The 144,179-nt window shown below is 34.2% G+C and overlaps 2 protein-coding genes across 6 annotated transcripts; both read left to right on the top strand.

The window, feature by feature from the left end:
• The first annotated feature begins 10,434 nt into the window (after nucleotides 1-10,434).
• Nucleotides 10,435-13,218, top strand: LOC138314520 (sodium-dependent glucose transporter 1B-like). Its single transcript, XM_069254896.1, has 2 exons — nucleotides 10,435-10,890; nucleotides 11,366-13,218. Exons 1-2 carry the CDS (start codon nucleotides 10,689-10,691, stop codon nucleotides 12,844-12,846), a joined length of 1,683 nt encoding a protein of 560 aa, XP_069110997.1. The 5' UTR covers nucleotides 10,435-10,688; the 3' UTR covers nucleotides 12,847-13,218.
• Nucleotides 13,219-54,468: 41,250 nt separating this feature from the next.
• Nucleotides 54,469-139,287, top strand: LOC138314519 (parathyroid hormone/parathyroid hormone-related peptide receptor-like). 5 transcript variants are annotated; one of them, XM_069254894.1, is made up of 15 exons: nucleotides 54,469-54,637; nucleotides 68,421-69,258; nucleotides 71,103-72,045; nucleotides 102,159-102,261; nucleotides 102,883-102,993; nucleotides 105,630-105,769; nucleotides 107,529-107,623; nucleotides 108,104-108,257; nucleotides 109,957-110,113; nucleotides 111,310-111,370; nucleotides 111,857-111,923; nucleotides 114,130-114,215; nucleotides 115,131-115,269; nucleotides 116,344-116,385; nucleotides 118,461-122,355. In XM_069254894.1, exons 3-15 carry the CDS (start codon nucleotides 71,944-71,946, stop codon nucleotides 118,800-118,802), a joined length of 1,599 nt encoding a protein of 532 aa, XP_069110995.1. In that variant the 5' UTR covers nucleotides 54,469-54,637; nucleotides 68,421-69,258; nucleotides 71,103-71,943; the 3' UTR covers nucleotides 118,803-122,355. The 5 variants fall into 5 exon arrangements, with proteins under 5 accessions (XP_069110995.1, XP_069110992.1, XP_069110996.1 ...); XM_069254891.1 differs by lacking the exon at nucleotides 54,469-54,637 and adding an exon at nucleotides 57,860-58,107; XM_069254895.1 differs by lacking the exons at nucleotides 54,469-54,637; nucleotides 118,461-122,355 and adding exons at nucleotides 57,864-58,107; nucleotides 117,880-118,005.
• The last annotated feature ends 4,892 nt before the right edge of the window (nucleotides 139,288-144,179 follow it).

Below are 144,179 nucleotides of genomic sequence, written 5' to 3'. Positions count from 1 at the left end.
GAAAATGCTAATCATTTCTTTTTTGAATGTCAAAATTATATATGCTGCTGCCCGTAGATTAGATTAGATTTAACATATTTTATTGCAAATATATACAAAAGGATTGGGTACAAGTTTTATGCAACTTATATTGCCACCCTTTCCAAAATACAGAACGAATTCGAATACAAACATGATATGCAAAGTAATGAAATATGTAAATATGATTTAATAGTAAAAAAGAACACTTTGGAGACGGAGAAAATACATTGTCCTAAAATTGTAACACTAAATCGACTTAATAAATAATAATTTGTGGCAACAGTTGGACTAATTATCTCGTTCTTTGCCTTCCCTCTAAAAGAATGTCCATCACACTCCTAAAATCTTTCTCCTAGCTGTTCAGGTCTTCCATCAAATCCATAAGCAATCGTCGAATGCTGCCCGTACAGATATGCTCCAAGTTTTAAATGATCTAAATACATGTATACAAATAAATTTAAATTTAAAAGAATGCACTGAAACCAATTTTTATCTTTCATGTCGGCAAGCTCGAGAAATAAAAAAAAACTTTGGTGCTGGCTTTTAATTCATTTTATTATCCCCCGCCCAACACAAATGGGTTCCGTCCGTCCGTCCGTCCGTACGAATGGTTTCCGGAGCATAACTCTAAAACCAGTAGAAATATTTCCATGAAACTTCATAGATACATTGGTCTTATGGTCTAGTAGTGCCTTTTGCTATTTTTAGGTTTTCATTTTTTGCATTTTTTCCGTAACCATGGAAACATTGCTGAAAATATCATGGTAAATGGTAAATGTTACTTTGCAAAACTCCATCCATCTTTGTGTATATAGGCGAATATGAATGTCAAGGCTGTATACCTGATTCAACAATTGCAGCCCCGCTCTACTTGAATTATACACCATCTTTCTTTAGCTCAACTTCCTTTTTCCTGTTTTTTTTTCATACACATAAGTCTCCACAATCAAACTTACTTCAGCTTTGATATCTCCATTGGCGGGGGATCTGAATGACTATGTCCTTGTTCTATCATAGTTGTTCTGACGGAATGAAATTAAGGGAAGTAACTCCGATATATGTAGATCAGAAGGGTTTTATTGTTGTTTCTTTTTTATTTATATGCAAAAACTAGAAGTTAGTTGTGGCAATACACATGGATATATCAATTTGGGGGAAATGATATAATAAATACGGTTTTGTATATGTTTTAGAAGATGAAGAATCTAAAATCAAATTCGTTTTCGAAATTTCTGCTGTAAAGATCAACGAAACCACGATAGGCATAGAACACTGATATGATTCAACTATGGTGGCTGATTACGGCCATCTCGTGTTGTTGTGTTGTCGCCTTGTCGTGTTGTCGCCTTGTCGAGTTGTCGCGGTCTCAAACTGCGACAACCCGAGATTTAACAGTTAAAATGTCGACTTGTCGCGTTTTCGAACCGCGACAAGTCGACAACACGACAAGACGACAAGTCGACAACACGACAAGTCGACATTTCAAACACGCTAATTAGCGCGTACAGAATATCGTGTTGTCGCGGTAAAATGTCGACTTGTCGTGTTGTCTAGTTGTCGTGTTGTCGACTTGTCGTGTTGTCGAGTGTCGACTTGTCGCCTTCCTGTTACTCATGCGCAAATCATTTGAAATAGCCACTATCTTTGAATATAGAAAACTGAAGTCAGTGCTTGTACCATAGACCATATTGGTGGCATATTTCTGCCATCGAGTTACCGACTTACGACTTAATGATGTCGACATAATTAAGGCATTAAGTCGACATCATATCGGAAGATGTCGACATAAACAGAAGAATATGTCGACTTACCACATGAACCTGCCCACATAATGATTCCAAGATAATTATGTAGAAAGTCGGTAACTCGGCGATTAATCGTGTTTATGCTCGGGTGTGACACCGACTTGTCAGTTATTGATGTCGACATCTAAACTAAAAGATGTCGACATCTGGTCATGAAAGTGGAATTCAAAGGCCATCCTTTCATAGGGCACTGTGTATATGAAGCAAGGCGCCATACAGCAGAGTTCGACGTTGATTTTGTTAATTCAGAAAAGTTTTTATATATTTGATTACAAAATTAAAAATTGTGATCCTGCATATCCCGGCCATGCAGCTGTAGCCTGCGTGTACGCACACATTGTAGCTGTTAGTCCGAGCTGAGGAAGTTAGAGTGCAAAAGGACTCTGCTTTGTACAACGAATTTCCATCCTCTTGGCCATAATCATTTATCAATATATGTAACCGTGGGTTGAAAATTCGTTTAAAAGCTGTGTGTGTGCTTTGTGGATTAGCATTCGTACTAAGTCCATGTGGTACATACCGTACTATACTATATTACAATTATTTTTTTCAAGATTTCATTTTTTGAATCACGAAAAATACCAGTTACGTAATTTAAAAGCCAAAAAGGTCACAGTACAGATACGCAATACCCATTTGGAAACCAGCTTTACTTGTTAGCTTGCCCTGTCCATATATATAAATTAATATTTACATCCCTAGCTCGATACACTTATATAAAGGCACAACGAATTTTTGTTACGGTCTTAATGGCCAGATTCAACCTTTGGGCTAAAAATTCTCCCGCGGGACGCGGTTTTAGCTCCAAACTCGGGATATATCTGCATCTATTTTTTGTAGTAAAAACGTAGTAAAAAATGTCACGTGCTTATACTTCATTCATGCCATTGGCCGGAATATACAATTGTATTATGGGTAACTAGTGATCACGTGATTGTGTGTTTACTTCCAAATATGGTGATAGTTTGCTTGCCATTTCTTCGGAGAAATTGATTTATTTGAAAATATTTAGACTCCAAAATGTTATTAATATTGCATGCATATCATTTTGACTTGCACATATGTATTATTTTACTATAAATAATGATCTGAAATGAGTTATAAAACTGTCATTTTCACGTTTTGTAAATAAATGATATACATGTAATGCGAATTGACCAATTCAATAGGTCTAACCGTCTAATCTAGGATCAGCGAAGATCGGCTACTCCCGGCTAAATTCGTAGAATTCTAAATTTATATTTATATATATTATTACCTGCTTTAGGTTTCAGAACATAAACATGTACATATAAAACAGAGAAAATAAGATCTTCTTCAAAAGGCCTAATTATGTATAAATACCAGGTCAGAGAAATCACTCTATTTGGAAGTAAACACACACTCATGTGATCACTAGTTACCCACTAATACAATTCCATATTTATTTCGGCCAATGGCATGAATGAGGTATAATCACGTGACTTCTTTTACTACGTTTGACTACAAAGAACGCGTGTTTTGTGCTGTTGTGCCATTATTGGGAAAATCCCCCGCGGATCGTGGTTTCATTTCCACCATTTGAAACAGAAGGCTTAGAGTAGACTTTGATTGTGAAACATTGATAAATTGAAGATTACATGTTGTGCCATGGCAGATGTCAAAGTTCATGTATATATACTCGACAATTACTTGAAACATCATATAATAAATTTGTTTTGAAATTATAATTGATGTTGACCAGGAAATGTACCAGTCTAAATTTTGGTTGAATAATGCATGGAAAGTGAATTATTCAAACACTCTGGATATCGAATTTTTAATCATTAATTTCTTTTGAACTCGGGACTTTTTGGGTGTGTACATGTAATTAGGGGAAAGTTGATAACTTTTTATAATATATGTACCCTAATTTTCTTTTGTTGATTTACGGACCCTGAAAGATACGGATTATGCGGCTTTAACTTTCCACTTTGTGGAAAATCCTTCAAATCGGATTTATCTCCCTTGATTAAAATGACAAACCATGTACCTATGCTATGTTATAAAGGTTTTTTTTATTTTTTTTTTTTAAATTCAATAATGAATGCAGATCAAATATATTAATCAAATATGTGTATTAATTTAATTTGAAACATGTTTGTTTTGCTGAAAATTTGCAAAAAAAAAAAAAAAAAAAAAAAATATCAATACAAAATATTCATGATTGTAATTTGTTGTTGTTTTTGTACTTGCTGTAAAATGTACGGTGGCTATTTTTTTATTTCATGTCCGCTCCCAGCCACCGTAAAAATGAGAAAAACCGTGTTGTGGAGAAAGAAGTTTGTTAAAATTTGAATTTTTTACAAATGGATGAGAGTTGAGAATTCTAACAGTCACAATTCCGGCACAGTTATGAATAATGTTTAGCTTTTAAAGAGACAATTCACTCAGGCTAAATATTTTACATAACCAGAAGCAAAATATAGCGTAAATATATTGCTCTACATTTCTTATGAAACATTAAAACAATGACCAATTCCACGTCATTGATTAATATCGCTGAAATATCAATCGTTGATATGCCTATACAGTGATAAAATGATTTTTAGGCAAGACAATTAATAAGTTAAACACATAGCTCAGAGCGATTGGGCAGTTTTAGACAAAAGTTACATTACTCTACGAGCAAAGGACAGGTTCGGCATACAAAGTTCGACACAGTGTCGGACAGCGAGCGAGTCATTTCACACACATATGTACACATTTAATGTTCTCTTAGACTGAATTGTCCCTTTAAACAAACAAATAAATATGTCTCCTATATAAACTACATTGTATGGTAAAGACCCTATCCCCTGGGGAAAATTCCGAGACCCCAGGGCCATGAAATTCACAATATTGGTAGAGGGCCTTGAGACCTGCCATGTAAGCACATAAGCCCGTGTTTCTTAGTATATGTGTACATATGTATTAGATTCCCAAAAAGCTAAGTGGGCTATGCGGAAGCTTATAACTATTTGTTTGGAAATAATATGGAAAATAAACTATGATATGATAGTATTGCTAACAATTTCAAATGGTGGAAATGAAACCACGATCCGCGGAGGATTTTCCCCATAATTGTACAAAACACGCGTTCTTTGTAGTAAAACGTAGTAAAACAAGTCACGTGATTATACCTCATTCATGCCATTGGCCGAAATAAATATGGAATTGTATTAGTGGGTAACTAGTGATCACATGAGTGTGTGTTTACTTCCAAATAGAGTGATTTCTCTGACCTGGTATTTATACATACTTTGGCCTTATTTTCTCTGTGTTATATGTATGTTCTGAGCCCTTAAGTAGGTAATAATATATATAAATATAAATTTAGAATTCTACGAATTTAGCCGGGAGTAGCCGATCTTCGCTGATTTTAGATTAGACGGTTAGACCTATTGAATTGGTCAATTCGTATTATATCATTTATTTACAAAACGTGAAAATGGCAGTTTTACAACTCATTTCAGTTCATTATTTATAGTAAAAAAACAGTGCATATGTGCAAGTCAAATGATAAGCATGCAATATTAATAATATTTTGGAGTCTAAATATTTTCAAATAAATCAATTTCTCCGAAGAAATGGCAAGCAAACTATCACCATATTTGGAAGTAAACACAAAATCACGTGATCACTAGTTACCCATAATACAATTGTATATTCCGGCCAATGGCATGAATGAGGTATAAGCACGTGACTTTTTTTTACTACGTTTGACTACAAAGAACGCATGTTTTTACTACGAAAAATAGATGCAGATGTATCGCCAGTTGGGAGTTTCAAACCGCGTCCCTGGAGGAATTTTAGCCCAAAGTTTGAATCTGACCATTAAGACCGTAACAAAAATTCGTTGTGCCTTTATATAAGTGTACAGAGATTTACATTTAAATCTGTAGGCCAAGCTAACAAGTAAAGCTGGTTTCCCAACGTGTATTGTGTACCTGTACTGTGACCTTTATGGCTTTTAAATTACGTAACTGGTTTTTTTCGGGATTCACAAGAAAATACAACATAAAAAAATCTTTTTTTTTTTTATTTTTTTTTTTAATTTTTATTTTCATTCATTCTTTTAATATAGTATAGTACGGTATGTACTACATGGACTTGGTACGAATGCCAATCAACAAAACACACACACAGCTTTGAAACGAATTTTCAACCCACGGTTATATATATTTATAATTCGTTGTACACTTCCTTAGCTCGGGCTAACAACTACGTACACGCAGGCTACAGTTTCATGGCCGGGATGTGCAGGATCACATTTTTTTTTTAAATCAAATGAATAAAAACTTGAATTAACAAAATCAACGTCGATCTCTGCTGTATGGCTTTTGCTGCATATACACAGTGCTCTATGAAAGGGTGGCCTTTGATTTCCACTTTCAAGACCAGATGTCGACATCTTTTAGTTTAGATGTCGACATCAATAACTGACAAGTCGGTGTCACACCCGAGCATAAACACATTAATCGCCGAGTTACCGACTGTCTACATAAATATCTTGGATTCATTATGTGGGCATGTACATGTGGTAAGTCGACATATTCTTCTGTTTACATGTATGTCGACATATTCCGATATGATTTCGACTTAATGCCTTAACGATGTCGACATTATTAAGTCGTAAGTCGGCAAATCGATAGCAGAAATATGCCACCATACAATCGCATATGTTAATATTTGATATTCGAATAAAATAACCGAAATCTTGCTGAATCACCGGGATCTCTAATATTATTTCCTTTTCACGTTTTAAATATACGAGGTAAAATAGTTCATAAATAGGTTTAAATAATATTATACATAACTTATATGTTTCATTTATAAGTTCTAGTTCCTGATATAGACACTCAAACTTTACTCGATATCCAATTTCGTTAAATAGCAACCCAATGTTATGTATTAGAAAAGCTTTGGGTAAAATAATATTCTATTTGTATAATATCTATTGTTAGTTCATCATAAATACCGTATATAGCACTGAAACCCATGTAAAGAATTTATATTGTACATGCTTGATAGAAATCTGTGTATTATCATGGTGACTAACATTAGCACTAATTTATAAACGTCATTTTTTTTTAACAATACCTATGTGATTAGGACCAATTTCTTTTATTTTTACGATGATTTTAATATGTAATATAAACAAACATACACAGATGTTTTACGTGGACGGGTGTACATTTATAATGAAATGCAGATTGGAAGTTGAGAAATTACATACCATGTTTGAATAAATCATATCCTTTTATGTCATTTTTTAAAATTCATTTCAAAATGCTTTGTAAGGACAATTAATTTAGAGCTTTATCTGACATGTCAATCACACACTTACGTCCAATAATGTCCTGTCATTGTCCCATTGTCATCAATCACTTGTTATCGATCTGCAGGTGAACGCATGTGATCGATAACCGGATATCGATCGCTACAGGTGAACAATTGAGGAAATGTCTGGCCACAGCAAGACGGGGTAAGATTTTGTCTTAGTTTCATTTTCATTTTGTTTTAACAAAACATATTTACCTAAATGATTTCTTAGAAGAAGATTGGGAAATTGACAGGTATTTTCAATTCTAGTTGAAAGAAAATGCAATTTGTACGTACGATATTCTATGGACTGGAGACTGATAAAGGAAACGGGGTAAGAAAACCGATTCACAAATTTTAATGTTTAGAATACAACTATTATCATTATTTGCTATATATTCGCTAGTAAGTGGAAATATTCATAGGGACATTAATGTATACATTTTATATATGTAACACGTGGATCATATCGATTCGACAGCTAACATTATCTACTGCAATATATTCAATATGTATGCGTATATTTATTCCTATTTTAATAAGATATTTCAGTCGATGCATATCATATTCACGTATAACGTTTACACGTTTGTATATCGTATAGGGGATCATACAAATTCAGTTTTATATTGTCAAATATAGACTTGGCATGCAGTTACATGTAGACGAATAAAAATGTACAATGTATTCTTTATACGTGTAACTTACATATTACTAAGTGTCATTTTCTTCGGCGACGACAGATAAGTAAGGCAAACGCCACAATATCATGGTATAAATATTCCACATTTTGTATATTTATTACGTATTGTATAACTTGCTTAACAGCTGTTTTGATATCATTTAATTTGAATAGCATCGTCACGATTTAATTTTCCATAAGGTATACATTATGCACATTGCTTGGAATTTCTGTTTTTATTACATTTAAAACATGCAAACTCTGAATTCAATTTGTTATATTTTTGAAATCAAAACATAACTCTATGAGTACAGTAAATACTATGATGTTTCAGCAAATGAAATGTCTGAATCAAATTTTACACGAAATATTGCCCTTCAATCTTTTAATTTCTTTCTATTTTAGGTTTCTATTGAATGGACATTGACAACAAATTTTGGAATTAATTCGAAATAGAGGAATGAATATGCATCTGTCCTACCCAAAAGGATAGCATTCACGCTTGTGCCATTTAGTGAATAGAAACGTCATGATCCATGGCAATGGAGACTATCGGATATCTTTAAAAATTCTTCAGACAAAAAAAAGTCTTTAAACTGATGAGACTTAATCAATGTGTTTGTTTTCGGAAATAATGAGCAATTGAAAACAAGATCACAATTGCTAGAACACAAAATGAGTACTAACGTTTCAAACGGTGACAAATTAAGTCCCGATTACAAGAAAAAGTCAAAGGGGCCATTAATTACTTCCTCCATTAAACCCTGTACGTATCAGGGGACAAAGGGCAGTGTGGAGGTCCTGGACATTAAGGTTCCTTTAAAGGAGACGGCCATACAAGTTGGGTCCAGTCCAAGATCTCTAGGGGCAATACCTAAACGGCGGTCAGTGTCTATTTCACTAGCACGAGACGATGACGTCACCGGAAGGCCCACGGGTGATGATAAAGGTTGTCGTCGGGAGATCACTTATATTGGACACGGCTCATTGGACGCGTCACGCAAGGTCAAAGATCAAGATGGCGGGTTCATTGGTCGATTGATTAATGATTTAACATACCGATCCAAGTTTTTACAGACTCTGTCTATATTCTGGGCTTTCGCTGTTTTGGTGAGTCATACCTCTATAATTACCTCATACACACTGTAGTATATCAATTACAAAAAATGTATACATTATAATAAAACATCATGTAACAATTTTCTTCGCGAGCGATGTACTTTCGCGAATTTCACGGTCCAACTAATTTGCGAAAGTTTATCGCAGCGGATTAATATCTCACATTATTTTTTTTTCGCGAATGTTAATCTTGACGACTTTGGTTTGAAATTGAAATGTATCGCGAAATATATAAGGCGCGATAAAGACATGGGTTACAGTGTATACGTATATGCTTAACTACGTATACATGGGTATATGCACTTCTGTATCGTCTGGCAAAGTTAGACTTCAAAGAATAAAAGAAATCATTTTACATTTGCATTATCCGATAATATCTGTCTAAAAAAGCAAATAGCCCGGTTGTACATGTATGTATATGTCATTCTTCTGGCAATGCTAAAAGTCAATGCTTTATCTACTGTAGAATACTGCCATTTATATGATAAAATCCTGATATTTATCTCAATGCATGTCGTAAGATTTAAGCTCGAATTCTGGCCATGCATGTCGTAAAGGTAGCAGACTAGAGAAGAACAGCCGGGGCGCATTATTTAGTGTGGGGAGCCCCTGCTTGAACAAGCCATAAAAAAAATAAAAATCGAATATATTCTGAAATTAGTACATCCAATATGGAGGGTTTGATTTAGGTTTCATTTTTTTTAATTGAAGATAACTAAAATGGGTTAGAGATTACAATTCTGAGCTCCCCGGAAGTGCGTCTTGACCGGAAATGCTAGCTTTACAGGAAGGAAAATCCATGGCGCAGGTTTAGGCAAAATTTGTGAAAAATTCCACACAATTGATCTATGAAATATTTTAGCTTATTGTGCCATTGTGATAGAAGTGCTCAATTTAAAGCAGGTCTTAAGAAAAAAATTATCACAAATTTCTGTAATTTTTTGGCTAAAAAATCATATGATATTTTGCATATTTCATGTATTTTTTGTTACCATGGCATTCACATCCATGAATACGCCTTATTTTAATAGATTGTCCAAATCTACTGTTTTCTGCTACCAAAGGTACATGTGAAGGATATGATAAAACATTCAGGAGAAGTTGTTATAATGCAAAGGTTGGCTGTTATTGCTGATTACACATTGCAAGCACGTACCTCAACATAATTACATTATATTTTATTTTCCTGACCCATCGCTTTTTCTGTGAAGCACAACATTAAACAAAGATATACAAAACAGGGGCCCTCTCACAATATATTGTGTTCTTAGTGCATGAAAATTTATCTTAACTTGCAAATACTATATACGCCATATTGGTTTTAATTGCATATAAATATTCAACTAATATAAGCATACACGTATACATAGCCAACTTGTATATTATTGATATAAATATATGATTATTCCCAGTGTTTTATCAATACCCCAAAACCCCCGAATCCAAAATGATGTATAGATCGCTGCTCATTGCCAGGTATACAGGTTATCAATGATACACGAAATTGTAGAAATATCTCTGGAGAACTGTTCAGAACAGAAATGCAGCTACGTTAAAAGGAACCAACAGTCTTTAAACATTTCCAGGAAAAAGATAGATTTTGTCAAAATAATATACACAAAATATATAAAAAAGTTTCTTCTTTTTCGTTTTAGGGATGGACTATTGGTCAGTTCGGACCTTCTTTCCTGGACTTACAGGTCATCACGGGGTCCAGTCTGAGAGAGGGTTCGGCCTTTATGACAGCCCACTCAGTAGGGTACCTGCTTGGCTCCTTGACCAGTGGCCTGGTGTTCGATAGTCTGGACAAGGTCCTATTGGTGTTCTATCCCGTTCTAGGGAACGCAGTGACCATCGCCATTATTCCGTGGTGTTCTCCGTACGGCCTCATGGTCTTCTCACATTGGGTGAAGGGCCTCTTCAGCGGGGGACTTGATGCAGGTACGTGTAATACAGATTGCCGAATAAGTCCACATTATATATCAGAATTACTACGAGCAAAACATATAAAACTGATATAAAAACTATTTTATATCCACAATTGATATCAAAGCACTAAATGTATTCACTAGACCAAAGAGAAGCTACATAAACAAAACTAACAAAATAATCTATAGGCATTTTTGTAGCTATGAAGTATTTAGTATTTGTTGTACATGCATAAACTATCGATTCTCTTTATTGTTAATTAAAAATATATTAAGTAAGGAATGATTGATAATTTTCGCTAAAATACACATCTCTTCATTCGAAGATATTAAAAGATGATAAAATGCGACCGAATGACCGTCATTCTCTGGCTTCTGATTTGTAAAAATCTAAATAATGTCTGATATCGAGTTGTCTTTTACATACACATTGATTTTTGGTTCGTTTACACCAAAGATTTGTACGTTATTGTAATTTTTTGTTTCAGTTTGTAATGCCGAGACTGTGTATATATGGGGAGACGAAGGCAGGTCATTTATGCAAGCTCTCCACTTCTCGTTCGCAATGGGAGGAATTCTGGCACCTATGGCAACGGCTCCATTTCTGGTCGATGATCCTGAAATACGAAACATCACGATGATGAAAAAGTTATTGAGGAAAACTCGTAGTTTGCTTGGGAATGATTCATTTTATTACTACGACACTTTTACTTCACCTTTAGGATTAACTACACAAAGTATAAACTCCACTCTAGATATCATAACATACAACGTCACTTCCTTTGTGAATACATCTGCACAAACTTCCGGTCTCTCAATGTTGGCGAACGAACAGCTCAATACAACGTTGACCCCGGTGCTGGAAACCATAGCAACGTCGGTAGTGAATATGGCGTCAGTAACAGCGCCCTCCATATTGAATTCTACACCAGCTATTTTGAACGCTACGTCATCCGTTTTCACGCTACCGTTCGAGTTGCCAGAGGAACCATCTCAACTGTGGAAGGCGTGTTCTATCACATCAGCCATGGGTCTTACTGCTTCCATACCCTTCTTTATCATGCGTCTGAAACGAACGAAACTGCATATGGCAGGTGGTCGCAAAGACGAAGAGAAACTACTTCGCATCTTGCCTCTTTCCACGAAAGCTTTAATTCTTTTTAACATGAGTTTATTGCTCGGAATGTACAGTGCTATAGAAGACACATTTGCAGGATTCCTGACAACGTTTTGCGTAAAACAGATGAAATGGACAAAAGCCATGGGGTCTTTTACAACATCGGTTTACTGGGCCTCTTTTGGGGGTGGTCGCTTCGTCGGAATCTTTCTGGTGAAAATGTGTGACCCGGTGCGTATTATAACTTTATACTCCACTTTACTTGTCCTGTCGTTTGTAGGTCTATACTGCACCTCCACGGGACAGTTTGACGGAGGAGTGTGGGTTTGTGCTTTCCTAGGCGGATTCGCTCTATCCGTGATATTCCCGACCATATTTACATGGACGGAAGCAGAACTTCTCCCCGTAACCGGAAAAATAGCCTCAATTTTCCTGATTGCTTCTTCTAGTGGTACGATGGTCAATCCCATTGTTCTCGGATACTTGATGGACTCGCTTACCCCAATGTGGTTCTGCTACCTCCTCCTCGGGGAGAGTATTGCCATGTATGTGTTATTTCTTTCCGCCTTAAACATAGCGCGGGTTGTCAGAAATAGGCAACGTCTGAGTGAGTTAGCGGCCGAGTGCGGCATCACAGAGGACGACGATGATGATGATGATTCGGACAACGACGATAACCCCGATGAAAAAGACGTTACTAAATCTGCAACAGAAGAGGAGAGGGAGAAATTGCTAGCGGATCAAAAAAGACAAGAATTCGAGGAAATGATGAGTTCGAGATCTATGTGTATAGATATGAATGAAATCGATTATACTGATAAACTTATTTTCATTGACAGTTTAAAGAAATGATATGGTGAACGATGTCTTAACTCATGTCAATACTGATTAGATTTGTACATGTAGCCACTATGACTTTCAATGTGAGAGGCTTGAAAACAATGGAACCTAATGAGATTAACTAATATTACATATCTGTTCGCCTTACTGTCGCAATTGCTGTTTCTCATGAAAAACTTTAACATTTGCTAAACACTGTGATTACGTGTAATATATAATTATGCGTGTAATGTTATTAAAACGGCAATATTAAAAAGTGGTTACATATGCAGAAATAGACCTAATGTTATTCTATACAATTCCATTTCATAAAATGTAGTTACCTGATGTTTGAATAATAAAGTATTGAGTTGCGCTTTTGTAGCATTACTGCGTTCACAGTTGTTTATATCTAACAAAAAGAGATTGTTTAACATTCAGAAATAGGTAATAGACTGAAGTCCGGTTATAAAACTTTCACAATAAAGTTAAATAATTCAACCATGTTTGTAATGGTTATGTTTGTCGGTTCTATAACTAGCAGGTACAGGGGAAAACAGGGACCTGGCACGTCGTATACATAAATTATTTCGTCTTTAAGTAACGTCGATTTTGATAGAACCCATTTATTAAAATAATATTTTAACGGTCCGTTTTTCGACCGCGAGTTCATGATTTCATCCAGTTTAAAAATCGTGCCACCCTGAGGGGAAAATGGCGTCGTCGTTTGTAACGTCGATTTTGATTGGCTGTAAAACGGGACATAAAAACTCGCCATGAGAATAAAATGTACAGTTTAACTCGCAAAGTTTTATATAATGTATTCGTCCTCATAGATTTACTTCGCAAAGCTAGCACTACACAGAGAATTGCAATTATGGCTTAATTATAAAGGTGATAAATACATGAAAATAATGAAAACTATCACAATGAACTGAATAGATGGTTCCTTTTCTGACTTACGGTTACAAGATGACAGGTACAATGTATGTACATGTATTAATCAATCTGTAATTTTTTGTCGATTTAAACATTCCTTTCTCATACATCCCCCGATAATGACAGAATCTCTTCACCAAAACAGGAATACATTTCAGTTTTCAAATTAAATTTAAAAAAAGTTGATTTTAACGATTTACTGTGCAAAACCAAGTGATATTGATTAACTGATATATTTATATCTTTCAAACGTGATACTCTAGAAACCAAACTGAAAAAACACCTAAAATTGAAAATTGATATAAAAGCAAAAATAAAAAGGCTTTAAAACATCGCCTTGATGGATGCTATCTTAGATCAGCTAAATGAAGTATTGAATTAAGAATGGTGTACAGTGTATTAGGCAGGGCGCTGTTTTACTCCCAGCTAATACAGTTTTGTTAAAAATTAAAATCAAATATTATACTTTGTTAGGTATTCAATTCTTTTCTCAAAATATTGGTTCGCTTTTCGATTTTTTTTAATAAAATGACTAAATCTACCGTTTGTCGATTATTTAAAAAAAATAGTTTAATTGAAAACACACTTTATATTCATTTGCTGTTCTTATCTGGTTTCAAAAATCAAACAAAAAGGCATCGGACCTCAGATCCGCATTCATTATTTATGACTTTCGGTATTTGCGATAGGCACATATAGGGGTTGCTTCCCTTGCTGCATGTTTCCATGCCTTTTACGTGGTTTTAATATGATATATACATGTACATACACTGCATTAATGAACGTAATCAGTATTTCCTATTGTAATAATGCTTTACTACGTAATGAATTGACGTATTCTACAACAGCTCATCATGCTTTTAACGATACAGCGCAAAAATTAATGGCAATACAATTAAATTTCTGTGTTCTGGTATAAGATATTATCTTAGAACGACATTACATATTTAACACTGCATACTATTTTCATTGAAAGAAGATTAAAAAGGAAGGAGGAATCAATGATGAAATGAGATTAAAGAAGAGAAACACATTCAGTAAATTCTTTGACCGTTTTAAGCCTTTCACGCGACTGGTGTTATTTTATCCTGAACCAGATTACAGGGATGTTAAGTACTTTAGTATAAATGACACACATAACAATTAATTCTGGTGGTTTTGAGCTGTAAATGGGTTAACATAAGTGAGAGAATTCTGCAGTAATGCAAGAAAATGTTCATTTAATCAAATCAAGTCTAATTCCATAATCGATACCATGATCCCAGAGACGAAATGCGTATTTGTGCAGTTTTGTGCTAATGAATGACGCTGCTAGTCAATGTTGAATACTGTCAGGTCACTAGCACTATTATCAAAGAGATTTGTCTGATATTGCATTCACGTCCTTTTAACAGCCTAGGCAGGTTAGGGACGACATTCACTGACGTGAATGCCATTCATGAAGTGACTGTTGCCCTATTTACAAAGGTACTGGGCAACTGGTGTGCCCGTTGTCAGTATAATGTAACCGTGTGGGCGCCAAAGACACCAAACAACACACCCGTCACATTGTATTGATAAATGGCAAACCAGTCGTCCCACTGCCTTTATGTTGAGTGCTAAGCAGAAGCGGAAACTACAGCTTTTATAGAGGCGGTGACAAGAGAGATGTTAGGAAGACAAGAAAAGATCACATCCCAAATTTAGTTGTCTTTATTTTTTATATGCAATGGAACAGCAGATACAATGCTACATGTAACACCTTACCTACAAGACAACATAAATGGAACGATTGGTTAGCTGATTAAGCTTAATGCCCAATGGTCATGTAAGGACAACCTGCCTTGAAAGCAAACTGCTGCGTGTGTGAATTCATGTTTTGGTAGGCTGCAGCTTACGTGTGTTCGTGTAGTGTCTGGCGCATATCGTCAAAGATACCAAACAACACACCACCCGGTAACATTAATTCTTATCCTTCGATTATTTTCCTATAGATAAGTTGATCAAAGGATTTCCAACAGTAGACAGTAAACACCATGCTGGGACAATGTTTTTTTTTCTGATTCCAGAGTAAAATGTTTATATATTACCTGCCGTCACCTTTAGAAATTGTCAATCAAGGTTATGCATGTGTCAAAGTTTGGTCACTCTGCATGCTATCTACAAATTATCATTATTTCTCCGGAAAGACAATTTGAAAACAAACGTAGGTCACTTATAAGCACTGAAGTGAAAGTCGTTTATTTTAGACGTGACGCACAATGAATCTATCTGATTCCATAATCGTATTTCCATTTAGTATCCACAGAATAGATACACATTAACTTGTCTCTGTTTAGACAACTAAACTGTGTTTTATTCCTAAAATGTTACATCCTTTCACTTCATCACTTCATTTGAGAATCCATAATTCCTCATTTTAAATACTAGGTTATGTCCTGGTAGACAGATAGAAATACATGCAATCCTTGCTCGACTTCTTAATTTCACTCCAAATTAAAGACTAAATTGTAAAGTTGTTGGTAACTGCAACGTTATACCAGAACAATGGTATTATACGTACCTATTTTTATGAAATTGATCAAAAGTCAGCCGAAATAACAAGCGGGTTGGTCCCAGAAGCTTGAATTAGTCTAACGTTACAAAAACATGTTGACGTTACATTAGTGTTGCTTATCGCGTGAGCGTCGTACATGTACATTTATTTCTACGTACGTGAACGTCTGTACTGATTATTAGAATGATACATTTTTATAAGGATGATTTCTTCCTAGAGACATGTGTCACTTAGTCGCCTACTGAGCTCAGTCATCTATGCCATATGAGGAGAGGTTTTCACGAACAACAATACAGACCTCTTCGGTGAGCCCAAGGCAAGGAGAAGACAGACATCTGGCTGGTAACAGTTTTTACATTGTTATAGGTGTCTGTATTTTGGAATTCCCGCTTTTACATAGGGATGTTTTATTTTGGTGACATTTGAAACATCACCTATTTTTTCAAGAGCATATAGCATGCTGATGCCGATAATTGTTGGGTATCTACATAGCCTGAATTTCTCACTAAGAAACCCATTTTTAAAACAGATGCCTCAAGTAGAATATTCATCCCTAGCTCAAAAATAAGTGTTCAATTTCTGTTATATAATAATCTGTTTGAAATAATCGTGATCATATATATAGACTTAATCTCTCCAGACCGGATACGATTCCGCGAGTCACGGGAAGCGTGCGTACACAAAAATAGTACCATACCCATGTCTAGTTATTCAATGTGAATTTAGCGTACAAGAAATTATGTCTAAAAAACCCCAATGAAGCAATGTTTTTACCTTAAAGATATTTTATATTCTGCCTTAAAGAGGGAACAGTGACACACGTGCTGACGGTATCGAGCACTAAAAATGCTAAAGTAGGTATTTGGGATCCTAAACAGTCTCCTTTAGCGCTATATCTATAGAAAAAAAACCTTTTTAACAAACTTTTAAAGGAAAGTGCATTAGCCATTCGTAAGGAGTATGTTGATGAAGTGAATTTTATAATAAGAGACATTTTTCTAATGATATCGTCTGCATGTCAAAGTTTGTTTCCACAATGTTGCTGTCTTGCTATACAAGGCATGCGCAAAGCTAACTTCACAACTATCTAAAATTGAAATGTCCACCAACACCGGGCGGTATTTAAATAGATTATTGATCATCCGCCATGTGGATTACAACATCAAATACAGTGCATCTATGCAGAATAGTTGCAACCATAATATAATAACATTAGTTTTGTTTGGTTTATTCGAGTACGGGTTCCTATGTGTGGGATGGTTTACTTCGTCTGACTGTATGTTTTGGGAGGCTGCGGTATATTGGTTCTGTAGCTCCTTGTAATAGTGGAACTCTTGTCATTTTTATAGTTCTATATCACTGAAGCATGCCGCCACCAGCACACAAGTACACCCCACTCGGTCACATTATACTGACAATGAGTAAACCAGTCCTCTCACTGCTTTTATACTTAGCGCTAAACTGGAACAGAAACAATTGCTTGCCAAAGTGGAGTTGACCCAAAATTCGACACAATGACCTACATTGTATACAACTATGGTCTTTCTCACAACAACTGGACATTTAATGGTGCCAGTTATCACATAAATGCTGGCAACAATAACACGTAAATGTTCATATAAGTTTTCTTTGAGATTTTATATTAGTGTTGCCTTTTATATAGTTCAAATGAGTATTTATCAAAATAGTAGTAAGACGTTTTTGATGTAAATATAGTTGACTCTATTTCATAATAATTCAATTTTGCTTCTAACGAGCATTTTAATTGGCTTAACAATTTTCTTTATCAGCCCATAAAGGTAAAACTGGCGTCGCCGTTTGTAATGTCTCGTCTGATCGGTTGAGGGGACGGCGTAATGATTTCATAGACAAAAGAGTCCAAAAATATATTTAGTATAATGAAGAGATTATCTTTAGTAATTGAATTATGAGAATTGATTTGATTAGATTTTTTATGTCATAGAGATATAACACTAAAACCTGAGTGTACTCTCATCATAAACAAGTACACTCAGATTTGTTTGCTATATCTTCATAACATAAAAAATCTATTCAAGTTAATCCTTAAATATATTTGTTAGATATTTTGCGTTCATGGATTTGTCTCCCTATATTCATGAAGTCGAAATCATGTAAGTTTAAGATACATACACCACAAGCTGTCATACAACGATGGGAAAGGTTGCGTCTTTGCATTTGTAACGGAACCCAGCTAAGTCTTCTCAAACCTGGTGCCTTATCGCTCGGCTATTCCATTCTTCTCCATTTTATCTGTAGATCTGCAATGAGCAGACGAGAAAGTGAGTGATCAGGTTAAATCGGTTTGGGTGTGTTTCTTGTCAGGTCTATTCAATCATGACAGGGAAGTTTAAAACTGAAAACAAATTATTTACACGCGCCAATTATCGGCCGCACGTGGGTGGAGGTTGTCGTAAAATATATTATTTATGCTATTCATACCAGTTTTTGTCAGCTCCTGTTCTTGTTAAAATTAGGTGCGATTTATTGGCATATGTATGTTTATTAACACTATAAAATGGTATAACTTCTGTTATCGCTAGAACCGTGATAGAAAATCCCTAAAACGATAATCTCATAGTAGATACACATTATAAGCAACAATTACCGTCTGACCGAGTTATGACGGTACCACATTGTGTAGAAACCTGTTTCCAAATAGCACGTACTTGTATTAGTATAGGGGTTTGAAGTACAACAGTTACCAGCACTTTTCGTAGGATTCTGTTAAAAGAAATGTGTAGGTTTTCAACACCGTTTAATCATGTCGGTCTAACTTCGCACCACCCTTTAACTTTTCGTTGTTTCTTCTTTGTTCAAAAGTACATTTACTATTTCAATGTCTCCCTGTCATCCTTTGACTATATAGGCAATAGTCGTTATCAGGAATGCGTTGTATACGCTGTTTTACACAGCACTATAAATATGTTCTCGTGGATCATACATTAACATTAAAGCAATGTGTGGAGGAGTAAAATGCCATTGGCTATCTGATACCGAGGCATATCAAAGTTTGTCTTTGTCTGATTTTAACTTCCGAAAAAGCTGGTCGCATTTGATTCTCAATATTACTGTCATTATATCCACCCCTGGAAAATGTCAGGAGAAAAAAACCCTTATCAATCACAGGCCTGCGTAGACGTACCTTACGAATTACCGAGATAGTGACGCCAAACTTTAAACCACAGAGTCAACGTCAGTTTACCGTTATTCAATTCTTTTGATTTACATTAACTGACGAAACTACCTGTTTCATCTGGTGTCGCCCACATAGCCTTCAGTTTTGCTATAACATATTCCAGTGGTGGATATTACGACAGCGCTAAATGAAGTTATCCCTGGACTTATGTTCGGCTCAAAGGAAAATCAATCACACTATTTAAATTAAGATAACGTTGCATTAAATTACTTTGTGATGCGATTTGCGTTTGAAATAGAAATCGTCTAAAAGTCGGTTAATGGTGCTTAATTATCAAAATGGACTGTCTAATCTATCGAAGCACATTTCAAATATTTTAAAAGACATGTTTTGTCAAATGTTTTGTTTGCAGCACTATTAAAAGGGATAATACAACATAGAGACACACGCGAGCATACCGCAGCATACCAAAACACACAGACACTCAAAACGTTGTATGCAAAGGAGGTATTCCATAAATGACATTAGCTGGTTATAGGAGGTTGAGCAAACTAAATTATTTTCCATAGACCACAGTGTTAATGTTTGTTAACGTTGTGTAATGGATTATCTAAACAGTTGAATATAAGTTAGCTATTGTGTTCTCAAACTCCAACCAGGGTGGCCATTTTTAAATAAGATGCATTTTGCACTAAAAATCCGGAAATTCTAATGTTTTTACCTATTCATTATCAAATTTTGAACCGAAATTTCAATCTGAATTACCAAATTCATATCATTGTTATATGGGATTAATTATCTTTCAGAAAACATTTGAAACTTAATCACTTTTGAAATTTATAATGAACAAGACAATCAGTGGCGGGATCAAAATTCTATCCTGGAGTCAACTTCTCTACAAAGGGGCCATTTCAAAGGTAAATTTTTCATTTGATTGGTTGTTCCCTTTAGAATCACCTACTCGAGTGATCATCTCTATGAGAATGGCTTTCAATGGTTCCCCTGACCGAGACACAGCATTCCAAACACCCATCATTCAGTGAGTTTAATGACTGGTTCGCCAGTTCTCAGTATGATGCGACTGGGTGTTAAATAACAGCGATGACGTCCTGTTTTGTGGAAACTTTCCATTATCTTGCAAGAATGGCAATTTGCGAAAGAATACGCCCTGTTACTTGCAAGGCAATAAGGAGCATAAAGGGTACAATAGCACTTTCAACAGCATCAATCAAGTATAGAACAGGAAAACTCGCCTTTTAATGATACACACTTTCGAAAAAGACATGAAACTGCATGATTAACCCAACACAGAGACATGGTTCTGTGATAACTAAACTCAAAGTATTGGACGTTTTTTTAGGTAAAGCGTTTCAAACCAAATTGTGAGATGGTCATGAAAAGAGTCTAAACATTTGAATTTGGTTGACTGTCAATAGAAAACGCATTTTATTGTCGATATACACACTATTTGGTGTTGGGTGTGCTTTTGAGTCACTGTAATTGCTTGTAAATAAAACACCTCTGAAATAGCCCTTGGTGCGGAGTTCAATGATATATTAACGATTTTGAGAGGTAACATAGCATGTGATATACTGAAGTAAACCATTTTATTTTCGTGTACACCATATTTTGTACCATCGTTATTTTCCACATATTCGGAAATACAAAAAATTGCGATCAAGTGCTTTTAAGAGTTATTATGCATTTATTACATAATGTCGATTTTACTTGCGAATTATTCGCAAAAACGTTTGAATTCACGTTTGAGATGTGTAAGATGTGTATCTCGCAAATATAAAGCGGTATAAATTTTTTTTAATTTTGTACGGCAATTTATATGTACAGAATACATGCGTATTCAAGGCATACATGTAAGTGAGTTATGTCATCAGGATCTTAAGTCTAGCCTCAGTCGATATATTTGTCTTGTACATCTACATATCCCCAGTATATATAGTAGGGTGTGGGTGTATCAGTGATAATACCTACCTTTTACTTAATGAGTCTATTCTTAGATACAGCTGTAAATTTGATAAGAAAGGTTAACCTAAATTTTACATTCCTCTTGTCTATCTGAACGACATAATTTGATTGATTACTTGGGCCGTAGTAATATCCTTCAGGCTGGCTTGGCACTGAGATCGCCCAGATCATCTCCAAAACAAAGTCATTATTAGGGTAACAGCTGTGTCTACTAGAAACCAACATTGTGCAAAAGATGTCAGTCTTCTTACGCCAAGAGCAAGCTTCCTTAAATGATATTGATATTATGACGTTTCTGTATAATATTGTATTTTGATTTCCTTCGCTCATATCAAGTATGTAGAGTGTGTTAAGAGTTATATTTATTAGACACAGATAAAGAATAATATATTTTTTAAACTTGAATTAGAAATACTCTTTCGGAATAATTTTGATTTCATATGCAAAACTGGCAAATTGTCTATGACTCCATTGTTTATATCGAAGTAGCTATTGAATTTTTAATATTGCAACCGTATACGCTATACGGACAACGGACAAAACAGACAACACACTTCCTAATTGATGAGCGCTAAAAAGGAACAGAAACTACTATATTGCAGACTATCTTGTGTCTCGGCCAGAGGAAAAACCCAGAACCGCCCTTACAGGGGCGAGCGCCCAAATCAAGGCCCGAAATGGGGCGGTGTAAAGGTAGACATTGGGAAGGGAAGAAAGTCCATTAGTAAGAAGAGAAAAGATAAAATTCCAAATTTATTTGACTTTTGCGATCATACTAATGCGCAGCAGGTCATTTCAAATGCCATACCTGTAGGTGTCTTCGGCAGTTTGTTTAAGCGAGATACATGAGACACAACATGTAACGTAATATACTAACAATATAATGAAACATCAAAACATTGACTTCTCACACAGACATTTTTAAATATTGAAGGTCTGTCTTATATTGCATTAACGTCAACTGTTTATATGACCCAATGTACTAACCTACCAAAGCTAACAAACATTTGAAATAATATTTGGAAAGAGTAGAAGGAAAACACACCCAGGTGATGCACAAGAGTAACCGATCACTTCTTCATAACCAACTGGATATATTTAGGTTAAGCCTATTCTTCAGTCAAACACGTATTCTGTATATTGCGACGAAGATGAATTATGATTTATTTCACCATTTTGATGTATTAATTGAGACATCATTTCTCGTGAAATTGGACATTTCTGTGTAAAATTAGGCTGACTAGATAGCACAGCGTAATCAAGTCAGCGTAATTGTTTCATCAACGAATAACAATTATACAGATTGCTTAATTCTGAAGCCCTAACCGTGAAAACTATATGTGGATGATGCATGCTAATTCATCAGGTAATAGGATAACTGGGATGTATTAATATTCGTTAGTTGTCCTATCATATATGTTCTATCCGCGACCCTGACAATCCTAAAGCCTTTACTAAACCAACAGCATACACGATAAGATGCTTTGGTGGAGGATACAAAGTCCAAGGAAATTGTGATTAATAAAAGCAAGGCATCACAATTGTTGACACATGAATCAATACAAATACTCTGATAGTCGTAATAAAAAAGTTTTCCAGCTTCCTCGGTAAATCGTGTAACACATTCAGAACACGGATTTTAGTCAATAAACCTGCTATACATAGCCCGGAGTCGAATAATAAGGATTCATTACGTTTATTTTGATTTTGGGAAGACCAAACTTCGAATGAGTTCTTTGATACCTTTTATTATTCCATTTATCTTAAGTCACAAGCGTTAGTGGTTCTACAGTATTTTGAAAGTGAAAGGAGTTTAATTCTATTCCCATACCATTATGTTCTAGTAAACATTGTTTTTTGGAAAAGATACATGTATATGGATAATATTTATATTCATATCCCCATTTATTATTCTTTGTTGAGATTCATTACTGATTTTAATGCGGCAGGGTGCAGTGCTTTGGTCATAAACTATCACAAACGACTGGTACATGATCTGAAATACCAGCTCTATTTATAGTAGTTAATATGTTCGTTAAGCTTTTGAGTATGAAGGTTGTGTGAAAACCAGTTTGCAAAAATCAGTATAATGTGACATAATTTGTAACATGCAGTGTGGCAGCACTATATAATTGTGAAGTGTTCATTTATTACAAAGATGCACAAGTTGTGGTTTCTCACCACTTAATCACTGCACACAATGTCGCATTCAGGGCAGGTTTCGATTGAGATTCCGACATCGCCTCAGGTTTTTAAAATGCAATTGTGGTAGCATCACTGACGAGATCATTATGAACAACCCTGTCGATGGATGCATTTGGATTCATATTATGCTCATTTTTATTGTCAGTATTGTGTGCTTCTTCAACATACATGCATCTATCCAGATTTTTTTTCATGTGGTACTGCAGGAGGGCATGACACATAGCTAGGAAGGGAATGACACTTATTCTAATGTTAGTGAGGAGATGTCATTTCTTTATCGAACTACATATTTCCAACAATTGCGCATTAAAAAAAAAGAAAATTCCACATCAGTGTATGCCTTGTTCCCAATTAACACATTTCCCTATTAAATGTCGTCTTTTTTAAATGGCCTATAAATATCAACGTCCTAATGAGTAGACTTCGTGTCACAGTTACGTAACACTTTCTAAAACTAGAACGTTGAGCTCTGTTTAACTCTGGTATCTATCTGATGGCGTTTTCCCTGTAACTGCTAAAGACACTTCACTGACGATTTACATCAGTTTAATATGTACAGCAAAAGGTTTATTTTCCTAATCAATAGCATTCTAACGAAACAGTCCGAATAGTATTGGAAAGTACGTGTCGATCGCTTCCCGTACCAATTAGTTTATGTTATATTCATCTTTTTGCGAAAGAACCATTTTGTATGACTAATGTTTTAAATGACAAAGGACGTCATGTGGAGATCAAGGTCAGACAAATTCCATTTTTATGAAATGTGATATTCCCAAAAAAACACAACATTATCGAAACTAAAAAGTGTAGGCTTTTGCGTTGCATACGTTAAAATTGTAGCCTATTTTCGACATTATGAAACCATATTGAGGGTCTGCAGATACAGATGTTTAAGCGTATCCGAATGAGATTTGTAGGCTTTTACCAACTACAATTTTGTTTAAGAGGGAAATGATTGCCGATATTGAATTATAAAATATTCTAAAAGTCGAGATAAGAATTGTGTCCTCTCTTCGAGAGATGCTTGCCTCGACTGTAATATCTACAAGATATACTTTGACAAATTGAAGTGGGGACAAAGTAATAATTTGATTTATTAATGTTCAGTTTCCATCTACCAACAAGGTGGCGCCCAGTTTATGGAACGGAATAATTTCCCAATTACATGTATAGTAATTCCTGGACCGCTGTGTTGTAGTGATTCAACTATGCTTGTAACAAACGACTTAACATTCGCTTGATTTATTAAGCTACAAGTATCATTTTATTACGACGTGCATAGTTCATCACCGTTAACGTTTTTAACGACACTACTGATAAAATATTAAGGGGAAGAAGAACAGTCCCCCTAGACAGCTGGAATTTCACGGTAAAAGAATGACTTATAATCGATCATTTGTGTAGATTTTGTTTAATAATTCCATAAAACGGCGTTGATTTTATATTATCAAATCTCCAGTAACGAACTCGCTGCTAACTCCATCCCTGTCATAACATACAAAATCTACAATGTAAGAATTTTTCATACAATGTCTTATTTCTTGGATATTGAAATTAATGGGAATTTTTATGATATGCCTGTATTATTCACATGTATTATTTATCAATAACTTATCAATATCTTGCATCTCGGATATGGATTTTTAAGATAAGTCATCATTATAAAATATCGTATGGATGGTTAGTTGTTTAACTCTTAAATGATCTATAGTCCGTTTCGGATTCATGATATTGTTAATCAAATATCTTAGTCTTTGTCAGTCAACAGTATGCTTTTATGTTGGTAAAAAGAAAATGAATTACACATAAGGGTTGTGTTTCGATGTCTAAGAGAGATGATATTTCAAAAAAGTCTACACATAGCTTGCGTAAAAACAAACACATTTGTCAATCGAAGAACTGTTCAGTTGTCGCGCTTTTTGCATGCTGTCATTTCTTCATGCAGAAGACAAGGGCATGGACATACCACGATTTCGTTATTGGCCACTAATCTGTTGCACATTGAATGCATACCAAATGTTTGAAGTGTACGGGAAAACGGTGAGCTGAGTGGTGTTTTTCGAAGAGTGTTTATGTTATACGTAAGAATACACAATTTATATTCTATTTTGTCATTTTGTCTGTAAATTGAGTTTTCTGAAAATATCTACATGTAATCCAGTTGAAGCTGTGAGATATTGTAAAAAAAAGGCTTTGCACATATCTAATTATTTTGACTTATGGTAATAGAACTAGACTTCACTTCTACAAAATGTCTGAAACAGCAGGATATGTAGACTGCTTTAAAGTACAGTGTAGTACTTTTAGATACATAAACCCACAGTTTCTATTATTGTGCACTATACAGCGATAGAACATCCATAAAAGCAGATACTAATATTGTTACTTCTCGGGAAATGAGATTTAAAGATATGCTGATTTAGTATGCAGGAGACCTCTTAAAACCAAAATGACTGAAATCTTTCAAAATTAGGCAGAACATATGGAAATCAGCCATAATGGGGAATGGGCGTTTATTTAAATGATTAAGGACGTAAAAGAACTCCCTGATAACATCCCCGTAAGGTATAATACTAATGCACAAAATCCGTCGTGCAAATGTGTTCTAATATTTTTTTGAACTCAATAATTCTGCTCTTCATTTAAAATGCAAATTTGGCAAATAAAAATTTCTGAATTGTATCCTACAGAATGAGAATCCAAGATGATTCAACTTCATCTCCCAGTTAATGCAGATTTACTGAATGAAATAATGGGGTATCTTGGAAACTCCACAACGAATAAATCAAAACAACAGCGTGTACTTTTACATATATTTTAAATGAATTAAAGAAAACGACATTCATAATCAACATATGCACGGATTCTTCTAAGAGGCGGAAAATTCAAGACGCATTGGCAACTTCTGCTACACTATCTTACAGTGTCATGTCCATATATATGTTAAGTGGTTGTTTCATGGCCCTTCACTTTAATGTTAAAAAAAATGTGATAAGTTCAATAAAAGCGACCACTGTTGTATAAAAATACCAACTTAAAACACATAATCTGGGTTCTAAATGACAAACTTAACACAATGTTACTTGACCATTTGACTATAAAAACCATTTTAGCTTTATGCTTTTTAAGGCCTTTATTGACACGGTCCTCAGCAGTAACAAACACAGGGCTCACACATGGAGAGAACATAGAACTAGTCAACACGGCTTACAAATTGTTTGTGTGTATCAATGAAATCCTAAAAGTGTAAGAGGGGAATCTTTGTGTAAAATCGTGACTAAAATGTTTATTTCATTGCTACCACGTCATGTTACGATCTTGTTTTTAAATGTTTTTCTTCAGAAAATGTTAAACAATATATACACATACATTTATCTTATTCATCTCGACTTTAAAAAGTATTTAATTACTTAGCCCAGATTTGTACTTCTATGAAATATCCTGACAATGCATAACACATTGTATGTAGCAGAAAAAGGAACTGTTTTAGATTACGCTACTAAAGTAGGTTGTAATTTATTTAGGGATATCTTTCTACGGCATTTATTGTACAGTTGCGGAGGAATTATTTATTCAACAATGCAAATTATGTTAGTCTTCACATTTATAACACCGAGAAACGATTATGAAATATATGCTAATTTCATTAGTTTTAGAATTGAAACCGAACAGCAGAAACGTGTGATTTCTTTTTCAAAATTAGAAATTTTTAGAATACATGGAAATTGGTCGCATGGAAATATCCATTTATTTGAATAATTGACAATAAGACTGATGCTCAATAAATCCGAGAAAGGTACAGCTTTAATGCGCCTAATATTTGTGCGCTAATGCTATTTAATTCGATTATTAGTTCCTCATTTGAAATATAATCTTTGAAGATTTTATCAAGGATATATATACTGATATAATGTTTTGACGTCACTATTTCAATGTTATTGAATACCAAATTGTTTACCATATCGAAAGAGTACATGAAAATACAATTTTCTCGTATTGAAATAACGATTCTTTGTATAATAATATACGGCAAAAAAGTTAGAAATTATATGGAATATTTTCCGCTCTTAAATGTGATCAATTCTAATAAACATACTTGATTAACCAACATTTTGTCAAGGATTTCTACAAAGGATATATTTTAGTGTGCTATTCTTTTTTAAAGCTTATTGCGCGTTGTAAACGGATATAACAATCTTGAAAATTTACTAGAATCATTGATCGATACAAAAGAGACAAGGCTATTAACGGTTGATATAATTTTATCATTATGAAAATAAGTACACATATTATGCTTTAACCCATATAAACCAGTGAAACAAGATCTGCCCTTGAGACATTTACTCGTCTCCATTGAAATCTAGACGACATATATAAGGATTCAACAGGACATAGCAGGACACGGTAGGATGATATAAACATAGCATACATTATATTTACCCTGTCATACCAGAGACAAACACAGTCTTTATCAAGAAACTATACTATATAGCAAGCAATTAATATATCCAAAATTGCGAAAGGTTTCAAAACATATTTCCCTTCATTTTTTTTTCGCTTTAAATATTATTATTTTCCAATCCTCCAAATTGATGTTTTTATGATTACCAATTTGTTGAGGATTATGTAATGATCCGTTCTATGATTTACAAGAACATCAATCATATATAGCTTTAACGCTGTATCTGCAGGTATGAACGACAACTGTACTAACCAGTCACGCTCCCCAATCAGATACATAGCAATAAGGTTATCTACTCAAACTTCCGATGTATCCAGGGACGTTTCCCAGAACAATATGTCGGAGATAAAATACCAGAAAACGTTGTATATAGTAACACAACATTAGGTGTTAGTTATACCTGGAATGTCTTTGACTATAGATAGGATGATGCCAAACCGTTATACCGTTATCTCAGAAGCTGCATTATAATTGCATGTCTCGCCGTGCCAAATACTACAAGTCTTTTTTTTACCGTCTTCCACCAATGTGAAAATGAAAGTTTTGATCAAATCAAAATACAACAGGCCCATTTGATTGACAGTGTTGATAAAGAACACACCTGAGAAATAGAATATTATCGCGAGGTAAGTAACATAGGTAACATTTCTGGATAACTGTATTTTCCTTGCCTGAAACCCTATATGTGAATGACATGCAGTTTAAGCACGTAGAAGTGTAATCTGTGATATTTTAAAATAACGTTTCTATCAAAATACAATGACCGCTGATTTAGAGTTAATACTTTAAGGATTGGCAGACTTTTGTCATTAGAATATGCTTCTACTATTTATGGAACACGTTTTAGATAAATATGACACGAGGATGAATTTTTATGGGTAGCCAGACAACATCATTTTAAGTTCTATTTATAAGTCTGAATGAGGTATAGCGTCATATGTGATCTGTGTTATTGTTGTCGTCATGTATGGGTTGGGGATTGTAATTTACAACATTCATGTTATAATGACGAAGGTTTCTATGACAATTACGTACATTTTGTCTCTCTATTGGGATATGAAACATGCAGTCCTGCATAAACTGAATTTGAAATATAAGTATAAAAAAACTATATAAGTATATCAGTTAGCCTTTTATTCTGAATTATATAACAGTATATAAATGTATGATATAATGTATTATACAATGTGTTAATTGTCAATTTTTACGTGGATCAATCTAAATGATTATTCAGTTGTGGTCACTTCCATAAGAGAAGCCATAAACATACATAGCTATGAGATATAAATCATACACATAAAAACATAAAAATAGAATCATGTGTTAAAGAACTGACAAGCAATCTCTAAAATGGTTAGCAAAACATTAAGAGATGATGATAAGATGATTATAAAGACTCTCTGGGGACCAACAAAATCACTTTATTGTAAGCATAGTTCGTTTTACACATATTACAGACATTATTCAAACTTTGTTGGTGAGTGAAAAATGAATGAATTTAATAGACATATCACTTGGACCAACTGGTAAATTCACCACACTTTGTTACCCCTATAATAACTGTCACGAGTGTCGCCTTTAGTGACCGAGTAGCTCAGATAATTATTATATATTGCTCCACAGCTGGTGGCTTGATCCTTAAATAGAACAATGACCATTGGTCTGCTCGTCGATGGATTGTTTTTTACTGGGTACTCTCATTCCCTCCCTTACCAAAAACTGCTACATACTCAATTCAGACTAGCCAATTAAATGACGCAGTTCAACTACATATGTGTCGTTACATCCGTTTTAATTGTTAAGAAGTTCCCAGTGTGTGCATAGAACGTAGTGACATCATTACTCTGCCATTTTAAGGCGCCCTTTTAACATTTCGTATTTTCATCTACATAAAGATCACTTGCTTTGGAACATACACAACACACATGGGTAATTCCTTTGTGTTGTTGTATTAGGTAATGATTGTGTTAGTCAACATTGATAACACCCCGACAAATTGTGACTTAGTGGGAAAACATTACCGGAACAAGAAATATTGCGTGTTTAGACATTGCTACTTATTAATTGATCAGGAAATCCGTATTCCATTTTCGCGATCCTTCATTACACCTGTCACTATAACGTAAAATACAGATATTGCCTTAATGGTGTTTCATCGTTTGTTTTATTACAAATTAATTCATTCTACAGTCATGGTGATCTCGTTAGAGGAAACTAGTCTCATTGATATCTATCTCTACTGAATGATATTTTCATATGCTAATTATTAAATCTGAAAATGTATAAACATTACAAACACTAAAACTACATTTGTCGATCGGGTCGATCGTCTGCGACAAGATAGTTCAATCCGTATTGCATTATTTTCCCTTGTGTTTGGAGAACGCTCGACCTGAGTCTGGGTTGTGGGTGAATCTTCGGTGTGAAGATCCGAACAGACATGTAACGGTTCTGCATCGGCTTGAATGCCGACATTCGGTAGAGCATCCGGCTAGTGATATGGAGCATTTGCTTTCGTTTTGGACTAAATTCTACATTGTCGGATTTTATATTGCTACGGTCATATTTACTGTCGCAAATTTTAATTATGTGCAGTAAAGGTTTGGTTATGTTTGATACGAGGGTTGATTGATTAGCTAACGTCCTATTAAAATTTTAGGACGTCCTCCAAAGTATGCAATAAGCAATATGTTGTTTGTGTGATGGTCTGTATGTTTTGGGCGGCTGTAATATAGTCGTATTGTGTCTTCCTATGATAGTTGTCCTTTTTTATAATATTGAAACACTGATACATGTCATATAATAATCGACATTTTGTTTACAATATGAAATTAGTATAGCATTAAAACAATATTTCATATTTTAAATGAAGATATTTGGACGAATTCTAGTTGAAAATCAAACCAACATTACTTTGAGTGATCAAATCAATTTCGTAGCTAATTGACAATTCCCGAGGGCGCGACTATCCAATTATATGGCATTCATTTGAGGTTAACTATAATTATTTTGATGAAAATTACTTAAACCCGTAAATGTGAATAATGACTTAATTGTTTTATATTGCATCCAGATACTACAGTACTTATTGTCACGAAAATGTCTCTTCTAATGCTAGACTATAAAAGGGCAAATGGCTACACTATTACAAATAGACACGAAAATGCTGCAAACCATGCCCCCCTTAGTATCCTTTTCCTAGCGTCTACTGTTCATACCAAAACGTCACAGTGATCAAAGAACAAATTTGCAATATATGAACACATAAAAGCGAGCAAACGTTAAAAACAAGATGATTATTTAGTAAATGTATAGACAAGTTTTTTTTCCCTCAATCTTTGAATCTTAATCGTTAAAATTAACAATTTTCTTGTAGATTGGAAAGAAAGCATTGCCCCTAAACGTACTGGTTAAATTTATCTGAGAAATAGTCACGTATATCTGGTGATGAATTGAATCTTTTGATTTCCTATGTTGCAGAAACGATATGGAAACAACAACTCTGTCTATCACCAGGGTAGCGAAAAGACAACTCGAACGCGTGACGTCATCAATACGCGCCGAGTAACCACAACACATATCAAAAACGTCATCGATCTTGACGCATAATTGACTGGTTTGTTATGGTGGAGAGGCGACAAATCTTCTAAACAACTGATATGATATTTTTTTCTTTGATGTAGGGTAGAAAAGTAATCAAACATTTGTCTGCAAAGCAGATAGGTAAACCCTGACTAGCATGAACGATTTCGGCGGCAGATCACTAGGGGAGAGTCATACATATCTATATGACAAACGCGTGTTACAGTAGTAATCTTTTAATGCATACTCAAAACGAAGCGGTATAATATCAAAACATAAAGAATGTTTTCATTAACCATTTCTTCCTACTCATCTTTTTCGTTGTCCTTCACATCTTTATTTCAAAAACAAAAACAAAAATGTGCTTAAACATAAAATATCTTAACTCCTACGAAAACAAAAATCATAAATGAGATGAATTATCAAAAGTTTATAATGAAATTCAAAGGACGTCACTTCTGAAACTTGGTCAATTTACTTATTGAAAATTAGATAAATTCTATTTGAAAACGATATAACTGACTAGGAGGTCTTTTAGTGTATTTAGCGTTATCTTAGCTGACAGACAATAGATAGCCGGTTTATAGTTCTTATATTAAACAACTGCTTATAAAATGATTGATGTTACTTTTTACATTTTCAGTTTAACTGTGGGGGGCCTTAGTGTATATACCGCAGTGCGACGGTTTTTATGAGTGTAAGCGGAAGCAATGTTCCATCTTATTGTGTTTGATTGACATCTTTTAAATTGGAGTTCGGTTAAGCTTTTTGACCTGCACGCTACAGGGTCATCTCATCGTTGATTCTCTAAATACATATGTGTTTTTAGATTCTACAGATATTGATGGCATTGTAAAAAGTAGATAAATGCGGAAATGAAAATTCTTAGGGGAGGCATTTCAGACAAGAAAGGCAAAGAATATTACTATTAGACTAGATGTAATCTCGCAAAAGGAGACGATGTTCATCGGAGATGGAATTTCATTTTTGGGAAACAAAGGTACCACGAGTGAGATTTAGGAATACAGCAGAAGAAGGGAATTTAATGCGAATATATCCCTAGTGCATATCAAACACAAGACAAATTTCAAAGTGAAAATTCGTGGTTAAAAGCATTTTATTTCAGCTTTTTTATTTTTTATTTTTTATTTTTTTCACACTAGCCCGGGACCTATGAAACCAGTTGCTAAGGAGACAGGTATTAAAAGTAACAACAGACAGCAGTGTTGAGATATAACACACGTAGGAAAGTCATAGAAAATCGAGTTAGGAATCTAGAGTCGAGTTCGGAATCTAGAAAATAGATCTCAAAATTTGTATATGCTTGTTAAAGGTAAGTTACAATTTTACAAAACTTATAAAATAATTTGCAAATGCCTCCTGTATATCGGCCATCGTTTCCGAGAAGGTTGTGGTAGCCATTTTCTTTGGAACACCTAGTTACCAGTGTTGGAATATATGGGTACAATAGGACCGGAAATTGATAATTTACACTTGTTCGGCTTTAAACGTACATTTGTTCAATTGTGGAGACTCAAACTGATTAAGAATAATTTACATTCCAGGTTCTCGCTTGTAATCACTGGTACATTCGTTGTCATTTAAAAGAAGCACGGGTCTGGATCTGCTGCTCGATACTTCTGACGATTTGCTTCAGTAAGAATGCACTATAGCGAATACTACTATCACAAGAGGACAATTAAAAAAACTTAAGAATACGCATAAAACAATATCTAAAGGACACGACGCATACAGTGAATATTAAGAAGAAAGAGGACCGAAGATGACCCGTAACTGGCCTTTAACATACAGACAGGGGGCAATACCCATGTACTATTCATATTCCACTAAATAGCAGACAATGAACACAAATAAACACACAAAACTGTGAAACAACCGATGTTACATATGTAGTTAACCAAGTGTTTACTGCCATAATGAGATATCCACGGGTCCAATACGTGTATAGTATTCTCTAACAATAGGATAGTGCTACAGACAATAGTCGTTAACCTAGTTGGTACGTATTATTTGTGCTAATATATTGTTAAGATAATAAACAAACACGTTGGAATGCTCACGAACGGTCCTTCTGCATTTAGGCCAATCAACGTTTTGAGTAGTACAGCAGATTTTATCAAAAACCCTATAACAGATTAAGAAACGCACTGAGTGTGGATTCAGAGAAAACCAATGTTGTATTCGAAATTGTCTTATTACATTTAAAACCATAAAACATTCACTTGATTTCTTTACAGGGTGTTGTCAATATCGAAAATGTAATGTACTAACACAACAAATGGATATCTTACTTCCCTGGTAGAATCCATCGTAAAAATGTACTCGTGAAAAGTAATACTAAAAGATTTTCTTTTTATCAAGCAAGTGCTTCTTTCATGTAAGTTTCATTTGAGAAAAATAAGATTGATCATTCGACTAGACAGCCACTTAAAATAATCTTTATACAATTATATTTACAACTTGAAATGCTTCTTAATTAATTATTCGTGTTTAGTAAGAGGTCTGAACGGTTCAATTAATATCACTTTATCTTCACATTTCCTTCATGAGTTTTTGATGGTTACTCAATTTTTGTATTTTGTCCATAAAAATTAAAGTTATTGTTTTTTATTGGCGATTTACGATGTTACAATTATAAACCGACTTACTTTTTATGTCTCCACTTAAGATATAGTTTAATGATATAGTATTGCTGATATCGCACATACTTTCCTGTACCGTCGAATCTCATCTTAATTTCATACGAGAGATGAAAGTATTTGAGTCATGCTTTTCTAATTTTAATTAAAGCCGTAGATTTAAACCTATTTATAAAAGAAAAATGAACGGATGAAAGGCGAAATATTATGGTCATTGGTAAGCTGCTACCTGCAAATATCATTATAAAGTTAAACACTTAAGGCAGATCAGCTATTACCCCCAGCTTCATACGAAACTAGGTGCAATCCTAAAATATGTAATAACGTAAGTCTAACAGCACTAGGCCATTATTGGTAGTCTTGTAAATTCCACATGCTGTCCCTTTAATTCATTGTAGGCTAGATTTGTAATAGCGGTATGATTCTAGACAACAGATCCCACAGCGAGCAGATCTGGAAACAGTGACATTATAATTGGATGTTATATTGGAGATAAAACAACATAGGCGACGTGTCTCCTCTATTATAACATCTAAAATTTACGGAATTATTGTCTAATAATACGCTGGGTATTCCTTTCCTTTCTGTCAATGTCTTCGCCTGAAGAACGACTTTTCTCGAGACGTTCTATTACTTGGAAACTCAGAGGGGAGTACTGCATTGAACAAATCCATTTAAATACGCATGGTTAGCTAATTCTCTGCATGATGGTATGTACCGGTAATTTCTTCATACAGTTGCTACTGTATCTGAACAAATAGAATAAAAAGGGTTCTTTAAAAATGTTTCACTCAAACTTTACTAATTTTAGGCGTGGTTGCGTAGAAAAAGATATATAAACCTGATACCAAAATCGATAGACACGTTTGAATCTATTAGACGGCTAATGTTTCGGGATTAATGCCATTTGACGTACAGTTACGACTGCTGGATTCTCAAGAGCAATTCAGCCAACTTCAATTACACCTAGATATAGATAGGAAACAGAAAGATATTTTAATACCTGTTACCATTTCCTGTTCCAGGAACAAATTGAGATTCCAAGTTATTACCAGCAGACAAAATGACACAGAGATACATTGACAAGTATTTCATATATAAAAAGTTGAATAAAAATATATTGAAGACATTGCCTCACTTTCGCTGTTTATATTTTGCCGAAATGCATTTTAGGGAAGACAACACATATTTTTAGTCACATTCTGTTCCAAAGCCAAAGTAGCTTTAAATAATTTCATCATATCTCTATGACCATATAAATAGATTAAACGAACGGAACACGGACATAGGAATATTGTAACAATAGCAACAACGATTAATACCCTTTAATGTAAACGAACTCTCCTAAAAATGCAATATGAAAGGAATATACAAAACACTTGAAAATGTTCAAAAACTAGGTCAAGAATACCTGGACAAGTCCCAAATCTAGGTCAGGAAACACAGACCAAGTCCCAAATCTATGTCAATGCTACCTGAACAAGTCTCAAATATAGACCAATAAACTTTAAACAAAATTAATCGTTATAGTAATAATGGTATTTTCTCGATGAAACGAAATAAAAGAAATATAGTATGGTAAATATTTTTTTTTCAAAACATGATAGTATGGTGTAATCAGGATATTTAATGTCAAATTATTTCTGTTAATAATTCCAAAATTAAACATTTAGCGAACGATATGATAAGCTAGATGATGCTGCACGTGTAGGGACGTACCGCTATCTGTCGGCCCACAGCTCAGCAGGTGTTAGAGAAGGGAGTAGGCTATTCTGAGGTGTCCAACATTGGTATACCCTTCACAAATAGCAGTACGCTACCGATTAGATTTCATCGTAGTATGTGGCCGTATAGTCTAATTACACTCATTTGCAGTTGTAAATTTTGGCATGGTATTTTATCTTGCCTAAAGTTTTGTTTTGATGTATGCAATACGTATGTTCGTCAGATATATTTGACAAGAAAATGTTTAAGTTATGCAATTAATTGATTAATTATACAGCTAAAAAAATAACTACAATTATATCGCCCAAGTTTCTGTTTCCCTAGATTTTGGCGATATATCGAGCTTGGCAGTATATCTGTTTGTCGTTGAAGCCTTAATTAGGCCTAAACCTAGTCATGCTGTGACCGATTAGTCTAAGAGTAGAATTTCTATTTTTGTGTTAGGCCAAAAATTTATGTCTGTTCAGGGTTACCCGACCGACTCTTATTTTTTACCCCGACCCTAATTTTTTTTCCACTTTTCTACGAAAAAAATTTAAAAGTCGGGATGTCGATCTTAGACTCCTGTTCTTGCCATTATTTTAGAGTGAAAGACACTACCGAACATATTTTTTGCCAATGTAACCCTAAATAGACATATCCATATTTAGCCTTATGGCTCCATTAAACATTCATTGAAATCATTTCTGATCATTTTGTCAAATCACGTAAAGTTTTAAATCGTAAGGGAATACCTTCTCTCACGGCATTGCATCGGTCCTTTTGACGCTATGGGATGTTTATATTGAATTTAGACTAATAAGAATTAAACAAATATAGCATATATGTAAATATCAAGAATTTAATCCATTGAAAGGGGACATATGTAATAACGATAAACACAGAGGAATAAGCAGACTTTTATTTCACATAATATACAAAGCCGATAAAACGCAGCTTTTTATACAAGTGAGTTACAACTGAAACACACAATCGCTTGGGAACGTCGGCTTTTAACCTTTCTGTCCTATTAACACAACCTAACCTGATATTAGATCACTAAAAGTAATATATATATATATTTGATCACGATGTCGATTGTAAAACGAAGTCACAAATGCTTTCCTATGCCTCAAATGCAGAGTATTTTATGTCATACAACAGCAAGGTAGAACCAGACTTGCGAGTTAAGGTCATGTTCCATAGTATTTATGTAACCCAGGTCAATACTAGCAGCGATCTTTAGCTCGATCGTTTGAGCATCAGACATTGAAATTGAAAAAAAGAACGTCAGGCATTGTAATTGAAACTGGAAATCAAGAATTCCCGATTTAGATCGCTTTCAGTGGCAGTGATTAAAAACATTTTTATTTATTTTTTGTAGTTACATTATATTCATTGTAAACCTTAATAACATAGTAAACAGTGGAATTGAGTTTACAACACCTGAGTCATGTAATTATTACGAAAAAGGTGTATCGGTTATGTTGCTTTGTGTACAAACATAAAAGAAGACAAGGGTGGAGTCTGAATAATGGCACCCGTCCAACACACACACTCCATGTTTTAACCTATAACCAAAACTATCGTTATCGGGAAACGCCTTCATTACAGAGATCCAATTTATGTATACATTGAAAACTTAAAAACATTATCTTGTCCATATAAAAATTGTGTTTTCATAAAAATGCATCTATTTTTGAACCCTAAACGTATGATTGTAACACTGATGTATCTAATTTTCACTCCTCATGGCCTTGGAATTGAATTTTTCTTCAAGATAAGAAAACTCGTTTATCTATATACTTCATGTAACCTTTACTTTTATAAATACTTTTAAGGCATGAATCATAAACAAGTGGATATGATTTACTATCACACTATATTGATGGTATGTCAAACCACATTATCATGTTTTCACACGATCGTGCAAGCCTCGGGTTTACAACATTTTGAGACCCTTGGGTAGAATATCCCTATCCTTCATTTCCACATAGTCTTATAATCTTTCATAACGCATTATGCAATATATTAAAACATGGTTTTCCTGCAGGAAAACTGGCTAGAATATGATGATAACCGAGGGCGTATTCTGAGGTTAACATTTTAAGTTCTACCTGATTGGTATAACACTATATTAACCGAATTAATAGTCTTTATGTAGTCTTTATGTTTAACAATATAGTTAATTTATATAAATACTTAATACAATATATTCTTCTTTTATTAGAAGAATAGTGAAGGTGTTAGGAGACCACCCTGTGAACTCGAAAATGTGACGCCATACTAGCAATATCAACTTGGAACTTCTAAAATGGAAATATCGAGTTGATAAGATCAACTTCCACGTGATAATGCATTAGATTAGTTAAGAAGATTACTGGAAAATCATAGCACTTCTTATATTTACTTATAAATGTACTAATTTTATGCATACATGTACAAATAATGTTATCAAAGATGTGTCTTATGATAGTTTTGACTTGTCTCATGTGACAACAATTCTTCATTTTAATTATGCTAAACAACATGTTTATATGACCGTTATACACAGCTTCCAACCGGAAAGTTTATAAAATACGATTTGGTGATAACAAATGTTATCTTCATCGTCGACAACATTTCCAAAATAAATATTTTCGAATCCATATCCTCTAAATGAGAACCGCGATAGTGAAATAATGACAATCACATATGATTAGCCTGATATTCTACAAGGACAGAATATGTTTCAGAATTGTATAAGGATACGAAATATGTTGGGGAAATAGATCATTAATGCAATGATGGACCGTACGACACATAGTGAGTTGAAGAACGTTAAAATGATAAATATTAAGCTAAAAATATTAATTTCTTGTAATTTGCACGGTAAGGGGGAAAAATATTGCACTCATTGAATGTTGTCATGTTATATAGTAATATACTGTAATACATTACAGTCAGTAGTGAATTGATAGTATAACCCCCGTTGATTTCAACCAAAGGCTACTCAACTTTATTTCTCGATAGATTGAGTATGTCACGCGCAATTTGGAGCCGTGCGGATGAATTTATGGTGGTCCAAATCAGAACCTTTTGGTGTTTTCAGTACCGAACGTAGGTTCGATGAACATGTACATGTATCAAAATAGGTTTTAACACATATACATGTACGTGTGTAAATACAAATGTAGAAAAGCTACATTGTTTATGTTACTACCGTACCTCTTTGAGCAATGCTTCCGTGCGTATGATAAATAAACACTGTTGTACAATGTACAGTTTTGCACATTCCGATGACGTCGCAATGTTTACATGTTGTGTGTCGGTGAGTCTGTGTTGTTCGCTACAACATGTAGATCTACATCCTATTTGTATTTTTAACATATTTGGTTGTACGCAAATGGATAAGATATGTTAGCACGATAATGCATTTTTGTTCGCCTCGGGGGACAGACAAGTCCTGTACGTTATCTACTTACACAATGTACGTTTGGGTGTTTCGAAATATGAATGAAATGGAATCCTACAATTGTAGCTTTACAATACTTGTAATAGATATCTCTAATATTTATTGAAGTGTTTGAAACACCAATATAAATATATGCTAATATTTTGAGAGCGGTAAACGTTTACAGTAGTGGGCCTACCTGTGTTTGTACATGTTCCTCGAAACGACGTCCGATGCATTTGAAAATCTCCAAAATCCGGAAATAATGACATTGAACTATGTAAACATCCGTGTATTCAAGTAATTTCAAACGTGAACTGATTAAGTAGAACTCAAGTGATCACAAAATTGAAAAAACTCTCTGTTTGTCACACCTCCTTGACACAGGCGGTTTGAATCGGACGCCGCGTCACAACTACGTTAAATATCCTGCCACGTTATGAATTATGTAAGCGTGTGTAATCATACGAAGTAAAAGATTAAATCCAAAGTGCTTTGCACCACGGTGTTTTTAACAACAGATAAAAATAAAACGATTTATAGTTTCATACCGGGAAAACCCCATATATATGCTTCATCAGACGGAACTCATTTTATTTGTATGTTCATTGATAAATTGGCGGGAATTTCCGCAACTTCGAGTGGCTGTTCCAAATGCCTGTCGGAACCAAACGATATAATTCAATTTTAGTCTTATAAATGCCATAAACACTAATAAGGGTAAATTTTGAGCTACGAAAATAATAGTTAAGACTGTAAATATAAGGATTAAAGTCTCTTTCTGGTGGTTCTATCGAAGGATAAAGTTGAGTAGGGTATCGATATTTGTTTCATGGACCGCTTCGCGGCCAATATCCAAATATCGATACCCTACTCAACTTTATCCTTCGATAGAACCACCAGAAAGAGACTTTAATCCTTAAATACATTCACTATCATTTAAATCTGATATATTTTCAATTTAGTTATTTTACCTGGATTTTGTTTCGTTTTGTTTATGTGAACCATAGAATGATCAACAGCAGTCAATGTTCACTCATACACACTTAGCGTGTCACCTGGAAAGGTTGTACGTGCGAATGTTACAGTAAGCCCCCACCTAACGAGACAATTGATCGTGAACACAACGGTAACAGCCAGCTGTTGTTTTTGAAGCTTATGATAGCAATAAGGTTTTATTTTGGCATGGCACGCGCATGGCGCAAGTCTAACTAAAGGCCGTAGCACTAGCTTCCGGTTATTGCACCACTAGAGCCTATCTGCAGTTCTATTTCTATACCAAACGTTTCAGGTCAATAAGTGTTAGGCAAATATTGACAAATGTCGGAATACTACCATAAAGAATTTTTGCACACTAAAAAACGCATATTTACTTGTTTTGCTACATATTTTATGACGTTATTTATTGATAATACGCAAAATATCGTCATATACAACTTTGTGTTAGGTCTTTAATATTGACAGTTTTGTTGTTTGGTCTATTGAATGCATGGGTCGTTGCCAAAGGATTTAGTCTTTGAAGCTATAATTTTCTTATCCTGAGTTTGGGTCACACTGAAAGAATGATTTGTCAGGCTCGTAACTGTGTTTACGAAAATGTGTATTGTCAGTGGTCTCAATATTAGTGGAACAGTTTATAGAATACCTATTTGCATTTTGTATAAAAAATTATCTTCAGCTGCTACTTCAAAGAATATCACAACCTGTTTTGGCGATAGGTATGTAGAACAGAATATGCCTCTGAATGTGACATTCATTCACACCGATGAAATTTGTCATTTGGATGTGAAGTAAAGCGTCCAGGCTCTAACATCATTTCCACAGACCGTTTCTTACAAAGGTAAGCGAAAATATTAATTTAGTTTTCGATAGTAACCAATGCAATATACGTCAAGAGTTGGTTTGAATACAAATGTAAAATCATAGGACTCGAACATTGTCTTACATCTTTCACATTTTGGTTATGATACCAATGCAATCTTGTAAATTTATTTCTTGTTTCAAAATATGAAATGATGTAAGAGAAAGACGGAGAACTTTTTGAGTTAGTTATATTGGTTGTGTCATTCAGTCGACCTTGAACAAGATATGTTGGTGATGATATAATCTTTGACACTAGATGGGATATCTATCACATGTCTGATGCCTAACGGAAAATGCAATGTGATGCAATTATTAATTTTGGATATTTTTTACTGTTTTCGATAAGATAACATACAGTCGGTTATTTCCGTGGGATGATATTTTCGCGATTTCGCGGGACATCGTCGTATGGTCGCGAACATATGATCTAAGGAATTGTTTAGAAAAAATGTTAAAAGTTATTTATACAAATATATACCATTGTAACCAATTCATATAAATTTCTTTGAAATTTGCTAGTATTCGCTTCAAGTCAAAAGCGTGAAAGTATGGACATGTTAAACTTATCAACTAAACTATATCATATCAGAAAAAGTAAAACAAACTGTACATGAAATTTTCAAATCTAAGGCTTTTTACAACACGTTGATGTTATGTTGATGAATTAAACCGATATATTCCTGATGCTTCAAATGTTATATTATCTTACATCATAGTTTACACACACAAATAAGTAACAATTTTCATACCTGCTAAGACTCAATAATTGCCCTTTCCAGGAAAGCTCTATTTTTTCCTTTTATTCATATATATATATTTGAAGAAATCAAGAAATATTTAGAGTTAGTGTTCCGTATGTGTATATGTATGTATCTAACGACCTTCCTGGTTATCAAAGTGTCCCCTGTTGTTTAGAATCAGTGGCAAAAGTGATAAGAAAACCAGCATAGATCAATTCGTTCCGTTTGATTCCTAGCTAACTAACTCTGAAAAACACATGACATGTGAAGTAATATGACCGACCCTAATCGATCAGGTCAGCCCTATCTATGACAAAAGTCAACACAATACCAATGCTGTGGTCATTGATACCGATACTCTACGTGTATTAATCTTATTGGTATTCATAAGAATTTGTGACATTGAATTTCATCACCATAATTACTTTGGTTATCCTGCCAATATACTCGACGATGTACTCTTTCGTGAGTGTAGTAAATATATTGAGGATATCGTATTTTATCACGAGCACATATATAAAATATTGTTTTCTTTTGTGTCATGTCCTTTTATAAAGTCATATCCGTTTCCATAGTGACGTAACCGAGCATAAAACATCCACCTACGGCCCGTTGATCAATCTTGTCCCGAGTGTGAGACACAGTGGTGAAGAGCTAGCGTATGATGTAGGGCCGGTGACGAAAAAACTAGTCATAATACATATATTGTCAATTACATATGATTGGGATTTCTTATTTATTTGGTATTGCCGCTATAATGTGAAAAAAGTGTTCCAATTTCTTAAGTCCATGCATTGTAAGAAATCCAGACATTCTTAATACATTGTATGTCCTAATTTCCTATTGTTATTACACAAAATGACTGTTCATGTTCTTAATTATGTGTTCTCTAAAACAACTGCTACAAAACAGACCGATCAATAAAATACGTCATTTCTATATTAAATGGTGGTATAGAGGTGATCTTTTAAATTATTTTCTAACAAGACATTTAGATCTAGCAATTCAAATGTTTTGCGTTAATTTCATTTACTTATTTTGTAGACAGTATTTATTAATATTTAATAAACAAGGACATATTCGGATAAGTGGCTGTTATAAGCTATTTCGTTCCTTTATCCTTTGATTATGTAGATAATGTGAACAATCAACAAACATTACGGCTTATTGTTGTTATGGAAACAGAGTGACAACTCTGGTTTTATTTCGCGTATAAGATTTTCAGTGCGATTAGTAAGTATTTAAGATTGAAATAGCTTTACTGTGGCTGCATTTATCTCCAACATCTCTGATTTTTAGGAATTCCAAATATCAAATAGTTTACTTCTTATATTTTCTCGGAAGTTTGCATAATAATAATTGGTGGTCTACTTCATCTACAGGTAAAATCGATGGAATTATTAGCAATTATAAATATAGTATTACATGTATACTAAAACAATGTATCATAATGCTGTATAAGATATGTTTTAAACTAAAAGTTGGCTATAATACGAAAGTCTCAGATCCATTGTTCTCGCTAAAACGAGAAAAATATCTCGTTTTAATGCGTTATTTATCTCGTTAAATTGCAATAGATAATCTCGTTTTACGCAATTGTCTCGTTTTAATGCTATAATTATCTCATTTTAATGCAATGATAATATTAATTTCATTTTAACAACCTAAGCTATCTTTATTTGTCGTTACGGCATAATGAAATAATACATTTTGGAAGGAATAATGTGTATGCTTTGTTTACAGTCGACATTCAGTCATTAGACCTCTGTATTCTGGTTTGACTTTTTCAAACTCATACCTGCGTATGAGCTATATGCATCAGGTCCTGAATAACAGGAAAGATGATCATGTGACACAAAATGATTCGTTTCATTGGGAAAATGGCGACAAATTCTGCCGTTTTGGAAAATACATGATATCCGAATCGGAACACAGTCGTTTATCGGTGACCAGGTAGCTCAGTCGGTAGAACTTCCGACCAGTGTTCGGAAGTCCTGGGATCAATCATCGGTGCTTGACGGAACTGAAACCTCTATATAAGTTATAAACATGAACAATACTGAGTCGTTCAGGGCTATAAAAGCATATGAGAAGCCATAGTGATATCGCACCATACAAATGCTGACACAAATAGTTTTTTTTAGCATAACCAAAGGCACAGGTAACATCTACCTGTAACAATCCCTCAATCAGGAAACAAAATCTGCAAGCCAATATAGATGGAGGAGAGGACGGGGTGCAGGAACAAAACTACCATGAAAATTAAATCTACAAAAACCTTTCGTTATTGTACCCAAGGGCTGAGGTGGCTGGGTTGTAAATCGTACATACAATATATGTAATCACTAGCTATCCACCCTTGAATTTCGAGTTCAAATCTAGCGTGAGGCAGTTAAACTACTGATATATTACTGTTATGACGTCTGTTTTTATGGCGGACTTCTTAAATCGCACGTCGTCCGTAGTCCGTCCGTTCCTTCTTCCCTCCGCACACAATTTCTATAACTGTTATTTATTACTTATAACTGTTATTTATAACTTATAACCGCTATTTAAAACTTATAACTGCTATTTATAACTTATTACTGCTATTTCACAATTTTTGTTTTTTTGACAGTACATGTATGTTATTGCTTTTCTCGAGAAGTATTGAACATGTCGCTCTCAAAATATACGGTACGTATTTGTTGCAATACCATTTCATGACATATCCAAAAAATGATAAGATCGACTTGCGGACAACCAGGAATCTGCCAATTGAAGTTTGTTTCCGCTAATTACTCAAAAGACTTCCAAGAGATTTTTTATCAAAATGTTTATCAAATGTTTCAAGGGAAGAGAGAACGAAGGGAAAAGCTAGGATCTCTATCGAGTGGTCTACCGATTGGTTTACTTTGTCTTTGGTGAACGACTTCATCCAATTCAGCAACAAATATCATCTCTGTTGTACCCCATTGGTTTCGAGAACAACAAATAAAATGCATACCTGAAACGTGTATGGAATGACATAAAATCCTGTAATGGATTATAACACAGTTTCTAATGTCCGTGAATTATATCCGTCCGTAATCTTGCTTATACATTGTATTTGTTTTATTTCCATTTTGACTATGAACAACGATTTTTTGTTATTGATGCAATCATTTCCGTAAGCCTTATATAATATAAATGTGGAGTAATGTTGTTAAGTGAACGCCTATCCGTGGGTAAATTCTACTTTGTCGGTGAAGCATGTGGTGCATGCACACCGGACGTCGCAGGTCGCGTCATTTGTCCTGCCATGACGTTACAATGACTTTAATTTCCTGTACCGTCAATGAAAATAAACCGCACCAGGTCAAATATTACTAGTGATAAAGCATAGGCGAAAGAGCTGACTAAAAGGCGGATTATTTAATCAATGGTATAAAGATGATCATTGTATAACACAAACAGTACATGTAGATCTAGTGTCTCCTCATAAACACCACATCTGTTAAGAACTACTTGTTTATTTGTGTATCTAAGTTCCCTAACATAAGATCCTGTTCGAAGTGTTCATTTACAACTTTCAATAAAAAAACACACTTCATGATACAGATAATTATAACGTGCCATCAGCCAATCAGGAGAAGCAGTGTTACACCATCAAGTTTCACCTTATCAGATGTTCATCGGAATATACAACCAATTAAAATAATTATCAAAAACATATTAATTGAAATATCAGAAAAAAACTGTAAATATGACAACACAAACAGCGACATGCAGCTGATACACAGATTTTGTCTCTTGGGATTATTCAGGTCTATAAATATAAGACACTTATCTCAAACACTTGATTCCAGTATGTCGGCGACATCCTGTTACACTCCCGTAGGCAGGGGCCTATCGATCGACAAAGTGGGCAAGAACCTCTTGACCGAAATAAACAGTGTGAGCTAAATGTGCCTCCCTCAAGGTATATTCACATACATGGAGGTTCCTCTATGAAAGGAGGCTGGAAAAAGGAGTTCGTTGTGTCTCCTGCCTACCTCGCCTCTTCCTTTCCGTCCCGTACCGTCGCATACCTTGTCGACCAATCATGCTTGAGGTAGTTAGCAATGCAGAATTTACCGCATGGTACAATCATAGCATAACAACACACCTTAGAATAACATTCCGTACTAAAATATTACCAAAAGGTTCATAAAATTGCAATTACATTATCTCCACGATCATATACAGACTTTCAAATAATTGTTTTACATGTATTGCATAACCCACACATTAAACATTAAAACTGATGCACACTGAAAACCGAATCAGCAGTCTCCGAAACAATCAGTTCTCTGTGAAATCATATGCTCAAAAGGGGATTTTCAGAAATCTATTTTTGGTTTGATTTTGTGGTACCGAAGGTTCATTTTCACATTGCAATACGCCAATAAGACGACAATGAAGCCATTTCAGATTGTTGAACGATTGGTTCATCTTTGAACTTATCTTTATCTGCCTTTCGATTTTTTTCATGAATACTGGTCTTTGTTGAAATTAGATATTTGCAATTAATTAAATTTCTCATCAATTTACGTACACTTTTGACACTTTAACTGATTTTGCATTTATCGCTTAAAACGAATTCATACTTACATGGTGATACTATTTTAAAACTTCTTATTCACCGCCAAAGTTCATGTAATATGTTTGTTATATATGTATTATGACTATACCAAAACAATTTCGATAGACCCCAGAAGTTAGTTATTTTTTATTTCAAAATATTTTTTTGGTAATACAATGAATAGAAACATAGTTATAATATAGATCATAAATATAATAAAGTACAATGTATTAACAATTGGATTAGATAATAGGTAAAGCTTATGCAAATCCTTTCCTTTGTTTTTGTTATAACAATCGTAATGTTTTACTGTGAAGTTTCAGTTTTAGTAACTTGACCTTTCGTCACTACTTTCGGTCGTTACCTGATGAATGACCCCCCCCCCCCCCCAAAAAAAAAAAAAAAAAAACACAACCGAAGCAGCTCATTTGGTGCCATGTACTGTTATAGGAGTGTATACAGCTATGGACTTGATATTAAAGACAAAAGGAGAACACTGCTGACAAGGAAAATTCTTCTTCAACAAACAAGACTCGCTTCTCTAATCAGTGAAGTGAATTATTCGATAAGATAGAATGGATTTTGACATGCTGCTTTGCAGTGAATATTGATTATAGACAAGACAAATAGTAATTTCGTATATGCACGACCGTAATAGAATTATACAGTTGGGTGGCGTCTCCAGTGATATTGCCAATACTACACCACACTTAAAAAAGACGACAGTTCTGATTCAATAATAACCAGACAAATGCGAAATAGCATTATGTTGCGAAAATATATAAATTAGATAAAATGCTGGTTTTCTTCAGCATTACAATAAGAGTCAAATCAAGATTAACAAATGACTATGTTGTGTTTTGTATGATAAGTTAATGTAAATTTAGTTATGCAACTATTATTTCGTCAAGTTCTGATTATCGTGAGAAGACCCGAATTCAAGAAAAATCAAATCAGATTTACGACTGATTCACGATAACTAAGCATTCCTGACACCGGATTCAAGGTAAAAAGCACGACTGGTTAGCCTCTGCATCCAAGAGATGGAAAATCGTGGTAGAACATCAGACAAATTAGCCATGGCAGTGAGCAAAATAGCAGAACTTAAGAAAATTAGCCATGACAGCCCAGAGTACGAAAAATCATGGTAGAACATTAGACACATCAGAGTTGTAAGGTTAGTCGTCAATGCTGGTGATATAACATACCAAACTGTTGTTATGTCATAGAGGCAGCAATCGCAGCCTCGAGTTGGAACTAGCTGAATATCATATACTTCAGTTAACCTTGTATAGTAGTGAACAGCATAAAAAGAGCATCGAACGCATTGGCTACTGTTCCTCTTACGAGAGTTGACATTCTAGGTACATGTAACTTAGAACATTTCACGTTTTTAGTTTGAGGCATGTTGTGTGCACCAAGTGCAATTTTAATGTGAATAGATGAGTTTTTGTATTATTTAGAAATTTAATATGCTAATGAGAAAAGATCTGAATACAGCGATAAATTAAAACTCGTTTAGGGAAATTTAGCTGCGTTATCGTATTTTATTAATGAAACATTCGTGTCATTACTTGCCACTTTAACGTGAAAATACATATTAATATCTATAAAAATGATAAGATAAATTCCGTATGTAAGATCATTGCACAGGTGTGATATGTTAAGTGCAAAAAGGATTGCTGTAACATTTTTACGTAAAGATAATTATGTGCACATGTAATGTTGACGAAACGAAAATACCAAATACAGGATGATATGCTAATAAGAAACTCATATTTCCAGTAAACCTATTTTCTTTTGAAAAAAATGGGATATTATATAAAATGTATTAGAAATATGATCATATCTTGCTTAAAGTTGATACACCACTGACTAATGGTCATTTTTTAAAATATTTTTTCTTTAGTTACAAAAGTTGCTTACGTTACACTTTAGGATTATGATTTTTGTTAAGTTTGATATTGTTATTTCGATTCAGAATAAAAGTATTTAAAATAATCCATTGCACCTCGAAAATATCCACGGCACAATGCCCTATATGTAATAAGGTACTGCTCGCGCAGACATCAAAAGCATAGGGAATTATTTAATATGTATTCTTGATTAGACACGTATACAAGATTTAACAGGGATTATTATTGTCCAAGTGATAAGGTCAATACTTTTATGCATCCTCCATCTTGTCACATAAACAACAAAAAAAGATTGGTGTGAAATGGCCACCGGATGGTGACATTCAATATCACACAAAAGATATAGACAAACAAATAAAATGTCATACTGACTACGGCATAATGTTATACATGTACATATAAAAAAGAGACACTTTGTAAAATAAAGAAAAACTCTGCCATAATGTTTTGTTGGTAGTAAAGTATCATTAATACCGATCTAGCCTATTAAAGGGCTGAGTTCACCACTAGCAAGAGTTTGAGTTCGAAACCCAAATGTCGCAAGCTCCTGATAATAGATCGGTGATTCTTCTCTGAGAAATTTGGGTGTCATTCACCTATGAAATTGACATGTCCGTCAATGCCTCTGCTCGTTTATCGACTCTCGAACAGAAAAAAACATAAGCCACACGACTAATTATTGCCATCAACATTGTTGAAATAAATTATCGGAAAATATATAATTTGATATTACAAACGATCATTGCCATTAAAGGAGATATATTACTTGGAATGTTTGACAATGATAGAGTTGCTCGCAGAATGAACTGCAGAGTTAAGAATATATTGGATTGTTCGTGAACGTGGTATGTAAGGTAATCACTCACATAACTAATGTGGTGAAAAATTATCTAAGTCTGCATGTTAAAGCATGCCTGTAGGAGAAATTTCTTCATGCTTCACTGACTTCATTGAAGCACGTATGTCATGGAGTACACTGCGGATATGTATCCAGTGTGACGTCATTATTGTATAGGCGCAATTCATGTCGTTTTTTCCGAATAACATGACGTTTCGGTCACACATGACGGCACAATATGCTAACGCAGAATATATGTAAGCATCATCCTTCTTTAACATTTATAACACCTCTATTATATTAAATCTATATTTGACTTATTAGTTCCTGCTGATTGTCAAAATAAAATTTACAAAAGTACCCAGTCAAACATAAAATTGGATATTGCCATTTGTTACAATTATCCAACAAAGAATTGAATGAAGAATCCATCAACCCATTGAAAGCTTCTTTACTGTATTACTGTATATTGTGAAACCTACCGAGGCTTTACTGTATATCGTTAATGTTTGCGATAGTTTATCTTGTCTATATCCATGGTATCACTGAATCTCGCGAAATCTAAACACCAACGAGATATAGCTTAGAACAATCGTATCCTAAAATTACACGAAATATAGCTTTGAACAATCGTATCCTAAATGTAAACCAAATTATAAGCGCTATACAGTATGTGACTATCATGAAAAAATAGTTAATGTTATCTGAATAATTGGTCTAATACCGCAGACATGTATACCACGAAGGATTTCGACTCCAAAGATTACTTTACTTCGTTGTTTATACTCATGTCTCCAGAGATCCTGTGAAATGATTTCTTTCATACTAGCATGGCGCAACAGAATGAATCAATTTCCACTACGCCGGTACGAAAGCATGATATCAAGCAGACACTGGAAGCAACTGAAGATACGTAATTAACGACACGATGTCCACGTACTTTGCCGATATATAAATCCAACATGTCACGCAAAAGTAACAGAATTAGACCTTCCATTTCAGATACCGGTTGTAACAATAATATTTAACAGTGGATATCAGACTGGAATTCTCGAACTAATACAGCAGCTAAAAGCTTTCATTTTATTTCTCGTTACGAAAGACGCTAATTTTGTGCAGTATGCGTAGTTGAGGAATAGCTTGACTGTTTCTTAAAAAACAGCGAAGTGGTTTATGGTAAAAGTGTTCAATAGTTTGTTTAAGCTCAAAACCATTTAAAAATGTGTCCATGTCAATCAACATTATTCAATCTAATCAAGTGCTTCTTTCATATATTATTCCTTGTTTTCTAATGATGCAAATGTTAAAAAAATGAAAAATATATATTCACAATTTTGTAAACAATGTCAAGCAAAAACTCACACGATTTCGATATAATATAATACAATACAAGAGAACCACTTAAACTTATTTTATAATTATTAATGTTACTTTCGTGTAAACGTGCCATGCTATAACACCAATAACTCTGGTCATTATGTGGCTACATGGTAATATCAAACTTAATCACTTTTAAAATATGACTTAATTAAGATTTAATCCTCTTACCATATAAGAAAAATCCATAGCATTAAAACTGGACTCGGTACATGTATATACCACACACCTCACAGCATCCAAAATTATTGAATCATTGATCAAATACATAATGGATATTTCTAGTGATTTTGATTTCAATTAGTATGCATCACTTGAAGCGATATGTTAGCTATATCTATACATATGTTGATGTATCATATATCAAATACATATGATCTCATACATTTGTGAACGAGACACTGTGGTGGCAATGAAATACAAGAGTAGTACTGTTATAAAGACAGCAGCTTGTCTTTTTGCACGGTTGCCTTTTCGCTACAGTCCTGTTACAGTCAGGGTTTCATTGATGTCATGATGAAGTCAAATGTTAATAGGGCGTCCGGCATACGCAGTGTAAAATTTAACACCAGGGTCGAGTTGTTCAAAAGGTGATTAGGCTAAGGACAATTATCAAATCAAGATAAAATAATTTCTGATGATTTTACAAAATTTTATATCATTTTTAAGAACATTCTTTCCCTGCTTGGTGATTGCGGTGAAGATGTAATCACAAATTTTGCAGCAAATGAGAAATCATCCTTTGAACAACTGATGAGCCCAGAAGGTATGGACTTCTCTGCGAGTAAAGATGTGTTCAATGTAACTCTAGACCGTCCTAGCAGGAAGATCGATGAGTGAAACTCCAAATAGAAATTAAGTAAATAGCATTATCTGAGAGTGAGCAATTTCTATAAAAAATACATCATTTTAAAAAGATATACGGTTTATAAAATAAGTTTTATCCTAAATGCTATTCAGAGTGGTAAGAACAAAATTCCAAATTATCAAGCATAGAGCAAGTATAAATACATCTATAAAACTGTCCAAATATATTTTTATTCCAGTTTATTTAAGTAAGAATTGTATGACAGATAACATGCATATGCTTATGAAGGTTTAGCTTTTTAGAACAAGTGATTCTAAAACTTTGTATTTCTACACAGGCAATATTTTTTCACGTCAAATTCACTTTTTTGCCCCGGTTCACGTGAAATTAACGTGAAAAATTTCACGTGAAATTCATGTGAAAAAATATTGCTTGTGTATGATAATCAATACGAATATATATCCTGATAAAATAGTTTGAATACGAATAATGTCCATTTACTACGACGGAATTCCTCAGTGGGGTAGCGTGACAAAATAGGTACATGGAATCCTAAACCTCTATCACAAGAAGACAACTCATAATCCCCGAAATTTATCTAAACACATGATCATCTCATAAATATGTGACATAATTGATTACACAAATAATTAAAGTATGTATTCATTTTATATTGATAGGTGATTTTCTTCTCTATGTTTTATATGTGAAATTACGATATTTGAATAAGAGAACCTTTCAACTGTGCAATTTTGTTGAGAAAGAATTAATTAGTCTGTCTTTTATAATCAATATTCACAGAAAAGCAGCATGTCAAATAACAACACAATTCCATGGGATGATATCGTATCTACTCATCTCAATATCGGGAACCATATTTATTGTAAGACAATACTCATTGTCAGCTGCATTTGCGATCATTGTATTGTCCTGTCAAATTCATCGGTTTTCCTTTTGTTATTTGGACAATAGTGCTAAACAGTAAAACGTAGAGATCGTTCCTACATTAGGATTATCTTTTGGTAAATATCATGACTTCGCCATCAGCTTGATTTTGTATTACAAATAGCTGCTGACCATTTACCGCCTGGTTTTGGTCGGAAGAAGAAGGCATGTCATAGAATGATCATAAAATCATATTCAATGCCGTGAACAAATATACTTCCGCACAAAACAGGAATCACCTTGTAATAAGTAAGTATAATGATTCTCTTTATCTTTAGTAAGAGCCTTTGAAATAGTTGAGAAATAAAGAGTTATATTATTTATGTGATATTTTATAGTGTAAATGATATAGAACTATTATTTTGAAATCAGTGTAAATAAAGTTACGCATGTGAAGCCAATCATATCGATTCAAGTTCCAGTATCCTATCTATCCTGAAATATTGACTGGACATAAAACTGACGAACGCCTATTCAAGTTATTTTTTCTGTCGCATCCGCAGAAGCTTTGCAACATCCGTTGTTTATGTAAAGTTTGTTATCGTCATTTTTGTCGGAATCTACATGCGTTGGACGCTGTTGTTAGTCACATTGGTAATTAATTGTTTGCAGAACATGAGTGCAGGTGATTCTATTTACTGTGTTTATTGTTAACTCATCATTGTGGAAACGCGCCGTCAGTATATTCAAACACAGTCTTGCTGTTAAAGCACCGCCGGGGTCTTAAACACAATCAAGTTAACGGTCTTACCCATCATAAAAGGTCGGCTGAGGATAGAACCTACGTCACTTGTGGGTCTGAGAAAGTGGTAAATAAGGCAATTACACGTGGTCAACACGACAAGGAATTAGTTCTAATGAAGATTTGTCCTATAGGTCACATACAGGGCAATGAATAACTAGGATTATACAAGGGTTCATCAGTATTATTGACGGTCATTGCTTTAATGGACATGTAATGAGAAAGTATGTAAAAAAATGTTTAGATGTACATGTATAGCGCAAGTTTGCAAGTTTGATGCTGTATTTTTGGTCTTCTGTAATTTTCTTGCTGCAGTAACGGAGTAATACTGTCACTGACAACTATGATATGTTCTAAAATTGTCCTTGCGATAATACTACGATGTTAATTAAGTAAAGATACTTTTATGAAACACATTTTTTAATGTTCGTGTATATGTTTTTATATCCACAAAATTCGCTTGCCTACATTCCCTTAACAAAAGTAGGAAATTAAACATTAATTTCTTCCATGGTTTTTGTAATATTTATCCAGTAAATCTGATAATTCTTGATTCCTTTACTGAAAACATCTGGTCTTTGTAAAAGATTAATCGTTTATTGTGTAAATACAAAATACGTTTTGTGTTTTAAGCAACCCATCGATATGTGTTATTTCATACAGGAATTTTTCGTCTTGAGTCAAATAGGACTAGTTTGATCTAGTAATATAAATGTCAACTCTCAATTATAACTGTAGCAAAAGAAATAACTACTAGAAAATAAATGTAATAAATAAATGAATAAGTAATAATAAAGAAAGTATCGATAAAATCGATTACGTTAAAGATATACACTATCCATATGTATCTGAATGCTTTTTAGATAAGGAGTTCGTTTTTATGTTATATGTGACTGTAAGGGCTGTCGTAATAAAGAGGAGGTACGGTTTAAAACATTCACACTCCTTCGTTTAATAATCAAATTCTTAGCAAAAACTTGTAAACACGTATATGAATAGTTATATTTGCTTATTTTGCATGAGTTTAAATACACTAATCGTAACAAAAGATTCCTTACATGTGCAGGGGTAATTTAGTCTATATGTGTGTAATCTATATCAAAGAACAGAGTACTTTCCATATATTGACTACTTGTCAAGCACTTGATAAATACGGATTCCTTTGGTAGTTTTATGTCATCTTAACGCCTGTTGATGTCGTGGTAAGTGGACTTTACTACAGTTGACCGACCATCGATTACATGGCTGATTTCAATAACCATCTTCAAAGGAATTGTTGACATCGCGGCTAACCATGCATAATAATGATGATGTTAAAACAATGGTGCTCGACTTGGATTGTTAAGTCCAAGGTAAGTTCAATGGTCTTAGTTTAGCTATTTTTTGCTATATGAGAGATATATACATAGAACACTTACCCTATAGGGAATTCGACATGTTCAAGTTTCATTAACAAACTAATTTGCTTAATATACTACAGCCTTTAAGCATGTATTAAATAACTACGAAATATAATGTTTATGAAAATTACATGTTTAATCACAAAATATGACATCATCTCACTGAATTCTCATGCTGGTCATTAAGACCGATAGATGGCGAGCTTTAGTATTAAAGCTATAAAGATAATACTTGTGAGTCTCTTTATTCTCCTTTTCCAATCAATGTTTAAACGATTTGAGTAATAGCCATCAACTGTTTTATTATGAATTGTTTGTGTAAGTGTTTGTTCAGGACCAGCCATGTGTTATTTTCACTTGACATGACACCCTTCTTTAAATTTTCATTTCATCGATTTCTTCGTCTGGTATCACGACATATTCTAAAGAGCAATATATTGTAATTATGAATGGTTAAACTTCGTGTCGCGTTTTAAATACTAAGCTATTAATATGGGGTTATGTTTGCTGTCGATCTGCTTTCATAAATTCATGATTTTTCATCTAAAGAAGAAATGATACCCAGTAGGTAATGTATAACGACAATTAAGATACTTATTATCACCTACCTATTACAGTTAACAAAGGAATAAAAGAATTATGCATATAGAGAATTAGGTCTAAATACCAAAGAACCAGCAGTACCGTTTTATATTGCGGTGTCAAAATAAAAGTATGTGAATGTGGTGATGAGCATTATCCACCACGGAGTCAGCCATGTCTGTTGAGAAGCACACCCTTACATGGATAGACAGGTATCTTCGTTTGATACACGGATAATATATATATTAGTTAATTGCAGTACAACATGTTCTCTACATCACAAACTCTTCATCCGGATTCATAAATACACATATTGCCGAACAAAAATGTTTGTTGGAAAGTAATAATGCATTTCTAATGACAAGCTATAGCTGAACACAGAAGTCAGTGTATGCATGTAAGATATAATACTGTATGCATAACTGAGCAGTGCAAAACTTACAAAAAAGAAATGAAATGCTTTTGTTTTATTACAATACTGAAACATTATTGAAATGCACGACGAGTCTAAGATATGGATGGTGCTCATAGGCCCATATTGAATGGTATGACTGGTCAATGGAAGGTTATTGTGTTACCAATCTCTACAAACAGTTAAATATCATAAATGACGTCTACATATGGATAAGTTATAAATAATGTGTATGATTCTGATTCACAAAGAGAATGTTATTCAATCATTCTAAAAATGCACGTGACCTTATTTGTCGATGGGCCGTAAGACTCAAACAAACAAACTCAATAATTCTACATCGATTAGATATATTTACTTTCTTACAAAGAACATTGTCAAACACCGAAATGATTCGTTAAACGTAACTAAAATTATCACCATCATAAAACAAACCTTAACATTGTTAACATTGCTTTCCTAACACCTGTTAAGCGTATCAATACAATTCTATAATTTACCCGAATTCCCTGTCTTTTCGAAGTTTTAATTGATAACTTGTTATACTTTAACGTAAATTCTTTCTGTTTTGAAAGCCTCTCAATTAATACCAGGATTTACACATCTTTAAGAAGAGTTGATTTGTTAAGAAAATGTATCCCCAACTTGCTGCTCTATCGTCACCATTAAAACTCTAGATTATGACGTTTTTTCGGCTACTTCGTACAGACCATTAACTGAGCAATGGTAAGAATGCATGGCATACAATTAGTGTCACTTGATAAAACTGTTTGCGAAATGACACACACATGTTTCTTTCTTAAATCTACAACCTGTCGTTCGACGGATGTTTTAAGTGACTTAAAGTAAACGCAGATATACGCATGCATATAATATTTAACGAATTTTATGTAATACACTACTATGATTTGCATTTTGCACCTAAATGAATGTTAACTGTTGACAGCGTTTAATTTTAACAGTACAACATCAACTGTTCGGTGTATTTTCACGCTTCATTATACTTCAAACTTCTTATTTCAAACAGCTGTTCGTATGGGTAATCTTGATTTATTTAGAGGTCAAATATGATTAAATTAACGTGAAGTATTCTTTAAGATAACACATATAAAGCTGAGTTAATTTTCCGCATAATAGTGGATTTTACTTTTATCTTTTTTTTTAGTTACTTTAAAATGGGGTGAAGTTTATCCTAGAGTTCCACGTTTGTATATGATGATTACAATTAACATGACTAAAGGTCGGTTTATGTTTAATCTGTTTCTAGATGTTATTTGTTCCTAGATGGCATGGGCATGTCATCGAAATCCACGCGTATAAGGAGTGATGGTGTTAAGTAAATTGTTTTAAAATATTGCTGTTTGAAGAAAGTGATGTATGATATTAATCACATCTTTATTCGTGATTATACAAATTCGCTAGGTCAATATATTGCGGTTTCCTGTAAAGGCCATATTCGCGGAGGTTTCATTTTGCGGTACAGCGGTCTCTACTATTTTATTTATATATTTACAGGATACCTTTGTTCTTATATTTATTTAGTTGGCATTTGGAATTCGCGAGTTTTAATGGAAATTTCGAATATATCGAAAAAATATCTTCCACAAAATGTAACCACTATACCGTAATACTTCAAACATTTGGAATGATGCAATATTTGAACAAATCGTTATGACAGCAAATGGAAGAATTTTTAAGCAATTGCGTGATAGTGATCCTAGTTGAAATACACATCATGTGGTACAATGACATATTAATATTGATCCGATCACAAATGTGTCTAGTGTGTCTTATTGTCTTAGCCGTCATTGAATCATGAGTTCTACATGTATCTACCATATGCTATTCCAGTCTAGTTACCTTAATTCCATTGTGACCTAGACAATATTTACGGTATAGATGTCATCGCTAATATGTGTAAGTAGACATTTTTGACTTTTGCTATAGGTTGTTTATGTTATATCCAAGACTTGCACATCTGAAACCAGCTTTGTTTGTGCAGTTGAAAAATGAGTATTCATTAAATGTCAGTGTTTATGTCAACAAATATATCAATTTCATCATAAAAGGGAAGATTGCTAACAATAGCGTCTTCAACATTTCGGAGACATCTATGATAATTTGACCTGTTGATTACACATAAAGACGCAGAGGTGGCGAGTTGATATGTAATTGGTCTAATAGAAGTTAATATACATGTATGATCGTATCCCCCACTAACTTGCCCGTCCGGTGTTGTCGAGCTATTACAGACCCACTTAGATTCACTTCCTCTAGAGAACACTGTTGTACGACGCTTCATTTCTATACGTAATAATATCGGGGACTTACAAACAGGTCTATTGTGGACAAGGAAGACCGCATGGACTCTTAATGGATATGTTTGTCTCGTAATCACAACTGTTAGGTGATACATGATATCACAGGGGTAAGCTGTTTTGTATATATATATATATATATTTAGCTCATCCGCCCATATAATATTTTTTATATGTCACTATTGTAATATGACCGATAGTGAGTTTCATTGGTGTGTATTTTTCACGTCATCATAATACATGTATGTAAAATAACTTGACGTCAGATTGTACGTTGAACAAACAGAATTCATTTTACCGCTTTATTTTTGTAGCTAATTTTGCCATTAGAATTCATCGAAAAGTAGGTTGTTGTACGTGATATTCGTGATAACATGCATCGTTAACTTCTGTTAGCTTCATGTTTTAATGTAGGACATTCGTATCTGTTTTAGTCAATAACGATAATCTAAGATGCCAAGATGTTAAATGTAATTATGAAATAATGACTAGTCGTTATTTGTTAATTACACATATGTTTATTTCCAATGCAAATGAAAAAATAGGGGGGGGGGTACTATGGCAATAAAAAGGTAATACAAACATACTCTTCTTTACATTTGTATCAGATATTCCCAGATCATTTAAAGGCGTCTGAATTTGAATCTTACATCTTGAGACGTCTTCTCCTTATTGTCTCCCTTGAAAACGCCCCACTGACTGAGGTAGTTTACTTCCCAATGTCTATCAGCAGGAAGTGATATATTCTATGAATTGGCGCTAAGCATTCGAGATGATGTTTGGTATTGACGACTGCCATGGAATGCCAGTATAATGCAATCGGTTGGGATGAGTTTCTAAAATAGGATAAATAGAGAAGATTTCTGCTACTTTAGTGTGTAAAAAAGGCTTTGAAGACTGGATAACAATACTAATTACGTTTGATAGACCTTCTAGATATATAATATTGAATGTCCGTTTTCCATACAGAACACTTCCGGATCGCAGATTTTTTATAATAGCTTTTCATATGTTTGCTATGTATCTGTATGTTGTCTTTGTAATAGACGCACATTCACTTTCTTTTTAAACCATACGAATTTCGAGTGAAATATTTGTTATCAATACAGTCGATTTTTGATTAATACAAACCAGATCAAAACGAAAATATGTTTTAAAATCAAGCCATTTGTGTATACTGCCCAAGATTATAATATGTCTGGACGGCGTATTACGAGTTTTACAGCTTGAGAACAGAAATAACATTTTGAAATATAAACCTTTAATACTTGAAGAACCTTAAGTATTTCCTTCTAACCGTCTGACCTTGGCCTCGATTTTACCTTAAACTTTCGCCTGTGGTGGAAGTGAATCCGAGACGGTACTATTTGCTCTATAAATATAAACTCGATGACTTGCTTTATTAACGCGTCGAAACCTAGATACGTAAATTATGTCATAATGTGACACTTACTATGTAGCCTTGCGCTGATTCTGGTCGTTTGTAATCAGAAAACGTAACCAATATCCCGGATTGTTTGTTCCAGATTCATCGCAGATGCGAAATTAGCCGATAGATTATAAGGTCGAAGCGTCTTCTGCCACAGATGGTATGTGGGTCTCTATAGCCTTAATCCTAAAGTTGTATACTGTGATCCACAGACAGGTTTAAGCATCCGAATACAATGACGCTTACGTAAAATCCAAGAAAACAGTGTTTGTTTTTCAATTCTATTTCATTTTAACAGTTGATAAAAACAAAAATCGAATAGAGTGTTCTGAAAATATATTTTACAGTGTTTCCAAGATTACACAGGAATATTACAGAAATTTTAAATCTTTAAAAGGTTTTTCATGGGAAAAAAAGAACATTGATAAGAACACGTTTTGAATGATTCTTGCGTGGTTGACGCTGCAAAAATCTGCTTCGATGACCACTGTTCACGAACCTCTTGGAATGTCATTTTCCAAATGTAGCTTTACCAGAATTTGCAGAAGAAATTGCTCTTTATGTATGCAAACCATTATGCGATGGCTGAAGACATTGATAACACGTTATACCACTATGTTCTGAGACATTGGTTTTACCCAGCCTTAAAGTCAATGACCATTATAACAAAGACAACACATGGACACATCGGCTTTATCCAGCATTGAATGGCATGACCATATGATTATACCAACAACACTTCTGCCTGTTGCAGTACATTGCTACATGGTTACAATATATGGGAAATCGCTTTACTTGATTGTTCTTGTAATGTTATAAAGACGCAAATATAATGTTTGTATGTTAACACATTGATTGGAATAAAATCGCCCAAATCTTGCGATGTACGGCATGGTTAAACACATGATATAACGGATGGTGTAGGTAGGTAGTTATGACATTTGTAAGTAACTTGTGTAGATATATCGTATCTCGACGATTGCAGTACAATTTATTAATGCTTAATGTTTAGTTTATCACCTCCTTTTGATAACATGTAGTCGTGTGCCACAGCTACTTAATGTTTCAAATCGTTGAACCCCAGCATCTTATATTTCCTTTAGATGACATAATCAGATACACGTTGTAGATACACCTGTATTTGAAAACAGTTCGCCAGATAAAGGCCACGTATGTTTTACTAAATGCCACCCTTCATTATCTTGTTTACTAAGTTATTAACAACCTTTACACGTATAATGATATGCATAACAGCCACAAAAACAAGCCGTAAGTCATAAAATATACTGCACAACAGACAACCAATTAGATTCTATATCTAACAACAAAGATCGGTGACAAACGAAAACAATATTAAGCAAATAAAGTCGATACTTAAACAGAAATAAAAACAACACTCCATAGGAAAATGTATCTGCTTCACCTACCACCTTTCGCCTGCTGTGCGAACGATACAGGTTACACGAGGTGATATCATTTGTATGATGTTTGTAATGTTCTAATATAAATCGCTATTCCCATCATCACTAAGGCGGTCTGTGACAGGCCTGCTGGGAGGTGATGATAATATGACATACAGAGGCCACAACCCCTCTAATAATACGTATATGATGTACACCAGGAAGGTAGCTTCCGATGTTATGTTATGTGTCCACCCAACCTTGCATCATCTCGGTCATGTCTCAGTAATTTTACTGACATTTCTCTAATGAATCCGCTTTCCCATAAGTACCATCGCGTAATTAATATTTCTCCGTATAGATTTTCGTAGCGTAAGATTTGGTCTGCTTAAGCACTGTTAAGTTATGCGAGAAATATGTTAAAAAATAAACTAAAACAAACTATAATTGAATTATAAAAATGTTGTTTCTGATAGCCTTTCCACAAAGGAAAAAGATATTTCCTTCTGCAAATAAAAGACGAAAAAATGCATCTAAACAAAGAAGTAATAATAGTAATCCAGATTTAAATGCTATAAAACAAGGACAAAGTATGAATTCATCATCATTCTTAGGAATAATAGACTCCATAATATAAAACGAAAAAAGGCAAGTAAGCGACAAATCAATGGTAGACTCCGGGCTGTAATCTTTAATGAAAATTGAGAAGTAAATGAAAGTTACTTAGTGATTCTGAATTACCCATATAAGAAAATAAAAATACAATTTTGGTGGAATATTTGGTCTACACAGCTGTTGTCATCTGTCAAAATAGTCATAGAAATAGGAACAAGCCTATATAATACGGGATCGAATTAGCATATTATCCCCTAGGGTTTCATTTTTATTGCATAACATGCATGTAGATGTGTAATTCATTCATAATTTAAACTTCGCATAAAATTAAACATTCACAATCGGTAAGTAATGAATAAGTATAATAGAGAACTTACACTTCATTATAATCACGTTATTATTAATTTTTCCTTTGAAATATTGAATTTAAGAAATTATGTCAGCTAGTTTCATGCTATTTTTAGTTATATATAGGACCTTTATTTTGTACACATAATCATATAACAAACTAACGACATATTATATAATTTACCGGAACGACTTCATGTCAAAGTCAACAATGGTTTGCCTGAATGACACGAAATGGTAAACAGATTGAGAATGAAGTGGAGGAGAGATAGGTTTTTCTTTGTACTTTGGAATGGTTTCAAGACAAAACAATAAACAGAATGTAATGTATTAGTACGTTTTGTACGAACCTGAACTCGTAAATGGTCGAATGAGTTTGGGAATTAACTATAAATACACTATAGATGACGCTTCAACTGCACTGCAAAGTTTATCATTGTGATGTAACCCGCCTGTCTTCCAGTGACTTTATTTTTTGTTATTTCTGACAGGAAATTCATGGTGACGTCATGATATCAGTAATGACGTGACGTCAGTAAACAATCATATGACGCCAAGATTAAGACAAATATGGTTGGAACTGTTGTTTTAGCAGCATATTTTGATTTCGAAACTGGTAAAGAAATAGAAATTTCTAATGAATTTAATAGTTATAGCCATATTACAATTCGTTACGATCACACTATGCCTGCTATGCTAGAATTTTCTAACGGATGTTCCATCTTTGCATCACTGCCATTTATGACAGAAAATCCATTATTTTGAAAACATTCGCATGACTTTAAATACCTTTAATTTCTGCCGTGTGGAAAATGTCACATTGAAATCTGCTGAAAATTATCCCAATTCAACATCAAGCCACGGATGAGCTCCCATTACCCTAACAGCAAGGTAGATGACCTTCACATTGTAACGGAATTGATAATAACAAACACAAATTCATAACCTTTTCTTGGTAATACAAATTTTTAAATTTCTAGAGAATCTGGTATGTCAACTTCCTTTCAAATGGTAATATTATTGTTATTTTTGGTTTCATTTCTAAACTAATAGATAATAAATAACCGCTGTGAATCGCTTTCAGTGAAATTAACATTAAAATGCAAAATATCATTGCATCACCAATATTCGTCTAATGGGTTAGTTTTTTGAATGTCGGTTATATTTCTGAGGTCGCTGCATCATTCATGTTTTAAAATCACCATGCATAGCGCAGAAATTAAGAATAATCCAAATTATATTAAATTGACATCAAATGTATAGGCTAATTTCAACTTAAACTCATTATTTGAATAAAAATATAATACCTAAAACGTGTTTAATTTCATATCATGCAAAGGAAAGTTATCAAAATATATTTGAAAATCAATTTGCCTTTAATTACTTGAATGACAAACCACCATTAAAAGAGATTTTTAACAAGTCCAATCAAACGAAGTCGATAATCACGGCTAAATGGTATTTTCAAAAATAATAACTAAACCGAATAATCCACCAGATGGAAGACTCCTGTAGAATTGATTTGAGAGCAACCAAGAGCAAAGAACGATATTTAATTAATTTCTCTTTTTGAATTTTTTTATCTATCGCAATTTCGAATTTTTCTTAATATCTCCTCTGACACTGGTTTACTACTGTCTTAATTTAAGAGTTCAACTAATTGTGAAACGCTCTGAGTTGTGTTGTGTCCACTGACCAAGACACGTATGATTTCTATGATGATGGAAGTTTCTGCGCCTCTTCAACTCACTCAGCATAAAGGAAGTGGGTCGATTGGTTTATTTGTTTTCAGTATAATGTGACATTTCGGTATATTCGGCAGTAGCTCAGGAGCTCTACAACCCTAATGAGACACGAATATACCCCCGCCTCCCACATTGTAGTGTACACTCAATAGCAAATTGCAGACAGGAGAAGGCCATTTCTTATGTCTTACCTTTAGGTTAATATTGCTTTATATTAGCAGCAATAAGTATCCATCGCATTGAACAAGATTTTTTGAAATATAAACAAATGTCGTACCCACTTATGTTAACCTATAATAACGGCTAACAATAGCTAAGGTACATCTTATATGTTGCTAAGAACAATTAACCAACTATACTTTACCAATATATATATATATATGTATAAGTAAAATTGCAGCATGTCCTTGTAATGGTTAACAAATATTTAAAAAAAACAATAAATAGTTTCTTCCAAGCGATTTCACGGCTCTTGCCGTTTTTCAGGGCATTTGAGGTTTTTTTGTACATGTTTATAGATATAAGATTTTCTCTGATAAAACCAAAATTGAATAAGAGTATACACAATGTATTCGTGTAAACTTGTATCTGTCTAATGTTATTTACTCTATCTGTAGTTAAAGTTTTGGCCTTTTCTAGGTCATTTTATTCTCGTGTTTTAATGTTTTAGTTCTGCTTTGCGTCTCTCACTCCGTACCTCCTTGACAGAGATCCTGAAATGACCCTGTCTATCAAGAGAAGTTAATCCGGTACATTGGAAATAAAAACATGTTCATTGTTTCCTTTAGTTTACTGATATATCGCACTAAATTGATGCAAAATACACACACCATATCTCTTAGTTCTTTATTTCTTTTTTAAACTTATTGTTCGTTATCTTCAACTACTTGAAATCGTCTTAGGGGATTGGTACCTTCCATCTATTCTGTCGTAAATTATTTATAAAACATGTCATAACATTGAAGGAAAAAGTATAAACAAATCCATCTGTTTCCTGCTCAAGAAACATACGCTGACTCGAGTGTCTATCAACTCTTTGATCGCATGTTTCTAGTTTTTAATACAAGCTATGCGACCAGTTAATTATTTAATCATCACGTTAGGATTTATCTACAAAAGATAATACTTCTTTTTACGTGAATACGCGACCATCTTAATCGTTTGTCGGGGTGCCTAAGATTATGTAATTACAACAGACTTTACGCAGTGGATGCCATGAAGCGGTTCCCCGAATAGATAGTCGGTCTGTGGTATTATTGAACGTAATTGCTGCTATCGAACAAGTCGTTATGGGAAGCGGTGGCATACAAGGCCGATAGGATGTTGTTATCGTTATTTATAACTATATGGACGTTTTTCGTTTACACGTGCTGCTCAGATAAGGAGTTACCTTTCAAGCCATTCTTATCACAAACATTTCCAAAATTGTATCAAACATGCTCCGTGAGCCCTGATATTCTATCAGGACACTTATACAAAGGTTAAGACAATTATCAAATTATTCCGTGAGCAAATGTTGGCTTTTAGAATCTGCGATATCACGAAATCAGATCTGTTTCAGGGTGAGGCTTTAATGACCGTGGTCAGTGGCCCGTGTTACAAGCTTTCATGAGAATGTAACTTAGCACCCCATAATGACTGATGGGAATTATATAATATTTTGTTTTCCTTTAATGTATGTCTAAATTAGACACTCCCATAAAATATATTTTCGGTTAATAAACAAGATGGGGAAAATGACCTTGGCAAATGATTACATCAACAGTCGATATAACTACCAATTAGGGGAACAATGATGATACCTTTATACAGGAACACCTCTGTATAAAGGCCACCTAGTTAAATCCACTACTTTGTTGGTCTCAAACATATTTTAACAAAGTTTGTACTTTTTATAAAGCCCAGTTAGTTATAAAGACAATTTTCATGTGTTTTTGGGTGGTCTTAATAGATAGGTTTGACAGTATTTTTCATTGTTGTTTAGGTGAGATGGACCATGCATGCCGTACATTAAGTAGACATTCGTAACATGTATTATTTGGATAGTAGATGGATAGAAAGTAACACAATGGTTCAGTAGTTGAAGGGTCACGACATACTACTTTGTTGAATGACAGCTTTATATTCCTCTTGCAAATTGTGCAAAATGTAATCCACGTGTATCTCCGCATTTGCGTTTGACTGCATGTTTGATTTACAAGAATGGCAAATCTAAATAAAAAATAATTATTACATGAAAAATGACACTTAAATCACCAATTTCACGGAATTGAATACACAATATAGAACGAATGCATACGAATACCTTACATTCAGTGGAGAAGGGATGACGATATAACTTAAGTTCACGATGGTTAAGGGAAAGTACATAAAAATCGAAATACACGAATATCATTTGATTAAGAAACCTAACAACACTGCCGCGGAGGTATAAATTAGCAGTTATTTTTCTTTCAACGCTTGTGTATTCGATTTCAATATGTTGAAATTAATCACGATTGTTAATTCAAACAAACTGAGAAGCTTCATCGGTCACGAGATGTAATTTTGTTATAATTTTGAGAAATAATTAATAGTAGCGAATGCATCCGTACCACAAACCAATGGTTTCTTTTTCTGTGCACCAGTGGCCGAGCAGTGAAAATGTCCTATAGTCCCGATAACTCGCATGCCGAATTAGTTCGATGTGTTACTAAACATACCATGAACTAAATCGAAATTCACAAAGTGAAACAAATAATCTTCATAATTACACACTGATTCTTGGTTCTTTATTCGGTTATAATTGTGCCGTTTATACCCCATTTAACTAGGTTAACACGCTGTATTTGTTTTTATCTTTTCATCTTAATAAATAAAGGTTGCCAAAATACGTAACATGCATCGACAAAGCCAATGCATGATCCCATTTATTACAATATCAAGAGGGCATTGTTTGGAGGCATGCACGTTGTATTTAGGTATCGCCAGACAACACCTGGGAAATTACAAAGCCGTAATCTTACCATTATACAGTAACATCGAAACTTTTGGCATTCGCCGCTAAAACAGCAACAGCCAACGTTTTGCTGCTATCGGAGATACCAAACGGATGTATATAGTTATCCAAAGGAAAGTGCAGCGTTCATATGCACGGTTACGTTACAGCGTGGTATGTCTCTTAGCCAGTTATAGTGTGTATGGTCTCTATAGTATGACGGTCTGACCGATAGCGCCAGGCCTCACTGTGACCTCCAAACATTTCCTATTCTCTATATAGGCGGTGTTATGAGATAGAACAACTAGTTAGCACTGTTAGGGAAGACATCTGTGATGTTGTAGACTTTAACGTAATAGGTAACATTGGATGTTTACTGGATCGGCGTCCCTGCTCGTGTGGTCGTTTCTAAGGGGTGAGGCAATATTTGATACTTATTAATATCTTCATCAATTGTTATGTTAATATTGTCTGATAGATTCATAAAATGTCAACAGAATAACATTGTGTACTTTTAAAATATTTCAATAAGGTTGTTTCAATAGTGGAATGCTTTCCATGATAAGACTCGAAATTGCGGGCATGCTATGCAAATGTATTAAATACTGTGCATATTATTTGTTTACTTCCTTAACTTGAGAGCATTGGCAAATTTATCCAGTGGATCGAATTTCTTTAAATTTGTATTTTTAAACTTCAATGATTCTAATAAAGTTACCATGTATTATGTTCAAGATATTTAATTACCTCTAAGATTGTAAACTGATAGGATGTATAGAAAGGTACTCAATCAGAAATGAATATTCATTAATTAACATCCGAGTGTAATAAATAGCGTTAAAGTATTAAAAGCTTTATTCGATACGATTGTAAATATTTTCGTTAGTCATGATGATGTAAACAGACACTTTTTACCTTTATTTACGTAAACTTGAATGAGTTGAGACATTTATATTGCAGGATTGATAGGTTAATTTTATTAAACCTTGAGAGCATTTTATCCCGTAGAGTCCATAATTGATTAAATCAGCTTTACAGTCAATCACCCTAATGTATCGTCTCAATCACCCCCACACAGTTCCAATGGCTACAGGTTAGACAAATCAAATGTCCAATATCGATAGCTGATACTTACACCAATTATGTCCTGAAGGTAAAGTACAAATGGAAGTTACATTCAGTTATAAAAAATATTTGTGACAATTTGATATCAAACCAATGGTAGATAGATATATAGGCGTGCAAGATTAGTTCCAGCTTTATCATATGAAATTCTGTCTGCTGCCGCCGATTTGCTAAATATTTATATATATCATTCCTTACATTTCCAGGATTCGTGAATTACAGGAAATGTTGATTTTATAGCACAAAATTGAAGTCAACATTTTCGAAAACAATTTTGACTTCCTAAAATCCGGGAAATTAAATAATCGCGAATTTCACAAGGTTTGAAGCAGTTTACAATGTCTGCTTTTTAATAAGCGTAAAGAGTAGCTTAGTATAATGATATTTGTTGAATCGCTTAGTAATTGCTTTGACATGTTTTAAATATTGAAATCGATTTAGCGAGACTCCTATAAAACATGTTGTCATCGGTTTCATAAAGACAGCTTTGCCAATTATTTGAAACTTAAAGAAAATACTAGTTTCTGGATCAAGAACCAGTTTGATGTTTAACTCTAATGTGTTTCATTTGTCAGAAAGATATTTCATGATAGACCTCGAAGTACATTTTAGGGTTCTTAGTCGTAGGATTTTTTTTTTTTTTTTTTTTTTTTTTTTGCAATGCAAATATTTTATTTCATCAGGTGGAAAAGGATGTTGGAAATTTGTTTTCATATGAATGATAACATGTTTGAGCCGAAAATATGCTTAGATTGTTTAACTATCTTTTCTTTTTCTATTTCAGGTAATGTGCAATCGGATCAAAAGGATCAAATTTCCAATGAAGTTGTGATATACACAACTTTCGATCACATCACACGCATCTGACATATATACATCTTTTGATTTAGATCTGGATTGCCTTTTTATCGTCACGCCTGATTCATTTAATTACTAGTGTCATACGTGTTGCATTCTCCATACCTCTCAATTCAAGACAAGCCACTAATTCTGTAACCTGAACTTTGTGAATTATAATGTCTGCATATGCTTATCATGACCGACACGTATAGACCGGAGTAATTAAAATGCTGAAGAATCCACCACTGCTGACCTCACAAAGGGCTGTATAATTATATACACTTCTGGAGCTACTTATGAACGATCACTAATCATTTTGATCACTTGTGAATGGCAGGGATACCCCTAGAGCATTCAGCTAAAGGTGTTAACATTAATCGATACATTGTCAACAAATGGTGAAAGACCGGGTATTTCGTCTAATCAACATACAGTGCATTAAACTCCTTAAAGGTGTTAAACTTGCTACTGAACATTACCTCTCACAAGGTAAAAGAAGTAATTACGTATTAGTGTGCACCAAAGTGAGATTGTGGCTGGTTACATCGTGGGTTCAAAGCTGCTACCTATTCCCAAGAGGAACGGAGCGATGACCGAGACTTCCATACGGAGTGTCGACAGTTGTACACCATAGCAGACAGATGAATGGTGCCGATTCGCCATTATTTTAAGGAAATTTGCTGAGAAATATGCTCACCGAAAGCTAAGACACTTTTGCTAACCTGAAGGATTTGCTGGACCATTAATGAAGACATGTCGTTATCAACTACAGTGTTGTATATGTAAGTTTTTATTGTTATAAGTTGAATAGGTGCAACTGACTTTCACATGTGTTCGTTTTGTCAACTTCGTTTTGTTAAGAAATTGGTCATCTGATTTCTAACTTTTAAAATAATTTGTATTGAAAATTTGTTCAGAATGAACCTAGTTATAATCAACACTTTCAATCATAATTTCAAATCTTGTTATAGAACTAAAAGACAACAAAAAAATTCACCCATTCACGATACATACGAGTACAATACTAAATTTCAATAATTCCGCTTTGCCTTACAATTCTTAATAAGACGCACAGGTAGGAATCAGTTGTCATCGCGGCTCCAAATTATAAATTATATAGTAAAATCTTCACTGAAATATTCTATCCATAATGCCCAATACTAAAAACACTCATATCTTCACATGTTATATGTTTCGCTAGTTCCGCTCTCAAACTGTTTGCGTCATAGTGCCATTGCAAACATGTAACGCTACACTTGAAAGCATTCTTAGTGATTATTTCCTCGTTTCGATCATAGTTTGTTAATCTTCTACACTTCATCTCAATTCTTACTAATGCAAATGGACATGTCAACCTAGGATTCGTATTTATTACATATGATATCAGGACTGAACACAATGATTCCTGATCTGGATATTTTTTCCATTCAACTCCTGTTCTAGAAACAAACATAGACGACTCGCGTTGTGTTTGAGGTCACCAATGATAACCTCTAAGTATGAATGACATGATACGTATTATGTCTTTGAATTCACAACAGAGTATGACATTAAATGCTAATTCTAGCTCTTTAGGATATGGTATAAATCCTGTTAATTTCTTTAACGCGACATATTGTAAGCCGAGTGTTGCTCTGTAGGTCACTACTGGCAATCATAAAATATGAATGACTGATGTGGAAAGTGGCTTATGTCGCGAGCGTCACGAGTAGTTTGCACTTCCTCTAATTCCTATTACATAACAGTAATCTGATAGCGTTAGCCATGCTTAATTGTGACAGAGCGTATAAATAGTCAAGTGGCACATTAGGCTCAGATTGTTATCTGCTTGTTCCATAAACTTTCCATTTAAGGACACCAACTTAAACATGACCTACAACTTATACAAAAACATGGCTGCAGCTGATATCATGTTAGTGATTAAAGGATTAGATTTCGGAATATCGCTGATAATTTTGCAATTCGTAAATAAGTTGTATGGATACCACACACAACGTTTATCACGACGTCGACGGTATGGTCTTCTGGAAGTCAACCAAGTTCAACAGACTCCATCGATGATGATGAGTGCGATCAAAATATTAAAATGTCAAAATATATTTTGCAATAACTCTCAGAATACAATCGATAATTATGAAAATTTCGATGCTAGAATCTTTACAACAAAGAATAATTGTTAAGAGTGGTACTATTCGGATAGTGAAGTATCTAACACTTTTTGAAATTGCATTACTTGGTAGTATCTCACAACCAAAGTTAAATTGCCTCGCACCTATTCTGGCGGTAAACTAGAGATACATGTAACATATTAGCACGGTTAAAAAGACAATAGAATCGAGACAAATCTCGTAGAAAGCAATTTTACAAGCAAAATCTGGCTCTTTATCACCAATTTAGCTCTCGTAAAATTACATGGTTTTTAATGATAAAATCATTGGCTTATAGTGATAATAGCTTATTGCTTAAATTAGATTAGCAAATTTCATATATAAGGAAATTGTGACAATCAAGTCAATTGCCTTGAAACAACTAAATAAATACAATACATAAAAAGTGCTATAGCTTTATCTATGTTTTGAATTTCAAATTTAATGTCAAGTTAATGTTGCATTTTTCTTTTGTATAGGAAAGATGTTCCATCCGATAATAAGTGTTGAATCGGACCTGTCCTTGTCGGAGCCACCTTCCGGCGATGTTGGGCCTGTGTAGTTATCGGACAGCTAACGAGACAGTTCATGTGACTGGCACCTACCGCCGATATCGGTCCTAGGACATCGACTGAAAAAGTTTAATGAGTCTCAGATTACCACAAGCATAACGACACTAATGGCCTGCTACTGTCGACAGGCTGTCTGATATCTGATTAAACAAACGCCTTGCACTGATTAGATTTTAGAAAATATATTATTTCAGATAGAAAAAATGGACAAATTAGATTCACGAACAGATATTGGAAAGCAATTTGATGCGGACTGAATGTCCTACATCCAATAAATACATTTTATCAGCAACAGATTGTCCTATCCTCGAGATAATATGCCGACTAATCTGTGTCTTGCTGGAATAATTCGTTGAATGAAGATGTTCCCAGGATATATAAGACTTCTCAATCCAAGCCATTCCAAAAGTGTTCAATACAACAATAATGATATTTGTAAGAATTGTTAAACCCATACTTGCTGACGTCATATCGACCTTTGCTTAATGACCATTTGGATACGAATAACAACTAGCAGACTTGTTGATGCGACTTTGCCATGAATGTTCCTGGATACGAAAATAAGATTGGTATGACAGCAACAATATTGTGTATCATGGGTGACATTAAGGTGTGAACTCTTCATATCGAAACGGTAATATTAACGTAAAAACACAAAACGATATGTTAGCAGTATGACTCGAGCGGTGGGATTTTCCTATTTTATTCCTTCATTCTAACTGCAAAGTACACCATATCGTTCAGTAGTATGGCTTACCTTCGCTTTAATGGGATTTGGCTGCGTGTGTTAACAATGTATTTACTGATTCTAACTGTGTCATCGTGGACTACGTGCAAGAAATCCAAAAAGGTAGGAACGTAATCTTAGTTCATTTAAATCTATATACAAAACATATGTAATATATATGTATGTTATCTGAATGTACACTCGGCGGTAAGGGTATTGAAAAGTAAGATCTAACGCTATCTTACCACTTGGTGTATACCTGGGACCCTTGTAAGCTTCGCTTAATTGTTGTTTAATTCCCTGTCAACAACCCTTGATAATATGATACCATCGTGTAGCATTTCTGTGTACAATGTGAAACAAATATCTAGGTGAGGTAGTACTTCACCGATTTAAGATAGTGACGTCTTATTCGTATTATCGTCCCTGTCATACATATAATCTAATGTTTGTATACTGACATTCCTTTGGAGAACATGACTAAATTATACGATTGTTGCTGCAATCAACAAGGAAATAGTCAGGCTTTCTCCTAGCAGCATTCCGCTTTCACAATTTCACATGTATTGTATAGGACATGCTCCTGTAACGTTAACTAGATATTTGATCAGTACATCGGTATTATGATCAAGTTCTTTGACGGAAAGCTGAGAGCGGATGGTCGCGTTTTGGCGGAGCAACATGATTTGGATTTACTGTTTCATAAATTGAGTTATGAATTAGTGTATTGATGGGTGCTGCCATGCTTATTTGTGAAAATGAGATTCACTGTCTGCAGACATGACCATTCAAATCATGAGTCTATCTCATTCAAAGCTTTTAGGTAGCGTGTAGTTTTCGGGAACTAATCTGTTCTTATTACCAATTTTACGTTAATGTTAAAAGGGAGTGTAACTACAAAAGTTGAAATACCGAAACAAAATTATTGAAATACTTATCAAAATATTTAAAGTCCTACTAAGTAGCTGATGCAGTACATATACTTATATAAAAAAAAAAACCATAACATTGTATCTTGCAAAGGATATATATATCTAAAGAAGAAGCACTAGACTTATTTATATACATTTCTATCTCCTAACTTCAAAAACGAATTCATCAAATAAATATACATATGATTGGAATGAAAAAACTAAATTCTTATATGAATATATTGATCGTTTTAAGTGTATTGTGAAGATACAACTAAATATTATAGATATAAGCATTGTGTTTTGATTTTAATGTTAGAAAAAATGTTTTCAAATAACTTTGATATCGTAGGTTAACCTTTATATTCCTGTACAATCATAAGATCAGAAAAAAATGAAAGTATGTGCCATTACAAAGACAACTGATGTCTAATGAGGCATACTAAATGCTATGTTAATCTGAATTTAATGTTGAAATTTCTGTTGTACATATCTACTGACTATATTTGGAATATGATCGTGTACTATATATTAATTCAAAGCTGACATCTCTAACAGCGATTATTAGAACTAAGGTCAGATAACTCTATCATAAAGAAGAATCAAACAATGAAAAATGTCACTGATCGATCAACAGGTTGATGGATCGGTGTGAAAACCTAATCAGGCGTAATGAAGGCTTTATCTTAGAGTGTTCATCCGAAAACATTAAAAATAAAATAGGATACTATCTGGTAATTAGTACAATGTCGTTCGAACGCTTGGTATCAGGGACAGCTGGGTACCGAAATCTGTTAAGGATTGAGAACAATGTTCAGATAGTTAAAACAGACACCCAAACACTCTAGTGTGACCAGACCCGCAGGGTTAGTCCGCCCTTTTATTACATTAGAGACACATGTACCAATATAAAAGGTATTGTAGGTATACACTGTTGAATACAAGGACATATAGTCTTTATATCAAATAACGTTTGTTAATTTCTGTTTGTGTATTGGTTGAACACCATCTATATGTGTAGCTGTATGAGATCAAAGTCTAATTTGACCCTGCGACATGGCCGATGTCATCCACCATAAAGTAAAACCATGGAGGATTTCATATGATTAAGTACTTATTCCATGGAAGGTTTGTCAATCATATATATTATCAATGATACAGTATTAAAGCTGAAGTTCTTTTGGAGACCTTGTATACAGGTTTTTAATTGAAGTGTAACCTCCTTATTGTGCATTCAGTGTATAGTATGTTTAGGGAGATTTTTCAGACAGGTAATATCAAGCATAATGTAAATCATATAATGTAGCTCAAAGTCTGGCAAAATGCCTTTCTACCAATCAAAGAATAATTATTAGATTTTTTCTTATCCTTTCCGATATTATATATTCATATGATGGTTATTTTCTTACAAAATCTATAAAAATATACAATAATTGCGCCTATCTTTATATTTTCGTTAATAAATGATTCATTCTTTGACGTGTGGTTTGTTCACATGGACTGATGTAACATAGGTCAAACGTGTCGTAAAATTCTTACTTATTGAATGTTTCAAATGCTTCTAATTGGGGCTACATGTACCTTATGTATATAAATATATATATATTTGAATTATGGATTCGACTCTTTGTATAGCATTAAACTCGTATACAAATATAAACCGGTGAAACTCATTGAATGGCCGCTTATCTGAACAAACACAATTTGTTGTCGCGACAATTATGTTACCTTGACATTGAGTTCCGAGTAGGATAATTGTTAATGCGACACGACTGACACAGATATTTTTTATCTACCAATACTGAATGTGAAACAGTTGAGACTGCTACAGTGGTAGTTTGTCATTAACGCCAACAAGTATTGGAGAAACTAATGTGTGTACAAACTTCAGTCTGCTCGATAAGATTATAAATGATGTCCTAGTTAACGGACAGCTTTTACTGCAAACGTTCATGTTTTAGTGGTAATTATATTTAACTCTCTTCTTTAACTCCCATACATTTTGCGCTGAATTGAGATTAGGTTTATAACATTTTGTGTACTTCGTAAGTAACAGTAAAACTCGAATTGTCCATAGCGCTGACATGTTCACTGAAATATGATTGTACCAAAAAGTACGCCTACAGAGTACGTTTACGGTAAAGAATAGTGTGATAGTCCGCTAACTAGACGTTTCGTGTTTACTTGGCAGTATGGTAATTAAATCTGCTAACTAGACGTTTCGTGTGTATTTAGCAGTACGATAAATAAATCTGCTAACTAGACGTTTCGTGTTAACTTAGCAGAATGATAATAAAATCTGCTAACTAGACGTTCCGTTTTAACTTGGAACTATGAAGATTAAATAAGCAATGACAAGAGACACTCTCCTACTTGAAGGTATTCGTCTTTATTCATTAAACAATTATGATTTTGACCATATATCATGTTATAAATAAATAAACTGTGTCATTATAAGAGATAACCGTTGAACAGACGCAATGTGTGAAACATCTATACCATCTTCATAGACACTGCCAATGAAGCAATGTGTGATTGAGGGGCAGCGCCAGAATGGTCCAGTTCGTATAAATATTTGGCCGGGCGGGGGTGGTAGAGTGTTTATTTATTTGAATACGGTGCTCTATTGCGTGATCCTGTCAGTAATTAGATGATATGTTTTCATTATCTCATTCACCACTGAAGACGCATGTAGACTCTTCTAGAAAAGATCTGGCCAGTCCATTATGACATTTTAGGGGTAAATGAGTTAAAAGTCCATTATGTTTAGGGTATTTGGTTTCTAATGTAACCCACTCTAATGTTTGTCATTGCTCCCGCTTGGGTTGTGCAGAACCGCTTGTGGTAGTTGGTTGTTTTATATGATTTAATTTCTATAAACAAAACTCTAATGTTGTTGGGCTATTAAGTCATTCGAGCTTGCTAAATCGGGAACATCCGAAGGTATGTTAGTCACTAATGTTCATCGCTAGATGTTTTTGGTTTCATTATTTAACGTCCCATTAACAGCCAGGGTCTTTTAAGGACGAGCCAGGTTTGTTGGTGGAGGAGAGCCGGAATACCCGGAGTAAAACCATCGTCCAGTGGTCAGTACCTGGAAACTATTGCTAGAAACCATCGATGTAACATAATTAAATCATCACTATAAAGTCGACATTGAGTAAAAAAGGAACAAAACAGTTTATACGAAGTCTGTTGTGTTCGTAACTTTCCATTTTAAAGTTTCTGTACTTAATAAGTTACATTTCCATTGTTGAACAAACAATTGTACTAAACAACGCCTATTTTGATGACTGAAGAAGGCATTAAGTCCGAGATGATAGGATACAGTGCAATAAGCCAGTGAAATCGTCCATCTAGGAACCTGTAAGTGATGAAGTGCATATACCGAAGACTTGACAGATCGCACTCAATAATCTACATTGGTTTTCTGTACAATCTAATTTACCTGTGTGAGGGCGAGGTTTACAATTCTAGAGGACATTATTTACAGTATTTCCTTTGTTTTGTGCAGACAGTATTCTATTGATGTGTTCTTGATGACATTAAAACGTTTGTAAGCTTTCAAGACAATCAAATAGATAGACAATTAGATATATACTGTTTGTTTTAGTTTTAGAGTACATAAACTATTGCACTTTTAAACATTATCAAGCAAATACTCGAAAATATCTAATATAGTTCAGAGAAATCAACAAAAGGCAGTCACATTGGTCATACAAGTTGTTTTAACTGATCAGAAATGGGCATTGGTTAAGATGAAATACCATATTGATGGTTAACGACCTGAATTTTTTTTATTGAATTATAGGTTGTTAGAAATTGTTTTTTGAAAAACACGGAAAGCTAGCTGAGTTTACATTACTGAATATTGAAAGGTTACGTATGGGAGGCACTTATTATAGCTATAGTTTAATGTGGATCTAACATAGCTAATGCATTGTGATATATAAATGTGCCATTTAATGCACGCATGGTTTTGCGAATGACCTGTTTTCAGTCAAAGACAAGAAAAAAATGTTATGGGAACTTTAATGATAACAAAGCTGATAATACGTACCAGAATGCAGATCTTTTACATCTATTTAAGGATTAAAGTATCTCTCTGGTGGTTCTATCGAAGGATAAAGTTGAGTAGGGTATCGATATTTGGAATGGAACGCGAAGCTGTCCATGAAACAAATATCGATACCCTACTCAACTTTATTCTTCGATAGAACCACCAGAGAGATGTCTTAATTATTATTTTCATAGCTCAATATTTACCCTATTTAGTGTTGATGATAATTGTAATGTTAAAATTAAATGTATTGATGTGACCGTCGGTTGCACCCTCCTCTCTAATTGTGTTATGCATTAATACATACATATGTCCTGCAGTACCAATCATTATAATGGCCGTACTTATACCGAAACTAGAATTAACTTGAGTGAACTCTTAGTACTTCCAACATGTTAGCCTAACGCTTAGCTTTAATGTCGTTACAAACGTTTAAATCGATAATGCGCATCAGCAGACATATCATAATAAACACACAGTACAGCAAATGTGTAATACATTATAATTCCAATGTCAACTTGTTCAGATCGTATTTAGAAAAATCAGTGGATTTGACACTCACCTTATCATACAAGTTGAACTCTACGATCAAATCTACAAAATTCTTTCTTTGTTTATTGAAATTATCAAACTAACCAAAAAGTATGATGTATCGGTTTCCATATTTACATAAACAACTGCAATATTTGAAGGTCTTATTCTTATTGACTTATTTGATAAATTCGATTTATAGCGTGCATCCTTAACTTAACTATTCTTTGTTTCGAGATGAAACTTTGATCTCCAACACATTACGTGCAAAGAAATCAAAACACATCGACTTCCTCAGTGTGAAGCTGAATGTTTTATTCGACAATATCACTTTCATTTCTGTCGATCGGAACTGTCTTTCCATATAAATTCTAAAATATTATAAGAATATATCATCAAATTAAGGTCTACAAATTCGATCATACGAAATAGACACGGAACCCAAATGTATTTGATGGAGACAAACACAGGCATATTAATAGAGCAGACAACACGACTCAAAGAAGATAGTATCTCTAAAAAAATCTTTGTCTTTCTCCAGGCGGATGGTCCAATCAGAGCTCTGACCTATATTCAATAATGTGCCACCACTGAAACTAATATCCTGTTCACTTCCTGTACAAGGCAGCATGCGTTTTGCTGTTATTTGCCTCCATGGACATATTATGGACACTACTTTTCCGTGTGCACAACCAATATAAACACAATGATTGGCTTTTGTCAATTATCAACAGCGGACACGAGTGGTCAGTTGGTCAACATTGGAACAAAGTAATCGCCTTTCAATTCAATAGGAAAAGGGATAGTTTAGATAGGGGTCTCGCGTACTTTTTGTTTTCACGTGACCCAATTACACTGTATGTACTATTGACGGAAGTGATCACTACTATCTATATTCCTATAGATCATACATAAAATATTTTGCTTGTTTCAAAAAGTAATTTTCTCTTTGAAATGTAAAATATTATCACATTTTTCGTGAGCGCGCCACTTTCTCACAAACTAATGATTACTATACAAACATAGTTACAGTACGAAAGAATTGACATTTATTGTCTGCTTCCCGTTTGATCATTGCTTGGTTGATCAATCATGCTGAACGACCTTTTAAGGTCAATTATAGTTGACAATGTGTCGTGTGCGGTGCTAGTCTTTGTGTTTTGGGAGAATGTGGTATGTTTATGTCTCCTTGTAAAAGTTAAAACGTTTCCGTTTTATAGTGCTATCTTGCTGTAGCTTGCAGACAAAGATACATAATACAATGACAATGACATTGTATAACTTATAAATAGTGTCAACCTTTAATAAAAGTGGTCATTCAGTGTCTCGGTTGAGTACATAATAAATGTACAAGTTGATCCGTGAAACAACTCAACTGGAGAGAATATTTTTTAACAAAATTACCCACGGAAATAAAGTGACATATCATAAACTATAACTCATTTATTGAAATCCATAAACATTTGAATTGGTGGATAATTCGATGTCAACTATAGGTTGGTATGATTTAAGCGTTTAGGTGTCACGCATATTAAATGAGAGTGTTCTCTTATTCCAACACTCCTTGGGAGTAGTGCATGCGTCAATTTGTATCTTACAGAGTCCAAAAGTGCATTCGTCGATCCAGTGTCAGCCGAGACAAAAGTGCACGTGCTATGCTATGATACGTTATTTATCCATACATCACAATTATAGGTAAGGGTGTGACAGAACTGTCGCGAAAGTCTCCGCCATTTCACTCCCAGGGGCGTTTGTGTTTGATATGATCAATTGAAATACGTCTCTGTAGGACTCTGCGGCGTTATGAAATAATTAGTATTGGCGAGTTTGCAATAAATTGAAAAGCATTGGTCTATTTGATCAGCAATCTACCATAACATAGAGTCACATCTTCATAGATATTCCTATAAGTATTTTCTGCCAAATCATTCATAATTCATAGTAATGAACTAAACGGATTTCTACAGGTAATTAGTATATTTTGACCGAAGCGATCAACTTCTAAATGCATGGACAGTAAAACACATAAAAGAGCAGGGTTATTATACAAAGTATTCCGACTATTTAGGATAACGTCTGCTAGAGATATACACTTTTATCCTCTTGACTAGTCAATCAAAACATATACTTAAGGATAAGACATGGATCCTTGGATATATTTTGTCTTTGGTTAGATGTACATGTAAAAATATCTCTTTAGAACCTGAATAAAAATTAATGTTTTATTAATAGTATGCGAAAACAAATGAAAATATGTAAGGACAATTATGTTTGTTGAGGTTTAAAAGTTTTAAAAATGTCCTTGGTGTTAACACCCGACACGAAGTTTTGTAATATTCTTGAATGATATGTTATATACGATAATGAAAACTAATCACTTATATGTGACTATTTTCTGACAATCATACAAGTGGTCTTTAAAACTTCCAATATCATATGTAGGGTCAATTTCAATATTCATAAAGAGGTTTCGTAGATCATATGAATTGTCTTTCATTTGACAAAAACTAATAATATCAAATACACATGAATGAAATAGGTTTAAACACAACACCCTGTCGAAGACCTTCCTTTGCGCGGGAGCACTAATATAGGCACAACATGTCCGTTATCAATGAATGATGTAATTTTTCATGTCGAGTCGTCTTCATGATCATATTTCAGGATGTGTGTAATTTTAGTTCATAGAGTTACAAAGGTCGCTCCCATCAATCTTCACGATTTGTCATCTGGCATTGTCTTTTATTCGTTATTTTGTTATGGCGTAACCCCGATATATAACGAGGATCAGACGGTCTGTATATCGTATCTACATTTATGTATATAAATGAATGCTTACAAAGCACAATATGATCACTTGTAACTCTCAACGACTGTATACATTAAGTCATTGAATGCAAAGAGACGATGCGTCAATACAAATAGCATTATGACAAAGCGTTATACAAACACTAAATATGGCTTTTTGTTGTAACAGAAGCAGGGCTGATCATAATTAATATTGTTTAAAAAGCTGCTACAGTACACGTTTACAATTACAGTTTGGCTGTAGTTACACCATTGACCACACCTTTGATAAAAAATACTTTATATAAAACAGTTTATTGTAACAAATCAGATTAGTTTGAATCTATCCATTGACAATATGCAAAATATTAAATTGACACTGATGGTTCGATTTGATCAGATCATAAAGTCCCGATGTAAATGAAGAACATAAAAAGTTTATGTCACGATTTCGTAAAGAAACACACGGTTTAGCCTACGTCATTCCAGACGTATTAATTGGCCCAGATCGATACTCATTATGTGAGATTGTGTACTGATTTAACATATAAATGTATAGATTTGCGTTACACGTATCCTCTATACAATGGCAGACACTTGTTCTTAGGACAAACCTGGATCTTTGTCTACCTCCCTATAAAACAAAACTTGCATATAAAACGTGTTCTAATATCAGACTTTGTTAAATCTGATGTATTAATGTGTTTATACTCACAGCGTGTTGTTTATTCTGAATGTTTCTCTGTCAATAACAGTCTGACATTCCATCTAGATGTTCGATATACGACCTCTGTGTTTGATCCGTAACACGTCGTATGGTCCCTGCTAAACAGCATTCAGTTTACAGAGAAGATACAAGATTATATAACATCTGCAGGATAGAGTGATAACACTATATAATCCACGACAGGTTAGACTATTGTAAATGGAGACAAGCACATTTAATTGTATTTTTAATTCATCCCATCTCGTTAGTTTTTAGTTGATGATATCGCATTTGACGTATCATAATAATGTTTTGAATATTACTTATTTGAGCCGTTCTTTTGTTTGACGATTTTGTTTAACGTCCCATCATAACGAGTCAGTTTTAGAGGATGAAAAAACGGGAGTACACAGAAAAAGCTAGAGTCATTACCTAACAATAGCCACGCTCGCGATCCAGAGCGATATAGCCTGTGATGAAATATTTAAACGTTTTGAATTCCGTCTTGGTATATTACAGAGTAAGCTCCCTTGTGGGGAGGTATCGATTGTTACGTCATTTTTTGTTAGCGCAATTCACGTCGTTTTCTCCGAAACTATTACGTTACGTTTGCAAACACATGCCATCACAATCACTCTGTAATATGAAAATACAAAATACTCCTGTTTAAAGCATAATTTTTGTATAGTTATACATTTTGTTGTTCTCTCAGCTTACTACGGCTGTGGTATAAATAACAGGTATTTGCTACGTTACGCTGATGGATTAAATAAATTCCGACACTGGCCACATTAAGCCTAAATGATAAATAAGATGTCGACATTGTTATAGATTAGGTAATTAATCTCCAGCCAGATTAACAAGATACATATGCCCCACATGAGTAATGAATTTCTTACAAATCATAGACAGGGAGATAGGTATCACTGCATTATAACAGACATTGCTTAATTCATCACACTGCGATACTATCGCGATCGTCAGTATCCTTCCATGTGCTATTGGAGATGTGTAAAATATCTGTCCTCGCATCCATCATATAACGACAGCGGGTATCGCAATGGAGCTGCAGTTCTAGACAAATTGATTTCCGGCTGTACTATGAACTAGAGCGTTAATTCAGAGAAATGTATGATTTTATACAATTTTATATCTTTAAGGTGGATCTCAATGCGTGCGATCAATATGATATATGTTATCTTATTGGAGATATCATTTAAATATCTAAAACAGAACAGGCGTCAGATGTAAATAGATGTAGATGTAATTCCCATCAAATGTCAACAGTGGTCGGATTCCCAATTGCAAGTTAACCTTCCATAAGATTTGATAAGAATAACCTAAAGAGAAAACACATTGAATAATTAAAGATATACATAAAACATAACCTCAAAATTCCTTATAAAAAAGGGCAGGACTGTATTGTTCGTTTTTAAGTGTTTAAATTAAGGATGTAAAGTATTATATATTGAATTACGTATTGACAATATGCTTTTGGACGTTAAGCTATTGGTGTGCTTGGTGTAGTATGGGACGTTATAACGTATATCCATTCGAGTTATTTCAAGCATACAAAATCCTTGATGGAACCCCATTTCACAAGAATATTTACTTTCAACATTTGACAATATCACTAAACCTAATTTGGTTACGAATTCATACAATGCTTATCAACACATGACGTAGCACACAGAAATAGAGGAAGGGGAAAAAAGCTAATTCAAAGAAACTCTCGCAACATTAGATTGATATAACTTTTGTTTCAGCCCTTGTCTTGTTTACAGTACACACGTGCCTTAATGGGTTAGCGTTTATGTCAAGCATCTCAAATGTTGATGCCAAATTGACATTTGATGGTAAACTGATGCAATTTAGGGACTGCAACATGCCTTCATCTTTTGCATGTTATCGACTCTAACTTTCGATCAAAACTGCAATTCTGTTTCATGGTGTCTTACTGATCAACAATTTCCCTTTAGCTTTGACAGTTAGATTTACTTTATCTTTCAACAATATTATGTTTGTCACTAATTTCGTTATATTTGTTTGGTATGCTGATATGGTTGTAGTGCTAAAGCGTAACACATGCAAAAACTGTTGTAGATCAATTTATGGATTTCCTCGCTCTTTTGATTGAATAAAGCCGAGAAACGGTCTATGATGCCAATAATGTTGTTTTGAAGTGGGACGCAGAAAAATGTCACAATGTCCTTAAATGTTAATTAAGAGTTATAACCCCAAAACAGATAATTAGAAATAGAGAACATGACACTATGAAGACATCAAAGAACATTAACACACCATCACGAATATATTACGCGACAACTCAGAACCAATAACAATTCAAATAAACAAGAAGAATCGGACCATTTGTTCCAGAATACGTTGCGACTTCTATTTACATCGTTATCGGATACATGTACTGTGCATTGGTATGTGACATCATCTTCACAGTTTGGAAGTCAATTCAAGCTCCTTGGTGCTCGTTCCTAGGAGAACATTTGGATTAACACTTTGTAAACATTCGTTATATTTATAATGCTGACAACATAACTCCTCCTTTGCCAAAGTGAAAGGCTAGGTAGAAAGAACTAACTCACCTAACATGCATTCTCAGAAATAAATAATGAGACAATAAAAACATGTAAAAAGATTAATAAATTGCTCTGACATCATAGTATTCACTTTGTGAAAAGCCTCAAGACGTTACAGGCTCTTTAAATCAGATTAATACTCTACTGGGCAGAAGATTGATTTGTATCCCGTCGAGCGACCTGCCTCTTTCTCTTCAAACGATGCGAGGTTTTTTTTTATCGCAGCAAAAACACGATCATTGATATATGTGAAATCCTGTAGCGAAAGCAAGTATTTGGAATTCGATTGAGAACAAGAACACTCGAATATAATTACACACTAGCGGACAAAATAAGACAATATGTCTACAATATGTTTTTTTTTTTGGTCATTTATGACCAGGCGTCTGTGAGAAATAGGAATCAATAAGGCATGAAACAGTTAAAAATGATACTTTAAACGTAGAATATTTCTCGACTTATGTCTTGCTTTCATTAAATCTCCACGCATATATCCACATGATCCCATCATCAGGTGCCAACAATCTTGACCAATATTTACCAATATCTAGAATATAGGCGTACAGTATGACAATTATATCATATCTTAAAAACTGGGAACCTGACATAGTGACATACCGAAAAAATATATATTATACAAATATAGCATTTTGATGAGGTCGATACATGGTTATATCGACCATAGAAAAATATTGACCGAGAAAGTGGTTTTATTATTTTTCTGGATTTTTTACATTTTGAAATGAGTGTGAAACTAAATGAGCATCGCATTGTAAATTCTGCTTCGTAATGACAGTTACAATTCTATGATTTTGTAACAAGTATAATTCAAAAACAACATATGAAAAAAGTATCAATTGATGCACTTCATGTTTTTATTATATGAACCCGGTGCATGCGTGTTTGTAAATTCCATACATGTACTGTCTTAAGGACACAGGCAATTTAATGTATAGTTTGTTCTCCGTTGAAATAATACACTTCGACGTCAAACATATATTAACAGATTCAGATTGACATTAAGATACATTATCTTATGCTTAGTACTCCATTCCGTAAAATGAAAATCGTATACATACAGTAGGATAAGCCTAGGTCTAATGTTGTAAGTAGCCTAGGTGGAATTTTAAAAATAAATATCAAACGTATTCACTATACAATGGCTCCAGACGCTTAATGAATGTTATTCGATTATTTTCTAAACTCCTACCTTGTTTATATTGAAACTTTAAAAGCTTAAACTGTAGTCATCAGCTGGAAGTCATCATCATCTTTGTTAGAAACCGAAACAATCAACGTCGTCTGTCACATTTTGTGGTTACGCTTCAAACTCTGGTCATCAAAGCGTTTGTTTCAAAGCGCCAGGAACACGAAGCGTTTTGGTAACGTAGACGAGAACGCTATCTAAAAATAACCGTGCAATATACTTTTTTTTATAAACTACTTCCGGAAAAATCGTGCAATATAGTTTTTTATCGGTGATCACGTGGCATGTTTTTGACCAATGAGAAGTAACAAAAAATCCAGAAAAATAATAAACCAATATATCCATGTTTAAAATATCTAAGTATCAATGTGGCGAGTGCAACAAAAACATCAATCCTTACGACAGAAAATACAAACCTTGAAATACATTGCCATATTATTATCTTCATATGAACTACTATTATATAATCCAAGTTTGACAGAATAATGATGCACTATAGTGTATGTGAGGTTATTTTTAATGAGGAAGGACGATTTCAAGCTAGAAATAGAACGTTATGTCACCTGGCCCCGAGGATTGGTGAGTTTATTTTACAATACGTCTGTAAGTCTGTTCATGGTCCGTCAACATTTCCTTTAAATCGCTACTTGTCATGAACTACTGAGTGGATCGTTACCGAATTTCCCCTGAAGCATACTTGGGGTAATGCGAACCGATTTTGTTATAGTTCCAGAACGGATAATTTGGCAAATTCTGCTGCAGGAATGAAAGCATTTGGTTCATATTTGGTCTAAAGCATTCTTGGGAGTCAATTGTGTATCAACAAAGGTTGTGTGTTCCCTAGGGGTCGGAAGGGCGGGGTTCGATAGGGGAAATAGAGAATTCGTCTTCTGTTTTAATATTGAAAGTTTTTGGTTCATATTGTGGCCAGAAGCAGAATCACGTTTGTATAAACCAAGCGCATCGGTGCAAAGAGGAAACTGTTATGACGCAAAATATAGAAAATATTATCTATAGCAAACCAAGTGTTTAAAATGTTATATCTTCAAAGCAGTTTGAATATCTCACCTTTAACCATACAGCAATATTGTTTATTTTTAGGTGATAGACTTAGCTAAAACTACATTGTGACATTCCTGAGTTTACATCACATGCCAGGTGAGCGATAAGGACCTCTAGACCCCATGCTGTTTAATAAACATTCTGCTGACATAGGAATCATGATAATTTTTTATGTATTTCGTGTTGGCTCATTTATACCAGCTGTGTAAAAATATCAATTAAATTTCCATATGGAATTTGAAATTAAACTGATATAATACTGATAACACAATAACCAAAAACACTATATTAAGATAAGTGCTTGTGAAATCAGGTGTTCTTCTGACCATGATGACAATAACATAAGAACGGTTTAGGAGTCTTTAGGTACGAAATATCTCTATCGGTGAAAAAATGATTAAGAGAACTTGGAATTAAAGAGAACTTTGCAAAACTCGGAGGTAGTTCAATGGTGTAACTGGCTATTTAAATGAAGTTCTTTAATAGTAAATTGTATAGTAAATAAGACTTTGTTTGTAACGATCAAATTTGAAATTAGTTCTTCCCGCCGTGCATATGAAAGTGACAGAAGTAAATTGTTGACACAACATTAACACAAAAGTGCTCGGTTCATAAATGTGATGTGAGTTATCGAAAATCGTATGACTTGCCTTTGTCGTTAGTAATCTTGATACAAGTAAAAAAATATATCTGTGCTGAGTGAACCCCGAAGGCAATGATATTTGATATTAAATAGCATTCTAGTGATATTAGAGAAACAATAAAAACCCAACGTGTAAGGTGCAGTGGCCGAGGGCTATGGGTCAAATAGGCCTTTGAAGTTTATGAGTGCACTGGCAATCTCCATGATCTTGGCATTTTGGTCGGTTTGACAAAAGATTATAAAATCGTAACCTGTTTGCGTTGTAAAAACCGCGGTACCAATTTCGAAAACTGAGATAGAAGATTCAGCACACTCCCACAAATATATGCTTGACATGAACCGCGGGAGATAACTTTATCAATATACTAGCTTAAACCTTTACGTTATTCGGTTGATTAAAGCAGCCCACTGTAATCTCCAATGCAAAATCAATGTGTCTCAAACTGTCATGTCAATACATATGTAATACTTTTATTTACTTCGCATTGATAAGTTAATTAATTTAAGAGAGCTAGTCAGTACCTGGAGAAAAACTCCATTGAATTACATACATACTGACATCGCGGTGTTACTACATGTATCACTGTCGCTATATACGATCGATGGGTGTTACTATCACTGTCGCTATATCCGCTGGGTGTTACTATTACTGGGTGTTACTATCACTGTCGCTATATCCGCTGGGTGTTACTATCACTGTCGCTATATCTGCTGGGTGTTACTATCACTGTCGCTATATCTGCTGGGTGTTACTATCACTGTCGCTATATCCGCTGGGTGTTACTATCACTGTCGCTATATCTGCTGGGTGTTACTATCACTGTCGCTATATCTGCTGGGTGTTACTATCACTGTCGCTATATCCGCTGGGTGTTACTATCACTGTCGCTATATATGATGGGTGTTACTATCACTGTCGCTATATCTGCTGGGTGTTACTATCACTGTCGCTATATCTGCTGGGTGTTACTATCACTGTCGCTATATCCGCTGGGTGTTACTATCACTGTCGCTATATCTGCTGGGTGTTACTATCACTGTCGCTATATCTGCTGGGTGTTACTATCACTGTCGCTATATCTGCTGGGTGTTACTATCACTGTCGCTATATATCGCTGGGTGTTACTATCACTGTCGCTATATCCGCTGGGTGTTACTATCACTGTCGCTATATCTGCTGGGTGTTACTATCACTGTCGCTATATCCGCTGGGTGTTACTATCACTGTCGCTATATCTGCTGGGTGTTACTATCACTGTCACTATATCCGCTGGGTGTTACTATCACTGTCGCTTTATACGATGGGTGATAATATCACTGTCGCTATATCTGCTGGGTGTTACTATCGCTGTTGCTATATCGGCTGGGTGTTTTCTATCACTGTCGCTATATACAAGATTTATTGATATGATAATAGCTATAGTAACAACACGATATTAAGAATGTTTTAAACAGATAACTGTAACACCAGAACAAAAATTAGATTTGTTTTACATCCCAAGGACGTAAAAAGGATTACTGTTACAATGGTAGACTTTCTGTTTCCTTCTGTGACTTCCTATGTAGAAGATATTAACAAGATCATCGTAGTAATACATCAACATATACCTATACCGATGACTCAGGTACAGTAGAGAGTTAGATCAGAATGATTAGCTATATCATTTCACTGAAGATATAATATCCATGCCTCGATGCCAAAATCATAATGAACTGATGTACGGGTTTCACAAGTAACTACGAGTTTATACTCATCTGAATGCCAACAATTCAAAGACTTTCACCGTTATAATTAGACTTAACACTGGTGGGATCGATCATATATAACATTAACTCTACAGTTACAATAGGGTTTTGCCATTTCAGCCATTTCTGTAGGAAAATGATACAATGATGAGATTGTTGGCATTCCTAAGATCTACCACAGTTTGACCTTGTCCGTTATTTAAGACTTTGTAATATGTTACGGAAGAAAAAACAAAGTATTATGCCACCATAAACGTTCGTTCCAATAGTAAAACAAACTTTGAAAATATACATGGCATCCATATAATTCAAAGAAGCATCTTATAAATATCATATGGTAGTCTTAATCATTGTATCGGATTTACTCAGAAATGTTTATTTTATAAGTAAGTATCTTAATTTTGAATTACCGTTACCAATATAGAAATAGAGTTTTAGGTATAAATTTACTGAATTAAGATGTTTAGAATAACAGGTCTTCAGTTTTCCTCCAGCTGGTCAAATCATTCTTACAATGTACTTGTTCTGTTAGAAATTATTTATTATAATTTCTAATAATAAAGTAATAAAAAGAAAAAAGAAAAACATCATACAAATTTAATAAAAAAACGCACACAAAAAATGTTAATTAAAACCCAATGAAATGGACAAATATTGTAATTAATATGGTTTAATAAGTCCATTGGAAACGAATCCCAGGTCTCGTAATACTTACCAAATGCAATATTTATTTTCGCTTTAACCAATGCTTTATATATACACCATGATTATTTAATGTCTTACTAATATGCACATTATGTACTCAGCAAATAGCGCGCTTTCCATGTTATGGGCGGACCAATGGGGACTATAAATACATGCAAAAAAGCGCCGTTTCACTCCAAACTCTTTCAACTTAAAATTATGAAAGGGTTATGCACAGAAGAATTTGTGGTAATTTACGTAGTTTATGAAGTTGTGTCAATGTTTTAAAGACTTGGTCACGCTACACTTTTCTTGATAATATGCGTGTATGTGCGAGAGTATCTGTGCCCATAAAACGATTTCATTTCAGGTTAAACTCATAACTTAAAACATGAATATATGTTCTGTGTCTGATTCGACAGACTCTAATTAGTCGGTAGCCATATGAACGCTATTCATAACAAAATGAGGTTACTTAAGCCCTGACCGATGTTCTCATGGTTAAACACTCGTGACAAAAATAGCATACGGAGACATTTCCTGCATTAAAGGACATTTAATTGGTTGTTGGTGTTCAATATTATATCAATGGTTTACATCTAATAACTATGAGATTTTATATAGCCATTTCTTCATGAGTTTTGCTTTATCACATAATCCATATGATACCCAATGATTTTGCTCGTGTCTTTTTGCATATGTCGCTAATGTAATATGACCTGGAACGATTTTCGTCAAGACAGAAAACAAAAGTGACGTCAAGATATCGATGAAGGTGGGACAAAAAATGCGCACTCAGTTGGATTTTCGCAAAAGATTTTGACGTGAGATTTTTTGAAATGTAGGTTTCTGTTGTTGTGTGATAAAGAATATTTTAAATTTATATTCATTTCATATGAGATTCGATGAAAATCTTCTCGAAGTTTTGATTTAAAATACAAATTTCTTTGATTCGTTTCATAACATCTCATATGAAATGAACACGTATTTACGATCTTATATTTATAAATTGGCTGATTAGGAAACATCACAATGCATACAAGACAACTGTACGCATGTCAACATGACCAAAACAATAGTAAGCATGTAAAATATAAAAGATCCTATTATTGCAAGTAACAATACTTCACGCATTATGTAATAAGCTAGAGATTTGTGAGGTAGTACTCTGAGAAATATCTTATGTTAACAACTGGCGGATGAACCCTGCACATTAGACATTGCTTGTGGTAATTTGGCAATCATAACATGCGTTACAAGTGGCTGATAATTGATGGGCCATTACACACCATGAAACGCTATATGTATGAAGTTTTCATATGCATGAGCGAAATGTGTGTGAATACGGTACACACATGTGATGCTACAACAGCTGTGACAAATGCAAAACAACCATTAAAACGGTGCGTTCAGGGCGTTATACTACAACATGCTAAGTGGACCATTTATGCTATAAATAAACCGTAAAAGTAAGGTAATAAATATGCCGATGAAAGCTTTGAGACATGTGGGAATGTACGATACATTAGTAGACAAGTACATACTTATACTCCTGTTTATTTTTTATAGGATATACATCCATTTTTATATTCAGATGTTAATTTCAATTTTTAATTCATCGTATTTCTCTATACCACCTTTTCTTAGAAATAATAAATATACATTGCATCTTTTTCCAGTTAAAGATATCAGCCTCCTTGATCCTTCATTATTTTTTACATTTAATTTTGAAAATTGAAGTGGGTTTTCTCCAGCTAGTGTTGATAGGATCTTTTCAAATCCTCAAATACATTTGTATATGTCCATGTGGTCCCTAGGTATACATACTCCATTATGAGACTAACGGAAATGCAAAGTTTCAGAGAGACAGTGATCTAAGCTTTAACAAAGCTAGCCAGCATTTATATGTTATTTCCACCAGAATCGAGTGTTACAATGCAAAGGTAAAGAAGAGAAAGCCATAGGAAAGTTCCGTCTTTCATTTGACTGATAATGATCTATCAATTGTGGGCGCCAGTATCCCTCTGGGATTTCTCCTTGTAATGGCAGTTCCAAATACAATGCTTACACAAAATCGTCAATTGAACGATAAGAGGTTTCAGTTTTTTTTATATTTCACGATAACGTTAAGTTTGTTTAAATCAACCGCACCTTATAATGAGAAGAATCCAACTGATTACGATTTGGAAATACTGTGCGTTTGATTGATATCAAAGAGCTGTGATGGTTTGATCACGATAAGTGGCAACATCAGTGGAGGCCGCACAATCATACCTATCATATCCAATACAACTTGTTGACAGCATGGGCCTGGTAGTCTGCCTATCAACCCAAAAGATAAAAAAGTATATAAATACTTAGAACACGTAACCTGAGGCGTGTTATCTCAGTTAGTATGATGGTTTTGTGAAATTCCGGGGCGTGCATTATTACGGGATTATTAATGAGATATCATTAAAATCATAAATGATGAGAATATGACACCACCTGACGGGTTTACACTTTATGACGTACGTACGGATCTGTACTATCAGGATTATCATAAAAACCTACGCAGCACTTTTCACACGATATTAGCAGGCAGTCATGCAATTCTAATTTTGGCATACATATAAGTGAGATAATTATTTCTATTTTTATTTAATGCTTTACATAAATGAGAAATTAAGATAAGGCAATGCATATTTTAAGTACGTAGGCATATTAAATTTGCAAGAGCTGCAAATTTACAAAAGTGCACCTCATTTCCTTGTATCCATACTACTGTTTTTGATACCATAGAATGTTAAGATCATCCCGAATGTTTTTGATAAGCGTAAGTTTGGTGAAAATCTTATATTTACAGTTTGCACTGACATGGACTCAATAACCATGCTTTCTAGTATTATCACTATCAGTGCATAATGTTAGCACAACACGCGCGGCGATTCTATTGTTACGTGAATAGTCGATGGCGTAGCAACGTGGGATCATGACCCCACTTTTGGCGGGAACATATGAATGACTCGATTCCAATCATCTGTTCAATTGAATTCGATGACGATGACGGGAGAGAAAAAATATGTATATTTTAATAAAAAAAATATGCAACTGCCGCGGGAATTAATGATATTCATTTACTTGAAAAACTTCGCCGGGGTTACATAATTTACACGTGCACCATTATCATTATACCCTCATAACCTCAACAAAATAAACATATATTCCTCAATTATTCCTTGTTAAATGTTTCATGTTGAAATAAAAGCTGAAGGGTAGGATTTATCACAGATATCACGATAAAGCTGGGATGAAATGATATAATAATTATCCGAGTCGAGTGGATTTATCATATTTCCTAATCATCAACAACAATTCCAAAAAAAGTGCATTTTAGGAATTGGTTTGATCATTTATAATCAGATAGGAAGCACACCATTGAACAACTACAAATTAATTTATATGTTTGATCAATAGTTTTTGTTTTATCCGAGTCGAGTAGATTTATCATATTTCCTAAGCATCAGCAACAATTCCAAAAAAAAGTGCCTTTTAGGAATTGGTATGATCATATATAATCAGATAGGAAGCACACCATTGAACAACCACAAATTAATTTATATGTTTAATCAAGTATGTTATATAATGATCTAATTCATCGCTAAAATCACTTCCATAAAATAATGAAAATATCATAATATACAGTTAAACTATGGGGTTGAGGGATATAGCAAGTTTCTGGTTTCCCGAGACTTGTCTATTTCCCGAGGCGGAGCCGAGGGAAATAGGCAAGTTCGAGGGAAACTCGAAAATTGATATATCACTCAATCCCATACTTTAACTGTCTTAATATACCGATACATACAAAAGCTATCATAAGACTAAAAAGATATTTCTTTCATACGCTAACGTTCTCTCTATTCCTGTCGAACGGCATTGGTCATTGGAGATTGAGATAATTTTACATTGTAATCGATCTACGTAATCTTATCTTCAAACATACAAATTATTCTGAGATGATAACTGTGATTCTATGTCCGTTTTGTTTTGCTTGTATTCAAACCGCAGGTTAAAATTTGATTCCGCTATGATTTCTCGATATTTCAACATTTATACCACTAGGCATAATACTAAATTTGTATATAAATATTGTTGAAATTCCGAGACGTTAACCACTTACAGGTAGCCTAAATATATACATAACAACTGTACGTACATGTAAAAGGTATTGCCTGACCCCATTACATTTTTTCACAAGCCTTTCACTTACAAGATAAACATGACGACGTGTTCGGTAACAGTTTCCGATCGATACTAACGTCGTCTGAGTACGTCAACGGAAATGGCGTGATCGGAAACTAGCTCCGTCCAATTGTTACGTCACCTAGCAACTGATGGCGTGATCGGAAACAAGTCCCGCCCACCTCAAATCTGATTGGTTGAACGGAAATACCCGAGTGCAAGGGTGTGCTAGCTTCCAGGGGTGTGCTAGTTCGATGACTAACACACAGCTGAGAGAGGTTTTTGGATAACTAGCAGGGAGCTAGTAAATTTAACAAAATATCTTTTATATAGTGTAAATAAAGTAGAAGTATATTAAAGTTTCTTATTGAAAGGACTAATATAGGCCCGTTGTCCGATACATTTTTGATAACATAACTATTTTAATATACCTTTTACATGTACGTACAGTTGTTATGTATATATTTAGGCTACCTGTAAGTGGTTAACGTCTCGGAATTTCAACAATATTTATATACAAATTTAGTATTATGCCTAGTGGTATAAATGTTGAAATATCGAGAAATCATAGCGGAATCAAATTTTAACCTGCGGTTTGAATACAAGCAAAACAAAACGGACATAGAATCACAGTTATCATCTCAGAATAATTTGTATGTTTGAAGATAAGATTACGTAGATCGATTACAATGTAAAATTATCTCAATCTCCAATGACCAATGCCGTTCGACAGGAATAGAGAGAACGTTAGCGTATGAAAGAAATATCTTTTTAGTCTTATGATAGCTTTTGTATGTATCGGTATATTAAGACAGTTAAAGTATGGGATTGAGTGATATATCAATTTTCCAGTTTCCCTCGAACTTGCCTATTTCCCTCGGCTCCGCCTCGGGAAATAGACAAGTCTCGGGAAACCAGAAATTTGCTATATCCCTCAACCCCATAGTTTAACTGTATATTAACTGCATGTATAACTGAATTATTTATCGTGTTTATCAACAAAATACATATCTTGAAATAACAAAAATCTTAAATGTCTTATTGATTAGCATAGTTAATTTACCATTTAACTTTCCCTCGTTCTAACTGTTGTTTATCAATCAATCATCAGTTAACAACAGAATGAGGCGTCTTAAATCATTTATCTATACATCTGTTTATTGCCCTGCTCCCTCTGTGACAACAAACGGTTCAAGGCGAACAACAACGGCCAATTTAAAAATAGACATTATCCGCGGATACGTAAGGCCGTAACAATTTTAAATACACAGAAATACGAGTCGGAGTTTGAGATAAAGAGGTCGTACGCGGCGCGATCGTGTCAGTGTCAGAAAGGGCTGTTCTTTGTCTATATTTATATTATATATTTGTTTACATATTTTACTCAGATGGGAGTTTACTACAAGACATCATATTTAAGTACCTGGAACCTGCCAAGACCCCACACGACAAATCTAGCTGGAGGCAATCCCCTTCCTGTCATGTCTTCAAATTTAATGATCCTACCGTACAGAATTAGACAGCGAAATTATTGGTTATGGTATACATGTACATAATGATAATAAAATTCCCCAAAGCACAGTGTTTATATCTTTAAAAAAATACGTAACTGCACAATATTCGGGTCTTGGCCTTCAGAACAGTCAATTGTCTTTATATACAACATCAGAAATGATACAAACAATCGACTCAGAAATGATTAAGGAGGCAGCTTTTTGTAGCTTAGCCCTGACCTGGCCCCAAAACGACCGTGCCCCAAAACTCACGATTAATGTCACGGGTTCGCCAAGTCATAGACATACACTAATTCCAGAAGCTGTTCCATTCCATAATACGAACATGACCCGGTTGTTCAAAGGATGATTAGCTTAATCATATGATAAGTGGTTTTTTTAATTTCTGATTTGCTGCAAAGTTTGCTATTATATCTTCAAGAAAATCAATATATAGATAACGAATGGAGTTTTTAAGAATCTTATAAAATTTTGTAAAATTCGTATAACAAGAAATTATTTTATCTTGATTTGAAAATTAAACTGTGATTAGCCTAACCAACTGTAAACAACTGGGCCCAGACATTTAAGGTATCACTGATATCACTATGATCGTTATCGTATAGACACATGGCATGACCAATATTTATTATGGCATAATCTTACCCGTTAATGGTGACATGGCCAATAGAAATGAAAGGACTATTGAAAATCACAACTTTGACCCACACAATGACACGGCGAGTGTTGTTACAAAGCTGACTTAATGCAACTTAGTAAATTTTACAATGTACTTCTATATATTCTTTATTTTTTCTGTACATAGTTACACAATTCTTTGTCCGTCACAATAACGATGGAGTTATTACTTTCACGTTCTATTAACAGCCAGGGTCATGTAAGGACATACCAGGTTTGTTGGTGAATGGAAAGCCGGATTAACCGGAGAAAAACCACCGACCAGCGGTCATTACGGTACACATTAATGATAATTGAATGTGCTTGCAACATCTTCAGTTGATGCTCTATAAAGTAGTTTCCAGGTAAACAAATAATAGATGACGCCTTCAGTGGGTGGGATGTGCTGTCATAGTGTATAACAGAATGTTCCAATGTAGTAACACTATAAATTTGTGGAAAGTCCCGTTATCACAAGGAGACACGAACATACCGCACTATATACTCACCACAAGTTTGCGTACTGATATATGATAATCGTTGATAAAACGTAGATAAGAATAAAACTAACATTGATTTAACAAATATATATATAAAAAGAAATCACATATCAATCGCTCGACAAAAATACTGCTCGTTGCATCTCCCATATATAATTGAATAATTGCAACAATTATAATTACAAATATCCAAACGCGATGCACATTATACGCCTTCAGTGGTCTGATATAATTGTGTGAGTGGAATATAAATGAATTATAAATACGGCAGCTGATATCACCTCCGGTGTTTTCTTTTATGTGTTTGTTGACGACAACATTCAGGTTTACGAGGAATTCTCGTTCATATCTATATTCGTCCTGTCATATTGACTTAAATTTAAATTTTCCTTTGTGTATTGGCAATAATGATTATTTAAACCCAACACAAAGTATGAGTAATAAACTTGGCTGGTAAGCATGGACGACACAAGGGGACATCCGACGGTGATCATAAGACATTGTTAGCAGTCTTCACAAGCAGTAAATATATTTCAGTCGTTTGGGGACAATGTTCACAAAATATCTGCTTTTCTTTGTAATAGAATTGTCTCAAATATATCCGCCCAATAAGTTAACAAAACTTTGTTTACATAAATTCCAAACTCATTTGAATTTTATTTTTGGCTCGTAACAAGAAACCTCTTTTTTAAAGTTGACTGTTTTTGTTTTGCAATATGCAGGTGGTTAGTCAATTAGAAGAGACTATTTAATGTAACATAATAGCAGAACGGATGACGCTCAAATCAATTAACATGCCTATTCTTGTTTCGTTACCTGACACCCTATAGCTACTTCGTCGTTTTGCCAATGTTCATACGTATAAAGCGATACGTCTGAACTATCATATTGAGATATTTTAATGAAGATATCTATTTTAAGTTCACTGGGGATAAACTCGACAGCTTTATGCTTTCCAGAAGTCCCTTTTACGTCAGTGTCATTTTTCAAACGTTAAAAAGAATATCTACTAAGTTTTTCATCAAAAATTCATTTTTTTTTGTTTACGTTGTTTGAGCGTGTGAAGCATATGATCATATTTCTAATACCCCATGAAACCCTATTTATTCTAAGTAAACAGTAAAGAATACAGATAGGGTATGTGTGTGTTACGTAAGTTAACTTGAATACTTCATTTATGATGGTTTGAAAGATATCCATTATACTATTGTAACACGGTGGCTAGATCTCCTTCATCCTGAGTTATTTAAGGGCGTATTTATGTTTTGTTGTCGGGGATTGTCGGAGTACGTAGAGAAAAACCATCGGCTTAAGTTAATATTCATATTCAGATACATGTATCTCAATTACTCAGCCTCCCTTGCTCCCACTACCTGCTCAATGTCTTTCGGAAAGGAAAAACAAACGGAGGGCTATCATTAAGCAAGTTTGTTTTTGCGGTAAACAATTCCATTGGCTGCTTTAATAGTTCAATTCTTTAAGTGAAATAAACAATGCCGCTTGCAATTGAAACCTGGCCTTGTCCTTAATTCTGCTTTGTGATTATTTCTAGTTAAAGCTACCATATAATTTCTGACTGTGCAATCAACGTTAATAACCAAAATGCGATTTATGAATGCATTACATAATCGAGAAGTTTGTTTATTGAATCATTAGAAAATTTAATCACATGTATCACCCAAAGCAAACGCATAACAGTGTAATATGGTGGAGCTTTTGTCATTTTGTGCAGGCTAGAAATCATTGTCAAGGACGGATAATTCCAACTTGAAACAATAATTACATGTCTGCTTTCCTTTTCCTAATTATATTGAAATAATATTGAATATGGTTTGAGTTGATGTGAACAAGATTGAAATTATATCATATTAATGTTGTTTTCATTATTAAACATTATTAAAGCAGATACAGCCTCACTTCCGAAACAGCTGGCTCTGGAAACATTGAATGTATTCCATGTGTATATTCGGGCTGTATATACCTATTAAAAATGAATTGTCATGTTTTTACACAAGCGTTTGTATAAGTGTAAGGCGTCACCTGATCTCTTAAGTATTTGTTGCTTTTGCATTATTATTAGACTTTTCGTGTCCGGAATATATACCCATTACCAATCACAGAAGAGTTATTGAAATTAATGAACATGTTTATGAGAACAAACATTAACGGTAAATATGTGGAACATATCGCTAAGAAAAGTGAGGCAAATGGCAAATATTTAATTAGGTAGACGTATTTCAAAATGAACCAATATTTAAAATTAATCTGTTAGACTTTCGTATATTTAAATCCACAATATACTCATTCCTACTTCCTGTATATCTATAAGCCATACCTATATACCCGTTATATGTCCATAAATACCATTGACACATTTTTGGGAGAAATCGGTCAAATCCAAAAACGTATACACAGGTACATACAACGTAACTACACAGTGAAAGCGAACATGTTTTCATTCTCGTTCAAATGACCCAATTGTAACAATCCAGTTTGTCATATCTAGGGCGAGGCTCTTGCGTTGAAGATAAAATATTATCTCAGAGGTCATACCATTTTTCAAACATAGGTGCTTTACATGTCCATATAACTTGTAAAACAGAGATAGTGTAGCCATGGTTAATTTCAGTTGGTTAAGATATATCTAACGGTGTAAATTTCATACCATAGTACATATAAAAAATACGTGTTTTCGTGTATCTCATCGCGTCCTGTCAAAGATGTACGATAGCGAAATGGTGAAAATAGCAATAAAAAAAACTCGCTTGTGTCTGAGTTTTCATTTTATATTCGTATTTGCCAAAACGCAATGATTGTATATGTACCTTTTTGACATATAACACAGGTTATGCATCGCTTATAGCAGTGTTTTCTTAAATCCTGTAAATTGAAGTAATCTGAGCTACGATATACCAAAAGGATTTATTTTGCTTAGATGTATACGTTAAGCTATCAGTCGTTTTTGTTTGTTTGTTTGTTTGTTGTTCACTTGTAAATAAACGAGAATCGTATATGGCAATGCGTCTGTCTTAAGGGTGATATATCTATAAGTCAAATATTACAAATACATACTGGATCTTTTTACAATTGTTCGAATAACATTGTTTTATTTGTCATGCGGATGAATCCACGTCAGTATCTATATTTAGTAGTTACACGGTGGGTTTCTGATTGCGTTTGTCAACTGCGGTTATTCAGAAAACCAATGCAAAGTGTGGAAAACTTTAAAGAGAAAACAATGATCCCAAAATATATCTGGAAGTGTAATTAGGGGAAGACAGTCTCTTCGAAACTTAGATACTATATAAACAAGTATTTATTCCATATACTAAGGAGTTTTTGAAAAGGGTGAACAGTCGAATTTTGTTTTTGTGTGTCTTTCTCAACTTCGTGATCAGCAAAGGCATTACCAAAATACAATGTAGCAAATATATGTATATAAACGTTTATTGTATCAGTTTATCCATAATTGTATCGTTCGTAAACTAACACAGACTTTGAGTTAGCAAGGGTCGGCTATATATGAGAACGTTGAAAGGAACTGATACTTGCATGACAAGGCGGAGGGACTATTGGTATCCATGGTAATATAATCATTATTTTGCTGAATTTTTGTAATATCGAGGGCAACTGTTACAAAGGGAAAAACTGTTTATAGTTTATTAATCAGATTAATGTATATCAACATCACATTAAGATTTCCTTAACGTACACATTCCTGTGCTTGTTTGAATAGTTTACAAAACAGAGAGTAAGATACGTGGGTTTTTTGCTTTATTTCTTGGTGATTTTCCTTTCCATTCATACCGTTTGTGTTTTTACAAGAAAAGATAATAAAAGTGTATTTGTTAAAAAAAAATCGGTTCGCATGCAATGACATGCAAACCTTTAAATTGTGATTTTCAAATTGAAATCGTGGATAACAGACTGTGTCTGCATAGCTCCCTTCGTTCTGAATGATAACATCTTATATTCCATAACATAAATATAGGCGGAATTATCGCTCTATGATCCTTTAAAATCCTAACCTGACGAGACTTCAAAAAATCTACAAAGAAACGACGAACATATTTGTTACATGTTAAACGAATCACAAGAAGAATTATTACTTCCATACAGATGTCTGTTTTTACTGTAATACATATTAAAAAGTACTATATCTTACAATAATTCAACAACTATTCTTTATTCGGGAAATTAAAAGAATATTATCGTCATATAGACTACTTACTATTTATATATTTTGTTCGTCGAGGCACAATATGGTGGTATGTTAGCTATTGGCAAAAAAGGGCAGACTATACAGAGGAGCGGGAATAAATAGGAAGGAGGAAGTTACAGGAGAACGTAAGAACGTGGTTATTGTCTGTAGAGTATTGTAATATTGTTACGGACGTTTTAAAATCACTGCTATCATTGAGGGCTGTACTGTATAGCATGAAATATGTGTATTTTCTTTTGTGGGTAGGAGCTTTGATATCATTTCATGGATGGAAATATTCGCGGTGAAGCAATAGTAACTGTATTATATTTAAATGTTTCCAAAGCAACCACGACAAGAATTAAAATTTATATACAACACATAATTTAGGTTATACAATATGACGTTCACGAGATAATATACTGTATTTCATCGCACATACACAAAAAATCTCTAAACTATCATATTTTGGAAATCTTGTGTTCATAAAATGTACTGACCTTTGTAACGCGAGGCGTATACACAAAATCTAGAACTTTTGTATTCTAGAAATTCTTGTGATGACCTTGGCAACATGAGACGGCTCCGCGTTCATCATAACCGTCCTATTCCCTTAACAGTAGGCAGTGTATATCGACAAAAAAACCTGCTAAATATATCATAATTTAACCCGAAATATTTATGGGATTAACAGGAGACGATACCTACTCCAGATTTAAAAAAATCTTGCATACCTTGGGATTCATATTTACAGTTTAAATCATCATTTAAGCCTTACTGGATATTCCCTTTTCGATATGATTGACGTTTGAAATAAATCTTTCTAAGTTCTAAGATTTATTCTTTAAAAAAGCCACACGGGTGACATATCTTCAACCAACAACAATCGGAATAGTCCACTACTTAAATCCGAAAAGTCCGAAAAAATAAACGAAGAAATTCAAACGACTTCTATAAGTAACGTTCCGCTAATTGTTAAGAAACTGCAGGCATTTTGTAATGGAGAGAAAAGGTACAATTTAGCATGAAACAGGAAGCAATATTATAAAAAAACTTCTAGATAATGCATCAGAAATGCAAATAAAACCTGCACTATATTCGTGTTTTGGTTTCCGGAAATCGAAACTTTCACCTGCGTATGGCTATATGTCTCTACAAAACCCAGATGAGGTGCATTCCAACCTTCACGAGAACTTCGATTGCCGTGAAATTTAACTAAGTAGTCAACGCTCCGTCGTCGTAAATCCAGGCCTTGTTCACTGTGTTTATTGTCTTTGGAATGTAAAATCACCACAATTCCTTGGATCTAAACGTTTAACTTGTTGTAATTGTCACTGCTACGGTGATTTATATCTTCATGCACTCATCGCGTTCAAACCCTCTTCCGCATTTTCAGAATGATTGTTGTTTATTTTTTCGAACTTTTTTTGTAGTGTTCATATAAAGGTGGGTTTCAGATAACTCTTCAAATACAGGCGCGCATACTTATGTGAATATTTCTTTCACTTTGAATGCATTTTGTTTTTCACTAGGCCGTGAACCAAAATGTTTATTATGCTACTTTGAATGTTTGAATTTATTTTGCCGTTTCATTCCTCTTTTTGTATAGGTCCTTCCCAAGGCTTATATCGAAAAGATGATAGAACCGCAGATTATTTCTTATATATTTGCCTCTAATTCCACACGGAAATCCTAGTACAATCATGATATGTAGACTATTTGAACTCTGGACTAATAATCAAACATACGTCTACAGTGTACTGTATATTACAACTGTTCTATGTTATAATTGGTATTTTTGCATGAACGTATGAAATAAAGTATTATTTTGCTTTGATATGAAACAACCAAAACCCATCCAAATCGCACACATATGGCGTAATTGGATATAAGGATATCACGTTTATCCTAAAAAAATCCTTATGTATGTTTATAAAAATCTGTTAACGTACTTGTTTTTGCGAAATCAATTTTTAGCGCTAACCTTATGTTTAAAAAATAGCGCAAAAATGAGTTGATCCACAATAGATGCTGCATCAAAGACTCAGATAATATTTAAGCGCTAATTTACTAGTGCGAAATGCGCTCAAATAATATTATCGCTAGAACATGTATAGTTACAGTAACATTCCTTTGAATCAGATTTATGATTTATATCAACATATAGAATAAGAAAGATATTGGTTCAAAAGTGCATTAACTTTCATTTTAGGTATATATTGTGAATGCGAACGCCGAACAGCAGAGGAAGGGAACAGCCAAGGCGATAATAGCATGCCATACGCGTATGCTTACTGAGCCTTACCCAACTGATGGTAAGTACCTAAACACAATGGATAAAAGTTCAACATATCAGTTGAAGTTGGACCTTCTGAGAAAAAAAAGACTAGCAATCATCTACTGCAAAAAACACCCACACGAACTGCTATTATGAATTGTATCAAAGTGTTGAGAGATGAATGAAAAAGAATTGAATATGTATCTAGAAGATACCATGTAAATTGCTGTAAGAGTAGTCTATACTTAAAGTTGTCTCCGTGTTTCCATTTTTTAAATCATCAGATACAGATTTCCCAGAATTACATCTCATTTACAATCAGGTACATTTGTATGCCAAATCATTGCAAGTATATGTAACAGCATTTAATTTAATTTGTCAGTAAATGGAAATTAAATAATTAAATATACATTATATGTGTGCAACATGGAAGATTATTTCACGATTTCTATTAAAGTCATGATGTTCATAATTAGTGTATATATCAGATCTGAAATATTCTTTGGTGATTGAATATGAAGGGTCAGTCGGTAACATAAAATTTGTGATCCGAATATTTGAAGAATGTACAAAATCCAGGAACGCACGTTGTACAGATATACTTACTGTAGCGTCGTATTTTTTTTACAACTGTACACACATTCTATTTGTTAAACAGGTGTTTACTGTAATATGACGTTCGGTGGCGGTATGTGCTGGCCCTACGCCAAGGCTAATACCACTGTCAACGTTGACTGCCCAGACTACATCCATGGATTCGACCGCCGAGGTAATATTTTGAACATGATTGCTACTTTCTTCCATATTTCACATGTGTATTCCGTGGGTACTAGGAAAACAGGGTGTGTGAGATAGTCCACACGTACTACACAATTGCGTGATGTCTTCAATACATGTGGTTTAACCGTTGCGTGCATTCTCGATGACGTCATCAATAACAACGTTTCAAGGATGATGGTACGATGCATAGCCTTAGTTTATCCCGCAAAAATCTTACACTGGTGTTAAGATGTCCAGTTGGTATGCCCATGTAAAATTATATTGATGGTGATATTTTGTTTGTCAGTGTGCTTCATTTAAGCATTGAAGTCACTATTTTTTAATTTCATCGGGGTATGAAAGAAATTTTGTTTGCAAACTGTGTGAATCCGCGTAGTGGATTCTCATAAAAGTTTGCAAACAAAATTTATTTCATACCTCGATGAAATTAAAAATTGTGACTTCAACGCTTAAAATTAATTTTCCAGGCTACTTTATAAAATGAAATACGTTTACATGTACGATTCCATTGATTTTGCAAGGAATTATTTTTGAAAAATCAATACGCAACCTTAATGTTTGTATTGTGACGTCACGTTAACGTCAGATTTCCGCGCCATTCCCGGATTTTTTTTTATCGTGGAATGTAAAAAAAAAATTAATAGGCCAATCAGAAAGTCAGAAACAAAGAAAATTATTTAAATAAAATTAATGATTTACTTTTTCGTATTTGTTTACCTTGTTCGTGGTCGTAGAGCATTATAAAAAACATATTAGATGATATTACAGTTATTTGTTGGAGATTACGTTGACATCGATAAGTCAATCATTAACATCCATGGTCATAAATTGTCGACATAGATGGAATATATAGAATATTCTCTTGTGGTATTGAATTTCCAATTCATTTTGTAAACTAAATCTTCTGTTGTAAGACTAGTAAAACCGTATTGTACACAGGTTCATTTGACGGATTCATAGATTTGAGCCCCATGACAGCTATAAGGAGAACTTTCAACACCGTGAATATTTCATATCATAGTGATGGCATGACACTTAACCCAGCCAAAACATTAAAATGAACCCATGAAAATAGTTAATAATCAATTAAAACCATACAAACTGAAACTAATTACTTCACGATAAGATCAAACACTTATAAATCCGCTGCTAACTCTCATCATATGCTTTAAACATTAGTGAACGTTTTGCATTTTTTGTCACTAATCATATAGTTCTGTATAACGCGTTTACTAAACAAAAATGTCGTACAAAAACAGTTCGAGAAAACGACCAAGCATTTTCTTTTGACGGTAACAAAGGAATGTTTTAAATCTCTATCTTTCCTATGTTGGCTTTGCTAAGGGAGTCGTCGAGAAATTCCAATAGAATTCGACGTGTTTTCTAATCATTATTAGAGAAAATCACATCGTTCTGTCATGAGTGAGAGGAGATGTCAAGTATCAAATACTTTTTCAAGAGAACACTATGTTACTAATCCCCGTTGTTTCAATACGACGTAAAAGCCATCAATCAAACAAAAAATAATTGAATTCCGTTACACGTCATTGTCTTAGACACTTATTGCAGTTTATGTCAATGTTTTCTATTCTGTATGCTTTTACTTTTTTCGTTTTTGCATATGTGATTAGCTAAAAGGCCCTTGAATTAGTTACCAGTACAAATGGTCCGTTAACCGGTTCTAGGAAGATAATTTATACGCATAAAAATATGATGGAAAGTGGCAGACAAAATACCATTAAGGCGCAATGTTCATAATTTGAAACCAAGCAACTGAATTTAATCCACTCATCAGGAATTTACACCGAGGATTGTCACTTCTTAATGAACAGCGAATCGTAACCTCAGTGTGACCCAGGTTAACGAAGGATTGTATTTCCCACAAGTCTGTCATTATCGGTTAAGCTAATGAAAGAGCTATCATACAGAAATAGTCGTCTTAATGAAGTATTTTGATGGATGAAGCCACATATATTTGTTTTTTTCTTTGATCTAAAAGCATTTCATTGTGTGACCTTGAAAATTATCATTGCGAAATAATGTGTCGTTAAGAAATGGAAAGGAATGGCCATTTTGCATTGAATATCATCATCTTTCCACAGCTTTGTATATCAAATACTGTCTCTAACAGTACTTGACAACCTTCACTCTGCTCTCTTTATGTTGGATTATCATTTAAAGAGCTGAATGTCTACTTGTGTATATAGCTTTTTCAGCCAGGATATTGAGACATTCTTTAATTCTATAGACTTTGCTCTATATTGTTACCGTAAAAGTTCATTATTAGCAAAGCCGCTAGAGGCAATACCTCTACACAACGGGCATTGGTGGTAAAGATTTAATTTTAAGACCGTGGTTGCCAAGTGGTTGTGGGATTTCGACATAGTACAAGCCATATACCTCTGAGTTACGAACTCAAAACCCACATGTAATATACCAACCTTATTGTTAACAAAGACCCCATCTAATACCTGGCCTGTCTGAAGTAATATAAATATTGGTACGAGGCTCCAAACATTAATATTGTCTTTAAAGAACTATGTCGAGATAAATAGTGATCAAAATATATCAATTTCATATATCTTGATTTTTTCTATCATCTTGTTATTTTGTTGTTCAATACAGGCCAAGCGCAGCGATTTTGTACCTCTGACGGAACCTGGGCGATACATCCGACCAGAAATAGGACCCTGACTAACTACGACGGCTGCACGGACTACGAGAAGGGTGGCACGGAAATAGTCCCAGTATCGGCCTTCACCAGAGTATGTTCACATATATCCCTTTATCACGCATTTATGTAATCATAACTATATTTACCATTTAAAGCTATTTATGTATACATTTGGCTAAGTTTGTTATGTAAGATGGCTTTGGAGAAAGAGAAAACACCAATTTCTAAGACCACCTGACTTTGTATTTTCCTATTTTTATCTTTTGGTGTTGTTTATTCTTCGTTATTGATATGAAATACTATACTATACATAGACATGCATGCAGATGAAGAGGTTTTTACTGACGAACTGGAATAAATCAGTATAGAGTCCCTCAACTAGCGTTCATGATTTAATATTCCCGGCACGTATGTAAAGGAAAGGATCTAAGATTTCATGTTAGAGATTCGCCGAAGAATGATTTGTTTGATTCGATAAAGAGTTTAAATAACCTCAATCATTAGCTTGGTTGAACATATGAAGAGGATTATTTGTATTGGAAACATTGAAGGACAGACAGTCCGCGGTCGACTGGGCCACAATGTCTTCTACAGACAGGCCATGGAGGCAAGTGCTGTTATATAATTAAACGTGTTACTGGCACATCACCCGCCGAAATCTGAGAGATTGATTCATCTCTCACTGACGCGCCAAGGCTATTTCTAAGCTAAGGGGCTCAATAGCGGACAGACGAACAAATGGACATGTCAGACGGGCACTTTTTAATCTGCAATGCACAAGTTATATTGACGTACATGACTTGAGTTCACAATCACAGTAAGTTCTAACTCGAGCATGAGTTCAAGGTCAAACGAACATTCGTTGATCTGTACGTCACCTAATATGATGGAGCATCAAGGGCAAACATTGCTGCTTTAATATTTTTCAATGATTGATAAAATTCAGTTTCAATACTATAAAGACTGCGCAAATTTATCTCATTGCAATCAAAATGTGCAACAGCTTACAACTTTCCGCAACATCATTGCTTCATAGAAAATTACTTTTTGACAGATATTTACATTTCTTGCATTTGTGTAAAGGTGATCGTAAATGATTATCAAAAAACGGGTCTTACCGAATTTTGAAGAAATAAAAAAAGATGAATTTCTTTTCATGATGTTCAAATACAAAATTTAGCGAGATAAATTTCATCAGATCAGTGAGTGAATGGTATCTGTGTAAAATCAGAACTTATATCTAACGGCATTTTTATTAAAAATGTCTGTTCAGTTATATATGTTCACATCACCACGTCACGTCGCAATATTCTTCATATTCTGACGTCACAATGGCCATACTATTCTAATGATGCCCTAAACAATCCTGATAATAATAACTAATTTAATATACTATTACAATGGATACCATGAGTACTACAGTGGTTTGTTAAGTGTAAAGTGATCACTATTAGTACAGAATCATTGGATACACAACAAAACAAACTAAAATCAGGATTAAAACGAATTATAGCATTGACCTTTAGCCTCTGTTAATGGAACAGGAAATCGATTCCATTCCTTTATTCATTGTAGTTTTCATTTATGATCTATAATGTACGAAATACAATAGGTTCGTGGGTTGAGTTAGAGATTTATGTCAGTATAGTATTCGTGATAATCTTATGAAGACCATTTTTTAAAGAAAAGATTTGAAATACTGAGTTTGAATACTTGGATATGTAGATATATAAAAGGTCTGTTGTGAACACACCATGAAGTAGATAACGATGAATCTTTTAAACTGCTATACAAGGAACACAACATCCACTTTGTAAATAACGTATACATTCGACATTCTGTTTTTACAGAGCCATGCGTACACTATCAAAGTGCTATACGAGATTGGGTATGCTGTATCTCTGGCGTCCTTGGTATTAGCAGTGTTCCTCATGCTGGTGTTCAGGTAGGTTGTTCATCAATGAACCTTTTGATATATGGCATATTAATAAAGAATACCTTCAAAATTTCACATATTCGTTGAAACAAATGCAGAGTCGCTCTTCGACGTGGATATCCATTGAATGTAACGTAAATAAACATTTGTTTTCTGCGGATTTAGGAATTTGTGTCAATAATAAATATTGAATCATATTGCTGGTCCTTAACCTTTGCAATTTAAGAAAACCAGAGTAATTTTTAGTCAACGTATGTATATAACGTAATAAACTTATCAATACGCTTTTTTCATATAAAATAAGTATTTAACATAAAATAACTCAATCTACATTGTATCGTGAAGGTTTTAAAGGACACATTTTCTTTTCAACATTATTTACTTAATAAAGGAATTCACTTTGATGATTTTGATGAGTTATAATACTTTAAGGATAATTTACACAGGGAATGCTAACGGCTAGCATTAAATGTAAATATTCTTTTTTAGGAAACTTCACTGTGACAGAAACACCATACACGTGAACCTGTTCATCTCCTTCATACTAAAAGCTATAATATGCCTGGTAAAAGACCTGCATTATATTCCGCAAGGCTACTCCGCTATAGAGGACGACGAGATACATTTCGTTGCCATGGGACCGGTAAGGCACGTGCATCTGGAAGTGAGAGAGAGATAGTGATTTATACTTGTGTCAGTTGTCTAGGCTGGTGTGTGCATGCGCATTCCATCGAATATATTTATTTATATAATGAAACTTATAACTTATACATCCTTGAGAACAATTATATTATAATCACCTAATTATTGCCATAGACGTTTGGCCTCGACTATTACATGTGATAAGTAACATCCATTTATATCTCACCATATATTGATTATTGCACGTACTGTATAACACGAAATTTTCGTTGTCTAGGATCATTCGTTGATATTCTGGTTGTTGTGAAACCATTTATACAAAAACAATTCAGTTTGTTATGTTTATCGTCGTTATTGTTCCATCGACTGGCCAAGAGTATTTCTACTCTAGAAATGATATCATGTCTCTATACCACGAAAGAATGTACCTGTAGACGAATATTTGATGTGATACAGAATGGCATATTTCGGTCCCCTTCCCTTACCCGACCACTCCTGTGTGATACAGTATGCTATATTTCAGTGCCCCTTCCCTTACCTGACCACTCTTGTGTTTCACTCCTGTTTGATACAGTATGCCATATTTCGGTGTCTCTACCCTTCCTTACCCGACCACTCCTGTTTGATACAGTATGCCATATTTCGGTGTCCCTCCCCTTCCTCACCCGACCACTCCTGTTTGATACAGTATGCCATATTTCGGTGTCCCTCCCCTTACCCGACCACTCCTGTTTGATACAGTATGCCATATTTCGGTGTCCCTCCCCTACCCGACAACTCCTGTTTGATACAGTATGCCATATTTCGGTGTCCCTCCCCTTATCCGATCACTCCTGTTTGATACAGTATGCCATATTTCGGTGTCCCTCCCCTTACCCGACAACTCCTGTTTGATACAGTATGCCATATTTCGGTGTCCCTCCCCTTACCCGACAACTCCTGTTTGATACTGTTTGCCATATTTCTGTGTCCCTCCCCTTACCCGACAACTCCTGTGTGATACAGTATGCCATATTTCGGTGTCCCTCCCCTTACCCGATCACTCCTGTTTGATACAGTACGCCATATTTCGGTGTCCCTCCCCTTCCTTACCCGACTACTCTCTGTTTGATACAATATGCCATATTTCGTTGTCCTTTCCCTTACCCATCAACTCCTGTTTGATACAGTATGCCATATTTCGGTGTCCCTCCCCTTACCCGACCACTCCTGTTTGATACAGTATGCCATATTTCGGTGTCCCTCCCCTTACCCGACAACTCCTGTTTGATACTGTTTGCCATATTTCTGTGTCCCTCCCCTTACCCGACAACTCCTGTGTGATACAGTATGCCATATTTCGGTGTCCCTCTCCTTACCCGATCACTCCTGTTTGATACAGTATGCCATATTTCGGTGTCCCTCCCCTTCCTTACCCGACACTCCTGTTTGATACAGTATGCCATATTTCGGTGTCCCTCCCCTTACCCATCAACTCCTGTTTGATACAGTATGCCATATTTCGGTGTCCCTCCCCTTACCCGACCACTCCTGTTTGATACAGTATGCCATATTTCGGTGTCCCTCCCCTTACCCGACCACTCCTGTTTGATACAATATTCCATATTTCGGTGTCCCTTCCCTTACCCAACAACTCCTGTTTGATACAGTATGCCATATTTCGGTGTCCCTTCCCTTACCCGACCTCTCCTGTGTTTCAGACATGGCCCTGTAAGCTGGTCTTCTCTATATTCCACTACATGACGACTGCCAATTACATGTGGATTCTTGTGGAGGGTCTACACCTGCATACTCTCATATTCTTCGCAATGTCAAATATGAAGAGGCTTTTCAGATTCTATATTGCATTTGGATGGGGTAAGTGTGTTTTTCAATACGCAATCTATTATCTAAGGTCGCAGGGGTCAAATAGGCTATTTTTAACGACTTCTTGTGGATAATTAAGAGGCCTAGAGACATGATATTGGACCCATGACATGCTTGTATAAAGAACTACAAAGTACATGTATGTTAAAATAAATGACCTTGATCTTTATTTAACGTCATCGGGGTGCTAAAAAAAGGCTAAATATTGAAATTATCTCTTCTCACGAACCGAAAGGCCCAGGATACCCATATAGGGTCTGCAGCATGCTAGGGGTAATGTTCTAAAAGGTTTGTTCAAATGAATGACCTTGACTTTCATTCAAGGTCACAGGGGTCAAATAGGCGAAAATATTTAAACGGCTTCTTGTGAATAACCAAGAGGCCTAAAAATCTGATGATAATTATACAATTATAGCAATTTGATAAGGTCGATGCATGTTTTTATTGATCAAAGAATAATTATCGACCGAGAACTTTGTCAAATAGGCTAAACAATTTAAACGACTATGTTGTATTGTGCCAATAGTCAGATGACCGTTAAGGCCCATGGGCCTCTTGTTATTTATAAAATATATAAAAGATCGTGTAAACCTCACCTGAAAACTATACATGTTTCGTTCAACTTTAATATTGTTCTGGGATCAGACACTAACCCTTTTCAATGTGTTTGATATGGGTTTACTAAAGAACCAAACACACATTTACATGTCTAGTCCATATACCTCAGCTAGTGAAGGTTAATGCTAAACTTCTTTAAGAAAAAATAGGCGATAATAACAAGTTTTGACAGAGAAATTGTTTATCGAATCTACCGTTTTAAAGTAATGTAGATATGATACTTAACGTATTGGCCTTCATTCTGCCCCTAATCGCATCATATATCAGTAATAGAAATAAAAGACAATCCTTAGAAACTGTGAAATCCATAATCTGCCTATGTGTCGCCTGTTAATGATATAAGGTTTAATTGTTGTCTAATAAAAAATATCGATCAAAGGAGCCGCAATGGTCGAGTTGTTAACTTGTCTCGACATTACCACAAGACCCTCACCTTTAAGTGGCGATTCTGTATTTCATTTTGGGCATTGGGCGATGGTTTTTCTTTAAGGTATTCGGGTTTCATCAATCACCTAACCCCTAACTGTTAAGAAGGCATTAACACTAACCAATGTATGTTATTGTTCCAGTTGCCCCCTTTCCGTTCGTGTTGTGGTGGGTTATTGTCCGCGTCCGTTATGCAGACAGTCTGTAAGTATTTAACATCTACTCATACATTCAATAAAGGTCGTGATGTAACTTCGAAAATAACCACAGTCATATGATTGTTAAAAGATAGCTATTTCGATTGAAACTTTACTGTATTTCTTTATCAAAGAATACAAATTTTCCAAAGGAACTAAGTTCTAAAAGTTTGAATTTAAAATTTTTATGCAATTGCATGTCTTCGGAAACACCGTTTTTAATTTGTAAAATGGAAACATTTTCTTTTAATGATATGGCACTATATCCAGCAGGAAATTAATTAAAAAGTAATTAAAAATCATTGTGATTAAAAAGTCTGGCGAAGCAACACACGAAGAAAATTCTGGAAAAAAAAACCTTTTCCGAGGCAATGGAATTGTCCTTAAATATTTGTATATAGACTACACAGTAACAGTACTAAATGCCTTTTCTAATAATTAAATTAGACATCTAAATTGTCATCCTTTGTATCGTTTACGCGGCTATTTTCAGATGTTGGAGTACTGACGAGTATGGTTATCTATGGATCATTAGAGGTCCAATCGTCTTGTCCATTGCAGTAAGATGACTTTTCATTATCAAAAGTTAAATTGAATCATTGTCAATGATGTTGTCAGAATACATAAAAGCACTAAATGTTACAGTAATGCTAATCATGACAAAGGTTACGCTTACCAGATGATTTACTGCACCATACATGTATCTGAAATAAGGAGACAAAATACATATATAGAATATCTTATTATATTTATAAAGGCGTAAATTATGACGCAGCGTTATTCGTATGATATCATATGTGGATATTAGTTGACCTAATAAAATCTGAATTAAAATTAAATTTGGCCTTAGTCAATGCTGCAGGCCATTATTCATTATATAACATGTATAGCTACATAACCCTTAAACACATACGTCATATAGACGTCACAGATACGTCACAGATACGTCAAACACACGTCATAATACTATTTGTAATTTATACTGCTGTGAAATGTTGCAAAAATGCACATGTTCTCGATCCCACCCCGGAGGTAGTTAAGTTAGTTAGGCTGACTAGCCAAGTAATCGATAGATACATTGGTAGGGCTTTATCATTTTAATTGTACATAAATAAGGTGACGAAGGTTAGACATACAATGTACGTATAAGTATATCGTGGAGCTTAAAGTCTAAACGGAAGCATATATATTTGCGTATTTGATGCCTTAATGTCTTCTTTTGAAATAAGTTCAAGTTTGAAAAATAAAAGAGGCTTAAATTCATGCTTTTTATTCCTAGTTTCTTTTAGTGAAACTGGAAACATTTTCGTCATACAAATTCATAAAAAATGAAATGGAAACAAATACAAAATAAAACTCAATGAAAAGAAGACAAATACAAAAATGTAAAAAAATGAAATAAAAACAAATGCGAAAAGTAATACAATGAAAACAAATATGTAATGTGGATAGTTGCTCTTGTATTGAATCTGTTGTCGATTTGAATTTTGATTATGCCTTTCAAGTTTGGTGTCATCTCCTAGTACACATTATCATTGATGGATACGTACTCTATAGCTGATAAATTTTGCGGATGTATAATTTCACGATTTGCTATTTTGAACTTATTCGCAGGGTTTTAGATGTTCGCGAATTACCTTTGTAGCCTTTGAAAGCGTATGTAAAACCATGATTTCAAAACATTTTGCGAGGCATTCATTTTCGCGAGTTTGGACGGATCCGCGAATTAAGCGAAATTAAAACCCAAGCGAATATAATCAACTATACAGTAAATGTTTGTCCCTACATCTATTCGACATTGTAAAACTATGCAAATTTATTATACCACATGCAATGTATTTCTTGATGTTGGTATGATGTCTTGATTTGCCCCACATAGCCGATCCATATCCATGTTGTTTTCTCGTTGTGTCCAGCCAAACAGACTAGGATGGCAACGGCACACCCTGAAATCCATCAATTCTTGCTTATGTGTGAGAAATCGAAGTTGTTGCTATGCAGTATAACGCTTAAGAATGATAAAAGGACCTTTAAGTTAGAGAATTCTATTCCGTATCATTCGGTCATCTAAACAAGAATATTAATGCGTCTACAACAAAATAAATGCACAGATAAAGATAACCATGAATTGATCATGGTTTTAATGATTACGTCTCGAACAGACACATAACATAGTTATATACGTATACGTATTGCATAGGAAGTAGCAGATCGTGTTCCCAGCAAGGCACACATCAAACTCAAACGTCTGCAAGGAGATTTTTAACCTGAACAGTAAAAACTGGAGATGGTGGAATGACTTGCAGGCCTTGGCTCCGGATTATTTTTCCTTCGTTTTCAATCACTGGTAATACCGTATGGCCGGTTATTTTCGCTGACCAAAATTTTAACTTTTAAATTTTCGCGACATGGGTTTAAGGGTAGATATCATTCAACCATTGATCAATATTTCGCAGATCAAGTTTTCGCGATCATAGCAATGTGCAGCGAAATCGCGAAAATATCATCCCCGCGAAAATAACCGGTTATACGGTATCTAATGATATGGTCAATTTAGATCATGATGGAGTTGCAAGATCACAGGACATGGACGAAATTTAGATGATACTTAGGTGTATAGAATAAAGGGAGATAATAATAAAGGCATGTAAACTATTTGTTATAGTACAATAAATTATCACAATTATTTTACCTCTAAGTCAGAAATTTTTGTTTTTGTTTTACATGTATATCTTTTTACAAGTCTTTTTTTCAATTTCATTTCAGATAAACTTCTTACTTTTTATAAATATCATCCGGGTGTTGTTTACGAAGCTGACAGCTACAAACAGAGCCGATCCAAATAGATATAGGTATGTGTAGTGTTACTACCAGATGTTCAGTGTACTACGTGACCACAAAAAGACTCTTTAATTATGTAGTATCTGATGTCAACCGTGTGGTTATCAGTCTTGTGTTGTTATGCATTTTAATTACATTCGGGGCTGAGGTGGCCGAGTGGTTAAGATATTGCCGCATGCTCATCTCTGGGCCGTGTGGTCAAATCCCATGCGAGGCAGTTGCAGGATACTGACATTTAGTTGATGGGTTTTCTCCTAGTACTCCGACTTCGTCCACCACGTTCCTAAATGACCCTGGCTGTTGATATGACGTCAAACCTAACACACAAACAACAATTCCATTCAATAATTCGATAGTCAAGTATACCCACAAAACCATTAACGTATAAGAGTGATTCATTGATAGAATTTCAGTATAACCATTGGGTGTCATTATTACAAATCGGATTATGTTACGTTTAAGAGATTTTGTTTTATTTTCTTGGTTTGATTTGTATCTGGATAGTATTAGCAGACCTCGCCGTTTCAAAAGCGAAAATTAACCAGTTGTAGTGAAAGCATTGATTCACACGCCCTTTGATATGTATTATCATCTCTTTTCCAATGAAAAAAATGGTTCATAAATTTTAATATATCGTGATAAAATAATAGCGAAATAAAGTAAAGTGATCGTCGGTTCTGTTTCTTACACGCCTTCCGTGAACTTAAAACTTGGATCAATCAGGTATAGATAACAAAACAACATTCCAGTGTAAAAAAGAAATCTAGAAAAAAATGTTCATGAAACAAAAAAGATAATTCTGACAGTTTATTTTGGAATTTCCATCATAGTCCGCGCCCTATCTACCGGAGGGTTTATGTGGGCGTTTTCTTTATCATTACATCGTATTTACCGTTATCTAACTCCATGGCTGGTTTACCCTACAGAAAGTTGGCGAGATCGACCCTGGTCCTCATCCCATTGTTTGGGGTCTACTATATCGCCTTTGCTGCCGTTCCTGACTGTATTGGAGACTACGCCTATGTGGTGCTGATGTATATTGAAATATTTTGTAGTTCCTTCCAGGTAATTAGAACATTTTCTTCTCCGGCTTCTAAATTTTAGTTCTATTTCAAGACTGATTTTGTGGGATAAAAATTAACTTGAGTTCCTCTTAATATATGTATACCTAATCGAAGAGAGAATGTTTTTCGAATCAATCGAAGAGAGAATATTTTTTTCTAATTAATTGAAATAACTCTTTCCTTCCATATTTGTTGAGCGTCAAACCATTTTAATAAGCAGGGAAAATCCACAGCTTTCATGATGAGATAAAGTAAGACTAACATACTCTATAGCTTTCATAACGAGAAAAGGCTTGATCACGATTTAAATATTTTTTGGAAAACCCCACCGCATACTCTGCGACTCAGAGAATATAAATGTGTGGATCGAAACGTTGTCTGTTCAAACTATACAAATAATTTTAACAATCAGCCTATGGACACATCAGCACTTTCCACAATATTATCAGGTTTGCCTTTAAAAAGTCAACAAAACGTTAATTGCCATGCCGTCACTTGAGGAAATTTTGTAGTTATCTGAAAACACAGTTGGCTAAGTAAATACATTATCCATCAAAATTTATTTATCGATCCAAATGATATTTTTCTTGAACGAGTTTTTTCGCAGCAATCTCATAAGCTTGTTTCTTTAAATTTGTTTTAATTTTCAAGCCAAAAACCTCTCAAAACTATAATGATAAATTGAAACTCCTTACATTCGAATGTTCAAGAGATAAAAATACGGCTTGATTTCTTTTATTTTTAATTCGATTTAGAAAACATTTGACGAATGATTAAGTGTTGTTTCCATTTAGTGATCCTGATATATTTCTTGTGGGATCAATTACCACCGCAGACGCTTATTTTTGCACATTGAAGTAATGGCGAAATAATCATAACCGGCTTGCCGATAATCCTCATTATGTTTCATCCTACATTTATGAAGTATATGCTTCTTAAATTTACTCTGGATCTTATTCAAAGATGGCGTCATTCAAGAATTACATAAAATGAAATGACAACAAATTAAAATGGATTGTTAAGTTGACGTGCAGGTCATGGTTAAAACTGATACTTATTTTTTATATCCTTGCAGGGTCTGATCGTAGCTGTGCTCTTCTGCTTTATGAATAATGAGGTATGTAATCTTCAGATTTTAGCACTATATGTTAGTTCTGTGTGTTGGTGTGATAAAAAAATATACATTTTTGATATTGTTATCTGATAAAAACGTGTACAGTGTGATATATGCTATCTTTTGTATATTTGAGAGAGAATATGTAATATGATTTGATGACGATAAGTGGTTTGTCCTAACTCTTGTACAACAACTTCATCAGTCTCCGAACAGGTACTTGTGTCTATTAAGCGTAAAATTTAAACACTAGGGAAATCACTTTGCAGGGATTTTGCTCGATCTGATGCCTAATCCAGTGAGATATATTGTCATTAATACATAACTTAGACTCGGGACAACCTCATTAACAAATGCCTTTTGGCATGTCATTGCTTACACATGGAATAACTTGTCTTTTATAACTACGTCCGTTTCTTGATTCTTCATATATGCACTACCATTTCCGCTACTCCAAAAATAAATAATGACCTCATTTTCACGTCAACAAAGCTCCAGAAATAAATATAATGACCTCATTGTCGCGTTACCAAAGCTCCTACGTATTGTGGGCCTAACAACAATATATGTACAGTATGTAAACATGTTAAGAAATGGGATAATAATTATTATCATGCTTGAACCATACAATTTGTGACTCTGAACATCTACATCGAGATAATAAAGCCCAATCCAAATCTTTGTTTGGTGAGGTTATTAAATTTCTTTGACCTCCGAGAGTCATTTTCCAAAAGCATTCGGCCATTTTTATAGTAGTGATTAATACAGAGCATACAGTAAAAGAAAACTGGTCGACAAACATATTGATCTCGTTTTTGTCGGTCATGTGCATATTTTGTTTGTGTACTGAGAATGCTAATTTACGAAAAGCGAAAATGGCATTCTAGTAAACAGTATGCTATGGGCGATGATTTCGATGAGGCGTTGGTTAGTTTTCCATTTCTGGATAGTTGCTCAGTTTCACCCTGAACCTCGGGGTTAAAAAGTCACAGTGTGTAATAATCTTGTTCAAACTCTACCCGGTTCCCCCCTAGTTCAGATACATGTATTGAACCTGGACCCTATAAATGCAGTTTTAGTTCAAATATTTTATTTCATTGATGTTCTTTAGTATCATGTCCGTTGTTGTAATATATTAACTATCAAAACCTAAAAATTGGTTACAGAAGTACCTTGTTTTTTTCAACTTCCGTTTATAAACAGCATCAGGAGTTTGAAGTCATAAATTGCAATGAATGATTGCCAGTGTCGTTATATGTGGATTACTTTTATTATCAAATACAATGGCGTGTGTTACGTACTGGGCTAATGTTTGATCCAATAGTTAAATATATCTACGACTGTGTGAAGTGTTTGTATGTTTGTTGTGAATACGTAAAGGAATCGTAATCGATATTTTAGTTTATGTTTGGGCCTGTTGTGTGTTCCATGTTTTTTAGTGTGTCTTAATTACATTCCATAAACTTCAGTCTTTTACTGATCATATCTTTATTGCAGGTATCCAATGAAATACAAATAATATGGCGGAGATTCGTGAAGCCTTCAGATAATGTCATCCCGATAGGTGTTTCGGCTCCTCCCAAAAACCATTATAAACCAGATACTTGAACCAAAACACGTGGAGTATATCTGGTTTTTGATTTAAGAATTTGGCGGGAACTGTCCGTGTTTTGGCATATTCAAAATTCATTTTTCATTATTTATACATTTTTTTGGTATTGTCGTTGTTAATCGTGTGGTTATTATACTGTATGGATATAACATTTGATATACAAATTTAATCTTCATACTTAATATACGAAATTTATATCCTTTATTTTTTCTTTATTTTATTTTGCCCCAAATAATATTCCATATACGTAAAATTAACTATTTCCTTTCAATCGCATTGTCTCAGTCATTGCTGTTAATCATTTAACATAAACTAAGATAATTATGTTTTCAGATCATGATAACTGATATTATATACCATTTTGTATAGCCCCGTTCTGGCCAAATACTGGTGCAAAATCTCTTCTCATGTGTTCTATATACCTGTGCATTGTGAAGATACTGAAAGTCTTTTTTTAACATTTCAGGTACGTTCGGAGATAGCCAAAGTTTGGAAAAGACACATGCTGCGGAGACATAGTGCAATATCATTCCGAACAAACAGGACAATCTCAACCGGAAGTTCCATGTTTTTTCAAAGGGGATCCCCAACCTCGACTCGTCACCACGACACCATTCGAGATATGGCATCGTCCGTTTCTCCTCAAACAACATCAACTCTTCTGCCAGGCTCCACGGACACTAAAAACGGCAACGTTTATACCGTGGACACCAATAACGAGATTACTATCACTGTTAACGGGACCTCCGTTAATGGCGGACTATCAGCATCCGAGGAGAACCTGACGGAAACAAGTCGAATGTTGTAAAATGTTGCCATGATAGATGACGTTGTGGTCTTTAAGCTTAAATACCACTATACTATGGTCCAATGTACCGAAATAAAATGTTTTTATTTTGGATTGATAAGTAAGATATTTCTTGTATAAAGTTACTTAATCATTGAAATGAGATTATTTTAATAGTGAATATGTACGTAAATGCTGTTTTCTTAATCATGTGCATGGACCTTAATGAAATCCTGAAGGGTTCGATTAGGAAATGCTAGTTTGTCCCATTACAATATCATAATGTGATGATGATCATAATAATCGTTTGCAACATTAAGGATGGACAAGTCGTTAAGCCAACGCCTCTCACTTCTCAGATACAGAGATATGTCTTCTGTCATCGGCCGTTCGTGAAACAACAATAACACTTCCTGCCTGAGAGATATTCTCATAGCTACAATATGTAATTTAGATAACTCCTATATTTCATCAAAGGCAACATTCGTCGATGAAAGTTATTTGTGTACTTATATCACGGGTTATTATAGATATATATTATATTCTTTTCTTTCTCGTTAAGTTATATTTGATGCATTATTAAATGTCAATAACGCATCATCAAAGTAGGTTGTACCTCAATAGGGTATTACAGTTATTTCAAGAATACCAGAATTGAATTTCATCAATCATTTTTTTTCTCAATTTTTTAAAGATAATAAATAATCGGTTTGAAACAAAGATGGAATAGTGCAGTTTAATATACCTCTACCTTATTTACACTTAATAAATGTTACTTGGTAAAATTTACTAGCTCCCTACTTTTTTCCAATTACCTCACTCAGCTGTGTGTTAGTCTTTCGATCCCGCACCCGCTATACAGTATTTCCGTCGAACCAATCAGATTTGAGATCGAGGTAGGCGGGGCTCGCCATCAGTTCCTAGGCGACGTAAAAATTGGGCGGAGCTAGTTTCTGATAACGCCATCTCCGTTGACGTTACCAAACGACGTTAGTATTGGTCGGAAAATGTTACCAGTTACCAACAACTACGTATGTTTATTATGTAAGTGTGAAGTTTTTGTAGAAAATGTGGAAATGTTGAGAAATCATAGGTGAATCAAAGTTTTAACCCGCGGTTTAAATAGAAGTAAAACAAAACGTAAAAGTTGAATCTAATAATATGTATTGCAGTGTAAAAAACTGCGTTTTCAATCTCTAATGACCAGATAATATGATGACTAATGATTAGATAATATATATGCGTACATCTTTTAGCCTATTAAGTATCATAGATTTTGTATGTATCGTATATCAAAACGGTTAAAGATAAAGAAAGTGACTGGTTTCTCTCGAACTTGCCTATTTCTCTCAACATTTTCATTACTATACTAATTCAAATAAACGTTATTTTTATTTATCTTTTAGAAATTTAAAATGACATTCATTATTTTGTGAGTTCATTTTAAGTAATATAAAACTTAACTATTGTAAATAATGTGTCCATTGTTTCCATGGTAACGTCTAAACCCCGGTAACAAGCAATGTTACAATAGAATTTACTTTGTCAAAGCATTTTACTGTGATAGAAACATTTATAGTATACAATGCTTTGTAGCAATATGTTTTAATTATTGATGTATCAATCCCGATACAGACTTCATAACATTTTCTTTTAAAATTCTGAAAAAAATCGCTTATCCCCTATATAATTAATATTCAATGCAGAACAATGTTTTATAAGAAACTTCAACTCGACAAAACCTGGTATCTGTTTGATTGGAGTTTCTCGTAAATATACCTTGAAATAAACAATTAATAATTGCATTTGCAGGTATTGGTTTATTCTATGTGTGTGTTGTTTTCAAATATATCATTTCCATATTTATTGATTGACATTTTAATTTTTAAACACGTTTCATGAAATACATGTAGTATTTGAAATAATATTACAATGTTACTATTATATATATATATTATGATAGTTATTATACGTGTTCATACTGAGACCGGTGTAGCCTAATGGTTAAGGTGTTCCGATATATAAATTAAAAACTTTCCACTTCCGGTGAGTGAAAAAAATTGCCGGGTCAATGTGACATTGTGATTTTTTTTCTCCTGGTATATCGGCTTTCTTCACATATTACAATACTTACCTACAATATGTCAAATACATAAAGCTCTGTTAAGTATTGAGTATACGTTTAGATAAAATACTAAAATGATATACAAACCAAGCGTATAACAAGGATAAGTGGAGGTTTTGATGGGTTTTTTTTTGTTTTTTTTTTGCAATAAAATATTAAGGGGCAGCCATAGGTCAAATTCAATTATTACTATTATGTTTTATTACATATATTTGCGGTAATATGTACACTGTAAATTACTTTTTGGACTTGATGTTTTCTATCTCTCCAAAGATAACGTTAATATTGTATCATATTTTCAAAACCTCGTTTATTTGGTAGAAATATTTATAAATTTCGACGTAGTCATTTGACGGAACTAGATCGTTGTATGTTGTATGCATGTTTGTTTGAGTTGTTCGTCGTATTGGCAGCTAAGATTAATGAGTATGTCAGGTTTACGTGTAGATGGAATATTGCTAATAAATGTAAATACACAAGATATCACCAGACTACCCTTACAGGAAACATATATCCTTAAATCAAGAATGTAAAGTCAGTGATAAAATTTCAAACGCGATCAAAATTTATCTTTCAAACTCATATGATCAGAGCGATTTTTGGTTTGTCATTATTCGTTTAAATTGCCATTTAATATTTTAGATTAAATACGAATGTAGCTTATCTCCGCCAAATATGTCTCATATCGTCAGTTCATAAAGATAGAACTCTCGAACTATCGTAATAACAGATCGTGTGATGGTGGCGAATGGTTCATGCACTAATCGTTATCGTGTAATGAAAAATATTAGCAGCTGACGTATTTAAGTTTATGTTAATACCATAAATTGTTTGTTGATATTTTCAGTTATAATGGATAAAGATGTGTTGATATATGTCGTATCGTGGAAAAGAAAACATTGTATATACATTCACAGAACATCGCGTGTAAATATTGACATTGAAAACCTTTGAGATTATCATATTTTTATATTACAAATAAAACACTTAATATCTATAAAATTTACATGAGGTTTTTTCTGTTTAAAACAAAAATATCACATTAAAATAGCAAAAACAAAGCAACAGAAACAATTCTCGGTGCAATAGATCCTTTCAAGTCTAAATATCTATATATTCATATCTTACAAAGTATTTTTTTTAGATGGAGAACACAAAAACAAGGGTAAGAGTTCCATTATTACAAGGAGTCACAACACGAATATACCGCAGCCTCCCAAAACATACGGCGTTTACGCATCGGAACACACTGCACACGGTGACCGTCCTTTTAATAGAACGTTAAATATAACAAACCAAACTAAATCAAGTGCTCCCGACGACCCATGCGTTGCAAAAACGGTGCGCGATTTTGTTATAATGGAAAGCAGTTTTAGGTAAACGCGTTTGATATCGAATAGCAAAATCAACATTTCCTAGCGGAGCCATGAAATCAAGAATGGTGATCGTCAAACGGGATTGTTAAGCTGTGTTGAAGACGAAAAAAACTGCTTACTGGAAAGGATCACTGTAAAAAAGCTAATTTATTTCTGGAACTGAAATTAAAAAAAAAAAAAATACTTACACGCACCCCAGATTAGCATTTTTAGAGATTACGTTATTGATGTTTTTTTTCTTTTCTTTTTGTTTATCTTACGTCAGCATATTACTGCGATTTAAATTATTTCATTATTACAACATAATTTCAGACCGTGTACCAAAAGATATATATATATATATCTGATCATTACAACAATATCCAAGATTGTACCAACGAGTCAGAACATTATATCGCATTTATAGGCTTCTGTTGTAGTTGTCTAGTACAATGAACTCCTTTGCATAACAGAAAAAAAAAACCGGTAAATTACACTTTAAAGAAATAAAAACCGGTAAGTTACACTTTAAAGAGAAAAAAACCTGTAAGTTACACTTTAAAGAGAAAAAAAACCGGTAAGTTACACTTTAAAGAGAAAAAAAACCCGGTAAGTTACACTTTAAAGAGAAAAAAACCCGGTAAGTTACACTTTAAAGAGAAAAAAAAACCCAGTAAGTTACACTTTAAAGAGAAAAAAACCGGTAAGTTACACTTTAAAGAGTGCTACTCTCATTCTTTCCATTTTTTCGAGAAAAATTAAATATTTCACGTTGTTGTTATTTCTCAGAATGAAATATGTGTTTTTACACTATTCAAATTATGCTTATAGGGTTAAGATCATTTTTTCTATGTACTGTTGCTTTTCTTTATGTATTTCTTTGAATCATCGTCTCTTGTCTTTTATGACGAGGTAGTATGGTGTTTACATTGAATTGAAGGAATTTGAAAGGGTACTAAAGAGACATTTCTTAAAGTCAAAGGGTCAACTTGAAAATAAAGAAGTAAATTATATCAGGCTGATCATGGCATAGTTTTATTACTCGGCATCGTTATCGAATGTTAATCTCAGCTTTATCGACGTCCTATTCAATTAAGAAGAAACAGCACGAAGTAACATCAATGGCATGACATTATTTTCCAAACTTAAAATATATCTCACCCCTGATGTATATACAAAACTGTTAGGTGAATCTGAAACATCATCTGAAACTAGATGATGTGGATATTTAACAAAGAACCGATGTGATATGTTGATAATTTATTTTTGTAATTGAAATCCATTATATACATTATTTCAATCATGAAACATAGCGTCCATTTCATTTGACTACGTGTTCCAAAGTGGGACAATGTTCTGCGTTTCACAGAATCACATTATATACAAATACACAGTCATTATCTAGACATCGTGTAAAATAAAACATCCATTTCTACTTAATTCGTTGTCATTGATGGATATTTGCGTATATTCTCTGTATATTCATATGAAATATGTTAATTTTGATATATAAAAGGTGTGTTTTTTTCTTCAGATCGTTCAGTTTTAACTCTTATAAAGTTTTATAAAATATAAATTAACGGATTGCAATACCGTTATGTAATCATTGCCTCTACAATATGAAGTGGGTTATTTTGTAATTTTAATTTACAGGAGATATTTCCTCATTAAAAACAGTGCGTAGACTGTAAACATTGATATTTTCGAAAGTGCTTAATATTATTTTCATGCATAAAACTTTCTATATTGTTCCGTTATCACATGACAATCACAAGACCGATATTCGGAATAACCCAGTCTAACTTTCTTGATATTTCAATGGTGTTTATATTAACGAAACCTCGTTTTGTCGAATTAATTATATATACCTGGAGTAATTTTGGTAAGGTTTTTAATGTGTTTTGTGTTTGTATCGTTTTCCTTCATAATTATGTTTGCTGTATATCTATATTATAATCATTAAAATTCATTATTAAAATATGATTATTGACGAAATGAATTTTTTCTTTTTTCTTATAATTTTTCTGGAGACATTCTCAAAGTTTAGCACTCGTGTTTGAACAATACTGTTCTTTTTGAATGAAAAAAAGCAAGTTTTGATACAGTTCGCCATTTATCCCTTCATGAGACAAACATCCAGTCTGGATGAATATGTGAACATGTGTGCAATATACATGTATTGAAATATTTCAAAGCATTATGACTAAGATTCACTCACAGTAAACCGGAAATGAAACGTTGTTATTTAAAAAAAAAAGCATCATTACCTTCGATCTTGCTGACGAAGTCCTCAAAAAGCGACATTGATATAATCATGAGTACTTTACTACAGACTGTATGGATATTTTATTTTATTTTACCCACAATCATCCATATAAATCTTAAATGTCGCCCGAAAATTTGAACTGTCCGTGTACAGGCCAGATTGTTGAAGGGGTTTTATAATATTTTGCGTACATGTGTTACCTATCAAGTTGAACAGTGCTGTTAACATGGGGATTGCGCGTGCGGATATTTTCCATTCATTTTTATTAATTCTAGAGAGTAAAACATTTAACATATTTTGAAGTTAAAAACGAGAAATCGTATAGCCAATATCATGATGTTTTTATTGGGTGTTTATGCAACGATTGTAACGAACTGTCCTCATTCTTTGTGACAACTGTCCTTGATATTTTGTATCAATCCCTGCTGCTTTTGTACGTTCCATGCATGTTGTGGTATTACATTAATAAATAAGTATACTAAGATTCATTAAGTAGTGATTAACAGCTTTAATAAGGAGTGTTGAAGGAAGATTTTAGACCAATTTATAACTAAATGATCGTCATATTAAACATTGACCGCATTATATAAATATGGGTTGATGGATGTATGGTTAAAAGGGCCGTCACACATGCATGCGAAGTACTCATCATAGACTATTAGCAGGGGAATTGATAAGTCATTTTCTGTCTTACGGGACGTAATTATCGTTAGATTTATAAATGTAAACGTATTTAGATAGTTCTTTTATTTTATGGAATCAATTGATTTCGCGACAGTGAATACAATTTGAACAATTACTGAAATAAAAATTTTGCTTGCAGCACAGAGAAAGTTCCTGTATAGGTAATTACCTAAAATAAATATGAGTAGCTGGTCTTCGCCATGAAATAATTCATGATTATAGTAAAATTGGCAACAAAACAAATGTTTACACCAAAATGAGACAAGAAAAGATATATAAAACAGGAATAAAACAGAAAAGCCCAGACAGTGTTTTTGTCACTGAATTTCAGAAATTGTACGCATTAATTTTACTTCACTTTCACCTGTCACAAAAAAACATATGAGAGCTGCCAGAGACAAAAGTATACGTTGGTAGATCGTGTGTTTAAAGTCGATATGCGACTGTAATTCGGATAAAAATGATTATCCTCTTTGATTAATAATATGTTTTTCTGATGCCTATTCGAAATGTCTTAAGGATGCATTCTTCTGAGGTTTCAGTCCCGTTGAAGTCTCGTTTCGACAAAGATCAAATAAGTTGTGAGATTTTCAAAAACAATTTATCAATATCTGTAGCAAGTTGCCAGTTGCAAATTTTGTCAAATAAATTTAATTTCTATTTTTAGTAGATTGTTTTATACGGGATTTTAAGAAATGACCCATTTGGTGGCCATTTTGAAATTATGTCTTTTTTTCGCTTTTAGTAGAGCCACAGTTTTACCATTTTTTACTGAAATTGTTTTTACTTAAATCATCATTGCGTCACCAATTTTAGCTGTATCGAGCTAATTTATGCTGTAAATCTTTACTAGGTCCTTGGTAATTAAAATATTGAGCATTAATGCGTGAAGTGATAAGCTTTTGTCACTTTATTTTTACATTTAATGGTTAGTTGAGCACTTAAATTTTTTATTCTAAAATATTAAAAAATAATCAAATGGGGCAAAAAAGTAAGCACACAGACCCCCAATTTTTCTGCCTGATTTGGAAAGAACAACCCTTTCCCTATTGATATGCGAAATATTAACAAAAGTTTAATACCAGAACTTTTCTATAAAGGGTTAAATTTGGCAAAATGGCTGAAAATGACGCATTTTGTAGCTCAAAATTAAGGGGTAGGGGTAGCATATGTGGTTATTCTGAGAAAAACTATGAGACTTATTAATCAAAACTATTATGTTTTTAAAGAAGACCACTTGCAAGTTATTTCTATCAACATCCATACATATCACTCACTTAATTAGGAAATTATGGCTTTAACCCTTGTATAGTCAAAACGGCAAAATTTCCATAAAATCTAATGTTTTGACAAATAGGCATCTTTGCGTGACAATAGCTCAAAAACGAGCACACGGACATATGTTTTTTCTTCCATTTTCTTTTATGGTATGAACTCCTATTTCCAAAAATATATATATGAGATAAAAAGGTTAATACAAGAAAATTTTGACTTCTCAGAGAGAGTACATCCTTAAGCTTATATAGCGCACTTATTATTCAGTCGTGAACCTAGGTAATAAACAGCGTGGATGAAGCAGATTTTGTATCAGAACATAAAAACATGAAAATAAAAATAGCTCGTCATACTTCGAAACTGCATTTTTCAGATAAAATATTATTTCAATTGATACTCATCAGGTGATAATTTTCCCAAGGCTTTCCTATAAAAATATGTTATATCTTAACAGATCTACATATATATGATTACCTAGTGTGTCTTTTTATTAAATAATCGCATTAATACCGTACGGTGCCATCGCAAATGATTTTGCTGTCTATCTAGAAATAAAACAAAGATCATTTGCTTATATACTTTCCAATTTCCAGATTGATTTTTTTTGATTTTTTTTTTTTTTTTTTTTGATTTTTTTTTTCGGACTGAAGAAGGCCCTATAGTGGCTGAATATATATTCCATAGAAATGATTTTGATTTTATTTTGAATTTATTTTGGCCTTTTATTTCGGATTATTAATATACTAGCTTTATACCGTTTTTCCTCATTATACTTTCCAATTAGACTGGTATATAAATGACGCGTCGAAAACAACTATATAACTTTTCCTCTCTCAGATGTGGTGCAAAGAACGTTCTTTTTTTTAACAAATTACAATAATAAAAGCATAACCTAGCAGGCAAGATTCATGAAATCATTTTTTTTCCTGCTTTAGCAAAAAAAGTCAGTATTACTTATTTTATAGATTATGGATGGTGAAATCCTTGCATTATAACAAATTGGTTATAAGTACTACATTATATTACCATAAAACCGTTTGGGGAAATAGTAGAGGAAGACTTGCACCATTTAGAACTACATATTGTAATTTCGTTGTCCGCATCTGGTCTTTACTTTACATATATTTGTTCATTGTATACTATACACGGAACTTAACTTTTAAAGAACGCCTAGTGGTATTTTTTCTGTTTAATCCTCATTGGTAATTTATTTATGTAGAGGATCGCACATTGGGACTGTAAATTGTGTGTAGTACATAAAAAATTATTACATACAATTTAATTCTCAGAAAGTCTTTTTTTACTTCCATCACATATTGATTTTAGACAACCGAGAAATGTCATGATGATTTCAATCCATTTTAATCGACGTATGTATATTAAAAGAATGAAACAGTATTTGGTTCCATCGTATCATTATATATATCACTGCGATTTGTAGTGTTTCTAAACCTGGATTTTACCTTTATTTTTGTAAAGGAGTACGCGATAGGTACATAGTGTCTTTTGCTGCAAAAAACCTCACTTGTTAAATAATGGATGATGCGGCAGTAGCATGCGATGTGCCAGTAGCAATGCGTCTCTCATGTACTTCATGATATTTCAACAAATGACATTTCCGGTTTTGTAAAATTTTATTCGACGTCTACGAAACGTTAGACACATGCTTTACAGACGATAAGATGCTGGATTACAAAATGTACGGAAGCCATAGATATTATTGAGCAAACGACATTTGCCTGTCTAGACATTTAAGATTGATTTCACTATTGGAACTATTTTTATTCACAAAATACACAGGTATTAGTTGTCTCTTTAATAATGGTTAAAAAAAATACCATGGAAATAGCATCCTCTTTGTTCAAGCCAATTTCGCAATTTCAAAACTGTTATATTAGATGCAATTTATTTTTGTGATTTTTTTCAATCGCGGAGGAGGTCCATAAACCATAGTTTATTTAAACTCTAAAACATTACGCTACGGAACGTAATGTTTTTATCAGTATGAATCAAGCTAGAGGCATATATATACATGTAAAAGCTCTACTTAATCTGTGTTCAGTGGGCCATCTGGTTACACTGTGTATTGTCAGCAAGGGGCAAAACATGAAATAAGATCGACACACAGTTCGAAATAAACCGAAATGTTAATTCAGTTTAAAGTTTAAAGCATTTGATTCCTTGCATAATACTCGAAAATGGATTAAATTCCCGTTCAAATTTGCTAGTTTTGGGTTAATTGTTTTTCGACACAAAACAGACATGGCATAATGATGAATATTAATCGGATACGATTTTCGTAGGCTTCAGCTGATCTATTTATATACATTAAACAGATTAGCAGTCGGTGAATTTCTATCAGTCAGCGCCAACTGATGAAAGTTGGTAATTGATTGGGGATTCAAAGTTTTGAGTACAATGGAAACGCGTTAAGGATCTGCTCTGGCGAGAACATTTAAATTATAAATACATTAAAATGTTATACCTAATTCGTTTATTCTTATTTGAAACATAGACTTTTGTTTGTTTTTAGTGAAACTGTCGTGGAGAGACAAACAGCAATGGAAGGTAAAGTTCGTGCCGTTTTACCTATCGATGTGACCTTGTCGAACCCACTCGGAAGCATAAGTAACGTTACACAATTCTGCTCTTTAAGTCCCGTTTCAATATAAATCAAAGAGTTTCTATGTGGTTTTCAAAAAATAATTGTCTCTATTTGTAGCAAGTTGCCATATTCAAAACATGTCAAACAATTATACTTCTATTGTTTATAGATTTTTCATTAACACATTTTGAGAACTGACTAATTCGGCGGCCACTTTGAAACTGTGTATTTTTGACACTTTGTACAGAGGTGAAATTTCAACTTTTTTTACTTTAACATTTTCAGTTAAATCGCCTATGCGACGACATTTTTAGCTATATCATGCCATTTTTTTTGCTATAAATCTTATTCAGGTTCACTGATATGGAAATGTTAAGCATTTAGTTTGAAATTATAAGCTATTGGTCATTTATTTTTTATATTTTAGTGGGACTAAAGTAATTTGACACGATGAAAAATTACAAATTTTGTAATGGGTAATGGGACACACTGACCTTCTATTTTATGCTGGCTTTAAAAAAAACAACAACAGTTTTCTTTTGAACCGCAAAGTTTTAGAAAAAGCTGGTCATCAGAACGATTTCTGTTAGGCGTTGAATCCGTCAGAAATCGGAAAAAACGAGGTAATTTTATTCTTAAAATTTAGGGAGTTGAGGTATCATATACTGCTATTCTGAGCAAAACGAATGGGTTGATTGTGTGCTATTATCATTTTCTTAAAGAAAATATTGGTTTTGGCGTGCTATTATCATTTTCTTAAAGAAAATATATTGGTTTTGGCAATTTTGCGAATATTCACACTAATCAGACAACCGATTTGGAAAATATTCCTTTAGGTTTTCTTGTATATGGTCAAAACAGTGAAATTCCGGTAAAATCGTAATTTGCGTCAAATAGATATCTTTGATTCACGATAGCTCAAAATCAAGTGATTACATGGCTTGTCTTTCTCTCCAAAGTGTAGTTTACATGATTGAGAATGCTAATTATTATTTGATCCTATTTGATGCTATATCTCTGTTGTAATGAAGTTCATAATCTTTGCCTGTCCTTCGATGGGTATGATTAATTCATTTTTTTAGTCGCAGAGCAGCTCCAAACGTACCGACCCAATTTTTCTCAGCGAGGGAATTTCGCTTCGTTTCGTTCAGTACCTGAAGAAAGAGACTGTTATTTCTTTACTGGGAAGGCATCTTTGGATTTCAATAAGGTTTATATTGACATCTCCAACGACAACCGTGGATCAGGTGTCCAGAATGTTCGTTAATGATGACTGTGCGTCAGGTCAGTAGCCAGTCTGGTGAGGGTCATTTCAATACCATTGAGATTCTGAACAGACTCTCACTCGAATGTCCATTTAATAGATACATTAAGAGACAACCATGCATGTTGTGTAATTGTGAGTGACCTTTATTGCATAAGAAAATGATAAAAACAACGAAGTCTAGGGCAGGTTATGAGTATCCAATGCGGTTCCGTGATATCAAAATAATGGTATGTAGTGAGAATGATCGGTTTTCTGTATCTAATTACGAGTAGGTAACATGTATTGTGGCACTGAATACACGGTAAGATAATTAATAGACCAAAAATAATTCTCATTTAAAACATTGTATAGCTCTCGAGTCCTGAACTGCTGTTTCCATGATTCCCTGTCTCAAAACTATATCACAAACAACGTCTGTATTCATCCCCTTTGAGTGTGTTTACTACATCTTTGTTAACAACATTTGAAAGTTATTTTGATTTACGCACCTGTTGTTCCTCACAACCTTCTACAAAGAACTTCTTAAAGGAGTGATATTTGCTAGTAGTAAATAAAAAAAATACGCCAAAGGACAAAACAACCACAAAGCGTTTTCCTTCAACAGTATGACCTTTGCTGATTCCACCACTTGTATGACTAGAGTCGATAATGTACGAGGTTGATCGAACGAATGTAAGATAGTTTTCGGCGTTTATCATCACTGTACATGTAGTCTGGCTAAGATTTGAATGGGAAGTCGTGGTTTTAGTAACCTTTGCGCTTTGGAGTCACAAAATATAAAAAAAACATTCAGCGACTGTTTCGGCTATCAGTAACGGCCATAAATCATTGTGATTACTAGCTGGACGATTAACCTTTACTTCCTATTGTAAGGTAATGAGACCGGACAGATTTATTAGCGATCAAATCACGCAATGTGGGCTCTTCGGATGATAAAGATGGGTCAAATGTCAATACACCATGACATATTTATAACCAAATTGATATACGATATCCTCGTAAGCAGCATCAACTATCATTTTTTATCATAATATTCGTATATAATCCATTTATAAATTGGAATAAATGTTTAGTATCCGAAGGTCATGGAAATGAACAACATCATTGTTCTCGGTTCTTTGATTCCTGGTTCATTGATTTTTGATTATTTTTTCTATGACCGATTGACTGTCAACAATAATTGTGTCTGTCGAATGTTAGTTAAACAATTGCTAAGACAATGTTGATAGTGTTTCTCGGTTTATACAACACATGGTCTCTCCCGATGCCAAACCATCTCCTGTATTTCAAGCCGCATCAGAGCTTTGTCCATAAGTCTTAAGTTAGTCTATACGTCTCTAATTCTTTCAGAGATCTCCTGACGACAGACGAACATGGCGTATCAATCTCCTCTTTACAGACCAATGGAATCATCAACATGAAGGTACGTGGAAAACCAACGAAGTGTATCTGCCACAGTGTTTGACACATTGCGAACAATAACACCGGAGGTTGATACTCCCTCCTGTCAGCTACACGGAGGGTCTAAGTTAGACATCATCTAAGTGCCATACTTACCACCCTGTGTACTACCTCTTCTTACGTAACATTCAGCGACGTGGACAGATCCGCAACAACTACTACACCACAACATCAGTCATTGGGCACACCTCAAGAACCTAATCGTTCATTCTTCTGCTGTTGACTGTCACATGACCACTATTACATTACATTTCAATGCATCATCACCTTCACATGATTTCATGTAATACTAATAAAATATGACATACTTTCCCAATACACTCACTTATCTATCTATCAAATGATATGTGCAAGATATCTTCTGATTTAGCACGCGAGTCTGCTTCCAGTCCGACTTCTAAGCTATCCAAACATAGAGGTCAAAATGAAATCCAAAATACAACTTTTCATGCATCTGATTGAACGTTGACCTTACTGAGTGCGATCGACCTTCATCATCCTTAATACCATCACACACACAGGATACAATACACATCACGTTCTATCGTGTCCCGTACACACACGTTAATAGAGGCTAAGTAATGGTGTGAGAAGACTACAGCCATTATGAATATGTTAAAATGTAAGTTTTTTTTTTCAGATTTCTTATAAACTTTCACACAATCGTTAAAACGGTGTGTTTGGAAATTCATAAGAAGCTATGTGGAATTATATCTATCATACAAGACATGAAACGTCGTGTATAAAGACGTTACTCACGGAAGGCATTGTGTAGTCATCAATGTTCATGGTTGTGTCTCTGCGAATTATAAGATGATCATCATACGTATGGGATATCAAGGATATGGTGATATTATACCGCGAGGGTCAACAAAAATGTTTGAAAACGCCCGCGACTTCCAGGAGGTTTTATTAACATTTTGTGCGACCCCAAGGGCTAGAAGTATGCTCCATATATCCAATTCATATATGAAAGGGTATCTTTCGATGTCATCTCATCAACGTTAAAAACTACACATATCCTTGCCTGTCTGACGAGAGTTATAATAAAACCGCGACTGCAAAATCAGTTTTTCCTACATGAAAATTGTGCGAATGAAGTCAATGTAAACTACATACAGGTTTCGTCTTATAAAAACAAATCGCCAGTTTGCCCTGAAATTGCATAACAAACTTTTCCCGAACAGAAAACATTTTGTTCGGTCGCCATAAGGTCAACATATGCTCCACATGCATGAGAAAAAAAGCTATGTTTATACATAGAGCCTCAAACGCGACATGAGATTTATTGCTTGGGACACACAAAGGATTACATCCGCAGGTATGGGAGGAGAAAAGTATTTAAAATGTCTTCTTAGCGGATGGCTGCGATTACAACCGTGCGTGGATAATCTGCGCCGACTAATACTTTTTTAGCTGCCATTCAAAGTATTCACGTTCAACTTGACGATAATGTGATAGAGGTCGCAGGTGCCACACAAATCCTACTCATGTCAAATGGTCCCCTACAATCATAGACACCTTATGATTCGTCTATAAGAAATGGCCAACATATTGCTTGAAACGATACGTTTCTGAAAACTATCAACACTTAAAACTACACTTGGCAAATATTTCTCATTGCAAATTACATGCAAAACAAAGGATATTGGAAACGAACGTTGAATATGGAAAGTTTCTAGGCATAAGCACAAATAAAATGTTTGTCCTACATACATTTTACATTCTGTGTCCTTATATACAAATGATTTGTCGAATAATGAATTGAATTGCGTTGAATTATATGATTTTAGTTATAAAAATAACATATGTGCGCGCTCTAATGAACTATCATGCTGACCAGAACTTTGAATACTGTTTAATTAGCAACCAACAAAAGTTAAACCGTAACGCATCTTTGCGATTAACGATGCCTCCACAAAGGAGGGGGTGGATATGTCTTGATTTTATACAAATGAGAACTTAGAACTTTCAAATATTATGCTATGAATGCGTATATCAATTGTTAACGTCGAATCAATATAAGAAATTCAATTTGACAATTTCGCACAGTCATCATGTCAGAGCATAGCGGAACCGACTATCAGCTCGGCACTTGAACCAATTACCCTTATTTTTGGGGATATGGATAAGTGGGTATGCATGTGGTTAGAGTAGAGGTCGCGACAGACTATGTTTTCTGGTCTAGGCGATTGGTAGACGATAGATTGTGAGATCAGTTCGGACTCAGTAATTAGTATAGCACGATGTCAATAAATCTGTCATGCGTTTGTTACATTGTGTGTTTCTTTCTGATATTTACGCTGTTCAGTTGTTGTTGTCCAACCATCAGTATTAGATGAAAAAATTATATTGATAATCGAATGAATACACAAATAGCAATTCTTACCAAGCGCAAGAGTTTTAATAAATGTAAAAATTTCAACACGTGACCTTGTCCATATGGTTCTTAGGCACAAAAAATGCATTAAAATAATCATATTAAATCACTAACCACCCAATGTTCACCAATTTATGTAAAGTCTTTAATCGCTTGTGTACTATGATATTTATTCTGACATTGCATATTAGCAGAGTTAGACTCCCTAGTGCCGGTAGGGTATCGATTGTTCACGTTAATATTTTGTGAGCGCAATTCACGTCGTTTTCTCCGAAATATATGACGTTGCGCTCGCAAACACATGACGTCACAATCAATACCTATCCGCAAGGGGCAAACGTAACACTGTAATATGCAAATACACGAATAACGCATCACACATGTTTGCTCCATGTCGATTTCATAATTGTACAGCTTTCACGATGCAGTTGAATATTGAGAAGACACATATCCAGCAGGTCCATATTCGTGTTATTAGTTTATGGGGTGCCATTATAGAATGTACGTCATGTAAGTTTCTTTATGGGGAATTCTAGTAAAACTAAATGCCACAATGGTGTCACTTCGTACTACACTGTTGAAATGACTTGGTCTATGCTGCTAAGAATCATAATATGGAATTTAAGGCAAAGCCTGGCAGAAGAGCGCAGCTACATGTAAAGAGATTATAACATCCATAACTTTAAATTGTCTATATTTTTCTATGAGGATTAACAATACAATATTTCACTGACATCGCAAATACTATCGATTAGTTAGAAAAGAATTCAAGACACAAATCCAAATGGAATAGTTCAATATACAACGTACTTCAATCTTGTTTTTATCAGATGCAGAGAAAAACTTGCAACATGCCATGCTATCAAAAATACGTCGCGAATCTGTGCCGTCATCTTTGGCGTCAGCGTTTTTGTGACGTCACTGCTGAGTCCGGAGTGCCCGTGTGCGCTTGAGAACATACATAGACTGGTTTTCCCGCCTCAGTTTACCTTCCTTGCGTACGCTTCACTGAACATGAGAGGACCGGTAGCGGGTACGCCATGCTTGAGTGGGAATTCCAACTCCAGAGTAGTGCGCACTCAATTCAGCGCATGATATTGTCCATCATGGAGACGGCTACTTCCGTTAAGGAGAACATAACGGTCCACATTAACTTCGTAGACTGGTTCCGCGCCTCAGTTACCGTTCTTGCGTACGCTTCAACTGAGGACCGGTAGCGAGTGCCCATCTTGAGTGAGAATTTCCAACTCTATACTGGTTTCCCGTTCCTCATAGTTTCTCTACTCTCCGCCAGGCTGCGCCTCCTCGCTCACCTAGGTACCGGTAGCGAGTAAAACCCTGATGATTTTCTTTTGATGTGGTCCAATCTACATATCCGGTTCGCTGGCATCACTTATTTTAGGCGTGGGAAAACCCCTTTTACGCCACAAAGCGAATCGGATCTAAAAACGGTACGACAATAGAAATAATAGATTATGTTTTGTAACGATATATAAACAACAATAAATAAGACCCTAAGTTTTTTTGTAATCATTTCCGGCTAACGAAATTTAGATGTTTGCATAGGAACGACCGTTAATGACTCTGTTTATTGAGAAGCTCTGTTGAGCACGGATAGTAGCCGTCTCCATGATGACATATCATGCGCAGAAAGTGATGCGCCACTTGTCCTCCTGTAGTTGGAGATTTCCAACTCAAGTTGGCTACGCGCTTTATACCGGTTCCTCAGTGAAGCTTACGCACAGGGAGGTAGACAGAGGTCTGGAACCAGGCTATTCCAACTCCACGAGTCGTCGCGCAATTACATTTTCAGAGCATGATATGATCAATCATGGTAGAACAGCTACCTTTCCGGTTTTAAGAGAAAATAACGACCATTAACGACGTTCCTATGAAGACTCTAATCTCTGTTAGCACGAAATGATTTCAAAACTTAAGATCATATCCTAAATTTTGTTTATAGACTCGTTCAAATAAATAATTTATTCTTTTACGTTAAGATCCTCCGCTGTCGGTGCGTAAAGGGTTTCCCACGGACCTAAAAAAATGGGATTACCGCGAACCGGACATGTAGATTGACCAATCAAAAAAATCCTCATGGTTACGCGCTACCGGTCCACTAGTGAGCGGAGCGCAGTCCTTGGCGGAGAGATTAGGAGAACAAAGGGAAGGGAACCAGTCTAATTAATCGTCGTTCTATGAACACGCCTAATACGATCTGTTAGTTTGCGTGCGATCAGAGGCGTGAAATGATTTAAAAACTTTAAGATCTTAACATTACTATTTGTTTTATATAATCTGTTTCATAAAAATAGTGACAGTATATCATTTATTCTTTACGTTTAGATCCGTCGCTTTGTGCGTAAACCGGGTTTCCCACGTTCGACAAAAGTGATACAGGCTAAGCGAACCGGATCAGGTAGAGATTGACCAAGTCTTCCAAAATCATCCATTGAGTTACGGACCGCACACGTGTCCTTTCTGTGAAGCGGAGCGCAGCCTGGCGGAGAAGTATGCATAACAAGGGAAGGAACCAGTTATCTTAACGTCGGATCGCATATTGAACACGTCTACAAAAAAACTCTGTTAGCAACTAAATGATTTTCAAAACTTCTAAACTTAAGAGCAAACTTTTTTTTTATATATCGTTCAAGTAACATTAGCATTATTCTTTTACGTAAAATCCGTCGCTTTTGTGCGTAAAGGGGTTACCTCACGTCTACAAAAAGTGAGAAAAACATCTAAGAGCAAACCGGAAACTTCGACAATTAATATTTGAACGTATGTCCTTATGATGGATGGGAAACAAAGTATTTCCATTTTAGCTTTTAATTGCCAAATGGGATCATAAAGATTTCAGAAAAAAAATTGTATGTGCTAAATAAGTGATTTTTTTACTAGAAGTAATTACCATAATACCAATTTCACTCATTACATAATCAATTTACCAAAACCTTTAAATTTGGAAATAAATTCAAAAACAACGATTATACCTGCAGGTAGGGCGTTAGAATTGTACCTGCTGCCCCAATTGCATGATCGTAAAAGGCGACTAAATTTAGGATCTTATCTTTTCTCTTCTTCCTAACTGACTTTATCTTTCCTAATGCCTTCCTTGGCACCGCCTCACTTTTGGCCTTGAGTTGAGCGTTCGCCCCTGTGAGGAAGGCTCTGGGTTCTGTCCCCTGGCCGAGACACACCAAAGTCTATAAAAGTGGTAGTTTCTGCTCCTGCTTAGCGTTTAGCATACAGGGAGTGGGACGACTGGTTCGCCCGTTGTCAGTATAATGTGACCGGGTGGAGTGTGTTGCTTGGTGTCTTCGGCGGCATGCTTCAGTGATATAGCACTTTTAAAAAGGGCAACAGTTCCACTATACAAGAAGACACAACACGAACATACCGCAGTCTCCCAGTACACTCACCTCGCACAACATACACGCAACACACCGCATACATGGGAGGCCGTCATACATGACCATAGCTGTTAATAGGACGTAAATAAAAAAAACAAAAACAAAACAAACGATTATACCTGTTATACATTAGTAGATTTTCACTATAATAAAATAAACTCAACAAAGATATAGATATCGCTTCGAAAAATTGGTTACAGAAGTACCTTGTTTGTTTCCACCTTCCCTTTATAAACTGCATCAGGAGTTTGAAATAAAAAATTGCAATGAATGATTGCCAGTGTTAGAGGTACAATGTATAGACAGTCGTTATAGGTGTAATACTTTTTTATCAAGTACAATAGTGTGTGTTACTTACTGGGCTACTGTTTGATCCAATAGTTATATATATCTACAACTGTGTGAAGTGTTTGTATGTTAGCTTTGAATACGTAATGGAATCGTAATCGATATTTTTAGCTTATGTTTGCGTTTGTTGTGTGTCCCTTGCTTTCCAGTCTGTCTTTCATTCCGTAAACTTCAGTCTTTTACTGATCATATTTTTATTGCAGGTATCCAATGAAATACAAATAATATGGCGGAGATTCGTGAAGCCTTCAGATAATGTCATCCCGATAGGTGTTTCGGCTCGTCCCAAAGTCCATTATAAACCAGATACTTGAACCAAAACACGTGGGGTATATCTAGTTTTTGACTTAAGAATTTGGCGGGAACTGTCCGTGTTTTGGCATATTCAAAATTTACTTTTCATTATTTATACATTTTTTGGTATTTTCGTTGTTAATCGTGTAGTTAGTATACTGTATGGATATAAAATTTGATATACAAATACAATCTTCATACTTAAAATACGAAATTTATATTCTTTATTTTTTTCTACGGACAGCTTTGTACTTTCATTTTGCCCCAAATAATATTTCATATACTTAAAATTAACTATTTCCTTTCAATCGCATTGTCTCAGTCATTGTTGTTAATAATTTAAAATAAACCAAGATAATTATGTTTTCAGATCATGATAACTAATATCATTTACCATTTTGTAGAGACCCTTTATCACGGACCGTTCTGGCCAAATACTGGTTCAAAATCTCTTCTCACGTGTTCTATATACTTGCGCATTGTAAAGATATTGAAGGTCTTTTGTAATATTTCAGGTGCGTTCGGAGATAGCCAAAGTTTGGAAAAGACACATGCTGCGGAGACATAGTGCAATATCATTCCGATCAAACAGGACAATCTCAACCGGAAGTTCCATGTTTTTTCAAAGGGGGTCCCCAACCTCGACTCGTCACCACGACACCATTCGAGATATGGAATCGTCCGTTTCTCCTCAAACAACTTCAACTCTTTTGCCAGCTACCACGGACACTAAAAACGGGAACATTTATACTGTGGACAGCAATAACGAGATTACTATCACTGTTAACGGAACCCCCGTTAATGGCGGACTATCAGCATCCGAGGAGAACCTGACGGAAACAAGTCGAATGTTGTAAAATGTTGCCATGATAGATGACACTGTGGTCTTTAAGTCTAAATACCACTAAACTATGGTCCAATGTACCGAAATAAAATGTTTTTATTTTGGATTGATCAGTAAGATACTTCTTGTATAATGTTACTTAATCATTGAAATGAGATTATTTTTTAAATAATGAATGTGTACGTAAAATGTTGTTTTCTTCATTACGTGCTTGGACCATAATGAAATCCTGAAGGGTTCGATTACGTAATGCCTGTTTGTCCCGTCACAATATCATAATGTGATGATGATCATAATAATCATTACAACATTTAGGATGGGACAAGTCGTTAAACCGACACATCTCACTTCTTAGACAAAGAGATGTGACAGTTATTAGTGTACTTAAATGATCATGTTCCATTATAAGAGATTGGTTAATTATATATATATATATATCATATATTCTTTTCTTCCTCGTTAAGTAAAATGCAGAATTGAATCTCATCTTATTAAAATTGCTTTTTAAAGTAAATATAGAATTGGTTTGATAATTACATAATAGAACGGTATGCTATACTGTTGCAACATTTTCATTACTATATTTAATTTAGATAAATTTAGTTTTACTTTATGCATCTGTTTACAAGTAACAACTCAATAACCATATTGAATGAATAAGGCCACCCTCACAGAGGGTGACAGGGTATTTATTAAATCAACAGCATATGATAATCAATGAAATACATGACAAAATTCATGTGAATTTAAAAACAATATTTGCTTCAAGATTTAAATAACCAAAAAAGCCTCAATGTGGGGTTTACAAAAGTAAAAACGCTACGTATTGTGAGATATACAAAAAATAAAAAACTTTATAGGGTGGGAAAGGGCCGGGTAATTCAACTAAGTTTAAAAGCCCCCACCCAAAAAATTCAACACAGGTTAAAAAATGTTGAGAGGAAAAATTTCATATGGCCAATGCTTGACGCATAGGGTTCTGATGAAATATTTGGGTCTGGGGACCCTTTCGGACACATTTGACAATCAAATGCCCTTCCTCTATCCCAAGGGGCTTAAACTCGTACCGACCAAAATGTAAAATCCATACAATGGGGGCATAAAAAAAATCGTCTATATGCTGAAGAAAAGGTTTGACATTATAAACACAAAAACAATTATACAAAAATCTATAAAATAAAACTTTGTATTTGTGTTTTACGATGCAATAAATTCAGCTAACTACTTAGCCTGACTTTTGTCCATAACACATGACATTCATCATTGTGTGAGTGTCATTTAAAGTAATATAAAAGTAAACCATTGTAAATAGTGCGTCCACTGTTTCCATGGCAACGTTTAAACCCGGTGACAAGCATTGTTGCAATAGGATTTACTTTGTCAAAGCATTTTACTGTGATAGAAACATTAACATTAAACCATGTTTTGTAGCAATATGTTTTAATTATCGATGTATCCATCCAGATACATGTACAGACTTCATAACATTTACTTTTTAAAATTCTGAAATAATCGCTTATTCCCTATATAATAATATTCAATGCAGAACAACGCTTTATAAGAAACTTTAACTCGACAATACCTGGTATATTTTTAATTGGAGTTCAGGTTTGTCGTAAACATACCTTGAAATAAACAATTTATAAAAGCTTTTGTAGGAATCGGTCTATTTTATGTCTGTATTGTTTCCAAGTGTATCAATTTCATATGTGTTGATTGATATTTTATTTATTTAACAACGTATCAGAAAATGCATGTAGTATTTGAAATAATTAAAAAAACATTACAATGCTACTATTACATATATATTACGATAGTTACTATACGTGTTCATACTGACATCAGTGTAGCCTAATGTTTAAGGTGTTCCGATATATAAATTGATAGCCTTCCACTTCCGGTGAGTGAAGAAGTTGCCATGTTAATATGAAATTGTCAACTTTTTTCTCCGGTTACACCATCTTCACATATTACAATACTTACCTAAAATATGTTAAATACATCAAGTTCTGGTCAGTATTGAGTACATGTTTAGATAAAATACTAAAATGATATCCAAACCAGGCATATAAAAAAAGGAGGTGATTTTGATCTTTTTCAATAAAAACTTAATGGGCAGCCCTAGGTCAAATTCAATTAATACTTTTTCAAACTTGATGCTTTCTATCTATCTGAAGGTAACGTTAATATTGTATCAGATTTTTAAAACCTCGTTTATTTGGTAGAAATATTTATAAATATCGACGTAGTCATTTGACGGAACTAGATCATTGTATGCTGTGTGCATGTTTGTTTGAGTTGTTCGTCGTATGGGCAGCTAAGATTAATGAGTATGTCAGGTTTACGTGGAGATGGAATGTTGTTATTAGATGTAAAAACACCAGAAACTGCAGATATCACCAGACTGCTCTCAAGACATATAAAATCAGTGATAAAATTTCAAACGCGATCAAAATTTATCTTTCAAACTCATATGATCAGAGCAATTTTTTGCTCGTCATTATTCATTTTAATTGCCATTTAATATTTCAAATTTAATACGAATATAGCTTATCCCCGCCAAATATGTCTCATATCCTCAGTTCATGAAGATAAAACTCTCGAACTATCGTGATTATAAATCGTGTGATGGTGGCGAATGGTTCATGCACTAATTGTTATTGTGCAATGAAGAATATATTTCTAGCTGAAGTATAAAAAATTATGTTAATACCATAAATCGTTTGTTGATATTTTCAGTTATGATAGATAAATATGTGTTGATATTGTTGTATAGTGGACGAGAAATCATTGTATATACATTCACAGAACATCGCGTGTATATATTAACATTAAATACATTTGAGATTATCATATTTTTATATTACAAAGAAAACACTTAATATCTATAAAATGTACATAAGGTATATCACATTTACACTGAAATAGCAAAAATAAGGCAACAGAAACAATTCTCGGCACAACAGATTCATTTAAGTCTAAATATTTGGAGTCTTTGTGGATACAGACTTTCATATCTTACAAAATAGTTATGTTTAGATTGAAAACACAATCAAAATGACAAGAGTTCCACTATTACAAGGAGACACAGCATGAACATCCCGCAGCCTCCCAAAACATACAGCGTTCACGCATTGGAACACACTGCACATATTGGGGCCGTCCTTGAATGACCCTGGCTGTTAATAGGACGATTAACATAACAAACAAAATTAAATCAAGTGCTATCGTCGACCTATGCGTTGTTAAAAGGGTGTACGATTTTCTGATCATGGAAAGCATTTTTAGGTAAATGCGTTTGATATCGAATATCACAATCAACATTTCCTAGCGGAGCAAAGAAATCAGATATGGTGATCATGAAATGTATTGGTGAATGTTTATTTGTGTTGAAGACGGGTACATATTCAGTAGTATATTGTCTAAGGATTAAGTTGTCACACACCGTTTTATTTGTATTCATTTGACGGGGTTTATTTGGCTGAACAAAACTAGCTTCATTATTTCTGGGAAAAAATGGAAAGGATCACTCTAAAAATAAATTGTGGAACGAAATCCAAAAATATCAAAAATAATCTTACCTCGGTACTCCATATAAGCATTTTGCAGATATTATGTTATTGATGGTTTTTCTTTGATTTTTTTTTTAAATTGTTTATCTTACGTCAGCATATTACTGCGATTTAAATTATTTCATTATTACAACATAACTACTGATCGTGTCGATAAAAGTATATGTCTGACCATTACATAACAGAGATTTTGAAGAGTACTACTTTCATCCTTTCCATTTTTTTCCTAAATGAGTAAATATTTCACGTTGTTGTTATTTCTCACTATGAAATATGTGTTTTTACACTATTCAAATTATGATTATAGAATTAAGGTCGTTCTGTGTACTGTTGCTTTTCTTTTTGTATTTCTTTTAATTATCGTCTCTTTCCCTTTATGACGAGGTAGTTTGGTCTTTACATTGAATTGGAGGCGCTTTGGGCAGTAATTAAAACAAAAAGGGTACTAAAGAAGCATTTCATAAAGTCAAAGGGTCAAGTTAAAAATAAGGAAGTAAATGATATCCTGGTCATGGCATAATTTTATTACTCGGCATTGTTATTAAATATTAATCTCAGCTTTATCGACATCTTACTTAAGATTAGAAGAAACAACACGAATTTACATCAATGGCATAACTTTATTTAAAAACTTAAAATATCTCACCCTGATGTATATACAAAACTATTAGGTGAATCTGAAACGTCATCTTAAAACTGGACGATATGGATATTTAATAAAGAACCGATGTGCTATGTTAATAAATTATTTTTGTAATTGAAATCCATTATATCAATACATTATTTCAGTCATGAAATATATCGTCCATTTCGCATGACTACGTATTCCAAATTGGGACAATGTTCTGCGTTTCACAGAATCATACATACAAATACATAATCATTATCTAGACACCATGTGAAATAAAACATGTCCATCCATTTCTACTTAATTCGTTGTCATTGATGGTTATTTGTGTAACATTCTCTGTATATTCATATGAAATATATGTATTTTGATATATAAAATGTGTGTTTTTTTCTTCAAATCGTTCAGTTTTAACTCTTGTAAGATTTTATAAAATATAAATGAACGGATTGCAATACCATTATATAATCATTGCTTCTATAAGAAGTGCGTAAATTCCAAAACTACAATAGATATTTTCTCATTAAGTACAGTGTATATTCTGTAGACATGGATATTTTCGCGAGTGCTCAATTTCGCGATTTTCATGCATAAAACTTTCACGGTGTTGTTATTTTCACGTTAGATACACTTTCACACTTTTAACAACAAAGTTCATACATGTATAAAATATTACACGCGGGGAATTTTTTTTGCGATCAAGTGACCATCGCGTAATAAGCGTAAATTCCCCCTCGCGTAAATGTCCATGCTTACAGTACATTAAATGTATTTCGTTATTATTTTTATAGTATTTCGTTATCACATGACAATCACAAGGCCGCTGTTTGAAATAATCTAATCTAACTTTCTTGATATTTCAATGTTATATTAGCGAAACC

The sequence above is a fragment of the Argopecten irradians genome, chromosome 2, assembly GCF_041381155.1.
Source record: "Argopecten irradians isolate NY chromosome 2, Ai_NY, whole genome shotgun sequence".
Classification (NCBI taxonomy): domain Eukaryota; kingdom Metazoa; phylum Mollusca; class Bivalvia; order Pectinida; family Pectinidae; genus Argopecten; species Argopecten irradians.
Note: the sequence above shows the minus strand (reverse complement) of the source record. Positions and strands in the feature narration are given on the sequence as shown.

What these genes read in the sequence shown, in the direction of transcription:
- LOC138314520 (XM_069254896.1), top strand. Translation starts at nt 10,689, where the DNA reads ATGACAGCCCACTCAGTAGGGTACCTGCTTGGCTCCTTGACCAGTGGC. An exon ending in CAGCGGGGGACTTGATGCAG is followed by an intron (nt 10,891 to 11,365) that starts GTACGTGTAATA and finishes TTTTTGTTTCAG; the next exon opens with TTTGTAATGCCGAGACTGTG.
- LOC138314519 (XM_069254892.1), top strand. Translation starts at nt 71,944, where the DNA reads ATGGCTTACCTTCGCTTTAATGGGATTTGGCTGCGTGTGTTAACAATG. An exon ending in TGAGCCTTACCCAACTGATG is followed by an intron (nt 102,262 to 102,882) that starts GTAAGTACCTAA and finishes TTTGTTAAACAG; the next exon opens with GTGTTTACTGTAATATGACG. An exon ending in TCTGCTTTATGAATAATGAG is followed by an intron (nt 116,386 to 138,769) that starts GTATGTAATCTT and finishes GTAATATTTCAG; the next exon opens with GTGCGTTCGGAGATAGCCAA.